At 39.8% G+C, this 144179-nt stretch overlaps 4 protein-coding genes across 4 annotated transcripts; 1 reads left to right on the top strand and 3 right to left on the bottom strand.

Annotated features, from left to right (window-relative positions):
- The first annotated feature begins 21990 nt into the window (after positions 1 to 21990).
- gnat2 (guanine nucleotide binding protein (G protein), alpha transducing activity polypeptide 2) lies at positions 21991 to 36801 on the top strand. Its single transcript, XM_057829791.1, has 9 exons — positions 21991 to 22294; positions 26407 to 26449; positions 26537 to 26678; positions 27245 to 27402; positions 27483 to 27611; positions 30793 to 30922; positions 30998 to 31151; positions 31525 to 31733; positions 36108 to 36801. Exons 1-8 carry the CDS (start codon positions 22189 to 22191, stop codon positions 31713 to 31715), a joined length of 1053 nt encoding a protein of 350 aa, XP_057685774.1. The 5' UTR covers positions 21991 to 22188; the 3' UTR covers positions 31716 to 31733; positions 36108 to 36801.
- A 10179-nt stretch (positions 36802 to 46980) lies between these two features.
- On the bottom strand, positions 46981 to 82744 carry gnai3 (guanine nucleotide binding protein (G protein), alpha inhibiting activity polypeptide 3). The gene is made up of 9 exons (XM_057823848.1): positions 82303 to 82744; positions 73314 to 73356; positions 63753 to 63894; positions 63508 to 63665; positions 61325 to 61453; positions 55728 to 55857; positions 55499 to 55652; positions 50529 to 50729; positions 46981 to 47074 (listed from the first exon to the last, which is right to left on the bottom strand). Exons 1-8 carry the CDS (start codon positions 82418 to 82420, stop codon positions 50539 to 50541), a joined length of 1065 nt encoding a protein of 354 aa, XP_057679831.1. The 5' UTR covers positions 82421 to 82744; the 3' UTR covers positions 46981 to 47074; positions 50529 to 50538.
- Positions 82745 to 93853: 11109 nt separating this feature from the next.
- Positions 93854 to 108679, bottom strand: gpr61 (G protein-coupled receptor 61). Its single transcript, XM_057829290.1, has 2 exons — positions 108552 to 108679; positions 93854 to 96222 (listed from the first exon to the last, which is right to left on the bottom strand). The coding sequence occupies exon 2, from the start codon at positions 96040 to 96042 to the stop codon at positions 94735 to 94737; it is 1308 nt and encodes a 435-aa protein (XP_057685273.1). The 5' UTR covers positions 96043 to 96222; positions 108552 to 108679; the 3' UTR covers positions 93854 to 94734.
- Positions 108680 to 117024: 8345 nt separating this feature from the next.
- LOC130930482 (solute carrier family 35 member E2A-like) lies at positions 117025 to 136167 on the bottom strand. The gene is made up of 9 exons (XM_057858464.1): positions 135912 to 136167; positions 133288 to 133681; positions 127826 to 127961; positions 127452 to 127579; positions 125073 to 125193; positions 124940 to 124993; positions 124791 to 124863; positions 118097 to 118242; positions 117025 to 117945 (listed from the first exon to the last, which is right to left on the bottom strand). The coding sequence occupies exons 2-9, from the start codon at positions 133568 to 133570 to the stop codon at positions 117714 to 117716; spliced, it is 1173 nt and encodes a 390-aa protein (XP_057714447.1). The 5' UTR covers positions 133571 to 133681; positions 135912 to 136167; the 3' UTR covers positions 117025 to 117713.
- Between the last annotated feature and the right edge of the window lie 8012 nt (positions 136168 to 144179).

Consider the following 144179-nt stretch of genomic DNA (forward strand, 5'->3'; position numbering starts at 1 on the left):
TTTCCATCTATTGTCCCTTGTAGGCTACACTACAATACAACCGAGAGTGCTATGCCTGCCTGCTAAGCAACAAAACAGTATAACTGAACATCCTGTACCTGCCCCCTCCACATCCTTGGGGTTATCAAGCCTCAATGATCAATGATGCCCCTAGATTTTTTGACAGCAAAGTCATTTATAACATCAGTGAAATCCAGTTTTTGAGCACTGTCACGCTCAATGGAGAGCATGGCTAGGTTGTTAAGCCTGCCCTGTGATATGGTGGCGCATAAGTAGTGTTTTTATTATTTTCATTTTACTGAAGGCCACTCTCCTCCAGCTACAGTCACTGGCAAAGACAAGAAAATGCCGCCGGACCCGAGTCTGTTCAGCCTCGCGCACCTGCTCCCCACAGACTTACATACAGTGCTTGCAAAAGTATTCGGCCCTCTTGAACCTTGCAACCTTTTGCCACATTTCAGGCTTCAAACATAAAGATATAAAATTTTAATTTTTTGTCAAGAATCTACAACAAGTGGGACACAATCATGAAGTGGAACAAAATTTATTGGATAATTTAAACTTTTTTTAACAAATAAAAAACTGAAAAGTGGGGCGTGCACTATTATTCGGCCCCCTTGCGTTAATACTATGTAGCGCCACCTTTTGCTCCAATTACAGCTGCAAGTTGCTTGGGGTATGTTTCTATCAGTTTTGCACATCGAGAGACTGACATTCTTGCCCATTCTTCCTTGCAAAACAGCTCGAGCTCAGTGAGGTTGGATGGAGAGTGTTTGTGAACAGCAGTCTTCAGCTCTTTCCACAGATTCTCGATTGGATTCAGGTCTGGACTTTGACTTGGCCATTCTAACACCTGGATACGTTTATTTTTTAACCATTCCATTGTAGATTTGGCTTTATGTTTTGGATCATTGTCCTGTTGGAAGATAAATCTCCGTCCCAGTCTCGGGTCTTGTGCAGATACCAACAGGTTTTCTTCCAGAATGTTCCTGTATTTGGCTGCATCCATCTTCCCGTCAATTTTAACCATCTTCCCTGTCCCTGCTGAAGAAAAGCAGGCCCAAACCATGATGCTGCCACCACCATGTTTGACAGTGGGGATGGTGTGTTCAGGGTGATGAGCTGTGTTGCTTTTACGCCAAACATATCGTTTTGCATTGTGGCCAAAAAGTTCAATTTTGGTTTCATCTGACCAGAGCACCTTCTTCCACATGTTTGGTGTGTCTCCCAGGTGGCTTGTGGCAAACTTTAAACGAGACTTTTTATGGATATCTTTGAGAAATGGCTTTCTTCTTGCCACTCTTCCATAAAGGCCAGATTTGTGCAGTGCACGACTGATTGTTGTCCTATGGACAGACTCTCCCACCTCAGCTGTAGATCTCTGCAGTTCACCCAGAGTGATCATGGGCCTCTTGGCTGCATCTCTGATCAGTTTTCTCCTTGTTTGAGAAGAAAGTTTGGAAGGACGGCCGGGTCTTGGTAGATTTGCAGTGGTCTGATGCTCCTTCCATTTCAATATGATGGCTTGCACAGTGCTCCTTGAGATGTTTAAAGCTTGGGAAATCTTTTTGTATCCAAATCTGGCTTTAAACTTCTCCACAACAGTATCTCGGACCTGCCTGGTGTGTTCCTTGGTTTTCATAATGCTCTCTGCACTTTAAACAGAACCCTGAGACTATCACAGAGCAGGTGCATTTATACGGAGACTTGATTACACACAGGTGGATTCTATTGATCATCATCGGTCATTTAGGACAACATTGGATCATTCAGAGATCCTCACTGAACTTCTGGAGTGAGTTTGCTGCACTGAAAGTAAAGGGGCCGAATAATATTGCACGCCCCACTTTTCAGTTTTTTATTTGTTAAAAAAGTTTAAATTATCCAATAAATGTTGTTCCACTTCACGATTGTGTCCCACTTGTTGTTGATTCTTGACAAAAAAATTAAATTTCATATCTTTATGTTTGAAGCCTGAAACGTGGCGAAAGGTTGCAAGATTCAAGGGGGCCGAAAACTTTTGCAAGGCACTGTATATTGCTGATCTCCCATCACCTTCTCCTTCCTCGGTTCAACGCGAGCAGCATGTCTTGTCATACCGCAGCTCAATAGGCTACAAGCGGCCGGTGACAGACTCGAATCAAGCTTTGGTCACGGTGATCGCGAATGTAAACGTTCCCCAGATAGCAGACCGACGTTAAAAAGATGTTGGATCAACATTCCGCTGTGGATCTAATATCGTTGAATCAACGTCGCTTTTGCACCCTCAATTAATGTTGTTTCAACGTTGAAATCCTTAAGAAACCGAAACGTCATTTCGATTATTAATGATATTGGAACAACGCTGAATCAATGTTATGTTTTTGACCAAAACGCCCATCCATCGCTCATCCATAATTCAATGACTTTTCAATTATATTTCCTGGTCAATCATAAATCAAATATTCGTCAACATTAGTTCATCAACTATAAAACAATTTTGACCCAACCATCGCTTGACATACAATAGAACACCGGTGTTTCAACGACACTTGACGTCGAAAATTCGATGTCAACCATACTGATGATTTTGACGGAAAATCAATGTTTATTCATGTCGTTCTGCTATCTGGGTCAGTGCTAGCGCCTGTTGTTCACTTATCGACATCACCGTCCACAGCCAACTCTAGCCCTAATTCTCTGGCTTTTTGCCCCCTTTTAAAAACATCATCATTTTTTCTCGTTCACCTCTATGATCTTCATCTCTTTTTCTTTTTTCTTTTTTTTTTCTGTGTACCCGATTTATGACGACTCGCCATGTTTAGAGTTTATAACAGTGACAGATTTTAATTTCCCGCATCAGGTCACGTACGTAGTGTAGCCTTGAGTGAGCCAGAGCGGGGTCAAACCATTCTCTGCTAAAACAGAGGGGGTGGCGGGGGGCGGGTGGGGGTGGGGCGCGGCGTTGTGCAAAAAAAGGAAAATATATATATTTACTGTATATATTTGAAATATTTAATATGTTAAAGTTTTTAAGTATATATCGAGTAGAACATAATATTTAATCAGACAATGATTTAAGGGTTGGGGTTAGAAACATGTGAATGTAAAGTAAAATAAATTAAGAGTCATTCAGGGGCCTCTATGGTCCTAAAGCCCAGGACAACATACACGGTTGCCCCCCGCTGTCGACGGGGGGCAACCAAGTGAGCTAAAATTCCCAAATCCCGAAGCATGACATCCGTATGATTTTGTCTCGTATTTACCAAACGAAATAAACACCTTCGTCTTCAGCAATAAGTGTGTTCACAACAACGCAATCCCGCGATGATACATATGGGATTCACGATCGGTAAGCATTTGGGATCAGAAAGGTTAAGACCGTGGGACAATAAGCAAACTCACGGTTTCATGATGAACAATGAGTGGCAAAGCGCGCCGTACTTCAAACTCATCCTGTATATGAAAGTCGATTGTCATATGCTGGTGTTGTGCACTAATGGGCAGAAGTGACTTCTGTGGCGTTTGTTAACTTTCTTTCTTTCTTATTTCCAAGAAAACACTAACGCGCACACGCTAGATATCATCAGTAGCAACCTAGATGTGCTACGTTAGATCCCATGCCAACTCTCACGCGCACACACCAGATATCATCAAATAGCAACCTAGATGTGCTACGTTAGGTCTCATGCCATTAGCTGCATGAGCCCAGAGTGACGCGTAGTCCATATACTGGTACTACATTGATGAATTAAAAACCGCCATGAATCCCTGGAAATTAAGCTGGCCAAATAAATCCATACCAGTGACTAAAGATAATGCTGCAAATACTGTTATTTCAGTACGTAAGATGGACTTCTTCAGATCAGTAAGAAGTAAGCACATAAATTTGATAACCCGACTTTTGTTTTGAAAACATTTCTGCACTACCGCACACTCCGAGTCATTGACTGGTGTAAATGTGCACCGCTGCTCCAGGTCTGATCGAATAAAGGGCGGACCAAACCATTTAATGAATATACGTTGGGGGGAGGGGTGGATGGCAATACATATGCAAGACAACAAAACAAGAAAAAGAAACCCTGCGTTTTATTCCTATTAAAATGATAATGAGTAATATTTTTAAATTTGCAAACGATTACCTAATGTTCTAATTTTCTTTGTGAGCCCCATCAGGGCATGGGCCCTTAAATTCAATATCACTTTTCACCCCTATACGGCGCCCATGCTGAAACTTCTAATCAGTAGGGTGGTGTTTTACATCAGCGGTGTTAAAAAAGGATGTAGCACCCTCTTGTGGATCATCTGCCCTGTATTACTACTACATATGTAATATGACTATTGGATTGAGTAGTGTTTCTTTTTACTGAATGTCTTGATTGATAACGTCCTGCAAGTCTTGTAATGTAATGCATAAGTAATGCTATATGAAACATGAAGACATCAGAAGTTAAAGAAGTTTTCCCTTGTGAAGCCTCTTTCCGATGCAGTTAATCTGTCTGTGTGGTTAATCCCTCCCCGGCAGCATCATAAGCAACACAAGTACCCTCAGAACTGACCTTGGACACACTGTCCTCTATGTAGAAAAACATTTGGGACGTCTGCACGAGTCAGTGGGAAAATGGGAGATAGAGCATTTTTCTGGAATGTCACCCAATAGTAAGACTGCCACAAATATTTATATCGATGGTCAATTAAGCACTGATTATTTTTTGCACTTGTTTGACTCACCAGCTCATAAATGAATAAATAAAATCATGAGCCAGGAAAGTTTGACTATTTGTAGAATTTACCCCCTTTTTTAAATGATTTTTTAAAAAATAACAATAAAAAAGCATAAGCGTTGTAAGATTAATGCACAGGGGGTTAAAAAAACAACAAAGGATTCCCACCAAATGGCTCTTTTGCCTTTTCTTTTCATTTTCTTTGTCAATCTCTTTGTTCTATGTTCATATGACTGTCTGATTGTTGGGGAAAAAAAGTTTCAAAATAAATAAATGAGCAAAAAAAAAAAAAAAAAAAAAAAGAATAAAAAAATGGTCAAAAGAGAAGATAAATGACTAATAATACAAATAATAATAATAATGCTCATAATAATGGATTTAAAAAATAGTGACTGTATTTTTTTTAAATAACGCAAGTATTTTTCAAATAAATAATTAAAAAGACAATACATTTTTTGTTCTGAATCAAAGCAATTATCTTTAAGATAAATAGGATTAATAGTTCATTAAAATAATTGGGAAAACAAGCAAGAACAAATAATTGAATTACAAAAAAAAAAAAAAAAAATCCCATTATTTTTGTAAGTAGTTGACTAATAAGCTTATCAATAAATCAAGTTATTGTTATTTTACTCTGGGTTTTACATTTTAGCAGAAAATATGTAATTAAACCCAATAAATCAATAGAATTAAAAATATATATACAGTGTATATATTTTTTAATTTAAATTTATTAATTTTTTTATTTTACTTTTTTTTAATTTATTTATTTTTTTACATATATAATCTGAATTTTTCAACTAATGGCAAAAATAATGGTAAACAATAATTTTTGAAAATACATTTTTTTGGTACATTTTTTAAAATGTCATTATTATTAATTATTTAAATATTTATATTATTATTATTAATTACAATTATAATGTTACATTATTTGATTTATTTGAAAATCATTGAATTAAAAAAAAAAAGATTATTTTTAGTTTTATATAATTAAATGAAGAATATGATTTATAGATTTTTAAAATAATATTTACAAAAATACACCAGAACAAATAATTGCATTTTATAAAGATTGCCATTATTTTGCAAATAGTTGAGGAATAAACTCATCAATAGATCAAATTATTTAATGTTATTGTTATTAACAAAAAATATGTATTAAAACCCAAATTAGTTTTTTTTTTTTTTTTTGGTAGTTTTTAAAATGTACTTTAAAAAAATTATATGATATTATTATCATTAATTATTATTATATTATTTGAATTATTCATTTGAAAAATATTTTTAAATCAAACAAAATAAAACAATTATTTTTCAAAGAAGTGAAAAAATGTGATTTATAGATTTTTTTTTCCAAATAAATACAAATTACTCAAGAACAAATAATTGAATTTAAAAAAACTGCCATTATTTTTGCAATTAGTAGACAAACTCATCAGTAGATCAACATTTTTATTGTTATTATTATTGTTATTAACACAAAATATGTATCAAAACCCAAGACAATTGGACTAATTATAGATTTATAGTAATTGATGATTTACTACTCTTATTATTTATTTATTAATTATTAACCAAATTTTCATTTTTTCCTTTAAAAAATATTTCTTCATCATAAAAATCAAACAAATAATTAGAAGAAAGATAACTACTATATTTTGAATTAAAACAATTATTTCTCAAATAAAAAAATCAAAAACAATACTTAAAAAAAGTATTTTTCAAATAAATAAGATTGACATTTTTCACATTTTTATATATTAAAAGAACACAAATACAAAAAATACTAATAAGAGGGTTTGAAAAAGAGGGTTTTTTTTTTTAGCTTAAAAAAACACCAACCTACACACCCTTATTGAACTCACTGGCAGCCATTGACAGTGACGGACGTACAAATCACTTAAACTGGGAGGGGCTAGCATCTCACGATCGCCGTCAATGGCCGCTTGTCCTGCGTGATTTCCGACGTTGATTAAAGTGCAGAGGTCGCTAGCAAATGGCATCGCTGAGCCTGTCGATGCGTCATCAGTGAGAGTGCGTACGCCTTTTTCTTGGGCAGACTAAGAGATTAACCTGAGAAAAATCCATCTGAGCTCCTCAGTAGATAAAACACAGTGATGTTCAATCTCTGTGACGACAACACGCATCCATTTTCTTTCATAATTTGCGCACTGTTCTGTACACGTAGCGGTTCTAACTATACCAACTATGACCAGCGCTTAGCACAAATACAAGATTGTGAAATGCAGAGCAAAATCACAAGTGTTAATCCTCGGCCTCCACGCTTGAGCCGAGGCTCTCCGGGTAATCTCGTCAACAGATAAGCGCCGCAGAGACCTAGCGCAAAGCGCGGCGACACCCTCCCGGCCTAATGGGATTGGTCGCCGTCACTCGATGTGCTACCGCAACTGAGTCTTGAAACGCCTTCGACGACAATACTCTCTGATAATAGCATTAGCTTAGCATTGTACAGTAAATAAGCAAATATCAGCCTTGGTAGCTATCTCATACATAATAACGTTCATGCAAAATATGATTGGTACTAGTCAGAGATAGGTAGGAACACGATATATTTAATCTGTTACATTTATTTGAGTATGTTTTTGAGAAAAAAATGTACTTCTAAGAGTAGTAACACACCATACTTTTGACTTAAGTAGATTTCTGATGAAGAAACGCTTCCCTTACGTCAATACTTGGGGCTACACTAGAGTCGTTACATTTTTATTTTACATATTAAATTTTACATTAGTATTTAGTATGGCATTGTGAAAGTACTCTTAGAAGTACATTTTTCTCCAAAAGTTACTCAACTAGGCGGCACGGTGGCTGAGTGGTTAGAACATCTGTCTCACAGTTCTGAGATCAAGGGTTCAATCCCGGGCTTCGGTCTTCCTGTGTGGAGTTTGCATGTTCTCCTCGTGCCTGCGTGGGTTTCCTCCGGGAACTCCTCCCACATCCCAAAAACATGCATGGTAGGCGGATTGAACACTCTAAATTGTCCGTAGGTATGAGTGTGTGCGTGAATGGTTGTATGTCTCCTTGTGCCCTGCGATTGGCTGGCAACCAGTTCAGGGTGTCCCCTGCCTACTGCCCGTAGTTAGCTGGGATAGGCTCCAGCACCTCCGCGACCCTCGTGAGGAAAAGCGGCATGGAAAATGAATGAATGAATGAGTTACTCAACCAAATATAACCGAGTAAATATAACACTTCACCTACTACCCAAACGTAAAGGTAAGGTAAATAAGACAAAATTTACCTTGCTAGCTACCTCATACTTTATTATGTTGATGACAAAGCAAAATATAATTAGTACTAGTCAGAGGTGGCTAGCAACACGATAAATTTGCTCTGTTTTGTTTACTTGAGTAAGTTTTTGAGAAAAATGTACTTCGTAGAACGTCATACTTTTGATTTAAGTAGATTTCTGAAGAAGAAACGCTACTTTTACACCGCTGCTTTGGGCTATACTAGAGTCATTACATCTTTATTTTATATATTAAATTTGAGAAAAACATAAAAGTACTCTTAGTAGTACATTTTTCTCCAAATGTTAACGGAGTTAAATATAACTGAGTAAATGTAAGTAAATAAGACGAATATTAGGCTTGCCAGCTACCTCATACTTTATAATGTTGATGATAAAGCTAGGTAATGATTGGTACTAGTCAGAAGTGGGTAACAACACGACAAATTTACTCTGTTACGGTCACTTGAGTAAGTTTTCGGGAAAAATGTACTTTTAAGAGTAGTACCAAGCCATACTTTCTCCAAATGTTAATGGATTTAAAGCTTAATATATCAGGGTAAATGTAAGTAAATAAGACGACATTAGCCTTGCTAGCTACCTTATACTTTATAATGTTGATGATAAAGCTAAACAAGATTGGTACTAGTCAGAGGTGGGTAGCAACACGATACATTTACTCCTTTAAGTTAACTTAAGTAAGTTTTTTTTTGAGAAAAATGTACTTCTAAGAGTAGTAGGCCTACCATGCGATACTTTTGACTTAAGTTGATTTCTGAAAAGGAAACGCTATTCTTACACCGCTATTTTGGGATACACTAGTTATTACAACTTTGTTATACATATTAAATTTGAAATGAGCATTTAGTATAACATGGTACGGTATTCATTAAAATGTTAATGCACGGTAAATTTAATTCGTTACGTTTCCTTGAGTAAGTTTGTGAGAAAAATGTACTTTTAAGAGTAGTACAAACAATGCCATACGTTTGACTTAAGTAGATTTCTGAAGAAGAAATGCTACTCTTACGCCGCTACTTTGGGCTACACTAGAGTTGTTACGTTATTATGGCATGGTAAAAGTACTCTCAGAAGTACATTTTTCTCCAAATGTTAATGGAGTTAAAGTTAGATATACCGTAACTGAGTAAATGTAAGATAAACAAGACACTAGCCTTGCTAGCTACCTAATACTTCATAATGTTGATGATAAAGTAACATTATGATTGGTACTAGTCAGAGGTTAGTAGCAACACGATAAATTTACTTCATTACGTTTACTTAAGTAAGTTTTTGAGGAAAATGTACTTCTAATAGTACAACGCCATACTTTTGACCAGAGGTTGCGCTAGACTTTTTCGTTGTCTGTCATTTTGACTGACAGTGTCATAAAAATCCGGTCATAATCTATTTTTACCCGTCACTTACATTTTTAAAATGACAATAATGACATATTCAATAGTATTTAGTTTTCATTCATTTTTAATTAAATATTCTGTCCGAACAAGCTTAACAAGAGGCAAACAGACAGCGGAGTGCACCAATCAGCAACAGGCAGACGTGCCGTTAGCAAAGCGACGAGGGCAGGACGAGGGACTTGCGCGCGGGAGTAAACATACGAGGAGAACGGAGTTTATTCAACATGGCTAGCGCGAGACAGACTGTTGTCAATGACTCGTGTCGATGTGTTTTAGCTCATTTAAAACTGAATTTACCAAGGAGTGGAACATATTCTCGGCTCTCCCGTTCGCCATCCGTGTTATAGTAGAGACGACTTTCGGCGCGCAAGAGTGATGTTGCTCGTGAACAACACGTCACGCAAATAAAGAAATCTGATTTGTCGATTGATTTTGTACCTACTTGAGAGGCTGTGTCCCAGACTTTTCTCTCAGTGTTTGAAAAATACAGGCAGAACAGTCTGGCCGTGCCAGGCAAACACTCAGTTGCCTTGACATTTTTCCGAGTAAGGCCAACGACGTCATGCATCAAGAGAGACAATAGCTAATTAATATACTCACTCGCCACCCTGTGGTCTGGGGTGTGAATTGCAACCTGTCAAAATGACGGATGGACTTCAGTTTTTTCCGTCACCGTTTTAAAAAACCGGTCAACGACGGAAAATATTCGGTTAACGCGACCCCTGCTTTTGACTTAAGTAGATTTCTGAAGAAGGAACGCTACTTTCACACCGCTACTTTGGGCTAGACTAGAATCGTTACATGTTTGTTCTACATATTAAATTAGACATTAGTATTTAGGATGACATGGTAAAAGTACATACTCTTAGAAGTACTTTCTCCAAAAGTTAATGGAGTTTAAGTTAAATATAACAGATTAAATGTAGGTAAATAAAGCGACTTAGCCTTGCTAGCTACATCATACTTTATAATGGTGTTGATAAAGCCAAATATGATTAGTACTCGTCAGAGGTGGGTAGCAACACGATAAATTAATTTCATTACGTTAACTTGAGGAGGATTTTGAGGAAAATTTACCTCTAAGAGTAGTACTAGTAGTAGTACTTTTTGAGATACAGTGCTGCTCAAAAGTTTGTGAACCCCCTCAACATTTTGGAATTTTCTATTATTTCAACCTGATTTCCTAATCAATCAATTCAGTAGTTTTTTTTTTGTTTTTTTAACAGTTGTGTTGTCGAGACTAAATTAAAAAGAGTTTTCATCAACTGATGTGGGTGCAAAATTGAACTGTTTGGTCACAACCAAAACCGCCATGTCTGGCGAAAAGTCAACACTGCATACCACCAAAAGAACCTTCTCCCAACAGTGAAGCATGGAGGTGGGAATGTCAAGATCTGGGCTTGCTTTTCATCCTCAGGACCTGGACAACTCCACATAGTCCAGGGAATCATGAATTCTGAGGAATATTGTCAAATCCTAGAACATAACCTGACGCCATCTGTTTTGAAGTTAAAGCTTGGCAGAAGGTGGATCATGCAACATGATAATGATCCAAAGCATTCCAGCAATACAACCAAGGAATGGCTGAAAAAGAAGAAGATTCGTGTTCTGGACTGGCCCAGTCAAAGTCCTGACCTAAATCCCATTGAAATGCTGTGGCGGGACCTGAAGCGAGCAGTTCATGCCAGACGCCCATCAAACCTCTCTCAACTGACTGCGTTCTGCAAGGAAGAATGGGCAAAAATCCCCCAAAGTAGATGTGAGAGGCTGATTAGTCACTACAGAAACCGTTTGGTTGAGGTAATCTCTGCAAAAGGAGGCGCAATATCCTATTAACTGAAGGGGTTCACATACTTTTGCACACATGATATCTGAGTTTTTCTTAAATCAACCACTTTTGTTAAATAAAGAATGACAATATAACTATTTCTTTTGTTTCAGTCCATTATTTGGAATGTCAGTATTGTGGATTTGGGTATAACTTAACATTTAATAAGGTTATTTTAGTGTTTTTTACAAAAAATCTGACCATCGCTGTGGGGTTCACATACTTTCGAGCAGCACTGTATATACAAAGATCCCTTGCCAATTTGCGTTCTGAAATTTGCAGTAATGTAAGTGTTATTTTATTCAAAATGTTATATACAGTGGGGCAAATAAGTATTTAGTCAACCACTAATTGTGCAAGTTCTCTCACTTGAAAATATCAGAGAGGCCTGTAATTGTCAACATGGTTAAACCTCAACCATGAGAGACAGAATGTTGGCAAAAAACCCAGAAAATCACATTGTTTGATTTTTAAATAATTTATTTGCAAATCATGGTGGAAAATAAGTATTTGGTCAATACCAAAAGTTCATCTCAATACTTTGTTATGTACCCTTTGTTGGCAATAACGGAGGCTGAACGTTTTCTGTAACTCTTCACAAGCTTTTCACACACTGTTGCTGGTATTTTGGCCCATTCCTCCATACATATCTCCTCTAGAGCAGTGATGTTTTGGGGCTGTTGTTGGGCAACACTGACTTTCAACTCCCTCCGCAGATTTTCTATGGGGTTGAGACCTGGAGACTGGCTAGGCCACTCCAGGAACTTGAAATGCTTCTTATGAAGCCACTCTTTTGTTGCCCTGGCTGTGTGTTTGGGATCATTGTCATGCTGAAAGACCCAGCCACGTCTCATCTTCAATGCCCTTGCTGTTGGAAGGAGATTTTCACTCAAAAACTCTCGATACATTCTTTCCTTTACACAGATCAGTCGTCCTGGTCCCTTTGCAGAAAAACAGCCCCAAAGCATGATGTTTCCACCCCCATGCTTCACAGTAGGTATGGTGCAATTCAGTGTTCTTTTTCCTCCAAACAAGAGAACCTGTGTTTACACCAAAAAGTTCTATTTTGGTTTCATCTGACCATAACACATTCTCCCAGTCCTCTTCTGGATCATCCAAATGCTCTCTAGCGAACCGCAGACGGGCCTGGACGTGTACTTTCTTCAGCAGGGGGACAAGTCCGGCAGTGCAGGATTTGAGTCCCTGGCGGCGCATTGTGTTACTGATAGTAGTCTTTGTTACTGTGGTCCCAGCTCTCTGTAGATCTATCACTAGGTTCTGTGGTTCTGGGATTTTTGCTCACCGTTCTTGTTATCATTTTGATGCCACGGGGTAAGGAGGGAGTTGAAAGTCCGTGTTGCCCAACGACAGCCCCCAAACATTACTGCTCTAGAGGAGATCTGCATGGAGGAATTGTCCAAAATACCAGCAACATTGGGACCTGTTGGGGGTGGGGGTACCTCACGGCTGCCTCCTCACCACAGGCCCCGCCATCTCTGCACCTTTTTTAAATGCACCACACATCATACTCCACAGGAGAGCTCTGGCAAAGGGCGGTGGGACGGGCGGCTGGGCAGAAGCTCCATGCTGCGGTCCCACTGCCCCAAGCCAAGCTCTCCTATTTTAATGCATACATTGCACTACCCTCCCCTCACACCCCCATCACGGTGCTGGGTGATGGCTGCCAGTCGGGAACCTGGCAGCCACAGTAATAGGGTGGTAGGTGGGTCCCACACTTTTTTATATGGCGTGGCTCCTGGGGTGTGGCCTCCCCTCTGCCTCGGCTGCCGGCCGCGGGAGTAGGTTGGGGGGTCGGGTCTCCGATCTTGCATCGCCCCGTGGCAGTTCCTGGGCGTTCTCCTGCCTCCGCCTTCCCCTCTCTTCTCTGGCTGGGCATCCGCCCTGCGCTCCGTCGCGGGTCGCTGACTGGGCGCCGGTGTATCAGCGGGGTGTCGCCTGCACCGGCGGGGGACCCTGCCTTGCCTGGGGCTTGGTGGGCCGCTGGGGGTCCCGTGGCGTGCCGTGCCGGTTGGGGTGCTGCGGCTGTGGCTCGTGGCCCGGGTGGGCGGGCGGTTGTGGGCGTGGGGTTGGTGATGCGTCCCCTCCTGCCATCCCTGAAGGCCGGTTGATGGGTGCGCGGGTGGCCCGGGGGACCACCCTGGGTCCCGGGGGGGGGACGATGGCTCCTTTGCTGGGCTGCGGGAGGAGGGATGGGCTGCGCATGGCCCCCTGCCCCCGCGCCCGCCCTCCCTCCCTCCCCGGGCTGGCTGGGTGGGGGCTGTGGCCCTGGGTTGGCGCCCGCGCGGCTTCTCCGCCCGTCTGCGTGGCTGTCGCGCGCCCGGTGGGGCCTGCGTGCTGCTGGATGTGGTAGGGCATTCTCGGGTCGGGGGTCCCGGTGCCGGGATTGGTGATGCGGCGGCGTAGGGCTGGTCGCCAACGGGCTTACTCATAAGAGATTCACACGATTACTGGGTTCTAGATCACAGAACTGATTTGTGTACACTCTACCCCTTTCAATCACTTAGCTTATAGGCTTATAGACACCCCCACCCCCATTCTCCTCTTTCACTGGCCAACAGGCCCCCACATGGTGTAAACCGGAAATACATCTCGCTGACGATAGCACCAGCATATTAGTAACTAGTTTAGATGTTCAATGTATTTCTAGTTGTTGTTTGTGTATGTGTTTCTTTTCCTTCTTCTCTTGTATTTCTTTTCTTCTGTCCCCCCATAATCCCTTCCTGTTCGCTGCTTTGTCATAATGAAAAGGTACTTTGAATGATCACAATGGGAGTATGTCAGACTCTCAATGTGAAACATTAAAACTGTTCAGAATCTGGGCACTTAGACTTCCATTCTCTGTGTCAAACAGCTGAACAGGACAGGTTTAAAAAAAAATAATAATAATAATAATAATAATACCAGCAACAGTGTGTGAAAAGCTTGTGAAGAGTTACAGAAAACGTATATATATACATGTATATAGTGAAAATAAAAATATACATACAAGTTTGTTTGTTTGTTGTGCTTTTATTTTTTATTTTTGTATTAATTTACTGCTTTAATGCTAGCAAGCACAATTGACTCGCGCTAGCTTAGCCGCTCCCTAGTTAAGTAGATTGCACGGAATTTTTAAAAACTCCACTGAGTAATTTAACCCTCGCTAACTCAAAAATTAAGCCTAATGTCCAAAATGTTTAATTTTACTCTAAAAATGAAAGAATTGAAAAATAAACATAAAAGGGAATAACTACATTTTTTTTCTTTTTTGGTGCCTTGTAAGATATATGTTTTTAATTCAAACAAAACACATATTATCAAACAAATCAAGAAAAATTCAAATGAAAAACATTTTTCCACATTTTTCAATTTGGTTTATAAAAATGTCAATGTAAATACCGTAATTTTCAGACTATAAAGTGCACCTGACTATAAGCCGCCACCCACCACAGCTGTCCTCACTGTATTATGGGATATTGACACCAAAAGATATTAACCGATAAAACTTTATTTGACAGCGGGATCATAGGACTGTCTAAGACCAAATGAACCACCAGAAAGCTTTGAACCATTTGGCTGCAAAGCTTCATTGCGTCAAGAAGCTTCATTTGGCCATCATTGCTCCCTTGGGGGAGACAGTCAACCTCTGCTTCCTCCTGCTGTCAACATTGTTATCATCTCACACAGACATGTCCAAAGTCCGGCCCGGGGGCCAAATGCGGCCCGTGGTCAAATTTCATCCGGCCCCCAGCCTCTGTCATAAAATAGAAAAACGTCTGGCCCGCACACAGACTTGATAAATTGGTCAGCAGTACTGCTACCAGCATATGAAGTAGCTTACACACTAAATGCTGCTCCTCATTTACCCACCAAAAGGCAGCAGCACTCTGAGCAACATCACCCCGTGTGACCCTTTACTTCCAATTTTCTAAAATTGCAACAATCAAAAAAACAAAAAGAAAGTTCACTACAAGGATAGGTGGAAATTGGACTATTTCTTCACTAAAATATTCAACAACTGTGTCTGCCTCATTTGCAAAAAAGGCAGTCGCTGTTTTTAAAGAGTTCAATGTGAGGCGATATTACCAAACAATACTCGCTGGCATGTACGACAAGATTACAGGGAAGATACGGAACGAGAAATTGAAGCAACTTGAAGCTAGTTTAACTTCACAACAGCAGTATTTTACAAGAGCCCGAGAGTCGAAAGAGAACGCCACAAAGACTAGTTGCGAGATTGTTGAAATTATCAATTTAAAAAAAATAATAAAGCTAATTTAGCACCCAAAATGGCTTGCTAAAATTTGCTTAAATATATTGTTCTACGTAAAGAATGTCAGCCAAGGTCGGCACCCCACATTTTTACCACACTAAATCTGGTCCCCTTTGCAAAAAGTATGGACACCCCTGATCTAACACGACTACTAGCATGCATTGCTACTTCAGTTTCAGTTTATTCGCACATCATCAAATACAGTACATAATCATACGCTAGCAGTTCACATGTTAAGATGGGCAAATAGGACACTCCAAAGAAGCTATTCAAATGTTTTAGCAGGGGCCCAGTTAGACAACACACACATACACACACACGCAGGCACACACACAATTAACTGTGGACAATTTCAAAATTTTGGTTACATTGGATTTGGTAAGAGACACCAGTAGTGTTATTCAAATAATCAGCATATTATATATACATTGCTAGGAGATGAGTTTTGAGTTTTTTCTTAAAGATGGAGATGGAGTGTGACATTTTAAGTGTTTCATCCAATTCATTCCAAATCTGTGGTCCTTTGCACACAATGCTAAAGCTTGTACACTTTAGCCTTCGTTTTTTTCCCTGTGATTTGATGTTTTCTTCTGGTAGTGTATGTGTGTTGAGGAGTACAGACTGGGACGAGGTCACCTAATTTATAATTTAGTCGATAGATAATCTGATACATTACACAAGCATTTTGGTAATAGTTGTGGTCTTTAAGCCTCAGGAGGTGGTGGCGGTGAAAAATTATTTTAGTTGGAGCATTAAACTCAGACCATGTTAGGGCACGTATAACTTTTTTCTGTAGTACTTCAAGCTTTTTTAAATAAGTTGGATATGTGTTGCACCATATGACATTACAGTATTGTAAGTGTGGTTCAAATAAAGATTTATACAAAATGAGAAGTGCAGAGAGTGGGAGATAGTGTCTCAGTTTAAAGAAAAGAGCAGCATATCTTGACAGTTTATGTGTAAGATCATCAATATGTTTTCTAAAATTAAGGCACTCATCAATATGGACTCCCAAAAATTTTGTAGAGTCGACCCTTTCTATGTTTTCTCCGTTTATGTTTAGGCAGATTTGTTTAGTGGCTTGTTTTTTATGAGAGCGAAACACAATGTAATTTGTTTTATTGATATTTAGAGATAGTTTATTACATTTTAACCATGTGTCTATTTTCTTTAATTCACTATTTATGATGTGCTCAAGTGCAGTTGGATTTTTATGGGAAAAAAACAAATTTGTATCATCAGCAAATATTACCTTATGTAAAACGGACGTGGAGTTAACAAAATCATTAATGTACAGGTTGAAGAGGATGCATGCATTGCAGCACTTCAGATGTAAACAACAATCAAAATTCATGTTCTGTGCTAATTATTTCTTCAGTTACTGTTCAAGTTGTTTCATTAAATGCTAGCTATGGAATTTGGTAACACTTTATTGGACAGTGGCACCATAAAACTGTCATAAGACCATCATAATTATGACATGACACTGCCATGAGCATTAATGAATGCTTATGACTCCAACAAATGATACGGCAGGAATCAAAATGAGGGAAAAAAAGTAGTGGCTTATAGTCCAAAAATTACGGTAACAATGAACAAATTGACAAGAAGTGATTGAACTTTAGGGAGCTAAGAAAAGACGATTTAGAGACAATTTAGAGATTTAGACAATTTCTCTAAACATTGAACCAACTATAAGCAGTTTTCGATTAAATTGATCATCGACTAGTTTACGATGAGTACGTTAAACATAACAGCTCTATTTTAAGTGTAACCCAAAAATGGATAGAAGCAGCCTTTCAAATTAAAGGCAACAGTTGCTTTGCTTTGCGACCTGCGAACACTGCAAAAGCTCCTAATATCACTTGCATCCTGTTCTAATAAATTTTTCACTTCCTCCAGAGAGTGTATGTGTAAGATGGCTCATTTTTGCACTAAAATCTCACTCGACGTAAAACAGACATTGTTTAGAAAATGATGATGAATGTTGAAAAGAGGGATTACGTAACCTATAGCTCATGCATTTAGGTCAAGCTAACTTTCACATCAGTGCGGTGGCAGTCGTTCTATTTAGCCCTCACCGCACCACCTGAGACTTAAACGTCTTAACTGTAAGGAGTTTAGGGGACTTTAATGCCTCTCTTTGCTCGTCCATGTGACTTGAGTCAAGAGTCCAACAGACAACGAATGCAACGCCTGTTGAAAGAGGAAAAAAAAAAAAAAAAAAAAAAGCAAGTCATGCTGATATATTCATTATCATTACACATTTTTAGGTGACCGTGACGGCCATAGACTTCCAATCCGTTTTGACTAGGAGATGCTGGCAGCGAATGGATTGGACGTCTATTGTCGTCAATGGCAGGGAATAGGTTTGTGTATCACTTGAAAATGCATTTTCTGAAGACATTGCGATGGTAGTTTTGATGTGATGCCACAACACTTCCTGTGGATCAGAGTCACTTTCTGTTGATTTGGGGGCATTTCGGGGTCACTTCCTATTGATACTGGGTCACTTCCTATTTGGGAGCATTTCGGGGTCACTTCCTATTGTTAGCTTGTCATTTCCTGTTGATTTAAGGGCATTCCCGGGTCACTTCCTATTGATTTGGGAGCATTTCAGGGTCACTTCCTGTTGTTAGCTTGTCACTTCCTATTTATTTGGGGGCATTTCAGGGTCACTTCCTGAACAGTGGACCAGCTCCACACCCTCGGAAGGGTCTTCAAGGGTGCACGGGAGTTCGCCCAACCAGTCTACAGTGTATCACAAAAGTGAGTACACCCCTCACATTTCTGCAGATATTTAAGTATATCTTTTCATGGGACAACACTGACAAAATGACACTTGGACACAATGAATTATTTTCCCCTCAAAATAAAGTCAGCAAACAGTTTGCTGAAGACATGTCAACAAAGCACATGGATTACTGGAACTTCTGTATGTCCTATGGTCTGATGAGACGGGCGGGCTTTCTTGTGTACCGTCTTCAGAAGAGGCTTCCTCCTGGGGTGACAGCCATACACACCAATTTGATGTAGAGTATGGTCTGAGCACTAACAGGCTGACCCCCCACCTCTTCAATCTTTGCAGCAATGCTAACAGCACTCCTGTAACGAGTCAGATGACATTTTGGAGGAAAAATGACAAGCAGTACTCAATTTGGACATTTAGGGATGTACGTTTTTTCAAAAGGGGTGTACTCACTTTTGTGGCCAGGGGTTTAGATATTAATGGCTATATTTTGAGTTATTTTGAGGGGAAAATAAATTACTAGTATATAAGCTGCACACAGACTACTTTTAAATGTGTCAAAGTGTCATTTTGTCAGTGTTGTCCCATGAAAAGATATAGTTAAATATCTGCAGAAATGCCAGGGGGGTACTCACTTTTGTGATACCCTGTAAACATTTTCCAGTTGATTTGGAGACATTTGGGGGTCACTTACTCTTATTAGTTTGTCACTTCCTGTTGATTTGGGGGCGTTGCGGAGTCACTTCCTGTTGATATTGGGTCACTTCCTACTGATTTGGGGTCACTTCCTATTGATATTAGGTCACTTTTTAGAGATGTCCCATCACGTCATTTTCAAAGTATCGGAATCGGCAAAAAAATATCGGCCATGCCTTTTTTTATGAATTTTTTTTTTTTTTAATTAAATCGTTTTCTAATTGTATTTAACGTTACATACATAATATGTTACACTCATCCAGAGTCTTTAGTTTAGGCTTAAGGTAGGGTTATCAAATTTATCCCGATAAAGGCGGTAATTAATTTTTTAAAAAATGTATCACGTTAAAATATTTAACGCAATTAATGCATGCGCTGCACGACCCACCCATGCATTGTTGTGCTCAATCTGTAATCTTACCTATATAGAGAGATAAAAGGCAGCGTAAAATGAGTAGAGTGAATTTTGGCAGCCTATGGAGCCATTTATTAATTGGCTAAAGCCTTACAATCCCTCTCCCTATGATTAGAAATATCATGGGACGCAATGTGGGGAAGCAAGGTAGCAATTGATCTTTTTCTGAACACCTTATGTTATTTCCCAACGCCGTGAAGACATATCAATTGGTAGCACTACGCACAGTCATGGTTCCACTTCCCATCATGCATTTGGGCATGGCTACAGTATCATTTACTGAAAGCTCAACAAATACACCAGATGGCAATATTTAGTCACAATATACAAAGTCACAAGTCTTTCTATCCGTGGATCCCTCTCACAGAAAGAATAATGTAAATGCCAACTTTAGGATATATTGTCATAATAAACAAATACAGTACTTATGTACTGTATGTTGAATGTATATATTCGTCCGAGTTTTATTCATTTTTTTCTTAATGCATTGCCAAAATGTATATGATTGGGAAAAATTATCGGGAATGATTGGAATTGAATCGGGAGCAAAAAAAAGCAATCGGGTCGGGAAATATCGGGATCGGCAGATACTCAAACTAAAACGATCGAGATCGGCTCGGGTGCAAAAAAACATGATCGGAACAACCCTATCACTTTCTTTTAATGTGGGGGTATTTGGGGTTACCTCCTGTTGTTAGTTTGTCACTTCCTGTTGATATGAGTTCCTTTCCTGTTGATTTGAGGGCATTTTAGGCTCACCTCCTGTTGATATCTTGTCACATCCTGTTGATACTGGGTCACTTCCTATTGATTTGGGTAAATTTCAGTCACTTTCTGTTGATATTAGGTTAATTTAGAGGCATTTTGGGGTCACTTCCTTTCCTGTTAATATTGGGTCGCTTCCTATTGATTTGGGGAAAATTTCAGGTTCACCTCCTGTTGATATCTTGTCACTTCCTGTTGATTGTGGGTCACTTCCTCTTAGGGAACGCAGGCGAGCAGGTGGTTTGGACCCAAATGCAGGGAAAATGTTTTGATTAATGCCAACAAAAAACAAAGTACAAACAAAACGACCCACAAATTCAAAAACTCTTAAAGCAAACAAAAGTCAGGCTAGCAAATCAACTTACTGTCGAAGCAGGACGAGGAACTGGCAAAAACGCTGACGTGAACTTGGACAATGTCGCGACAAGACTCAACAAAAACGGGGAGCTTATATAGACACAGACACGGTGTAATGAGTCAAGAGGAACAGGTGAGTAACACAGGAGGATGAACTAGGAGTAGGCACAACAGCTGAAATCACTGGGCAATCACGGGGACAGAAAGGAAACAAACGCAAAACACTTCCTATTGGTTTGGGAGCATTTCGGGGTCACTTACTGTTGTTAGCTTGTCACTTCCTGTTGATTTGGGGGCGGCATATTTACATCTTTTTAGATGTTCATCAATGTGCACTGTCCCAATTAAATAAATAAATAAATAAATAAATAAATAAAATGACAGGATCACTTCCTGATGATATCGGGTCAGATCCTTTTGATGGCCGGTCATATCCTGTTCATCTAGGAGCATTTCAGGGTCACTTCCCATTGATATTGGGTCAGTTCCTGTGGATACCAAGTCACTTCCTGTCAATTGAATGGAATATAGGGCAATTGAAAATGAATGGGAAATTTCAGCCATTAGAAATGAATGGAATAATTGGTTTCTGACAAATTTTGCCAGAACTGTACATATTTTTTTCTAAGTTTTTTTTTTAACAATGAATCAACAGATTTGGATTTTTTTTTTTTTTTAAACTTTTTGGTCAAACATTTTTTTGGGGGGGTGTCAAACAAACGTTTCCCCACATGCCAGGAGTATTACGGTCTGTACGGCCTGTTGATTTGGTTGCATATCGAGGTCATTTCTTGTTGATTTCAGTCACTACCTGTTGATATCGGGCCTAAAAATCAACAGGAGGTGACTTGTTATCAACAGAAAGTGACCCTGAAATGCTCCCAAATCAATAGAAAGTTTCCCAATATTAACAGGAAGCGACTCTGAAATATACCCAAATCAATATGAAGTGACAAGATATCAACAGGAGGTGAGCCTAAAATGCCCTGATATCATCAGGAAATTACCCGGCCATGCCCCCAAATCAACAGGAAATGACCTGATATCTACAAAAAGTTACCCCAAAATGCCCCCAAATCAACAGGAAATTACCTAATATCAACAGGAGGTGCTCCCTAAATTCCCCCAAATCAATAGGAAGTGACATTTATCAACAGAAGTGACCCTGAATTGCCCTAAAAGTCAAGAAAAAGTGACCCCGAAATGCTCCTGAATCTACAGGAAATGACCTGATATCAACAGGAAGTAACCCCAAAATGCCCCCAAATTAACAGGAAATGCCTGATGTATTTACCTACCACAGCAAAGTTACATGAGCAATTTCTCCAGATATCGCAATTTCTAGTAAAAGTTTGTTTAAACCCGGAATAAATCCGCATCTCGCTATGGAGTGAAAGTGTTTATACTGTAGTTTCCCCTTTCTTGACATCATTCACATCTCTTAGCTCTGCCACACTAATTAGATTGACGGGCCAATCAGGAAGAGGCCTTTCCTTGCTAAGAGGTTTAAGAAGAGGGAATTAAGGTGTGGATCCCTGCTAGACGAAAGCTGCGGAATTGCTGTTGAGAAGGCATCGGTCAAGCCAGAGAAGCTCAAGCACCTCCCTGCCAATCTCTTCCGCTGGGAAAGTCTTTTGGCACAAATAGTGCGACACCGGAATTCTCGGCGACAGCTCACAGAGGACCGGCAAAATTTCTTTCCTTGAGGATCTTGAGTGTGAGGAGGCAGAAAGAATGGGCGCTGGAGCAAGTGCCGAGGACAAAAAGTCCAAGGAGTTGGAAAAGCAACTTCAGGAGGATGCGGACAAGGACTCCAAAACGGTCAAGCTTCTCCTGCTGGGTAAGTGAACAGCTTAGACAGACAGTCAACCGGCAAACAAGAAGTCAAAGTAATCAAGGAGAAGTTAGGAACAGAACAGACTTTTCCTGCTGATTATCCAGGAGAAGGCTAACAGGATTTGTTGACGTTTGAGAATGTGCATTGGTAAAACCTCATATGAGTTGAAAGAAAAAACGTGTTTTACATTTGTATAGTGTCTTTCCACCATATCCTTATCTACCTACTGGTGAGGAAGCACCAGGAGCAACGTGGGGTACTTAGACAATCAGGGCGTACAATCGAACCAACAACCTCAGGGTTGGGGAAATGACTACTCTAACACTGAGCCACGCTGCCAAAAGACGAATCTGAAAGCTGATTTCTCAGTCCTTTTACATGCTTTTAGACTGCAGATAAATCAGATTCCAATCAGATTTCTCCTCAAATCGGATTTTTTAGGGCTGACCATCCACACTATTTTTTTGTGAGTATCCAAATCAGATACGGGCCCGTTCAGACCTGGCCACATTATTGACACACCCGACAGGTTGCCCCGGCGACGAAGACGTCATCCAGTGACATCACGGACAGTCGAAAACCCTTCTGAGCCGTTCAGACTAAGAAGCATCTTGTCCATATCTGATATGAAAAAACCTCTTGTATTTGGTTTCAGATCAGATTTCTGTGCTTTGTAACTGTTCTGACTACAAAAATGGGCTAAAAATCGGATTTGGTGCCAGTCTGAACGTGCGAGCGTTTTAGTCGAGTGCAAAAATTAGCCGCAAAGACGTTTTGGTTCTTATGTAAGGGCGTTGCCGCTTAAAAGATCACAGCCTTTGCTCTAAATGAATCACAAGCACCACGGCGATACGGCAATCCGATTAGCTAACGGGTTTAGCGCAGATCCACTTGCGCTGATCCCACAGCTGACATCGAAATGGACATTTCTGTCAGGTGTCGTGAAACAAGGGGTGGTTGGACCCAAATGGCAAGGCAGGGTACAGGAACACTGCACATGTTTTAATGTTCAGGTGTTCAAACAAAAGACTCGACTGCAACGGTACATCAAAATACGAAATCAGTTAGTTTCTTCGTATCATGAATCACGTTTTACATGTAATTGATTCCAAGTTTTATTAAAAACACCACATAGATTTGCTGTCATGTCCTCTCTGCTTGCCTATTTATTTGTAACATATTGTTGCCCCCTAGTGGCGCTTAAGTGTGACTAGTTTGTTAGTCTCATTCGTCAGACGTCAGATGAGTGCTCGAGCTCACAGCAAAGTGTGTGGGGGGGTGTTTAGTAAATGAACATTTTGCCACCATCCCTCCCACTTCAAATGAATTGGGCGTCTATGGCCGTCAGTGGCAGCCATTGTTCTTTTGGAGCATTTCACGTCATTTCCTGTTGAATTTTGGTCACTTTCTTTTCCTTTTGGGGCATTTACAGGTCACTTCCTGCTGATTTTGGGTTACTGAAAAGGAAGCGACTCAAGAATGTCCCGAAATGAATAATGAATGAATGAATGAATTTCTATGAATTTCCTGTTCCTTTAGGGGCATTTACAAGTGACTTCCTGTCGATTTCGGGCCACTTTTTGGTAACTTCCTGTTGATTTTGGGGCATTCACAGGTCGCTTCCTATTGATTTAGGCTCACATGACTCTAGAATGTCCTCAAATTAATAGGAAGTAACTGTAAATCAACAGCAAATAACCTGTAAATGCCCTAAAATGACCAGGAAGTGACCTGTAAATGCCCACAAGAATGGCTGTGAATGCTGTGAATTTACTGTTCCTTTCGTGGCATTTACAGGTCATTTCCTGTTGATTTTGGCTTACTGAAAAGGAAGTGACTCTAGAACAGTGGTTCTTAACCTTGCTATAGGTACTGAAACCCACTAGTTTCACATATGTATTCATGGAACCCTTTACGTGGTCGATTGAGCGTGGACCTCAACCTCCGCACTTTCAAACAAGACCAACCTGCGGCACGTGGGTGACATAATTACAGCATGACGAGGCTTCAAAGATGATATGTGCGCAAGACGCGTGCCATGACTTTTAAGGGCTAAGTCCTTAAGTCAGTGGTTCTTAACCTTGCTAAAGGTACCGAAACTCACGAGTTTCACATATGCATTCATGGAACCCTTCAGAATTACATTAAAAAACATAAATAAATCAAATTCAAAACCAATATATCGCACCAAATATCTAATCATTTTCCTGTTCAACTTTCTTCTCATTTTGGCAGCATGTTTTTAAACATGTCAAAATTTGAGTCCACGCTGCCCATCAGTCTGTTATACTTCTTCATACCAAGTGTGAGTCAACCTTCCACCGAGTTAAACAGTTTCTCCTCCCATCAGATAGAGGACAAGCAGTTAAAAAAATATATAAATAAAGAATATAAATTGGGGGAAAGCCAGTCAAAAACCTAATATAACATGCCTGATTTAGTCAGCGTACGACAATAGGGACCTGTGGGTCCTTTGCCGAAACCCTTAGACTTACTCACCGAACCCCTGGGGTTCGATTGGACCCGGGTTAAGAACCACTGCTCCAGAATGTCCTCAAATGTATAGGAAGTAACTCTAAATCAGCAGGAATTAACCTGTAAATACCCTAAAATGAACAGGAAGTGACTTGGATGTCCCCACAAAAGATTGAATTTCTATGAATTTCCTGTTTCTTTAGAGGCATTTACAAGTGACTGCCTATCAATTTGAGGCCACTTTTTGGTCACTTCCTGTTGATTTTGGGGCATTCACAGGTCACTTCCTATTGATTTAGGCTCACATGACTCTAGAATGTCCTCAAATGCATAGGAAGTAACTCTAAATCAACAGGAAGTGCCCTAAAATGAACAGAAAGTGACCTTAAGTGCCCACAAAAGAGGGAATACCTATGAATTTTCTGTTCCCTTAGGGGCATGTACAGGTGACTTCCTGTTGATTTGGGGACATTTACAGGTCAGATCCTGTTGATTTTGGGACATGTACAGGTCACTTCGGTTGATTGGCTATGAATGTCTTGTTCCTATAAGGGCATCTACAGGTGACTTCCTGTTGTTATTGGGCCACTTTATATTCATTTTGGTGACTTCCGGTTGACTTCCTGGGGTAAATCCTATTCATTTATGGCCAATTGGGTTTCACGTCTTGTTGACTCAGGTCACTTCTTGTTGAATTTGGGGCACTTTTTTCCACTTTACTGAAAAGGAAGTGACTCAAGAGTGTCCCCAAACTGAATAGGAAGTGACTCTAAATGAACAGAAAGTAACCTGTTAAAGCCCTAAAATAAACAGAAAGTGACCTGTAAATGCTTACAGAAGACTGGCTGTGAATGCGCTTAAGCGCCATTGACGGCGCTAGATGTCCAATCCAATTGCCGTCAATGGCAGCCAATGAGCTAACATAGACACTATTCTAATGGAAGATTTTGGTAGCAACCCGTTGGTTCTTTTATGACTAGTAGACGTCCAATTCTTGGACGTATATGGCTGTCAATGGCAGCCAATGAGTTAATGTTAGGGCATTTCAGGTCATTTGTTGTTGATTTTCAGTCACTTCCTATTGATTTTAGGGCATTTCTGGGTCACTTCTTGTTGATTTTGGGTTGCTGAAAAGGAAGACCGTCCCCAAATGAATAGGAAGTGACTCAAACTCAACAGGAATGTAACCTGTAAATGCCCTAAAATGAACAGAAAGTGACTGGTAAATGCCCCGAAAATCGATCAAAATCAGTCCTTCAATAACAACCAATGACCGAACAGAGTCACTATTAAAGTGGAAGTGTGTGGTTGGTTATTTAATTATTTTCTATTTATTTCTAGCTAGTAACACGCTTTTAAAATGATATATCAATCCCTTACCATTTGAGCTACAAAGTATTGTGATATATCACCTGTTCGATATGTTGTCACACCCCTACTATAAACTGTGTTTATTGTGTGAATTGTTTTGTAAAAACTCTCTTTGAGCTGTCCTTGCAAAGGAAGTAAAATTTTTGTGCAATTTTGGCAAGAGCGCTCCCTTAAGTCGCTCAAACACACATTCTTCTACCGTTTATGGGCCCGGGTGCGTCGACGTTGATGTGAAACAGCGTCTTCTGAATGTTGATGTGTCGTTACAGGTGCTGGTGAGTCAGGCAAAAGCACCATTGTCAAGCAAATGAAGTAAGTAAAGCACAGGAAATCCGCACAGATGCATGGTTTCAAGGGGAAAAATGTCACGTTATTGGCTTTCCACCTGTTTGTGTACAGGATTCTCCATCAAGGCGGGTACACAAAAGAGGAACAATTGGAGTTCAGAGCTATCATCTACGGCAACATCCTGCAGTCTGCTCTGGCTATCATCAGAGGCATGGAGATGCTGGGAATTGATTTTGGAGCTGCCTCCGCACAGGTTTCCAATGACACTTACCGCAAAGTGGAACATCTGAAATGAAACGCAATTTTATCCCGTGTATTGGATTGCTTTGCAATATGGGGAAGCTAATGCTACCCATGCTCGGATGAGACATGAGATAGATAGATAGATAGATAGATAGATAGATAGATAGATAGATAGATAGATAGATAGATAGATAGATAGATAGATAGATAGATAGATAGATAGATAGATAGATAGATAGATAGATAGATAGATAGATAGATAGATAGATAGATATGAAATTATACACATGAGATGGTAGAAAAGCAATCAAAATCCATCAGTCAATGGCAGCCAATAAATTATCAGAGACAATTCTAGTAGAAGATTTTGGTAGTAAACAATACAACGATTCTTGGCAGGAGCATATCGATAACCTTTTGGGATGCAAAGCATCACGATATGTCACCATTTAGATATTTTGTCACACCCTTATTGGACACTGATCTTTGTCGCCAAATTCTGAATGGTACCTTGGATCCTTGAGTTTTCCCAAGTGCTTTTGTTCTGACAGAGTTTTCCTTCTCGACAACCTGCAGGAGAACGCGCAGAAGCTGCAGAACTTGTCCGATTCCATCGAGGAAGGCACGATGCCTCCCGAACTGGCCGACGTCATCCAGAAGCTGTGGAAGGACTCCGGCGTTCAGGCCGGCTTCGAAAGAGCGGCCGAATATCAACTCAACGACTCGGCCGGCTAGTGAGTCATACATCGGTGGCTCTCAATTAGCTCGCTATCTGCGAGCGGCGCACCGAGCTGTTTTTGCCTTTACCCGTCAGCTACCTCAATGAAATGGACAGAATCTGCAAACCCGACTACCTTCCCACCGAGCAGGACGTGCTGCGATCTCGAGTCAAGACAACTGGTATCATCGAAGAACAGTTCTCTTGCAAAGAGCTGCACTTCCGGTGAGCGATAGAATTGGCAAAAAAACATTTTTTTAGAAGCCTCAGTGTGATCACTTTTGGGCCAGAAAAAGAGAGGTCAAAGATCAGCACGAGTGCTAATCTTTAACCTTTTCTGGACACAGTGTCATTTACAGCTACCAATCAAGCCAGAAATCTTGGCGAAATTATTGACTGGATCCTAAACTTGTACAGACATCTAAACTTTGTCACTAAATCTGTCTATTACCACCTTAAAAATATAACCAAAATTAAAGGGCTTTTGTATAAACAAGACATGGAAAAACATTCATTTTTAGTAGTATTGTAATAGTATACTGTCTTTAGTGTCAAATGGCAGTCAATATCTCGGCAACCTTTAAAGAGTTTAAAGACACTGCTGATGAGCTGGAAATGAATGCAGGTACGACGTCGGGAACTCATCCAACAGCTCTGTAACAAAACAATCTGACCAGCAGCAGAATCTGACAAAATCATGCAGGTTGTTATACTAGCTTCGCTTGTTAGCTCTCACAGCTTTTTACGTAAATATGTCGAATGTGCTGCTAGTCATTAAGCCACTGCGGTGCCACCTTATCACCACAAAGAGCTTTTTACGTCGAAAATTCTTGTGAATAAATGTTTAAATCCCTGAATTCTTTATAGATATGAACGTAGACAGTCTCGATTCTTGGTTAAAAGTAAAAAAAAAAAAACGGACAGTTAGCGTTTATTTTATGTAAATATTGCAAATTATGACGCCAATGCCGTAGCGGTTAATTTCTTTCATTGATTTTTTCCACGACGTTTCAAAATGCATGCATAGTATGAAAAATATATTAATTACCTTGAATCATCGAACAAATCACTCCTGAGACAATCCTTCCTGTTTGTATGCGGTACAGCTTTCATACTTTTTCAACCTAAATCCAGCGTTGGATTGCTGCATGTGTTTGAGAATAACTGCGACCGACTTCGACAGACTGAAGCGGAGCGTAGGACGGCCTCCTACCTGAAGGCGTGGCGCAGTGTCTGGGGAATGTGTCCCGTCAATATCATTATGAAGTATATGAGTAACGTTAGCTGCTGCTGGCTGTGTTCTGCGGGCGGCACACCTCAGCAATGGCGGACGGGGTACTTCCAGTCGTTTTTGCTCGAATTAGTCGATAAATACCTTGAAGTTTCTCCCGTCTTTCTGCTTTCCATAATATAAAACGCGCTCAATCAAACTGTTGTGCATCATGTACGCTATGTGTGTCCCACAGAACACCATGGGGGTACGTGCCACTCAATTATACTCAAATATTTGACAATACTGTACACCATAACTAAAAAGTTAATCAGGAAATAAGGTTAATGGTTCAAATCAAGCCACATTATTACCAGCAATTCATGTTGCTATGCTCTGAAGAACAGCTCGCTTTAAACTAGCGATTAAGAAAGCCAGGAATAAAATATAAAATTATTTTTACTATAGGGGCTTCTTAATTTAACACTGAGCATACCAGGCTTGTTAATGTGATAATGCTCAATTTCACCCAGAAAATGAATGCAATTACAAATGCTTGGGTAGTAATAGCTTCATTTATTTTGCTTGGAATGAAAAAACACAAAAGAGAATAGAAATTCTTTTTTAGTTATTATCATTTTACAAAAAACTCCAATAACGGGTCAGTCAAAAGCATTGGCACCCTTTAAAAATCATGTGATGCTTCTCTAATTTGTGTAATTAACAGCACCTGTTACTTACCTGTGGCACATAACAGGTGTTGGCAATAACTAAATCACACTTGCAGCCAGTTAAAATGGATTAAAGTTGACTCCACCTTTGTCCTGTGTCCTTGTGTGTACCACATTGAGCATGGAGAAAAGAAAGAAGACCAAAGAACTGTCGGAGGACTTGAGAAGCAAAACTGTGAAGAGGCATGGGCAATCTCAAGGCTACAAGTCCATCTCCAAAGATCTGAATGTTCCTGTGTCTACCAAGCGCAGTGTCATCAATAAGTGTAAGCCCACTGTGGCTAACCTCCCTAGATGTGGACAGAAAAGAAAAATTGACGAGAGATTGCAACGAAAGATTGTGCGGATGGTGGATTAAGAACTTCGACTAACATCCAAACAAGTTCAAGCTGTCCTGCAGTCCTAGGGTACAACAGTGTCAACATGTACTATCAGTCGGCATCTGAATGAAAAGGGACTCTATGGTAGGGTTAGGATTATCAGGAAGACCCCACGTCTGACCCAGAGACATAAAAAAGCCAGGCTGGAGTATGCCCAAACTTACCTGAGAAAGCGAAAAATGTTTTGTAAAAATGTTCTCTGGTCAGATGAGACAAAAGTAGATCTTTTTGGGAAAAGGCAACAACATAGGGTTCTCAGGGGAAAAAAACGAGACCTTCAAAGAAAAGAACATGGTCCCCACAGTCAAACATGGCGGAGGTTTCCTGATGTTTTGAGGTTGCTTTGCTGCCTGCACTGGACTGCTTGACCGTGTGGATGGCATTATGAAGTCACAAGACTACCAACAAATTTTGCAGCATAATGTAGGGCCCAGTGTTAAAAAGCTGTGTCTCCCTCAGAGGTCATGGGTCTTCCAGGAGAACAATGACCCAAAACACACTTCAAAAAGCACTAGAAAATGGTTGGAGAAAAAGCACTGGACTCTTCTAAAGTGCCCAGCAATGAGTCCAGACCTGAATCCCTTGGAACACCTGTGGAGAGATCTGTAAATGGCACCCTTCAAATCTTAGAGACTTTGAGCAGTTGGCCAAAGAAGAATGCTCTAAAATTCCAGCAGAGCATTGTAAGAAACTCATTAATGGATACCGGAAGTGGTTGTTCGCAGTTAGTTTGTCTAAAGGTTATGCTACTAAGAATTAGGCTGAGGGTGCCAATACTTTTGTCCCGCCCATTTTTGGAGTTTTGTGTAAAATGACAATGATTAAAAATTTTTTAAACATTTAAAAATCCATTTTCTTTTGTGTTTTTTCATTCCAAGCAAAATAAATGAAGATAATACTACCAAAGCATTTGTAATTTCAATCATTTTCTGGGAGAAATTGAGCAATATCTGACAGAAGTGCAGGGGTGGCAATAATTTTGGCCAGCAGTGTAAGTATTATCGTCCAAAAGACTAAGACAAAAATTAAAAGGGCTGTCAAAAACAGCACTGGTGATATACAAATAAATTTGCTTTGCCTTTCAGGATGTTTGACGTAGGAGGCCAGAGATCCGAGAGAAAGAAGTGGATCCACTGTTTCGAGGGTGTGACCTGCATCATTTTTTGCGGAGCCCTTAGTGCGTACGACATGGTGCTGGTAGAGGACGACGAAGTGGTGAGTCTGCCCGCGCGATGTGAGGGAATATCTTGAAAACCAATCACGGACATTCTTTCAATTTGACCATTGCAGAACCGGATGCATGAGTCCCTCCATCTTTTCAACAGTATATGCAACCACCGGTTCTTTGCGCTGACCTCCATCGTTCTGTTCCTTAACAAGAAGGATCTTTTTGAGGAGAAGATCAAGAAGGTCCACCTGAGCATCTGCTTCCCAGACTATGACGGTAAACCTAAATGTTAGCCAAAATAAGGGTCTGGAATGTCTATGATGATGCTTCGATTCGTTTTGTAATCCTTCCAAAGGACGTTAGCTAGACATATTTTGCAGCTAACAAATAACATTTAAATGCCAAACTGAGATTTCAGGGTAAATTTGCTGTCCAGCACAATTTGTACAATCCATGCACAGAACTTTGGCCATTGTTTCTTAACTTTTATTGAGGCTAGGACCATATTTTGGGGCATTTTCTGTTCCTTCTTTACATTTCGGGTCACTTAACCCAATTAAGCCTGATAGCAATACTAAAATGTAACACAGGCAGGTTAACGAATACTCACAGAATAGCTGATGATTGCAACTTTCTTTTTGTATTGTAGGTCCGAACACGTACGACGACGCCAGCAACTACATCAAGGCCCAGTTTGAGGAGCTGAACATGAAGAAGGGCGTGAAAGAAATCTACTCTCACTTGACCTGTGCCACAGACACAAAGAACGTTGAGATTGTGTTCAACGCGGTCACAGACATCATTATCAAGGAGAACCTTAAAGACTGCGGTCTCTTCTAATCAGCTGCACAGTTGTAGGTATGTGAGGACCCTCGGGACAACACGGTGATCAACTTGCTAATTTCCTTGACATTATTTCGAGCCGTTTTTCTGCCAATGTTCTACCCCTGTGGCAAATTTGACACCCAAAGGAGGCAAGAGCTTTCAGTTTGTTTTGTTTAGACGCATACAAGTAGAACATAGACACCACCATCAGTTGACAAGACAGCTCCCACAGACATTGCGCCACGTCTTCCCGTATGGTGCCGACCCAGGCAGAGCTTTGAGTTGGCTTTCACTGTGATAAACTCAAACACACGCTGTGTTCTAACGCAGGATTTAGGTGGAAATAGGACAAAGGTTTTACTGCATACAAGCAGGCAGGAGTGTCTCAAGAGTGAGCTGGTCGAGGATTCAAGATAATTACGATGTTAAATAGCACCGTACATTCACTTTGAAATGTTGTGGAAAAAAAATCAATGGATAGAATTAGTGTAACTTTGGCTTAAAATATTTACGTAAAAAGACCGTTTTTTGCTTTCGGCCAAAATTCCAGACTGTTTTACGTTCATATCTATAGGAATTCCGCAATTTAAGCATTTATTTACAAGAATTTTCAACTTAAAAAGCTTTTTGTTTGATGACGGCCGCCATGTTATATCACTATCGTAACTTTTGCTTAAAATATTGATGTAAAATGAATGATAACTGCCCGTTTTTTGCTTTTAAACAAGAATCTAGACTGTTTTACGTTCATATCTACTGGTATTCCGTGATTTAAGCATTTATTTACAAGAATTTTCAATTAAAAAGCTCTTTGCTTTGTGATGGTCGCCATGTTGGATTACACAATACCGTAACTTTTGCCTTAAATATTTACGTATAATGTACGATAACAGTTCATTTTTGCTTTTAACCAACAATCTAGACTGTTTTACATTTATGTCTATAGAAACTCTGCGAGTTAAGCATTTATTTACACGAGTTTTCAACTTAAAAAGCTTTTTGTTTTATGACGGTCGCCATGTTGGATTACATAACACCGTAACTTTGGCTTGAAATATTTACGTAAAATGAACGATAACTGCCCATTTTTCACTTTTAACCAAGAATCTGGACTGTTTTACGGTCATATATAAATTCTGCAATTTAAGCATTTATTTACAAGAATTTTCAACTTAAAAAGCTCTTTGCTTTGTGACAGTCGCCATGTTGGATTTTGTATCGCTACACAGTAGCAGAATTCAACCTAAATATGTTGTGATTTTATATAGAAAAATGCTAATTTTGCTTCGGTTGAGTAAAATTAAGATGATTCTCCATGCTTTACTCAAGTAATAAGTTTCTGATGTGAAAGCTGAGTGATTTATTAGCTGTTGAAAAGTTGCCCTAAATTTAAAAAAAAATAAGTTGCTATTTTGCACAAAAACTTACATGATGTTAAATTTTGCTATTGATCCTGAAAATATAAGTGATTATCTCTGCATTTGATGATTTTTTTGTGCATCTAGCATAAAATTTAAAAATTTTATAGCCATTTTAAGTTTTGTTATAAAAAAAAAAAATACTTGGGATTTTATCTGGGAAAATTTGTTTTTATATGTCGCTGCTCATATATGCCTAAGGGAGGTACCTGTTTTGGTTTTAGGTTGCTAGCGGCTTTGGTTTTGAAAACGGGCCCCCTACGGATTGGCCCCAAGCACTGTCAACTGATAGAGAAGTCTATGTAACACACTATTTTTCGCAAGTGTTCATATTATATATATATATATATATATATATATATATATATATATATATATATATATATATATATATATATATATATATATTGAACACCGTAAACGTTAGCATTGCTACATTGAGGCTAATGGAGAAAAAACATAACCTACTTTAGCCTGCAATAAAACATTGGCAGTCTTCTCCAAAACGCAAACTTGCGGTTAAAAGGTGACACTTTAAACAAAAAAAAATTGCAGCTTCACAGCATTTGGAAATGAAACAAAATGGGAAAAAAATGATTGCTGACACCACATGCAATGATAAAAAGCTTTTTTTTAGCGAAGTGTAAAGCTTCCTGTTAGCGGTTTAGCGAATGTACTTCTGGTGAACATTTCAAAAACAAAAGAACGTCATGTTCTTCATACAAATAACGATTTCTGGAGTTAATCCCACCTACTTCAGAATTCAGATTCTACACTAAGAGTAGCTTTAAAATGACACCCTTTATGAAAAATCTGATTGGCAATGAATAATGATTATACTACTATTAAATATAATATTATACTACTATTACAATTATTAGACTATTATATATACTATAATAATAAAGCTAGATATTTTTTCAAGAATTGTTTTGAATCATGTTGGCAAAGCGAAGTCAGTGTTCTGAATCTGTTTACATTCCATTCTTTTGCACTAGTTAATGCTATGAGCATTTGACGTCATTGTTTATTTGCGATTTATTGTTGTTATTTACGTGTTTATTTGTACTTTAATAAAGAATTTAAGGGGTCCAAAATGTTTTTGTGAATTAATAAGAGTCATCAACAATTTCCTTGCTAAATTAGTAAAAAAAAAAAAAAAAAAGATTAGATTAGATTAGATTAGTCGACTAATCGTAAAATTAGTCGTTTGGAACTGCCCTAGTTGTACAGTGCATCAGAACATATTTACTCCACAGCCTTCTTACCTTTTTTACCCCTGACCCATTTTCATGCCTGATTCGAACACTATAAATTGTGCTGGGATAGGCTCCAGCAACCCCGCGACACTTGTGAGGATAAGCGGCTCAAAAAATGAATGAACGTTTACACCATTTTTACACCAAGCACACCAAGCAAGTGTCCAAATCAATTCTGGGCTTGCTCAGACAGGTTGTTGTGGCAACGAAGGCGTCATCCAGCATAGAGTGACGTCACAGACTGTCAAATCTCACCTGAGCTGTTCAGACTTGTTTATATCTGATTTGAAACTACCTCCCGTATGTGCTTTCAGATCAGATTACTACAACCCCTAGCAAAAAGTATGGAATCACCAGTCTCGGACGAGCACTCTCTCAGACATTTTATCATGTGGAACAAACTCAGATAAAAAGCTTGAAAAAAATAATTAATTAGTTCAAAAGTGCAACTGTTTAGCATTTAGAAACGCTAAAAAAATGAATAGAAAACATTGTGGTGGTCAGTAAATGTTAATTTTATAAAGCAAGTGCAGGGAAATATATATGGAATAATTCCATTCTGAGGAAAAAAAAATACAGAATCATGAGAGACAAACAAAGAAATAACAATCAAAACACATCTCTAGTATTTAGTATTACCACCTCTGGCTTTTATGACAGCTTGCAGTCTCTGAGGCATAGACTTGATGAGTATTCTTCATAAATTTGGGGCCAGCATCATCCCCTTGTCAAGAATATGCATTGGACTAGGTGTCAGTCCTTGATGGTATAGGGCTGCATGTCAGGCAAAGGCACTGGGGAGATGGCTGTGGTTAAATCTTCAATAAATGCACAAGTTAACACTGAAATTTTAGACAGCTTTCTTATCCCTTCAATTTAAAATATGTTTGTCATTTTCCAAGATGATAATACATCATGCTACAGAGCTAAAACTCTTAAAGCATCCCTTGGAGAAAGACTCATCCAGTCAATATCATGGCCTGCAAATAGCCCAGATCTCAACCCTATTGATAACCTGTGGTGGAAATTGTAAAAAAAAAATTAAAAAAAAAAAAAGGTCCACAGCAAGGCTCCTACAAGGATGATCTGGCAACTGCAATGAAAAGAGAGTTGGCACCAAATTGATGAAGAATACTCATCAAGTCCATGCCTCAGAGACTGCAAGCTGCCATAAAAGCCAGAGGTGGTGCTATATACTAGGGATGTGTTTTAAATGTTATTTCTTTGTTTGTTTCTCATGATTCCATATTTTTTTTCCTCAGAATGGAGTGATTCCATATATATTTCCCTGAACTTGCTCTATGAAATTAACATTTACTGACCACCGCAATGTGTTCTATTCATTTCTTTTAGTGTTTCTGAATGCTAAAGAGTTGCACTTTTGAACTAATTCATTATTTTTTCCAATCTTTTTATCTGAGTTTGTTCTACATGATAAAATGTCTGAGTTAGTACTCGTCCGAGACTGGTGATTCCATACTTTTTGCTAGGGGTTGTATGCTTTGTGACTGTTCAGACTACAAAAGAGCAATCCAGTTTTAGTCAGGATGGGATAAAATGAGATTTTGTGGTCCTGTCTGAACAAGGCCTAAGTAGTACTTGCTGCTTTAAACTGGCGTGCGCAAGCGCATTAGGCATTGGTAGGGCATTTTAGGAAGAAATTCCAGAACACTGTAACCAGATGTTATAATCTAGTTTCTTGTCTAAATTTCCACTTTTTTTTTTTACAGAGCTTCCCTCGTATATTGGCATTTACTCAGACACGTCCCACTGGAGCAACAAGGATCCTCTCAACGTATTTGTCGTGTTCATGCCAAGTGACTCCAATCTCAGTCTTCCCGCCACATAGCGCAACCGGGTCGAGATTCGCCGCTGGACGCATGTGCAGATTTTTACTGGTTTTTCAATGGCAAAAAAATATTAGCAGCTGGTTTCCGAAAATGACTTTGTTGCTTCCTTTGCTGCGATCATTGAACATTGAACCTGAAGTTAAAGACTAATATTTTCGTGTAGCGTCATCGGATGATTGTTTTTCAGTACCGTAGTCTCTGTGATCTTAATATAACTGTATAATGTTGCCGAGAAAATATCCCAAATTATTCCCAGTGCTTGCCTATTGTCCAGAATACCGTTCAAATTACAAAAATAGTGTTATGTTTTTGATTCAACTGACATTATAAGGATAAAAATATACATTTCTGATGGGCAAACGTGTTAGAAATTGTACATAAGCGTAGTTACTTCATCTTTGTTTTGAACCATAACAAAATGTATGTGATATACTGTATATATACGCAGTGTATATGAGAGAAAAAGTGAATATAGGTTGATGCTTTGTTATTAAAAGGGAATGAAATTTACAGTTTGTCCTTTCTCATGAAATGTAGAAACATCAATTAAAGCTCATTCACGCATCTCTCTTGCTTTAATGTTGTTTTTTATTTTGAGTTTTAAGGTTAAAGCATTTAAAGTGCATATGACACGAGAAAGCATCTTTATTCCATATTACGCGCGATATTTTGTGCTCCTGAATGAAATGGATCGCTTGATGTGTGTGGAAGCAAATGAGTGACTTCCGGCCAGAATTTATTGTTGAGGAAGAAGGTGGATGTGATGTCAGAGAACGAGATCATCTTCACTATGCAGCCATACTATTGAATGCAGAAGGACTGCAGATTCAGCTGATTTTGAGGATTAATTTGTTTATTTTTCACGCTAGCCTGGGGGTCGGCAACCTGTATTTTGAGAGTCGCATGCAGCTCTTTAGCGCTGCCCTAGTGGCTGTTTTGATATGGTTTTTCTAGGAGTACAAAAATGAGACACACATTCTTAACGTTTTCCAATGCTGTAAAAATGTGGAGAATAAATATTAAATTTTAACATTTCTGTCAACGAAGATGTGCTTCATAGCCTGCGAGACACGTTTCTATCAACAGGGAGGGATGCCAGGCAAGTGGCTATTGTAAGCAAAATGGCAGCCGAGTACCCAGCTGAGGGTGAGAGAAAAAGTGTGATTCCATTACTTCTGAAGAACTTAGAGTAGCGCAAAAACAGATTTAAGAAAAGGATTGCATCACCAAACTCTGCTACTACTGCTGCATGTTTTGTTGCAACCCAGGAGATAATAAACCGCGGAAAACCGTTCACAGATAGTGATTACATGAAGGAGACATTCATCAACATATCAGAACACCAATTTGCAGACTTCAAAAACAAAACCGAGATAATACAGAAAATCAAAGACATGCCCAGATAAGGGGCATGTTAAGCACGTTCCATTTTGCTGTTTTTCGAAACCTCAAAATAAAAACGACATCAAAAATCGGATTTCTTTATTGAATTTCTATAATTTCATAAAAGCAATGAATCAATTCATTAATATTGTAATGAAGTTAAACTTGAGGTGGCATCATACAACAGAGTAGTCACGTGGTGCGTCGGATGTACTGCAGGGAAAATAAACATTAAACCATGAAGGCTCATTATGTATTTTTAGCCGACTTAGTCATTTTGATAGTAGGTTGATACAACTATTTAAGATACATACAGCATGTGTTGTCTTCATTAATACGCTTATTTAAGGCTTTTAATTTTTTGCGGCTCCAGACATATTTGTTTTTTTTTTTTCCTGCGCTAGCCCAATCTGCTGCAGGCTTTTGTTGCTACACCATGGAGAGCGGTGTGAGCCTTTGTGGGTTTGTAAAAGATCCTGTTCTCCGCAAAGAATAGGCAAAACAAGTCCGACAATCGAGGGACCATTGGATGGACGAGGAAGTGAGTAAGATTTGTGTTTTATATTACGTCATACTGGGATCATGGCACACGTTTTAAAAAGGAGGTGGCTTGTATTTTTTGGGTGACACTAGCCACGTTTACATGCTGACTTTGATTCATACCGATTCAAATCATTCCGAATGGAAATTTCAGATCAGCTGTTTACATGTCACTTCATCTATTCCGATCCAGCGTTTACATGTGCCTGCCTTTATTCCGAAAGGACGTTTGACAACTGCCGTCTGACATGCGCAGATTAATCAAAACAAAACGTCACGTTGCAAAACATGGAGATCGATCGTCAGATCAGCTGCGGTTTTAACTTTTCGAGTGGAAACAAAACTTCAGAATGACACGCCGTTCATTTAAAAAGTTGTGTGGGCTGGTGGAGGGATTCATGGATATAAACTTTCCGCCGGACTCCAATTAGGTGCGCCGTGCGTGTGCTTGGAAGCCATGTTGCAAGTGACGTTACTTACGTCACCAAGTGACGTCACCACGTCAGTACGGAGCATGTGCAGAAAGAACGCAACCAGACACCATTCCGCTTCCCTGTTTACATGATATAATTTTACTTCTAATCGGTTTGGGAAAAGGAATATTCCACCCCTGTGAATCGGAATGAAATTCCATTCGGTTTGGGCCTGTTCATTCCGAATGAGGTGTTTATATGGAACACATTTACCGTAAATTCCGGACCATTGAGCGCCCCGGATTACAAGCCTCACCCAGTACATTTTTAAAGGAAAAAGCATTTTGTACATACATAAGCCTCTCCTGCCTATAAGCCGCGTGTGCCCACATATTAAACTGAAATATTTATAAAGAAATACACAGTTTTCCAAGTTTAAATACCATATTTTAACAAATCGGGTTATGATACAGCGCGTGACTTACAGGTAAGGGAGGTGCGGAAGAGCAAGAGACGTGCTGTCGTTGTTGTTGCGGGTGTGTCTGTGTGTGTGCGTCGGCTGCTAGAGGCAGCAGTCGTGTGTTGTTCGACGAGTTTCCAAAATAAAGAATTGCAACCTAACTTAACGGGTTACTATTTGTCATCGTTACAATACCTTAACTTTTCTTTCCAAACAGCGCCACCAACACGGCACTTAGCTGACTCCTCAAGCTCACTCCTTAGCGTGTCGTCCTCTTCATCACGCAGCAGACCGGCTTTTCGAAACCCGTTGGTGATGGTGGATTTTTTTCACGCTGCTCCACGCTGTCAGACTTTTGCAAAAGTTGGTCTTCGCATACGACCACTTTTGTAAACGATCTGATGCCGCTGGCCATCCAAGCCTTCAATTCAACTCGGCACATCATATCCATTTCTTCTAGCATGATGCGGGTATGCTAATTCTTGCCTGGCACGGCCAGATTGTTCTCCGTGTATTTTTCAAACACTGAGAGAAGTCTGAGACCCAGCCCATTAACGCCCTCTCGAGCAAGTACAAAATCAATCGATAGATTCGTTTATTTGCGTGACGTGCTCTTAACGAGCGGTGTCACTCTTCCGCGTCGGAAGTCGTCTCCAAAACACAGATGGCGAACAGGAGAGCCGAAAATATGTTCCAATCCACGGTAAAATCAGTTTTAAATTACCAAAAACACATCGACACAAGTCAGTGACAACAGTCTGTCTCGCGCTAGCCATGTTGAATGAACGCCGCTCTCCTCGTATGTTTACTTCCGCGCGCAAGTCCCTCGTCCCGCCCGTCGCTGATTGGTCCACTCCGCTGTCTGTTTGCTGTGGCCTGCTCCGCTCTGAAAATTTTATCCGCTTAATGGTGGCCAGACTCAATAGCTGGAACAGCGGTGAGTCTGGAGTACCAGGCTATGCTAATTCTACTAATGCACAAAGATGAGGGTCTGCTACTTTTATTAGTGCACAAAGCACAAACTTAAAATACGGGTAAGAATGCCAACTAACGTCTTCCTCGACACACATATTCCACGTGTCTTATGCTTGCATTTTATGCTCGAGCGCTCCTGGCGGTCGTTAGAAAAATTGATAAATTGGCCGCATCATTGCATACGCCGCAGGATTCAAAATGAGGGAAAAAAGTAGCGGCTTGTAATCCGGAATTTACGGTATTCGGTTTGAACAAATATTCCGATTGTAAGTGGAATATTTGGCTCCATGTAAACGTGGCAAATGTTTGCCGTCTGCCAGTGAATTAGGGCGTGCTTGCATTCATCGGCCGGCAACCGTGGCGTGTGACAAGCCGCCTGATGTTGGCAGGTTTATCCACTGAGAATGAGCCATTTTTGGCGTTCGTTCCCCTGCTGCACTCTCGGCGACGAGCACTCCCGTGGGACTTCTGTCCGGGTCCGCAGTAGGGAATGTTGAGCTGTAATAGTCCACTGAAATTTGCTTGCTGCAGGAGACTGGCTGATCGGTGAAGGCATTCACTCCCGCTACCGTGTGCGACATGAGTTGGGGTAGTTTGGTGTGAATTTTCGTGTTTGAGAGGAAGAGACTTGGAAGAGCCGCTCGGTTCAGGTTAGCATGTAGGCTAGCTTTCACGCATCCTGTTTTGTTTACACTCTTTCCTCCGTCTCCTAGTCCCGCAGGGAAATGACAACAGCTAGACTAAAACACCCTTCAGAAGGTTTAAGAAGTCGGCAGTTTAGACTATTATAAAGTAATTTAGCCGTGTCATACTGAATAAATGCATTTTTAATATTTCATGTTCCATTTAGCACAGGACTGTTATTTGTCATGACCATGAAATTTATATAGCAATTGGGGAAAAATTACTTAGATACAAAGAATATCCTGTAAAAATATTGGAGTAGAGAGATAAAAACAAGGATGACATTTTGCAGTCTGCTCTAGACATCTGATTCATCCTCCTCCTCAAAATACGACCCAAACATATATGGCTGTATGTCACATAATTATACTGTATCGACAATATTTTCGAAAAATCCACACTCGAAACAGAATCGCTGTAAAACGCTTCCTCCTCCATTGGGCTCAATGCTAAATCTGCTGAAATCACTCATTGTATGTTGCATCACCAGGATGGAGGCGCCAGAGCGCTATAATGACAGGAGGAGCAAACAGCAGATTTAAAGACGCATTTCTCGTAATCTGCGCTTTGCCAAATTGTTGTATATCGTTGAATCATCTCAAAATATGATTTTAATGCCAATGATAAGGCTATTTATGTTGTTTTTTTTGTCATGTCATATGCACTTTAAAATAATACAGTACTGGAAAATATCGATATCAGTTTTGCGCCAGTATGTATGCTGGGTTATGAACGGGGGTGAAAGTGGCTAGAATTTTCTTGCTGTATCTCATTGACATAAAGGTTGCCACGGAGCCAGAATTTTATTTTTTGGGGGGAGTCAAACCTCCCTAAAATCACCCAAATGCAAAGAAAACTGCTCCACCGCCCGTTGCAAACGCACATATCGGTATTGGCTTGATATCGGTATCGGATTTTGGAGTTGGACAACAATGGGTTGTCAGTTAAACGCTCTAGTTTTTCTTAGTCTGGGGGCGATATAAGAAAGAGTGATGCAAAATGTTTGGATTAGTCCGTTGATGACAGTTTATTAACATTCCTACCAGTCAATCCAAAATACATCTCAGTCACAAGGCTTTGAGGTGGCTACCAAACACAAATTGTGTTCTGATGCCATTGAAAATACAGAAAACCAGCCAGAAATCAGCCATAACCCTTAAAAATAACACCACTGTAAGAGTAAAAACATTCATGCAACATCCAAGTACAACTAATAAATGACCATGGAAAAACTTTTTAAAAATTATCATAAAAGAGGACTCGCGAATGTACTTATTTCCACTTATAAACAGTATTAATGGCAATTAAGTACAGTGGTACCTCAAGATACGAATTGGAATTCGTATCATGATTTTTTTCTTATAATTATCTCACTTTTGAATGGATGCAGAAAATCCGAGCTGGACAAAAATAGAGTTAGTGACAAAATTTGCCAGATGACACTTAATGACATCTGTCATAAGCATTTATTAATGCCCATGACCGTGTCATAATGATGACGGTTTTATGACAGTCTTATGACACAACAGTCAAATAAAGTTTTACCTAATAACCCAAATAAATCAACAAATAGGCCGCACTGGACTATAAGCCGCATGATTCAAAATGAGGGGGAAAAGTAGCAGTTTATAGTCCAAAATTTACGGTACTTTTTGTATTGGTTGCACTGGTGCACCTAACTTTTTTCTTAAAGGGAACCACGAACTTAAAGACTTGTAAGCTCTAATAAGCCACAATTGTTGTCTTTTACTAGAATATGGTGGAAAACACAGACAAGACTGATAAAGCAGTTTCTGCTCTTGCACCCCTCTTTAAAACAAACTGCTCTTTTTTAAGCCAAAACAACTATTGTGTTTGATAGAACAATGTGTCTATATGCTGCCATAGCAGATTCATGGCGCATTAAGCCCGCAAACTATTTTTAATTTGTCCGTTTTACCCTGGAAAGCCCTGCTTACAGACGTCGCGCAACCGCTTTTGTTTCAACCCAGCCCTATAAAGAAGGTAAGTAATCATATTTATCATTCAAAATGTCTGTCATTTTTAGCTTCGAATAATTAATTGATGTATGATATTTCGTTTAAAAAAAAAAATACTTAAAAAAATTATTCACTCATATATTTTAAACTTTTAATCAAATTACGTCACAATGAAAAAAATGGTGTCTGTAAATAAGTCACGGATATCTACCTCATAACTTTGGCTTAATTTTTTTTTTTTTTGTTACTGTCGCATGTTTCCCGATATGTTAGATGATAAATAATAATAATCAATCCAAACAAAGAAAGATTGAATAAAAAAAACCCAAAACATTTAAAAGCTTAAATATATGAAAAAGAACATCTCGACGACTCCTTGATGTCTGCGATTTCTGCATCGCGACCCCTGTTATATTACCATGTTTCACCCATAAAATCTCCCAAAAATCCGGCTGTGGCCATTCACATCTGTGTCTTGACACTCGATGATACATGCTACATGGAGTTTTTGGATCGAAACAAGGTAAGTACGCAATAATATCTCGTTAAAATCATGGCGTGTTTAATTATGCTCTCGCATGCTGTCACCTCCAATTAGGGTTTTGCTGTTTAAAATTTCTCAGATCTGAACTTCAAGTCACCTGAGTGTTTTCCGCCATATGTTATTAGAAACATAAAATATTGCCATTGATTTAAAAATCTATAATATTTAGTACATGTTTTGACCTACGATGGTGCGCCATGTTTTACGCACGCAATGCACGATGACGTGGATGACTGGACTGGGAGAATAGCTGTGCTCTATACTAGCGAAGCTAGTATGACGACTGTCATTATTTAGTGACATTCCGCTGCTGGTCAGATTGTTTTTTTACAGAGCTGTGGGATGAGTTCCCAACGTCGTACCTGCATCCAATTCAAACTTATCAGCAATGTCTTTAAACCAATCCTAGGCGGGTTGCCGAGATATTAGACTTTCTGCCATTTGACAGTTTGTGGTCGCATCCTTGCTTTGGTTATTTCGTTTGTCTGCCTCTCACCGTGGTGTTCCCGGGTTTGTTTTTTTGTTTTTTTAAATTGATCCCTACCTACTGTCACAGACCCTTTTTCTGTCTCCATTTTTGTGATCGCATGTCAATCAACCCTTTTACGGAATCCCTCTGTTATTTTTGCCTGCTTCCTTCCGCATTCGCGAACCGTAACAGATTTGTTCGTTTTCTTCTGAGGACTTGTGACTGATTGCAGCTAATACAGTATATCGATAAACAATATACCTACCATCAATGTAGAAAAAAATAACATGGTCCTTGTGGTGTTAGTTAATGTTACTAAACAGTACGGTCATGAACGCCACCTGCATGCAGCGACAGTGCACAGCCTACAGCTGTCACTGTCACTAGACCAGGGGTCTGCAAGCCTGGTCCCCGAGAGCCGCTATCCAGCCTGTTTTCTATGTCTCCCTCCTTTAACACACCTGAATCAAATAATCAGGCTCATTATCAGGCTCCTGCAGAGCTTGCTGATGAGCTGATCATTTGTTTCATTTGTGTTAAAAGAGGGAGACATGGAAAACAAGCTGGATAGCGGCTCTCAAGGACCAAGGTTGCAGACCCCTGCACTAGACGAACTGCCACATGACGCCGTGTTTCCCATCAACTGATAGTGAAGTCTATGGCTCACTCTGAGGACAAAAGCCTCTAGACAAAGAAGATTAACTAAAAGATGATTGACACATTCGTGCCATTGATTGTCGAGCTACAAAGCCTTCACTTGCCAGATCAAAGCTACAAACCTGTCAATTATGGTTAATTTTAACTAGCAAACTCCAGCTGCACTAATGACCAAAAAAACCAGCAGGAGCAAGAGTGAAAGGCTGTATGAGCATGACACACAAAAACAAATATACTTTTTAATTAAAAACCCAATCCTTTTCACCAGATTCCGATCCTCTGAAAAATGGCGCGATTGGCCTAATTTCCGATCACGTGATCAGATCGGGACACCCCTAGAAAAAACCTTTCGTAAACTGATTATTTCGTTTAAAGATGCATTCGTATGTCGAGGTACCACAGTACTTAAAGGGAACCTCGGACTTCAAGACTTGTAGACTCTAATAAACCACAAATGTTCTCTTTTACTAAAATATGTTATTAGAATCACATACCGTATTGGCCCGAATATAAGACGGTGTTTTTTGCATTGAAATAAGATTGCAAAAGAGGCGGTCGTCTTATATTCGCTGTCTAGACATTATACCCGTTCACGATGCTAGATGACGCCAGATATCATTGAAGCGAAGTTCTGTTATGACAGATCTCAGCTACTCTCCCCATTCACTACGCCAGATGGTGCCAGATATCATTGAAGCGATGTTCTGTCTTGACAGATCTCAGCTACTAGTTTAACCAGTTTGCATTATTTTAGTGCAATGTTTTTCCTTATTCAGATTTGTTTCAAGACTACAGTTACAGTTAGACTTCATTTTAGTAGTTAATGCAGTTATTTTGTTGTTTTATCCCAATATATCTGTTTATTTACATTTCAAAAACCAGAAGCCATTCATTTACAAATGTGATTGCACTTTAGCTTACATACTGTATTTAAATGTTCAGATATTAAGATTTGAATGAGGCAAAATAACATGCTTTTTCTCTCAAATATATTGTTATAATCATTTGTTTCAGATGTACTGTAATTATTTTCTGTGTAAAAATTAATTTGGTGTTCAAAAAGTCTTTTTTCAAACTTGAGTCTTAAAAAAGAGGGGGTCGTCTTATAATCAGGGCCGTCTTATATACGGGCCAATACGGTATATTATTGCGATTGATTTAAAAATCCATAATATTTAGGAAATGTTTTGACCTATGGAGGGTGCCATGTTTTACGCACGCAATGCACGTTGGGGGTGATGACACGGTTGGGCTGGACTGTGAGAACAGCTGTGCTTGCTAGCAAGCAACGCGAGTATGACGACTGGCATGATTTTGTCACATGCTGCTGCTGGTCAAAATGTTTTGTTACAGAGCTGTGGGATGAGTTCTTTCAGTGTCTTTAAACCGATCCTAGGCGGCTTGCTGAGATACTGACTTGCTGCTATCTGACAGTTTGTATAGCCCTTTGTTGCTAGTTGCATCATTGCCTTTTTTTCGTGTGCTTGACTCACCGCGGTCTTCCCTCGTTTTTTTTTTTTTTTTTTTTTTTTATTGATCCTGACCTACTGTCACGGACCCTTTTTGTTTCTCCTTTTTCGCGATCGCGTGTTTTTTTGTGTGTGTGTTCAATAAAACCTTTTGCGCAATCCCTATGTTATTGTTGTATGCTTGCTGTCTGAAGTGAGCCACATTTTCTAACTCAATGGTCAGGCCAGCCGCTCTTTCTTTTCAGTTGCGTTTCCCTTTCAGGTTTTACCGCACAGCCAACGCATGTTAGTTTCAGTTGCTTCATCGGGTTGAAATTAGTAGGCCAGGCTTTAAAAATCTTTTTCACCTGATTCCAAACCCCCTGAAAATTACATGTATGGGCCCAATTTCCGATCACGTGATCTGATTAAATTTAGCCATCGCGTCCTTTGATTTGCCACGGAGAAAAACGTTTGGACACCACCGATCTTGTGCGTCAATTAGCATTTATGCTATGAATATGCCACAACAGTGAACCGACTATGTGAATAACAAGACTGGACGTGTGTCGTAATCTCCCTTTATGAACGTGAAGAGACGGTCAGCATAGGCGGAGTTTGATTTCTGTTGGAGGGAGGGATGACACCGAAACTCAGTGTCGGCAATAAAAATGAAATACTTTGTAGAATTCGTGTTCATTTTCATTCATTTTTGTTTGTTTTATCGCTTTACAACTTTTATTGACAACATTTTACCGGCCAGGTCTTTATTTTAAATTCATATATCGGACACTCAATTACATGTTATGACATTTTTCGGCCCTGGGGGGTGGTGTGCACTGCCCCGCCTGGCTACCCTTAATCTCCACGTGTGATGGTCAGTATCATAAAACGTGGAATTTAGTACTGTAAGCTTCTGCAAAAGTTCATACATTCCAACGTTAATGAATTACAAACAGTTGCAATAAAACACTTGAGCATAGAATTCAAACATTAGATTTTAAACATGAAGACAGCTATTCTGTAAAGTGTACATCAGTGTCTTTATCAGCACCAAAAGCAAATATCCACAAGAACATACAGTGATTACTTGGCGAACCGCTTTCAACTGATTTCTTCATCCCTCGAACTCGGTAAAGACTCAAAGGGATCAGGAAAAAAGTCCCGTTTAAGGTGGATGCCACAGTTTAGTCCTTTTGTAAAAAAAAACATTAAAAAAAAAAAAAAAATCACACACACACAAAAAAACTGCACCTGATGCAGACACTGCAGGGGCCAAGATGACTTTGTGATGCCTGCAACAAAGAAACAATACACAAAAATTTTTTCAGAGGTGGGAAAAGTAGTAAAAAAAATGGCTCATATGAGAGTCGCAATGCTTCAAAATAATATTACTTAAATGAAGGTCATCTAAAACGTGCTCAAATACAAAAGTATTCGGTGAAAAGAATACCCAATTTTTTTTAACAATGGTATATTTTTAGCGTTAGGGTTTAGGGTTAGCTAACCCTAACCCTTCAAAAATAATAGTACTTACACTGCAGGCCAAAAGTAAGTACTGTCAGATAATGCTCAATTTCTCCCAGAAAATGATTGCAATTTCTAATGCTTTGGTAGTAATACAGTGTAACGCAAAAGTGAGTACACCCCTCGCATTTCTGCAGATATTTAAGTATATCTTTTCATGGGACAACACTGACAAAATGACACTTTGACACAATGAAAAGTAGTCAGTGTGCAGCTTATATAATAGAGTTCATTTATTTCCTCCTCAAAATAACTCAAAATATAGCCATTCATATCTAAACCCCTGGCAACAAAAGTGAGTACACCCCTTAGAAACAACATACATCCCTAAATTTTCAAATTGAGCACTGCTTGTCATTCTCCCTCCAAAATGTCATGTGACTCGTTACAGGAGTGCTGTCGATATTGCTGCAGAGATTGAAGAGGTGGGGGTCAGCCTGTTAGTGCTCAGACCATACGTCGCACTCTACATCAAATTGGTGTGCATGGCTGTCACCCCTGGAGGAAGCCTATTCTGAATACCGTAAACAAAAAAGCCCACCTGTCTCATCAGACAATAGGACATGGTTCCAGTAATCCATTTGCTTTGTTGACATGTCTTCAGCAAACTGTTTGCAAGCTTTCCTTCCTATGGTATGCCCTAATCATATGAAAACACACGACAGCTCTGGATGCTAACTATCTCCATAACAATATTGGAATTAGATGGATCACACAATAGTTCACCGTGAAGATCTGCAAACATTTTTAAACATCAAACACTTGCCTGCTCCGTCATTAGAGCAGGAGAGTGCTAGCTGTCACTAGCGAACTTGACAAATGTATGCTACTCCTCTCATCCCGTTTTTTTGTGTTCATTTATATTTTGCTGCTCGTTTTGTGAAATATCGACAGGCCTGTCCTTCTCATTAATATTCCGCTCGGGTTCAAATTGGAAGGGCAGAACCGACGACATGTTTATGTAGTTAAAGAGTGAAACTGTAGACGTCCGGCAGCATGTCCATGTGACGTCACAGCCCTACAACGTCAACAACAATGGCAACCTACTAGTTAAAATAATTTTACAAATTTTATTAAAACGAAAACGAAGGGTTTTAATATCAAATTTGTATAACTTGTACTAACATTTATCTTTTAAGAACTACATGTCTTTCTATCTGTGGATCCCTTTAATGTGGCAATTATTATTGAGGTAACATCACCAAAAAAATCGCCATCTTCGTCAGGTTTAGAGCTATTTATTTCAGAACTTATTATTATATAATATTTAGCAAACTAACTTGAACGTAACAAAGAAAAACATTAACTACAACAATACAAGATTCAGCCGGCATAATAACACAATCACCAGAAAAAATTAACGAAACTTTTTATAGCTACTACAAAAACTTATACTTGGTGAAAATGAACATAACGAAGAAGACATTGACTTATTCGTTAGCAATCTTCACATCCCCCAAATAACTTTAGAAAGTAAATAATTGCTAGATACCCCACTAACCCTCGCCCAAATATGGAATGCCCTTAAGGACATGCCAACAGGTCGCGCACCGGGGCCCCACGGGTTCTCGACATCATCTCTTAAACACTTTTGGAATATGCTGGCACCACTTTTCTATTGAATGGTACAAGAAATCAGTGCCAAAGATCTAACCCAACCAGCAAACTATAGACCAATATCCTTAATGAACACAGATATTAAAATTATTGCAAAGGCTTTAGCTGCTAGATTAGAACAAATTCTTCCCACTATAATCCATAATGACAAGACCGGCTTTATTGAAGGACATAACTCTACAAACAATATAAGACGACTGTTAAATCTCATTAATAGGGTACAGAACTAATAAAGATAAAGGAATTATCCTCTCTTTGGACGCAGAAAAAAGCATTTGACAGAGTCAACTGGATTTTTCTCTTGAAAAAATGTTGAAAGAATTTGGCTTTGATGAGCCATTTATCCGTTGGATAAAAACTTTCTACAATGCCCCAAATGCCACTGTCAACACGAATGGGGTCATTTCACAAAGTTTCTGTCTTCAAAGGGGAACTCGACAAGGCTGCTCACTTTCACCCACTTTATGGCAATTGCAATAAGACAAAATGCTAATATTAAAAGGATCCGCTCGCAAACATCAGAGCATAAAATTAACTTATACGCAGACGATATATTATTATATCTAGAAAAACCAGAATCCTCCCTTCATGAGGTTTTTGAACTTATAAAGAAATTTTCACAAATATCAGACTTTGCTATAAATTGGTCAAAATCAATTATAATGCCCTTAACAACAAACTCATGGAATCCTGCAGATCAAAATCTAAATTACAATATTCCAATAGGGATCATAAAGTATCTTGGAATCAACATTTGGGCCGGGTGGGCAAATGGGGGTGGGGGCGGGCGTGGGGCTGGTGGCGCGTCCCCTATTCCCATTCCTGAGGGCCGTTGATGGGAGCGCGGGTGGCCTGGGGGACCACCCAGGATCCCGGGGGGGTGACGATGGCTCCTTTGCTGGGCTGCGGGAGGAGGGATGCGCTTAACAAATTAATGGAATTATAATGTATTCTTGCGGGAAAATCCAGCTCGACATACGACCATTTTGATTTACAAGAAAGGTCCTGGAACTAATTAATTTTGTATGTAGCGGTACCACTGTATATACTTTTAGCGTGACTGAAAATAATCTTACTCAAGTAAAAGTAGTCATCTGAAAAATGTACTCAAGTACAAAACAATTTGCTGAAAAGATTACTCAAGTAGTGAGTATATACTTAAAATGTCAGATTTTTTTTTTTCCAAACAATGGTATGTATTTAGCCCTACTTCAAAATAATAGTACTTAAGTAAAAGTAGTCATCTGAAAAATGTACTCAAGTACAAAACTATTTGGCGAAAAGAATACTGATATCATAATTGCTTAAAATTTGATTATATTTAATATTTTTACCATTGTATTTTTTTTTGCGTTACTTCAAAATAATAATAATCAAGAAAAAGTAGTCATCTGAAAAATGTACTCAAGTAAAAAGGTGTTCCACGTCATGAATACTCAAGTAATGAGTAACTGCCTAAAATGTCAGATTTCTTTTTTAAACAATGGCCACGTCTTTAAATAATTAAACGACGATCAAAATAGTTGAATCATTTGACAATTGATTATTTGTTGATTATTCAACAAATCAAGGAAGCAAATATCAAGAAGTCGGCGCCGGTCTGACCTTTGCATTTTTAGTAGAGCCCGATATCCGTCAGGTTGAGCTTGATGATAACATCAGTGACGACGTCAAACACAAACTGCACGTTCTTGGTATCAGTGGCACATGTGAAGTGGGTGTAGATCTCCTTGCTGCCCTTTTGTTTATTCAAGTCTTCGAACTGGCCCTGGATGAACATGGCCGCCTCCTCGTACGTGTTCTCACCTTGCAACACACACAAAAAAAGTGGCGGCAGTAAAAACTGGCATACTGTTGTTTTATGCCTTGGTTTGGTTTGTGGTTATGAGTCACTAAGGATGTAACATCAACAAGCACCATAAGTGGATGTTCAACAGCTCAACAGGAAAACACTAGTCAGATGGCAACAAGATTTCATTTTCCACTGTTATCAATCTTTTTAGGGCAGGCGCGTCAAATGCCGGCCGCAGTTAAGGCAATTGTATTTCATGTGGGCCGGGCCAGTTTATTGTTCGACAAATACAGTGGTATGAAAAAGTATCTGAACCTTTTGGAGTTTCTCACATTTCTGCATAAAATCACCATCAAATGTGACCTGATCTTTATCAAAATCACACAGATGAAAAAACAGTGTCTGCTTTACCTAAAACCACCCAAGCATTTATTGGTTTTCATATTTCAATGAAGATAGTATGCAAACAATGACAGAAGACTACTTTTTTATAGAAATTGTTTTGTTCTAGCTCTTATCTTGAGCAACTTTAGCTGTGGCTGTGGGTATATTCTATAAGTTATATTTTAATTTTATTTAAAATACTTTTTTTTTAAATTGATCATTTATTTATTTTAATAATATATTCATGTTCCCATTTGTAACTATGTTCTGAAAAATTAAAAAAATCCTGCTCGATGGAAAAAAGTTTTTTTTTTTAACCCATACATCTCAAAATAACACATTTTGGAGCTATAATTGCAATACCGTGAAACCGCGGTATTTTTGCTCACGGTTATCGTACCGTCAAAATCTCATGCCGGCACATGCCTACTCCAGAACGTGTATTTAGTTCTCCTGAAACCATTCTGAAGTTGATTTACTTCTTTGTTTCGGGTCATTGTCTTGTTGCAGCATCCATCCTCTTTTTAGCTTCAACTGTCTGACAGACGGCCTCAGGTTTTCCTGCCAAACATCCTGATAAACTTTTGAATTAATTCTTCCATTAATGATTGCAAGTTGTCCAAGCCCTGAGGCAGCAAAAAAGCCCCAAATCATGATGCTCCTTCCACCATGCTTCACGGTGGGGATGAGGTGTTGATCGCCACTTTTGTTATGTACTTCCTTAATCTAAGTACATGTAAGGCCGAGACTTGAATGGAACAACACTTCTTTATTCAGTGTCCTTCTCAGTATATATACAGTGGGGAGAACAAGTATTTGATACACTGCCTGTTCTCCCCACTGTATATATATATAGAAACATCACAGAGATTCCTTTTATACTGTAATACCATACCCACAGGAAGTGCACACTATGGCAACAGCAGTGTGACATAAATATGTCACATCTTGATGTTGGTGAGCTGTTCCACTTTTCCTCCCAACATGACGTTGTGTCTTACTCCCAAACAATTCAACTTTGATTTCATCAGTCCACAAAATATTTTTCCCAAAACGTCTGTGGAGTAGCCAAGTGCCTTTTTGCAAACATTAAACGAGCAACAATGTTTTTTTCAAGACATCAGTGGCTTCCTCCATGGAGTCAGCCCATGAACACCATTATTTGCCATACTTTTACATATAGTTGATGTGTGCACATAGATATTGCACTGTGCCAGTGATTTCTGTAAGTCTTTAGCAGACACACTAGGTTTCTTTTTTACCTATCTGAGTATTCTGCGCTGAACTCTTGGCGTCATATTTGGTGGACGGCCACTCGTTAGGAGAGAAGCAACAGTGCCAGACTTTCTCCATTCGTTGATAACTTCTCTGACTGATTGATGAACATCCAAACTTTTAGAGATGTTTTTGTTTAATCTTGTCCCAGGATTATACAAATCAACAATCCTTGATCTCAGGTGTTCAGACAGCTCTTTTGACCGAGCAATGATGCACATCAGACAATGCTTCTCATCAAGACATTTCTTACCATATGTGTGTTTTGTAGTGGACAGGGCAGCTTTAAACCACTCATTATTTATTGGGCACATACCTAACTTAAATTGTTTGGGAAAAAATGATTTCAATTGCTCTTGAAGTCTCCTTAGGCAAAGGGTTCACTTACTTATTCCCCCCCCCCCTTCTTTCATTGTTTGCATGCTATCTTCATTAAAATATGAAAACCTATAAATGTTTGGGTGGTTTTAGTTAAAGCAGACAATGTTTTTTCATCTGTGTGATTTTAACAAAGATGAGCTCACATTTGATGGTGATTTTATGCAGAAATGTGAGAAATTCCAAAAGGTTCAGATACTTTTTCATACCACTGTAAGTTAACTCACTAGCTGCCACTGATGGCACAAGACTAATCCATTTGGATTGGGAGGTGGCGCACACCTCTCCTAGGAAACTTCGTGTTCATTGGTCACTTCCTGTTTTCTTTGGGTCACCTCCTTGTATGCAGTGTTGTTAATAACGGCGTTACAATATAACGGCGTTACTAACGGCGTTATTTTTTTCAGTAGTGGGTAATCTAATTAATTACTTTTCTCATCTTGGCAACGCCGTTACCGTTACTGAGGACGGAAAGGCATGCGTTACTATGCGTTACAATATTGGTCGAAAAGTCTGAGGGAGACGGACTCACCGAGACGACAGAGCAGAGCAGGAGTGTGGAGGAGGCAAGAAAGTTGTGACGCCGAGCAAACGCGATGCTAGGTAGCTCCAATAATACATGTTGTAGCCGATAGCCTGCAAACTACGCCCGCATGTTATGGTAGATATGGTAGACATGGTAGATATCACATGTACTGTATATAGATATAACTAGATGCAAAATGACAGACATGGCACTAAATGCGTTAGTAGACAGCCGCCATCTTGAAGCAGTAGACTTTTTAGGACGGCTCTGTTGTAGAGAACCTTCCTAGCGAACCTAAGTAACTTTTTATATAAAATACTTCTAAATCGGCAAAATCTTGACTTGAATCTATCTTTAAATGATGAAACAGTTTTAAAACTTTCATATGTCGAAAGTAGAGAGAAGGGAACTAATGCAATAATGGGAGCAATTCTAACAACTTTTAACAGTTGATTCAGGGTAAAGAGTAAATTAGGGTAAAGAATTGGGCTCGGGCCAATTGTACCCAAAAACCTTCACAAAAAACTTCACATAGTGTAGTCAATGTTTTTTTTGTTTTTTTTTTAATTGAGGGGGGAAAAAAAGTAATTATCACCAATTACTTTGCCAAGTAACTAATTACTCTTACATTCAGGTAATTGAGTTACTAATGCAATTACTTTTTGGGAGAAGTAATTTGTAACTATAATTAATTACTTTTTTTCAGTAAGATTAACAACACTGCTTGTATGTTTAGGGTACTTACAGGTCAGTTCCTGTACATTTTGGATTGTTGGCTGTTGATTTAAGTGCATTTGCAGACCGCTTCCTGTTTATTGCTCACTTCCTGTTGATTTTGGGTGACTTCCTTGTACTTCCTGTGCATTTTGGTTTGTTTCCTGTTAATTCTACGGCAGTTTTGGGCATTTTCCTTATTATTGGTCACTTCCTGTTGATTTTGGGTCACTTCCTTGTAAGCTTAGGGTACTTAAAGGTCACTTCCTGTACATTTTAGATTTTCTCCTGTTGATTTTAGGGCCTTTCTGGGCCACTTCCTGTTTATTGGTCACTTCCTGATTATTTTGGGTCACTTCCTTGTAATTTTAAGGTACTTACAGGTCACTTCTTGTACATTTTGGGGTATTTCAAGGTCACTTCCTGTTCATTTTGGATCGTTTTCCTGCTGATTTTAGGGCATTTCCGGGCCGCTTCCTGTTCATTGGCCCCCTTCTGTCGATTTTGGGTCACTTCCTTGTAATTTTACAGTACTTACTGGTCACTTCCTGTACTTTTTTTGGTATTTTATTGTCCCTTCCTGTACGTTTTGGATGGTTTTCCTGTTGATTTTAGGGCATTTCCAGGCCGCGTCCTGTTTATTGGTCACTTCCTGTACCTTTAGGGGTATCTCTTTGTCTCTACTTGTTCATTTAGGTTTGTTTCCTGTTGATTTTAGGGCATTTCTGGGTTGATTCCTGTGTATTGGTCCCTTCCTGTTGACTTGGGGTCACCTCCTTGTAATTTTAAGGTACTTAAATGTCACTTCCTGTACATTTTATGGTATCTCATGATCTCTACCTGTACATTTTGGATCGTTTCTTGTTGTTTTCAGGGCATTTCTAGGCCGCTACCTGTTCATTGGCCCCTTCCTGTTCATTTTGGGTCACTTCCTTGTAATTTTACAGTACTTGCAGGTCACTTCCTGTACATTTTGGGATATTTCAGTGTCACTTCCTGTACGTTTTGGATCATTTTCTGTTGATTTTAAGGCATTTCTGGGCCACGTCCTGTTGATTTTGGGTCACTTCCCTGCAATTTTGCAGTACTTATAGGTCCATTCCTGTACATTTTGTGGTATCTCAATGTCCCGCCCTCTGCCTGTAGACCCTCAATGAAGCTCAGTGTCCATTGGGCAGGATAAATCCAGCCCTTAGCCAATGACCCGCCTCGTTTCGCTGCAGTGAGACAATGTGCTCTTAACTCTAGAGACGCACAGCGTCCCACACTGTTTAAAGGACCATGAAGCTGCTTGAATGAATGAAAAGTAAGCTGACCAACCAATGATAAGAAGCTAATTCTGAATAAAAGTTGGAGCACATATGTATTTATTCAATGACATGTACACACAACAGTGTACATTTGATCACCTATTTTGTTGACATTTTGGGGGAAGTAAGCTTCCCTTGCAGTCTTAGAGCTATCGCCACTGCACTGTACTAATAATTACACAAGATGTCATCCTACCTGTGTACTCTGGGTAGCAGATTGTGAGCGGACTCTTGCCAATCTTCTCCTCAAACAGGTCCTTCTTGTTAAGGAAGAGGATAATGGAGGTGTCTGTGAACCACTTGTTGTTGCAGATAGAGTCAAACAGCTTCATGCTCTCATGCATGCGGTTCTGAGTGGAAAGATAACCATCCAGAGAGAACGGAACAACATTTAGAACCAAGAAGAGGAAGGAAAACTAACAAACCATCTCCTCATCCTCCGCCAAGACAAGATCGTAGTCGTTGAGAGCGACGCAGAAAATGATGGCCGTGACTTCCTCAAAACAATGGATCCACTTCTTCCTCTCCGAGCGCTGACCTCCCACGTCAAACATCCTGGAGAGACAGAAACATAAGCTGCATAAATATCCTTTTAGTTTCGATTCCATTGAAACTGTATCCTTATATGACTGTTCCAACGAGCTTTTAGGCGATTGCTGAAAATCCCACAGCTAATAGCGCACCTGAATATTAGCCACACCACCCAAATTGGATTCAGTTAACGAAAAAAATACACATATACACAACACATAACTTAAAGCTGCAAAAACTGAATGGATCAAGTCTTTTCTTGAGTGTCCGATAATGACTTTTTAAGCGATAACTGATATCTCGATGTTGTCCAACTCCAAAATCTGATACCGATATCAAGCCGATCCCGACATATGCAGTTGTAAACTTTTATGGATACATACTGTATAGATACAGTGGTATGAAAAAATATTTGAACCTTTTGGAATTTCTCACATTTCTGCATAAAATCACCATCAAATGTGATATGATCTTTGTCAAAATCCCACAGATGAAATTACAGTGTCTGCTTTAACTAAAACCACCCAAAAATTTATAGGTTTTCATATTTTAATGAGGATAGCATGCAAACAATGACAGAAGGGGGAAAATAAGTAAAAGAACCCTCTGCCTAAGGAGACTTAAAGAGCAACTAAAACCAATTATTACCAAATACATTAAGTCAATTGTGTGTAGCCAGTCACTGATGAGTGGATTCAAGCTGCCCTGCCCACTATAAAACACACACCTGGTAAGAAATGTGCTTGGCTCGGTGAAAAGAGCTGTCTGAAGACCTGCGATCAAGGATTGTTGAGTTGTAGAAAGTTGGGAAAGGATACAAAACCATCTCTAAAAATCTGGGGGTTCATTAATCGACACTCAGAGAAGTTGTCTACAAATGGAGAGAGTTTGGCACTGTTGCTTCTTTCCCAAGCAGTGGCCGTCCAAAGATGACAGCAAGAGTTCAGGGCAGAATACTCAGAGAGGTAAAAAAACAACAACCCTAGAGTGTCTGCTAAAGACTTACAGAAATCATTGGGACAGTCCAATATCTCTGCGCACACATCAACTACATGTAAAACTATGGCCAAGAATGGTGTTCATGGAAGGACTCCACAGAGGAAGCCACTGCTGTCTAAAAAAACATTGTTGCTCATTTCATGTTCGCAAAAAGGCACTTGGACACTCCACAGAGGTTTTGGCAAAAAAATTTGTGGATTGGTAAAACCAAAGTTGAATTGTTTGGGAGTAACACACAACATCATGTGTGGAGGAAAAATGGAACAGTTCACCAACATCAACACCTCATCCCCACCGTGAAGCATGTTGGAGGGAGCATCATGATTTGGGGCTGTTTTGCTCACTCAGGGGCTGGACAACTTGCAATCATTAATGGAAGAATGCATTCAGAAGTTTATCAGAATGTTTTGCAGGAAGACCTGACGCTGGCTGTCAGACAATTGAAGCTAAAAAGAGGATGGATGCTGCAACAAGACAATGATCCAAAACACAGAAGTAAATCAACTTCAGAATGGTTTCAGAAGAATAAAATACACGTTCTGGACTGGCCAAGTCAAAGTCCGGACTTGAACCCCATTGAAATGCTGTGGCATGACCTAAAGACAGCGATTCATGCCAGACATCCCAGGAATCTGACTGAACTACAGCAGTTTTGTAGAGAAGAATGGGCCAAGATTAGTCCTGTTCGATGGACTAGACAGATCTGCAGCTACAGCAAGCGCCTGGTTGAAGTTATTGCTGCCAAAGGGGGGGCTACAAAATATTAAATGTGATGGTTCACTTACTTATTTTGCCCCTTCTGTCATTGTTTGCATACTATCATCATAAAACCTATCAATGTTTGGGTGGTTTTAGTTATTGCAGACACCTTTTTTCATCTGTGTGATTTTAACAAAGATTGATGGTGATTTTATGCAGAAATGTTAGAAAATCCAAAAGGTTCAGATACTTTTTCATACCACTGTATGCTGGCTAATGTATTGTGATGCCCCACTGTTTTTAATAATGATAAATGTAACAACTTCAAGGTTTTCCAAATAATCATTCTGTGAACCCTAACTATACACGCTCAAAATAGCCTACCAATGTCTTATATAAAAATATACAATATCCCGTACAACAACATTAATATAACTGTACTTTAGACCAGTGTTTTTCAACCGGTGTGCCATGGCACACTCGTGTACGGTGAGAGATCTTGAGGTAATCCAATAATCCAATGTCTCATTTTTTTTTGTTTTGTTTATTTGTTCTTTTTTTCGAGTACGAGATTCCCTTGAAGAATATTTACAGTGCAAGGTAAAGTTAAGAGCCAGACTCCCGCGGGTCGGGCTCCGCCAAAGGGTGAGACAAGTGCCAGTGTCCAAACCACCCCTCGCACGCCCCGCCATACTCTCCCGGGGCACCCAGCCCTCCCCCAGAACGGGCACCGCATGACCGCGCTGGAAGCCAGGGGAAGACTACCCCCCTGCCACCCCCATTGCGTTCCGTAGAGGGCTACCCACACAGCTGCCATGAACCTGGCAGAAAACGAGATAATAGGTTTATAGAGAACCCATAGACCAGTGGTTCTTAACCTTGTGGTACCGAACCCTACTAGTTTCACATGTGCATTCACCGAACCCTTCGGAATTAGATAATAAAGCAATTTTTTTCCAGTTCTAAACTGATATAGCTAAGCTAGCAAGCTAATGATTTAGCAAATTCCTGTTCAAAATTATTCTTATTTTGAAAGCATGTTTTATTAACAGGTCAAAATTTGAGACCACACTGCCCATTGGTCTGTTATATTCCCTCTTACCAAGTGCGAGTCAACCTTCCACTGAGCAAACCAGTTCCTCCACCCATCAGATCGAGGAGTAACAGTTAAAGGAAATTGATTAAGGCTGAAAATGGGTGCAAACTAGTCCAAAACCTGGTCTAAAATGCCACTTTGCCTAGACTTAATCAGCGTATGAAAATAGTGCTCTGCGTTTCTTTACCTTCGCCAAACCCCTTATGGCTGAATTATGCTTCGACCTACGTCGCAAGGCAGACCCAATTTATGACACTCCGCCACAGCCTGACGTGCACCTCCACAGTTTCCTGAGCTGGGAACGCGCTGACGTGACGCAAATGGACTGTGATTGGTCCGCTCAGACTGTTGTTTCCGGTTCAGCGCGAAATCACCGCCATTTTCAAAAATAGTTGTGCTACACGCAAAAATGGACCAACCCGACTAAAGTATCATTGAAGAGGTCCGCATGTACGACAACCTCTACAATGTCTTGTCAAGACATTATAAAGATTGCCAAATGGCAAGCAATTTGTGGAAGGGGATAGCTGAAAATACGGGTTTGGAGGTCAGCGACTGCATGAAAAAAATGGAAGAACCTCCAAGAGAAGTATGTGTTTTTTCGGAAACGAATGGCTAACGAAGCTGTTAGCCAGTCGGCCAAAAACTGCCAGTTTTTTATCACTTTATGTCGTATTTTTGGTTGATAACCTTTATCATTTATAGTGCATATGTTTGCTGTGAGTCTGTGACTTATTTACATTTTACACTTCATGTATATGAAGAATAAAGCACAGATTTGGTGTCAAAAGAGTTGTTTTGATGTTTAATTTTTCAACTACAGACAGTTCACACACTTGATACATCATCACTGACTGAGAGTGCCTCGGTGCTTTTATGATAATGTGTTTACCATCAAGACTTCCAACGCAGTTTGGGAAGTTCCATAAGCTTCCCATTGGCTGGTTGTAGGACATGGCAAAGAAATCAGACAAAACGCTGGACAACGCAGCTATCCAATGCTAGAATTCGTTAACTGCTAGTCTCTGCGCGGCATCAACAGTCGGACAACCTCCGCAACCGTCTTCTGCGTCACCTGCGCCTCAACATTTGTATTATAATAGCCCCGGATGGGGGGAAGTAGGTGAGGAGTTGATGATGGCTTTCCCCACTTTATTGTGGCAACAATAAAATAAACAAATAACAAAACAAAAGTGGGCTACCGCAACATGCAACCGCTAACTTTCGCTTCCTCCGTTATTTCTACTAGCTTCCCGCTACGTCATCGCTCCCCAGTCTGATTGCCTCTTAAAGGACCCGCGCTTTGTTATGGACATTAAGGAATGATCAACATTTGTTGTTCAATGTTGATGAGCTGAAGATCCACATTCAAGTGTTCCCTCTCTCTTGGCATTGTTGTGTTACCGGACGAAAACTAGAGGAAGTCGACAAGAGTCCCCCCAAACCGTACACACACAACGCCACAGCCCTCTAGTGGCTTGGCGGTGAATTACAGAGCAACGTGTTCCCTTGCCACAGAACTATCGAATGCTCTTTGACGCCGTAGTCGCTATGCCGTCACCTCAACGTAGAAGCATAACTCTAGACTTACTCACCGAACCTCTGTGGTCCGATCAAAATCATGTTAAGAATCCTTGCCATAGACGTATGCCGGGGATTAGTGAAGGGCATTATTTAAACATAACTCTTTATCTATTATAATTCTTTATATTCAGCACCTCCAAATCCGAGACCATGGTCCTCAGTCGGAAGAGGGTGGCGTGCCCTCTCCGGGTCAGGGATGAGATCCTGCCCCAAGTGGAGGAGATCAAGTATCCTGCAGTCTTGCTAACGAGTGAGGGTAGGAAGGAGCGGGAGATCACAGGCGGATCAGTGTAGCGTCTGCAGTGATGCGGACTCTGCACCGATCCGTAGTGGTAAATAAGGAGCTGAGCTGAAAGGCGAAGCCCTAAATTTACCACTTGATCTATGTTCCTACCCTCACTTATGGCCACGAGCGGTGGCTTGTGACCGAAAGGACAAGATCCTGGATACAAGCGGCCGAAATGAGTTTCCTCCTTAGGGTGTCCGGGCTCTCTCCTAGAGGCATGTTGATAAGCCCGGCCATTATGGAAAGACTCAGTGTTGAGTCGCTACTCGTCCGTGTTCAGAGGACCCAGTTGAGGTGGCTCGGGCATCTGATTCGGATGCCTCCTGAATGCCTACATGGAGAGGTGTTCTGGGCACGTCCCACCGGCGGGAGGCCCCGTGAACAACACAGGGCACACTGGAGATACTATGTCTCTCGGCTGGCGTGTGAACGCCTAGGGATCACACTGGAGGAGCTGGTTGAAGAGGCTGGGCAGAAGGAAATCTGTGCTTCCCTGCTAATGCTGCTGCCTCCATAACCCGACCCTGGACTAAGCAGTAGATGGATGGATGGATGGATGGATGGATGGATGGATGGATGGATGGATGGATGGATGGATGGATGGATGGATGGATGGATGGATGGATGGATGGACGGACAAACGGACGGACAGACGGATGGATGGACGGACGGACAAACGGACGGACGGACGGACGGACGGATGGATGGATGATGGCATTTCTTCGCAGGTAAGAAAATCCATCTAGGTTCAGCATTCTAAAATGAATTTTCCGTGTACCGAAGCTTAACTTGGTATATCGATGTACTACTGTATAGGTTTGACTCACTTGAAGTAGAGCTCTTTAAAAGTGAAGTGAGTTTCCACAATGCCTGTTGTTTTGACACGTGTCCGGAGCACATCCTGTTGGGTCGGGATGTAGTTGGGCTGGCAGAGCCTTTCCAAGTCGTTCAGGTAGCTGCGGCAAAGGAAATTTGTTCAAAATGAGCTCAGGTCCCAAGATACAGCATCTCCGAGTATATAATATGTTTGCAGAGATGTGCGAATATTTCTTCTGGAAGCACAGACTGCTGCAAAATCCTGGCTGATAAACAATGTCTCTTTACGAGTTGAGGAAAACCAGATGGACTCCCATGCTCCCCTTGTCACATGGTCTTTCTTCAGGGTGAGCATGACACAAACCTGCAGATATACTGACTTTTTGTGCTAAAAAAAAATTCCATTCTAAAACCTTTGTAAATTTAGAAATTGTTATACAAAGAAGTGAACCACTATAATGAACAAATAGGTTTTTACATTATTGCTGTGACAGTCGGAGAGAAGAGAAAGTTAACCACTGAAGACATTAACTCTGCGACATATACCCAATTCATTTGAACTGGAGAGGCTGGCTGTGATCATTACCACCAAAAGTAATATTTTAAACAAGAAAATGCCATTTCTAGAGAAATTGCGATGGTAGCTTTGCCGTGATGGTTGGTATGTCGGGTCACTTCCTGTTGATTACAGTTCACTTCCCATTGATTTTTTTAAAGGTCACCTCTTGTTGGTCTGGGGGCATTTTGGGGTCACTTCCTGTTGATGTTAAGTCACTTCCTGATGATTTAGGGCACTTTGGGGACATCAGTCGATTAAAGATGATTGATGCCGATTTGAGGGAGTTTAGGGGTTACTGCCTGTTGATTACAGGTCACGTCCTGTTGATTTGGGGGCATTTCGGGGACACGTGTTGAGAACAGATCACTTCCTGTTGATTTGGGGCATTTCTGGGTCACTTCCTGTTGCCATTAGGTCCCTTTCTCTTGATTTGGTGCATTTTGGGGACATCAGTTGATGAATGGTCACTTCCTGTTGATTTGGGGGAATTTCAGGGTCACTTCCACCTGTTTGTTTTTACAGATCACTTATTGTTGGTCTGGGGGCATTTTGGGGTCACTTCCTGTTGATGTTAGGTCACTTTCTCTTTCTTTGGGGCATTTTGGGGACATCAGTTGATTAAAGGTCACATCCTATTGATTTGGGGAATTTCTGGGACAGCTGTTGATTAAAGGTCACTTCCTGTTGATCGGGAAAGGTTTTCAGAGTCACTTCCTGTTGATATCAGGTCACTTCCTGTTGATTTGGGGGCATTTCGGGGCACCTGTTGATTACGGGTCCCTTCCTATGTATTTAGTGGCATTTCGGAGTCACTTCCTGTTAATGTCAGGTCACTGTCTGTCGATCAGGGGGAATTTTTGGATCACTTCCTGTTGATTTGGGGCATTTCAGGGTCACTTCCTGTTGATTTTAGGTCACTTTCTCTTAATTAGCGACATTTTGGGGACATCAGTTGATTAAAGGTCACCTCCTATTGATTTGGGGCATTTCTGGGATACATGTTGATTAAAGGTCACTTTCTGTTGATTTGGGGCATGTCAGGGACAACAGTTGATTGAAAGTCACTTCTTTTTGATGGGGGGGGGTGTAATTTTAGGGTCACTTCCTGTTGATTTGGAGGCATTTTGAGTTCACTTCCAAATGATATCGGGTCACTCCCAGTTCATTTGGGAGCATTTCGAGGACACCCGTTCATTAAAGGTCACTTCCTGTTGATTGGGGGTGGGTGAGGGAATTTCAAGGTAACTTCCTATTCATGTTAGGTCACATCTTGTTGGTTCGGGGGGATTTCAGGGACACCTGTTGATTACAGGTCACTCTTTGTTGATTTGGGCGTGTTGGAAGTCAGGAAAAAAATTGCAATCAATTAGTGTTTTTGCTTCAAAGATCAATGCTTTAAATCATGCTTTCCTAGCAGCATTTTCACACTCTCTTCTGGCATAGGAATGTCATCAGAAGAGGAACAAGCTCACACAGCGACCTTAAAAAACAAGACACATCTTGTCTCCTTCGGGTTCAAGTGGAAACACCACACCAGTGTCGAAGAAAAAAACAACTGATGAGATCAAACGTAGCAATAAAGAGCCAAAAGGAAGAACGGAACAAAGTTAAGGTTGAGAAGAAGAAAAAGCTCACTATGCAGCCGAGTCGTTGAGCTGATATTCCCGCGATCTGTCAAAGCAGGCCTGTACGCCGCCGTCTGCCCACAGGCGACGGATCACTCCGCTGAGTTCCGCCGACATAGCCCCTTCCTCTGCCGAGCTGGCGAGCGCAAACAGCTGCCGGGCGTCATCCTGGGAACAAACGCATTCCATTCGGTCGCGTGCGGATCACGACACGTATGTCAGAAGCATCTCGAGGGTTTTTTTCAAAAAGGTTACCGCGCTGGACCCGTTGCCGAAGTCTATCTTTAAGCGCCCCATTGCCCGGACGATGGCAATTATGGACTGGATGGTGTTGCTGTAGACCACCACTTTGTATTGACTGCATTCTTCCTCTGTGTAGCCATCTTCGTGAATGATTCTAACAACAACAAAAAAAGCATACTTTCATAGGCTGCATAATATTAAAGGGTACCACAGATAAAAAGACATGTAGTTCTTAAAAGTTATATGTTAGTCGAGTTCTAATAATTTGATATTAAAACCCCTCTTCAGTTTTCATTTTAATCAAATTTGTAAAATTTGAAACCAAAAAATAAACTAGTAGTTAGTCATTGTTGTTGACGTCGCAGGGCGGGGCTCCTCACATGGGTACCCTGCTGTACTTCCACAGTGTCACTCTTTAACTATTTAAGGTAGTGATTTAAATACACCACAAGGTGTCAATTGCGAGTTTTAAATTGATTACAGATCAAGCCAATGAGTGCCTTTTGTCCCTCGACTGACGCCGTAGTTTTCCTTTCATTGCGGGTCCATTGTGCCTAGTGTCTAATTTGTATGTTGTCATCACAACATACAAGACTACTGATCATAGACATCAAAATTACTTGACTGGACTAATTTGGCATTCACTGCGCCCCGCCTGCCTGTAGGGGGCTGTTTGGCTCAGCTTCATTTATTAGAAGTAGGTAGGATTGAAGGGCGGTTTACATTTAAGACGTACGAAAGCTGGACCGCATACTATCAAGAAGGATTGTCTCAGGAGTGATTTGTTCGAGGATTCAAGGTAATTATTATATTTTTCGTACCATGCATGCATTTTGAAACGTTGTGAAAAAAATCAATGGGAGAAAATAGCTGCCACTGGTTTGGCATCATAGTTCATAATATTTACGTAAAATAAATTCTTACTGCCCGGTTTTTTGCTTTCAACCAAGAACTGAGTATGAGTACTTGTGTCGATCTCAAATGCGTCTCAATTTTATGTCCTTACTTGGAGTCACAATCTCAGTAATATCTCATTAAAAGATATGGATGAGCAAAGTATTTTATTTCTTCAACTTGCCTCAAAGCTGCCTCTTTTACTGATCTCGCAGAGCAACCTTATATTGTGTCCATCACAAATATTTCTCAATTTAATCTCCTTCCAGTCTGCAATTGCTCATTTTGAGTCATGTCCAATCACATCTTGAATCATCTCATGCCAAAATCCGAGAAAATATTATAATGGGTCAAATAATTAAATAACGTCTGGTTCATTTGGTTCATCTTGTTCAATGTAAAAATCTGAGATGTGACTGAAAAATTGGTGCTGAAAACTATCGGCCTAGCGCTACGACTGCATTATCGGTTTTTGGTTTTGAAGACTGAAAGTTTAGCACAAAATAGTGTGAAGAACCTTAGTCCTCTTGTTTGATGACGTAATCAAAACAGGCAACACGCTGGCGGACGATGTCTCGCTAAAACTACTGGCTCACAGGCAACAAGTCTGTGATTTGGAAGTGTTTTTTTGAAATATCAAAGAAATACATAAATAATTAAATTAAGCAAAATAAAGTAAATTTTCTTCATCGCTGCTACATGCGCTTTCTAAAGTTGCTTGCCATTTTACCGTGTCACATCAAGCTTAGCGCATCTGAGCCCGTTTGTGGCTCAGTGGTAGAGAAGTCATTCCCCAACCCAGAGGTTGTGAGTTCAAATCTCTGTCCTGATAAATTCATCTAAGTATCCTTGAGCAAGACACTGAACTCTACATTGTTGTGTCACCAGCAGGTAGATGAGCGTATAGTGTCAAAGTGCTCTGAGTGCCTGAAAGGTGCTGTAGAAGTATAACTCCATTTCTTTAATTAAGAAAATTTCTCTTCTAAAATCTGGTTTTCTCAAATCAATCACCTTTGTCTCAATGATGTCTTTGCTCATTTTGACTCATCACTTGCTCCTAAGAGTACCCTTAGGAGCACAATCTCAGAAACAAATAAGCAGAGAATCAGATAAATTTGAGATGATCAAATTTGTCTCACGAGACGAGATTAAGCAACAGATGAGTAGTAAATTTTTTCTATGGGATTTCAATCTAATAACTTTCATTGAAACACCATGGTCCTACACCAACCCCTACGCCGACGGCAACAAGCAGATCTTTGTCTACTTTGACCCGTGCAACTTTGGGAGAACATCTACAGCAGCTTCCACAACAACGGCTGTATGGTGCTGCCCAGGTATCGTGGGGCTGTAGTAAGTGGCCAGCATTATTCACTTTATAAGAAACATTAATCAAAACATCTATCTTTCTAAAACAAACATGTTTTTTAGGAGCCTGAGAGGATGAGGACAGCCCGATTCTCGAGCCGGAAGGTGCTGGCCAGGTGGGAAAACTGGAAGTCTGTCAAGGCCGGCTACAAGTTGACCCAGAAGGTGCTGGCACACTCTTCGATCGAGAACCAGAGCGTCGGGCTCATCATGGCGGTTGTCAACCCCAACACGGTCACCGGGCTGAGGCTCGTCGCCATGACCACGGGCAAGGAGGAACACAGGGACATGGCTGACATCCCGGAGATGTTCCAGAGGACAAGGGAGAGCTGGCGAGCTGGAGACGGGCCGGGCGGTCCTCAAGCGACCATCTCTTCCCATGGCCCACATGGCGTCCTTCGGAATGTCGTTGTGGTACTCCCTAATGTACAGGAAGCACAAGAAGGATAGGTTCCTCCCCCTTACCATGCACCACAGTGATGGTTTCAGGATGTGACTTCAGAAGCAAGGAAGGACAAGGCCTTGGAGTGGTCGGCCAGCAGGAAAAGGAGCAGAGTCGAGGAGGGCAGAAAGGAGACGGCGAGGAACAGGATCTTGTACAAGTCGAGGTGACCAGAAAATGCAAGACATAGAAAAAGGATATGTGATTGTTGAAAGACAAGGCTCACATCCTGGTAACGCCACATCGATTATTTGCACTGCCTGAATTATAGGATCTCATACGCATTCTATATTTATGTTTATTTAGATTTCTTACTTGCACGTCACTTTGAGATTTTAACTTATCCTGCACTGTAAATGAATGCTCCACAATTTCATTGTATAACTGTATAATGATAATAAAGGGCTATTCTATTCTATAATAAGTTGTGATTTTATGTAGAATTTATTAACAATCTATTTACGTATTATTCATAACTGATTCTGCATGTTTTCCTCAAGTATTAAGTTTCTGATGTTGAATTGAGTAATTTATTAACTGTTGAAAACTTGCAGTAAAGTTGCTATTTTGGTCAAAAACATATATGATATGTTAAATATTGCTATTGATCCTGAAAATATAGGTGATTATCTCTGCATTTGGTGATTTTTGTGCATCCAGTGTAAAATCAGAGAATAGTCATTTTAAGTTTTGTTATACTTATATAAAAATAATTAATTGGCATTTTATAAGGTAAGGACTTTGAATTTTTTTATGCCGCTGCTCATGGAGACTCATATATGGCTAAGGTAGGTGCCCTTTTTTGGTTTTAGGTCGGTAGCAGCTTTGATTTTGAAAAGATTTGAATTTAAAGTTTTTGAAAATAGGCCCCCAACGGATCGGCCCCGTTTCCCGTGTCCTGTCAAGTATTATAGAAGTTTATGCTCCTGATAATGGCTCCCAGCATCATAGTTTGTATATTGTGACTAAATATTGCCATCCATTGTATTTGTTGAGCTAAAGGAGTTGCTAAAATGTTTAAATAGAGTTTGACCAAAGTCAGTAAGTTTTATGTGTATTTTGCCTATCTATTTTGATTGTGAATTTCTGAATGCCAGTTCTCTTTGCATTATTGTTTGCTGTGTGAGAATAGGGCCTCATTAATACAGATTGAAGAACTTTTCTTTTTGTGAATATTATTTTTTGAGAGATATTAATATTATTTTTGTTGTATTTTCACTATATGATACTTATGTTTGCTGTGAAGGCGTGGCCGAAGCTTTGGCCAATAAACGGCGCGGTTCGAGCTACAAATCTGAACGGCTGTGTCCACTCGCCTTTCTCTGCCTCTTAGATCTCAATTTGCAAAATAAGGCGTCATTTTAATCTGTTGGGCAGAAAATTATATGAATAGCAAGCAATCAAACTAAATTTAATGCCTTTATTTGTTTTCCGTGGCGCTTATTCACCGGGAAGAGAGCTTCGGGAGCAACATCTGATAAGTTTGATAAATCTGAGGACACCGGCAGGATGATCAAAAATCTGGACATCTGGTTTTACGTGACAAAAATAAGGTAAGACGTCATTAGACGGCATTAGACGTCTCAATAGAGGCAAAACGTTTTCGTGTGTTGTGATGCACGGCCCCGGGCTATCAGCAAAAATAATCAAACACGACAGCTTGGAATGGTAACTATCTCCATGATAATATTGGAATAAGTTGGAACACACAATAGTTTACCATCAAGATCTTCAAACAGTTTTTGACATCAAACACTCTTCTACTCTCGTCACTAGAGCAGCAGAGTTTTGTCACTTGCAAACTTAACAGATGAACGCTACGGGTCTCATCCCGTCTTTCCTGTTCATTTTGCTTTCGCTGTCTTTCTCATTAATGTTCCACTCAGGTTTAAATTGGAAGAGCAGAACCGATGACGTTTATGTGTTAAAGAGTGACACTGTGGAAGTCCAGCAGCGTAGCCATGTGACGTCAACAACAATGGCGACCTACTAGTTAAAGTAATTTTACAAATTTTATTAAAACAAAAACACAAAGAGGGGTTTTAATATCAAATTATTCTAACTTGTACTAACATTTACCTTTTAAGAACTACATGTGTTTATATCCGTGGTACCCTTTAAAGCAGTGAACTAGGACCAGAAATGGGGAGTGAAGCATTTACTTATTTGAATAAGTTTTCGAAAAAAACTGCACTTTTAAGAGGAGTTTTAGCACTCCATAAGTTTTACTTTTACTTGAGTAGATTTTTGGCGCTACTTTGCGCAAAACTACAGTTGTTTCCTCTTCATTCTTTATATTACCCATTGACTCCACCATCGCCTTCCCATAGGGAAGGCAAAACGTTTAGTTGCTTTTCACTGAGATAAACGATTATAAAATGGAACATGCAATAACGTGGAGAAGAGGAAAAGTAATGTCAGCTACTTTGCTGAGTAACTATTTACGCTTACAATGAGCTAATTGAGTTAATTACTCACTTGGGAGAAGTAATATGTAACTAATTACTTTTTTCAAAGTAAGATTACCAACTAAGTAAGTTCATTGGCTGCCATTCACGGCACTCGACGTTCAGGAGGGCTAATGAACCAGTGGGGAATGTTTCATGATCGGTTTTCTCTCTGCTCCATATAAGCAATACTTCAACATTGCGTACACGGCCGAGAGTCGGGACAAACTGCCCGTATGTGTGTGTGACATGCACGAACAGTGCGTGCATGCTATCGATCCATATACTTTGAATATAAGCCTAAACGGGAATTATATATGCCTGTTATTTGTGTCCTCTTTTTAACAGCAACAAGCCTATGGCTACGTTCATACTACAGGTCTGAATGCATGAATCCGATTTTTTGTCATATCTGGTTTTTTGGCTTGCCCGTTCAGACTGCCTTTGTCCATTGAGACCATTCAAGTATTACGCATGCGCACTAATTCGCAGTCCGACATGCGCTGAGCAAGACGACTCGCATGCGCAGAAGCATCAAAACAAATGACCATACAATCACACATGCTGGCTGTCATCCGTCATTCCAGGGATATCATATTTTGCTTATTAAAAAGAGGACACAAATAACAGGCATAAATAATCCCTGTACAGGTTTATATTCAAAGTATATGGATCGGTAGCATGCACGCACTGTTCGTGCATGTCACACACACATACGAGCAGTTTGCCCCGACTCTCGGCCTTGTAAGCAATGTTGAAATATTGCTTATATGGAGCAGAGAGAAAACCGATCTTTCTCAGGCTTATCCTCAAACCGTTTTTTTTTTTTTTTTAATGACTGTTGTCAAGTCCGACCCTTCCTAAAAAGCCGTGTTCAAGACAAGCTAGGCACTAATAACGCACAGCTGCTTGATGTGTGATGGCGCGGTGTGGATTCTCTGTTAAGCTTGTTCGGACAGAATATTAATTAAAGATGAATGAAAACTAAATACTATTGAAGATGTCATTATTAACATTTAAAAAATTTAAGTGACGGGTAAAAATAGATTATGACCGGATTTTTATGACCCTGTCAGTCAAAATGACAGACAACGAAAAAGTTTAGCGCAACCTCTGATCTATAAATATAATATTCTTTGCCTATTACTAAATTGTCCATTTTGATAATAGATTAAAATTATGTATTATATAAATATAATGTTAAAATACTAAATATCAAAATATTACAAATATTAAATAATATCTACATATCTTACTTTAATACTATCTATAATCTATTACTAAATAGCCTATTTTAGTAATAGATTAAAATGCTATATAATACAGTATCTATAAATATAAAAAAAACATTTTATAATCTCCACAAATATATTTTTAATCAATTTCTAAATTGAAAAATTTTTAATGGATTAAAAATATATAGATACTATCTAAATGTAATTATTTACTGTTATACTATCTATAATGTATTACTAAATACACTGTTCACACACTGTTGCTGGTATTTTGGCCCATTCCTTCATGCAGATCTCCTCTCGAGCAGTGATGTTTTGGAGCTGTCGTTGGGCAACACGGACTTTCAACCCCCTCCACAGATTTTCTATGGGGTTGAAATCTGAAGACTGGCTAGGCCACGCCAGGACCTTGAAATGCTTCTTACGAAGCCACTCCTTTGTTGCCCTGGCTGTGTTTTGGGATCATTGCCATGCTTCAATGCCCTTGCTGATGGAAGGAGATTTTCACTTAAAATCTTTCGATACATGGTCCCATTCATTCTTTACTTTACACAGATCAGTCGTTCTGGTCTCTTTGCAGAGAAACAGCCCCAAAGCATGATGTTTCCACCCCCATGCTTCACAGTGCGTATGGTGTTCTTCGGATGCAATTCAGTATTCTTTCTCCTCCAAACACGAGAACCTGTGTTTCTACCAAAAAGTTCAATTTTGGTTTCATCTGACCATAACACATTCTCCCAGTCCTCTTCTGGATCATCCAAATGCTCTCTAGCGAACCACAGACGGGCCTGGACATGTACTGGCTTCAGCAGGGAGACACGTCTGGCAGTGCAGGATTTGAGTCCCTCGCGGCGCATTGTGTTATTGATAGTAGCCTTTGTTACTGTGGTCCCAGTTCTCTGTAGGTCATTCACTAGGTCCCCCCGTGTGGTTCTGGGATTTTTGCTCATCAGTCTTGTTATCATTTTGACAATACGGGGTGAGATCCTGCATGGAGCCAAGATTGAGGGAGATTATCAGTGGTCTTGTATGTCTTCCATTTTCTAATAATTGGTCCCACCGTTGATTTCTTTACACCAAGCGTTTTACCTATTGCAGATTCAGTCTTCCCAGCCTGATGCAGGTCTACAATTTTGTCTCTGGTGTCCTTCGACAGTTCTTTGGTCTTGGCCATAGTGGAGTTTGGAGTGTGACTGACTGAGATTGTGGACAGGTGTCTTTTATACCGATAATGAGTTAAAACAGGTGCCATTAATACAGGTAACGAGTGGAGCCTCGTTAGACCTCGTTAGAAGTTAGACCTCTTTGACAGCCAGAAATCGTGCTTGTTTGTAGGTGACCGAATACTTATTTTCCACTTTAATTTGGAAATAAATTCTTTAAAAATCAAACAATGTGATTTTCTTTTATTTTTTTCACATTCTGTCCCTCATGGTTGAGGTTTACCCATGTTGACAATAACAGGCCTCTGTAATCTCTCTAATCTTTTCAAGTATATATATCTATATCTATATCTATATATATAAATATATATATACAGTGGCGGACTTGGCAATTTTGGGGCCTAAGGCTAGACTAGTTTTACAATTAATCGACTAATCTAATAATTTTCTTTTTTTTACTAATTTAGCAATGAAATTTTTGTTGACGATTATTATTTCACAAAACTATTTTGGAACACTTTAATTCTTCATTAAAGTACAAATAATCATGTAAATAACAATAATTAATCAGATATAAACAATGAGGTTAAATGCTGATAGCATTTACTAGTGCTAAAGAATGGAGTGTAAACAGATTCAGAACACTGACTTTGCCTTTCCAACATTATTCAAAACAATTCTTTAAAAATTCTAGCAATATTACTATAGTATACTACTATACAGTATATATATTATAATAATTATAATAATTATTCATTGCCAATCATATTTGTCATGAAGAGTGTCATTTGAAAGCTCTTCTTAGTGTAGAATCTGTACTATGTAGTATTTACTCAACATATTATAATATTAATTCTGAAGTATGTGGGATTAACTCCAGAAATCATTATTTATATGACGAACATGACGTGCTTTTGCTGTTAACCAGCTGTTGAGTGTTGTTGTATGACTGATTGGAACTGTACTACATTGTTTCGCCACAGGGTGTGCTGTCGTGTATTTTATGTTCGGTGTGAAGAAGAAGAAGAAGAAAGTTAAAAGAGGCAATAGAGGCCTGTTCTCAACTTCTCCCTCACTTCACTTTGGCTCTCATGGAGAGCACGTTCACTCATGTGTTCGAAATAAACGATAGCCGACGTGCAAAGTAGCAAGTGAGCTGTAAAAATAGCGAGCTTAGTGGCGTGAAAACCGCGGGAGAGCTAAGTGAAGCTAACAAACAGCTAAGCGGTGCTATACGGCGCTAAATGAAGCTAAGCGACTGATACTCAGTCCGTCGTCGTGGAACAGTCCATTGTAGTGCTTGTCTGGGGGGGAGAGATAATAAAGCAGCATTCAAATGGCCTTCTTTTTTGTTTTATTATTTGTTTGTTTGGTATGCTGACATAATTGTACATGACAAATAGTTGGGGGTGCTGCTGGCTCTGGTGGCCCAAGCCGTTGCTTGTTGGGGCAAGGGCAGCTGGTTGGGGGCCCCCTACTGGTTGGGGGCCTAAGGCGATCGTCTACTTCGCCTGAATAGTAGATCCGCCTATGTATATATTTATAGACATGTATAATTTAAAATCTAAAATGTGTATTTATTTTTGTATCGTAATTGCTAAATGAAATATTTACATAGAGTTGTTAGTTATAGCAGTAGTAAAGTGTAGTGTATTTCCAGTTCAAATGTAAACCCCAGAGTGATATAACATAAAATAACTTGTGATTTCCATCCAAACCGGTTAATCAACTTAATCTGCGATTCGTGGACATGAAAATAATGGCAAAATAGCGGCAGCCCCACTGAGAACAATGGCTCAAACATGTCAGCCACATTTCCTGAAAGCTGTCATTAGAGGTGGAATTTCAGCTCCTGTGAGCGTGCAGCATGTCTAATGTGGGAACTGGGGGAAATCTATTCATGTCTTGCCAGGCTATGACTGGCCTCGGTACCCTTTGTTTCACATGTTGCGCAAAACGGGGGCTTTTTTTCTTTTTTTTGCTCTAGTCGCTCATATCCAGAACCTCGTGCGTTTCAGGCTTACTTCATCTGCTTGACGAGTGTGCTTTTCCCAGATTCCCCAGCACCTGAAAAGAGGAACAATCATTATTACATGACATGGCATGTGAGTGAATATAATACAGTGGTAGCTACATTGAGATACGAAAGCTTCATTAGACAAAAAATTCATAGGTTTTTGGCTTCCTCATTGTTTTCGACAACAATGACGATAGCGACAATATTTGATCAACGAACAGCGTTGACGCTCCGAGCTAAAACGTGACATAGGAGACTAAAACATAACAAGACGAATGTCAGTTTTCGTCAAGAGACAAAAAAGTGACATAGTTTCTGCTATATCAGTACTTCTCAAATGGTGGGGCGCGCCCCCCCAGGGGGGCGCAGAGCGATGCCAGGGGTGGCGCGAGTGACCTCGGGGAACATGCTTTTTATTTTTTTATTTTTTATTTTTTTGCCGTACTAGAATAAAGTGTATTTGCACATCCACTCCGTGGGTGGCAGTGGCGCTCTCATTTTCAAAGTGCGTGCAGTATTTTTGAAGTAAGCAAGAGCACACGGGAGAGACTCATGCAGAGCTGGACTCACGCAGCGACCCACTGTCTTCTCCGGTTCTCACGTGTCCGGCCGAGAAGTGCCGTTTTCGGCTTGGGATCGTCACGACCACCGCCCTCACCTACGGTTCTCCCTCGGCCGCCGAGAATGCGCTTTTTTCAGGCCGTTTGCCTTTTGGCTTTGACTTTTAATATAGTGGGAAATGAGGAAAGACCACTGTTTACTGAGCCAAAAAATGATAATAGCGGAGAGTCTGAAACCAAATCAGTTAAGACGCCACTTAAAGACATTAGACCTCAATCTCAATGATAAGCCGCTTGATTGTTTTTCAGCGAAAACGTGCTGAATATTGCCAATTGTCACAATCGTCCCGCTTTGTCAGTGTTATATCAGTAAACCAGTGAGCACTGTGGTGAATCAGCGAAAATAAAAACTTTCCTTCTGTCCAAAGACACTTTCCCCCCCCTTCTATTCAGTTTTGTTTTTTCGGTCAAATTTTTGGCATGTTGTTCTGAAGAGTAAATGTTTCTAATCAATTTGAATTTGTTATTATTTACTGATTTTATTACATTTTATTTTTCAGTATCAAATGGTCAAAAATGTACCTTGAGTGTATTTTTACAGTTTGGATGTGACTTTTTTTTTTTTTTTTTTTTTTTTTTTACTTCTGGCAATTTGATGCACGTGAAGTCTTTTCTGTTACAAGCACAACATTGTTAATAAAGTTATACTTTATTATAAGTTGATCTATGTTACTTTTTTTCTTTAATAGAAAAAAAGGACACAATGTTAGGCTGAGGCGCACTTATAATAGTAATATTATGATCCTATTTACAATGGCGGCAGAGAGTTGGGGGGGGCGCGAAACATTTGTGTCTTCCTTGGGGGGGCGTAACAGAAAATAATTGAGAAGCACTGCGCTATATGTTCACAATGTGCGACATTTTCTTATTGTACAAAGAGTTAGCCTGCATTGAAGCAGTGTTTGGTTCATATCACTCAAGTGACGTGCTGCACTCCCCGCAAACACTCAATGGTGTCCTTCAAGCCAGGCTACGCTCCAGGCTTGCTTGTTTTAGAAGACTTAGTAAGATTTCTTTTATTATATTGGCAATTTTGATGTAGCCTTTGAAGTTCTGTGCTGAGTCATCATCACACACTAAATGTAACTCGTAGTAGTGTTGCACCGATACCATTTTTTGGGCCCTGTACCAATACCTGGCTGTGCAGTATTGGCCGATACCGATACCATTCCGACTCATACCACTCTGTTTGCAAAAAAATAAAAATAGAAAAATAAAAATCTTTAAATAAATAAATAAATATATATATATATATATATATATATATATATTAGGGGTGTCAAATGATTAAAAAAATTTTATCGGGTTAATTACAGCTTAGAAATTAATTAATCGTAATTAATCGCAATTAATCGCAATTCAAACCATCTATAAAATATGCCATATTTTTCTGTAAATTATTGCTGGAATGGAAAGATGAGACACAAGATGGATATATACATTCAACATACGGTACATAAGTACTGTATTTGTTTATTATAACAATAAATCAACAAGATGGCATTACCATTATTAACATTCTGTTAAAGCGATCCATGGATAGAAAGACTTGTAGTTCTTAAAAGATAAATGTTAGTACAAGTTATAGAAATTTTATATTAAAACCCCTCTTAATGTTTTCATTTTAATGAAATTTGTAAAATTTTCAATCAAAAAATAAACTAGTAGCCCGCTATTGTTGATGCCAATAATTACTTACACAATGCTCAATTGCTCATGGGTGCTGAAGCCTATAAAATCAGTTGCACCCAAGCGCCAGCAGAGGGCGACAAAACTCCGAAAAACACAACAAGTACACATTTCACTGTGCTGTCATTTTAATGTTTGAGCGGGGCATGTGTGTTAATTGCGTCAAATATTTTAACGTGATTAATTATCGCCCGTTAACACGATAATTTTGACAGCCCTAATATATACATGTTATTTTGCTAACGAGCAAAAATAACAATGCAATCATATAAACAAGCATTTTAGTGCATAATATTTATATGCTTACTTCTTACTGATCTGAAGAAATTTTGTATAAAAGTGCAGGGAACAATCTTTACTGTTTGTAAAGTGAGGTGGGGCACACTGTTGATTGCTGCAGCTCTCTTAGCAGCTATATTTACCACATGAGCAAAAAATCCATTTGTGGTCCGAGTCCATCTGTGTCACGTACTGAATTAACAGTATTTGCAGCATTATCTATAGTTACTGGTATGGAGTGATTTGGCCAGCTTAACTTCCATTCAGTCATGGCGGTTTTTAATTCATCAATGCAGTATATGGACTACGCATCACTCTGGGCTCACACAGCTAATGGCATGGGATCTAACATAGCACATCTAGGTTGTTATTTGATGATATTTAATATGTGCGCGTGAGAGTTGGCATGGGATCTAACGTAGCACATCTAGGTTGCTATTTGAATATATCAAGTGTGTGCGCGTGTTTTCTGGAAAATAAGAAAGAAAGAAAGTTAACAAATGCCACAGAAGTCACTTCTGCTCATTACTGCACAACACCAGCATATGACATTTGACTTTCATAAACAGGATGAGTTTGAAGTACAGCGCTCTTAATTTGCCACTCATTGTTCATCATGAAACCTTGAGTTTGCTTAGTGTCCCGCGGTCTTAACCTTTCTGATCCCACCGCTGACATAACAACAGACGCTAGTAAACGCATGCTATCCAATTGAGGAAACTGTATCTGATGAGCATCGTACCATCGCAAATTGACGTTGTTGCGAACACACTGACATTTGAAGGTGAAGGTGTTTATTTCATTAGATTAATTACAGACAAATTCTTTCGGATGTCATGCGGGATTTGATAACTAAGCTCACTTGGGAAGGACAGTACAGTTGCGTTCAAGTAATGCTAGTAGATGGTATTGGCGCCCCAAATGTTGGTACTCGACGATACCGATACCACCAATTCGGGCCGGATCGGCCCCCGCCCCTGCCGATACTGATACTTCATTGAAGAGCTTAATGTTCATATTAACATTAGCTGCAGTGTGGCAAGTGTCCTCTTAAAGTTCACTGTCTGCAGCAGGGTTACCCAAACTACGGCCCGCCTCCACATTTGGTCCGGCCCCCTGAACAATACCAGAGAGCATTTTGAATTTTTTAATGATAATAATGATATTGACGGGTCACATTCGCCAGACACTGCGCCACAACTTCAAGTAGGGGGCCATCCTACACTCCGCTTCAGTCGGTCAAAGTGGGTCGCAGTTATTCAACAAATGCAGCGATCCAACGCCCGTAGGAAAGCTGTACCGCATACAAACAGGAAGGATTGTCTCAGGAGTTATTTGTTCAAGGATTCAAGGTAATTACTATATTTTTCGTACCAGGCATGCATTTTGAAACATTGAAACGAAAAAAAATCAATGGGAGAAATTAACCGCTGCAGCACTGACGTCATAATTCGCAATATTTACATAAAATAAATGCTAACTGCCCTTTTTTTTTTTTGCTATTAACCAAGAATCGAGACTGTTTTACGTCCATATCTATAAAGAATTGAGGGATTGAAGCATTTATTTCCAAAAATTTCTGTGATAAAGCGGCGCCACAGTGGCTTAAAGACTAGCAGCACATTCGACATATTCACGTAAAAAGCTGTGCTAGCTAACAAGCGAAGCGAGTATAACAACTGGCATGATTTGTCAGATTCTGCTGCTGGTCAGATTGTTTTGTTACAGAGCTGTGGGATGAGTTCCCGACGTCGTACCTGCATCCATTTCCAGCTCATCAGCAGTGTCTTTAAACTGATCCAAGGCAGGTTGCCGAGATATTGACTTGCTGCCATTTGACAGTAAAGACAGTATACTATTACAATACTACTAAAAATGAATGTTTTTCAATGTCTTGTTTATACAAAAACCCTTTCAGTTTGGTTATATTTTTAAGGTGGTAATAGACATATTTAGGGACAAAGTTTAGATGTCTGTACAAGTTTAGGATCCAGTCAATAATTTTGCCAAGATTTCTGGCTTAATTGGTAGCTGTAAGTGACACTGTGTCCAGAAAAGGTCAAAGATCACGAGTGCTATATAGAATTCAGGGATTTAAGCATTTATTCACAAGAATTTTCAATGTAAAAAGCTCTTTGTATTTCCGTTCGGTCAGCTTTGACGGAGATAGGCCCCCTATCAATCGGCCCCGCATCCCGTGCTCCGTCAATATTACTATGAAGTCTATGTCTCTGGTCTGAATTTGATGTTTTTTGCGTCATCTTTATGGCCTAATATGGTCATGTAATAGCTTATAATAATGTAATTAGTATAATAATAACAGCTCATATAGGTGAACTTGTGCTGAGAAAACAATATATACCACAAGTCCTATTTGCATAATATGTAGCTAAAAGCTAGCAAACGAGGCAACAAAAGCGAATGCACTGATAGCATCATACCTCTCGGCGAACTCTATTGCTAAAGCCAAGAAACCTTTCACGATCGGAGAAGAAGTCATTATGCCTGTGTCCAAGGATATTTGCCGTCAACTTTGAGGATAGGCCGCTGTTAAAAAGGTTGATTCAGCGTATGGTGAGTTACATTTTCTCCTGCACTTAATTTTCGTTTTTAGCTCGGTCGTGTTATTTTATATTTATTGTCATTTTCTGCCACATATTGCCGGTCGGTGAAAAAAAGGTCAGTGGTGCAAAAAAGGTTGGGGACCACTGGGCAATAGTCCAGTATAATAATATCTGTTCATATAGATTAAGTTGTGGTGGGAAAAATAATATACCTTTTTTTTTTTTTTTAATCAGACATTGTAAGCAAGTACTCACAATGTACTCATTACTTGAGTATTATTTTCAACGAATACTTTTTTGCTTTTGTATGTCTGAACTTGCGTGTTGATGACCAATAAAAATCTGTGAAACTGGATTCTCATATGTAATAAACACACAAACCTAAGTAGCTGGAAAATTACCACCCTCATTTTTATTTACCGTGCAATAAATTGACCTATTGCATCGCCTAATTGCATTTTTTTCCCATGCTGGCAGGCGAGTTTAATTTTCGGTCACACTCCTCTAGTGCAAGACAGAAAGACTGGGCGATTCCAGTAATTGAAATGGCCAGAACTTCCTGTTATAAGCTAACACCCAGCCATTAAGATGAAAGAGCAGGATGTCCAGAAGCTCTTATGTTAACTTATGCAAACATAAACCTGACAATACAGTGGAATCATTGAAAATGATTTGAACAAGTCTCCTCTTTAGCTAAAAGAATGCTGACCGTTTACGCAAATGATTTAGACATCGAGTATGTTGCAATAAAGAGTGGGAGAATCACTTCCCATAACTGACTTTTACAGAATTTCAACAATATTAAGCCACACAGGATGCATCTGGCTGACACAGCATTGTGCGCACATAATGGTTTTGGGATAACAAGCATGAACCCCTGTGATATATATCGTAATAAATACAGGTAGTCCCCGAGTTACGACGCACTTGACGTACTCGATTTCGACTTCACGATGCCAGAGTCACGTCTGCCATTTTGTCTCCAGTCATTTTTTTGTTTTTTGTTTTTTCGCATGAACTGTACCTTATTGTACCTCATGGTACCTTATTTTATACTTTATTAATATGACATGTTCTGTCCTTACTAAACATGAAGTTGTTCAGCTTTACAGACAGCAAACAAGGCAATTGTGCTTTTTGGAGCTTTTTACTTCATTAACTTTTGACAATTTCTAAAGCTGTACCACACATCTGTACTCTTATGTTCAAAACAACACAAATATTAACAATAAAACACTTTACACAAAACAATTGGGGTTCAAATGTCCATCTAGTCTGATCAATATGTAAATTTAGTAGTTTAAATTAGCCTAATTGCCTTACAAAATCCGAAATCGCCTTGAGGGACCTGCGAAAATATTGAGGCGCCCGTGAATAATTATCCACTTGCAACCCGCACCCCTGCGTTGGACAGTCCGCTCGGCAGCAGAGCCATTTTACCAAAAGTCAAAATGTCGCAAAAACTGCCATATGCCATAAAAAAAGTGCCATGTGCCCAAAAAAAGTGGCATATGCTCCAAAAAATTCCATATCCCAGAAGCCATTTTGCAATATGCCAAAAAAAACTGCCATATGACAAAAGCCATTTTGCCATATGCCAAAATAAATTCCATATGCCAAAAGCCATTTTACCATATGCCGAAATAAATGCCATATGCCAAAAAAAGCCGTATGCCATAAATCTGCCATAGGCCAAAAAACTGCCATATGCCAAAAAAAGCCGTATGCCATAAATCTGCCACATGCCAAAAAACTGCCATATGCCAAAAGCCATTTTTCCATATGCCCAAAAAACTATGTGCCCCAAAAATGCCATGCACCCAAAAACACTACCATTTGCCAAAAGCCATTTGGCCATATGTAAAAAAAAAAATTTTTTTAAACCAAACAAACAAAAAAAAAACTGCTATATGCCAAAAGCCATTTTGCCATATGTAAAAAAAAAAACTGCTATACGCCAAAAGCCATTTTTCCAAATCCCCCCCCCAAAAATGCCATATGCCAAAAGCCATTTTGCCATATGCCAAAATAAATGCTTTATGCCAAAAACCATTTTTCAAAATTCCCCAAAAAATGCCATATGCCAAAAGCTATTTTGCCATATGCCAAAATAAATGCTAGATGCGAAAAGCCATTTTGCCATATGCCAAAATAAATGCCAGATGCCAAAACATTTGTCCAAAAAAACTTCCATATGCCAGAAGCCACTTTGCAATATGTCATAAAAAAACTGCCATATGACAAAAGCCATTTTGCCATATGCCAAAGGCCATTTTACCATATGCCAAAATGAATGTCATATGCCAAAAAAAGCCGTATGCCATAAATCTGCCATATGCCAAAAAACTGCCATATGCCAAAAGCCATTTTTTCCATATGTGCCCCAAAAATGCCATGTGCCCAAAAACACTACCATTTGCCAAAAGCCATTTGGCCATATGTAAAAAAAAAACAAACAAAAAAAAACTGCCATATGCCAAAAGCCATTTTGCCATATGTCAAAAAAAAACTGCTATATGCCAAAGCCATTTTTCCAAATTCCCCCCAAAAAATGCCATATGCCAAAAGCCATTTTGCCATATGCCAAAATAAATGCTATATGCCAAAAGCCATTTTGCCATATGCCAAAATAAATGCTAGATGCCAAAAGCCATTTTGCCATATGCCAAAATAAATGCCAGATGCCAAAACATAGTCCAAAAAAATTTCCATATGCCAGAAGCCACTTTGCAATATGTCAAAAAACCTGCCATATGACAAAAGCCATTTTTTGCCAAATGCCAAAATTAATTCTGTATGCCAAAAGCCATTCTGCCATATGCCAAAATAAATGCTATATCTGAAAAAAAAAAATGCCATAAAACTGCCATATGCCAAAAACTGCCATATGCCAAAAGCCATTTTTCCATATGCAAAAAACTGCATATGCAAAAAGCCATTTCTCCATATGCCAAAAAAATGCTATGTGCCCCAAAAAATGTCGTGCCCCAAAAAACTGCCATTTAGCCATATGTAAAAATGTCCCCTGCCTACTGCCCGTAGTTGGCTGGGATAGGCTCTAGCACCTCCGCGACCCTTGTGAGGAAAAGCGGCATGGAAAATGAATGAATGAATGAATTAATTAAAAAAAACTGCTATATGCCAAAAGCCCTTTTTCCAAATGCCCGGAATAAATGCCATATGCCAAAAGCCATTTTGCCATATGCTAAAAATAAACGTCATATGCCAAAAAAGCCATATGCCAAAAGTTATTTTGCCATATGCCATAAAACTGCCATATTAAAAAAAAAAAACAAAAAACTGCCATATGCCAAAAGCCATTTTGCTATATGCCAAAAAACTGCCAAATGAAAGAAAAACTGCTTTATGTCAAAAGCCATTTTGCCTATGTAAAAAAAAAAACTGCCATATGCCAAAAAAAAAAGACAAAAAGACATATGCCCCCCACCCCCAAAAGAAAAAAAAAACTGCCGTATGCCAAAAGTCATTTTGCCATTTGCCAAAAAAAAAAAAAAAAAACTAATCGTTCTAGTTGTCTCACCCACTCGGGGGGTTTATGCTCTTCGCACCCGGGCCCTGTTCACATTTGTTCCGCCACTGGCACGAACAGTCAATCAATCAGAAAGTACTGCATGGTCTTGCTTACAAGGCTACCCGATAATAGAATAACGAAAATTTTAAGATAATTGCTGCAACAAGCTGCTGCAGACCACCGCTCACGGACAGACGCTCCCACTCAACTTCCGAAGCAACACATCTGGTTTACACCTCCTACACTCCAGTCAGAAGATGACACAGGCGAGACGCGATACGTTCACTGACCAAAGGACAAAAGGCTTCTTACCAAGCAAAAGCAGCTTAACTTCCCTCAGTAACTTCTCCTTGTCTTCCCGCAGGTTTTTATCGATCATCTTGCTCCTCTCCAGCGCAGCTTTGTCTTCGGCGCTGATGGTGCAGCCCATTGTGGCTTTTCCAAGTACTTTTCCCAAGTCTTTTCAACAGAGCATGGATCGCGGAGAAAGGACACCGAGCGGTGAAACGTCCAGAAAGGCGTTGGCGTTGGCCAACAACAAAAAAATAAACTTTTGTCCGATTTTCAACTTTCTAAGCTTCAAAAATCTTCTAAGTGACTTAAAAAAAAAGATAAATAAAACATGTAAAAGCGGACTAATTCCGAGGAATTTCAATTTTGAAGTATGAAGAAAATCATTCACATATAGCTTTTAAGGCGATCAGTTTACTTTTTTAGTTGCGAGTGACAGTCAGTCGCGCCCTCATCCAGCTGATCCAGACGCGAAGTGAAAGCACACGGAAAAGAAAAAAAAAGGCGCCCTCCCCACAGGCATGATGGGAGATGTAGTCAGCTTCAAAGGCAAGAAACAATCGACTGAAACTGATGAAAATATATCATGTTATTTTTCCCTGAAGCATCTGGTTTAATCATTTCCATCACATGAGAATACCTTCCTTCATCACTGTCTATTATTTTGTATTGATGCTGTAACTAGTATTGACTACAACTGTATTTCTATCAATAATTGTCAATTCCTTCATGAAACACATAATTGCAAATATGTAAATTTGAATGAAAATATATATATTTATAACGTTGTAACGTTATGTTCATGCGCAGAGAGGCAAAATCCATTTTTAATGAGCAAAATCTGACGGTTTAACGGATCAAATTTGTAAGGTATGAGAGCGTCCCCTAGCCGTTTTTGTGCAATATTGCATTACATTTTGATTAAAAAGTTTTCTTCTCTGCTGTACTGTATTCAAATTGTTTTCGCTAATTCGCTGTTAATTTCATTGCTGGTAATTCAAAAGCTACCATTTATTGGAGAATAGGACTCTGAATGTCTGTATTGTCTGAACAGTTTTAATGTATCACAAGGGAGTTTAATATACAGTGTATCACAAAAGTGTGTACACCCCTCGCATTTCTGCAGATATTTAAGTACATCTTTTCATGGGACAACACTGACAAAATGACACTTTGACACAATGAAAAGTCGTCTGTGTGCAGCCTATATAATAGAGTTCATTTATTTTCCCCTCAAAATAACTCAAAATATAGCCATTGATAACTAAACCCCTGTCAACAAAAGTGAGTACACCGCATGGGAACTACGTACATCCCTAAATGTCCAAATTGAGTACTGCTTGTCATTTTCCCTCCAAAATGTCATGTGACTCGTTAAAAGAGTGCTGTCAGCATTGCTGCAGAGATTGAAGAGGTGGGGGGTCAGCCTGTTAGTGCTCAGACCATACGCCGCACTCTACATCAAATTGGTGTGCATGGCTGTCACCACAGGAGAAAGCCTCTTCTGAAGGCGGTGCACAAGAAAGCCCCCCCGTCTCATCAGACCATAGGACCTGATTCCAGAAATCCATGTGCTTTGTTGACATCTTTCCCCCAATAACCCTTTAAGTACCCCTAAATACACCCTAAATCTCAAAATAACTATCCAAAAACATGTATTATACGTCATTGTACCGTCCTCGCCAAGATGTGGGCGTTAAGTCCTAGCTAGACAGCAAGCCTAAAATGCCTATGACAGCAAAAAGCATGTTTATTTTATATTTCACGTGGTATTTTATGCTCCTGAATGAAATGGACCGCTTGAATGTGTGTGTAAACTATCGTTTAAGCGTCTCACAATACGGCATTGCTTTATAGCATGCAGATGGACCGCGGATTCAGCTGATTTTGCGGAGTAATTCATTTATTTTTCGCATCACGCCAGCAAAATGTGCTGCAGGGTTATGTTGCTGCACCAGGGAGAGGCGTGTGAGCCTTTTTGGGTTTCAAAAAGTGAGTAAACATCGTGTTTTGTACTGGGATTATGGCATACGTTTTAATACGGAGGTGGCTTGCATTTTGTGGCTGACAGTGGTCCTTGTCCACCGAAAATGCTACTCGGCCAATGACCAGCGGCTTGTCGCACACTCCCCTCGGTCCTCTTCCATGCCCGCCGGGAGAGCGCTATACTCGGCAATAGACCACTATCCTCGGGTTTGGCTCAGGCAGCTACGTGCTCCTCTGATGTCGGCCAGTTTGTCCAGCGTCATTCTCTAGCTGCTTCCCCGGCAAACGAGCTCTCCTGCCTGCAGCAGGGGAACGACGAGCTGTAACTTGCTCGCCAGCGAAGACAATCGACAACCCCCCTGCCGTGCTACATGATCCGATTTTGATCCGATGATCTGATTTTTCACTTCAAAAGGCGAGAATAAGACCTTGAAATGCCGCTTGGTTCGGGTTAGCATGTCGGCTAGCTGTCACGCCTCCTGGTTTGTTTACGCTCTCCCAAGCCAGGGCAGGGAAATGACAAAAGCCGGACTAACTCCGGTGGCTTAAAATATTGTTCGGGAGGTGCAAGAAGTCGACAGTTTTGACTGTTATGGAGTAATTTTGCCATGTATCCGATTACTCGATTATTTGAACTAACTAGTTCATCGATTAATCAACTTCTAAAATAATCCATCAAATTACGTATTTTTTATTTTAATTTTATTTTTTTAAATCCCCACAATAAACCTGGTGTAAGAATTTTCACTATTTGCTCAAACACTGTTTTTAAGGGTAAAACCGTTTGTTTCCAACCACCAGATGTCCTCGTACTCCTCACCACACACCCAGGTCAAAGAGGAAGCGCGTGCAGGGGGGGTTATGCTGCCGGCGGCCTAGCGGTACACAGATGACTTTTTTTTTTTTAAACGTGTTTTTGGCGTTCAAGTAAAGTAGTCGGTGGCATGCCTGCAGAGCCAGCATACACATACACATGCATACACATACATACGCACAAAAAAAAAAAAAAAAAAAAACATTCGAAAGGGGAACTTTGGTCATGTAAGGGCAAAGGGGCAGGTGCTCAACATCAGGTCTCAGGACTCAGGTCCTCCACCCCCCCTCCCTCTGCACGTGCCAGTAAAGAAAACAGTACTTGTCTCCGGTACTCACACAACAGACAAAACACAGTGCTATGAGACAATAAATGGTTGTGTGTAACGATGTGAAATTAACAGATGTATAGTTGTGTGAAAAATTATATGGACCTTTTGAAATTTCTCACATTTCTGCAAAAAATCAACATCAATCAAATGTGATCTGATCTTTGTCAAAATCCCACAGATGAAAAAAGTGTTTGCTTTAACTAAAAACACCCAAACATTTATTTGTTTTATACAGCTTTATACAAATCAACGCTCTTTTGACCGAGCCATGATGCATGTGTGTGTTTTATAGTGGGCAGGGATGCTTCAAACCACTCATCAGTGATTGGGCACACACATGACTTAAATTGTTTGATAAAAATTGGTTTCAATTGCTCTTTAAGTCTCCTTAGGCAGAGGGTTCACTTACTTATTTTCCCCCCTTTTGTCGTTGTTTGCATGCAATCCTCAATAAAATATGAAAACCTCTAAATGTTTGCGTGGTTTTAATTAAAGCCACTGTTTTTTCAGCTGTGTGATTTTGACAAAGATCAGATCACATTTGATGGTGATTTTATGCAGAATTGCGAAAAATTCCAAAAGGTTCAGATACTTGTTCATACCACTGTACTGTCTGACGACCTCAAGAGCACCGGGTGTCGGCCTTACGGGGAAAATGGAAATGTTTCATCTTGTTTTTTTTTTTTTTTTTTTTTTTCCCATATATACTTCACAAGTATTCCTAATGGTAAACATAAATGGGTGCTAATCACAGAAGGAGGGCATTTTCAAAGAAGATGATGATGCTTGACAATTGCATGTGTATGATCCATATTCCTGGTTTGTATTATTATTTGTAATTTTACTCCTTGCCAGTAGAGGCTGTCAATCGTGTCTTTCCAATGACCTGGAGTCAGCCCTGGTAGGCTTGAAATGACAGTTAATCACGACACATGGGTTGGTAGTTAGCAGGGCAAAGCAGTTTTTATATGTGGCTTAGTGCATTGTGCTCGAATGGAATTTACTCATTTTGTTTGTTCCGATTTGAATACGTTTTTGAGTCTATCGATTTTTAAATTTTATTTGGACAAAGACCATTTGCGTTAAGTTACCACACGCCACCAAAATAAACTATTGGGACTGAGAAAAGGATTTGCTGTGTATGCTTCGCTTCAAACTCCACTGGGCGGACGTCATCACATTCTCCTAACTATCATCCAGTACTTGACTGGGAATAGGGCTTAAACCTGAGTTATACTTCTGCCTTGCAGTGATGGCGTAGCGATGATGTAGATCCTACGGCGTCAATGAGAATTCGCTAGTTCTGCTTCAATGGAACGTGTTGGTCTGTAATTCACCGCCAAGCCACTAGAGGGGTGCGGCATTGAGTCTGTACGGTTTTGGGGGACTCATGTCGACTTACTCTAGTTTTAATCCGGTTACACAACAATGCCAACTGAGATGGAAAAGCTTGAATGTGGATCATCAGCTCATCAATATTGAACAACAAATGTTGATCATATAAATGTTGAGGCGCAGGCAACGCAGAAGACTATTGCGGAGGTGGTCTGTCCGACTGTTGATGCCGCACAGAGACTGGCAGTCACATTACGATTTCAAGCCTCGGGTGGAAGCCAGCAAGCTGTGGCGGCTAGCTTAAATATGGCGTTGAGCAATGTGTCCAGCGTTTTGTCTGAGGTCTGCAAAGCATTGTGGACAGTCCTCCAGCTCGATTTTTTGCCGGGTCCTACAAATAGCCAGTGGGAAGCCATAGCAGATTTTTGTCTCTTTTGTTGCTCTGCCATCTTTGCAGATTTCGCGCGAAAGGGTTTGCATCGACTTCCGTCTTTATGAATGAGGAAATGGGGAAGTGACGTATGCCGTAAAGCAGTCAGCACATTTGTAGTTTTTTGGTGTGGCATGGTTCCTGCCATCATCTTCAAAGTAAAATTTCTAAGTAATTATATATATATATATAAAAAATAATATATAATATAATAAAAATAAATGAGTAGATTTAAGTGGCTGGCTTCGTTTAGTTAGAGTATGTGAGTCTCTGAGTCATAGCAGTGTTCATTGTTGTTATGTATTTTGCTTCTTTTATCCACTCCACGAGCGAAGCCTATCACAAGTGTTGAGGTAGTAGATGCTAATGCAAAGCTATTTTACTTGATTTTTCCCTTGCCAACGTGACTTGTTGCCTTTTCTGTTTCCTCTTGCCATTTATTTTGTATTCATTTTTCAATTCATGTTTGGTGTAAAATAGAAAGCATTGTTTTTTATTGTTTTTATGTAGAAATTATGGTGTATTTTGTGGTTTATTATAAATATTACCACTATATGATCACATTGTAAAAAGTTAGTCGTCGTGGATTCGTTTGCAAAATTTTTCCGTTTCCCCTTGCTGCAAATCCACAGAGGTTCGGCAATAAACAGGCAACAGAGGTCTTCTTGATTCACTCGCGAAGGCATCCCAGAAGACAGCGTTACACATATACACTGCTGGCCAAAAGCAATTCTGTCAAATAATGTTGAATTTCTCCCAGAAAATGATTGCAGTTACAAATGCTTTGGTAGTAATATCTTCATTTATTTCGCTCGCAATATAAAAAACACAAAAGAGAATGGAAAAAGAAATTAAATCATTATCATTTTACACAAAACTCCAAAAATGGGCTGGACAAAAGTATTGGCTCCCTTTGAAAAAAATCATATGATGTCCTGTCCTGTGTCCTTGTGTGTACCACATTGAGCATGGAGAAGCAAAGGAAGACCAAAGAACTGTCTGAGGACCTGAGAAGCAAAACTGTGAGGAAGCATGGGCAATATCAAGGCTACAAGTCCATCTCCAAAGACCTGATGCGGACGGAAAAGAAAAATTGACGAGAGATTACAACGAAAGATTGTGCGGATGGTGGATTAAGAACTCCACATCACTCAGTCCACATCTAGGGAGTTTAGCCACAATGCCGTGGGCTTTACGTGGGCTTTATGATGAAACTACGCACAGTAGACACAGGAAGTTGCTTCAATCAAAAAAAACTATTTCTAATCAAAGAAAAAAAAACCTTTTGCAAAAATATATTTTTTAAAAATATTTTTTTGTTTGAAATATATATATATATATATATATATATATATATATATATTCTTTTTTTAAGACGTGTCACTTTTTTTGAAAAGCAAAAAGTTTTGAACACTTTTTTTTTTAAAGTTGAAAAAGTTTTGAACGCACTTTTTTTTTTTTAAGTGGAAAAAGTTTTGAAGGCAATTTTTTTCGATTGAATCATTTTGACACAAAGAGCCAACTTCAACGCTACTTCCGACATGTTTGAGTGGCAGGTGACTACGCCAATGGCATAAAAGCAGGAAGTAAAAATAATGGTCACTAGGGCTCCATCCAGCTATCGTACTCTGATGGAGTCCAAGCCGAAAATAGGGCACCGCTACGGGGGTGTGACATCAGTTAGTGCCCGCGATGGTATGGTGCCCTGTCGCGGGGAACATGGGGAACTTCACCCGCTGCCCTGACGTGACGGTTGACAATCGGGGTCCAACCGCAGTGTCGCGACGCGCCGGTATGGGAGTGGCCGGCGAGTGGCCCGACACTAGCCTGCCCAGTAAGCGAGTGGACTACCGGCGAGTCGCTGGCGTCCGCGCCAGGAACCCCGTCGCTTCAGCTTTGAATGAGTGTCGTGTTACTCGCAGGCCGTCCACTCGACAGCCGGCCTCTGCACCTGGGGGGTGATATCGCGGTCTACCAGTGTGCCGCGATAGGGCACCGTACCATCGGGCACTCACCAATGTCACACCCCCGTAGCGGTGCCTTATTTTCGGCTTGGAGGCCATCAGAGTCCGATAGCTGGATTGAGCCCTGGTGGCCATTATTCTTACTTCTTGCTTTTATGCCATTGGCGTAGTCACCTGCCACTCAAACATGTCGGAAGTGGCGTTGAAGTTGGCTCTTTGTGTCAAAATGATTCAATCGAAAAAAGTGCGTTCAAAACTTTTTCCACTTCAAAAAAAAAGTGCGTTCAAAACTTTTTCCACTTAAAAAAAAAAAGAAAAAGCTTTTTGCTTTTCAAAAAAAGTGACACGTCAATAATAAGTATATGTTTCAAATAAAAAATTATTTTTAAAAAAAATTTTTGCAAAAGGTTTTTTTTCTTTGATTAAAAATAGATTTATTGATTGATGCAACTTTTATTGGGATTGAATGATTTAGACACAAATGTTCTACCCATAATATGGCTCAAACACAAAAAGGATTGCTTCGATCAAAGAAAAAAGTTTCAATGAAAAATGAAGTGTTCTAATGCGAATTTCTGAGTCTCAAATATTTTTTCACATTCAAATCTTTTTTTCTACGATTGAATTTTTAAAAACATTTTTGATTGAAGTGATCTTTCATTTGAAAATATATATTTTTTTGTTTGAAGCAACTTATTTTTTGATTAATAAAGACACAAATGTCCTAGCCAAAATGTGGTCCAAACGCAAAATTACATTACTTCAATCAAAAAAGTTTTTTCAATCAAAAAAACGACTTAAATCCCAAAAAAAAAAATGTCAATCATAGAAAAATAGTTTTCAAATACATTTTTTTGAGTTTCAAATTTATTTTTGCATTCAAACACATTTTTTTTGATTGAAGTGACTTTCTTCATTTGAAAATATATATTATGATTGAAGCAACTTTTTTTTTTAATTGAATAATAAAGACACAAATCTACTGTACTAACCTCCATATTCCTACCAAAGCATTTGTAATGGCAATCATTTTCTGGGAGAAAATGAGCAGCATCTGACAGAATTGCAGTGGTGCCAATACTTTTGGCCGGCAGTTTACACACACAGATACAGGCACACACTGTTTGGCTCACGTGGGAATCACATTTTGAAATATGTTGGCTGTTTTGGCTCTCTCGGTCAAAAAGGTTCCCAACCCCTGACTTAAACCCATGACTAAGTTTAGATTGTTTTTTGTTTTACAGGTGGTTTTCATATACATTGTATATACTAGTATATTTATTTTTTGTCATGAATGCGACACACCGCATCCATGTTACAGCTGGGTCTCCCTAAAAAAATGTTAACCTCAATTGTAAGAAGCATAGTGGTTGATTCAAAACTGATAGAAAATAAAATATCAATTCATAAGTTTGTAGTTTTATGCATTTATTATCAAAGTATTTACCCGTTAAACAGTGAAAATTAGAGAAAAACCTAGCATGTCAATTTACAGTGTGCGCCCCTGAATCTTCTGCTTGTGCCCCTAAAATTTTAGGTGTAAGGGGCCATTGTGCTCCTAGTAAAAATATGTTAGTCTGGAGCCCTGACTAGCCTTTAAAAAAAAATTTTTTTTTTTTACACTTTTAAAGGAGTGCGACGACAACAACGTCACTTTGTCTGTTTTAATCTCCTTCTAACAAAGGTAGTACTTTTTTTTGACAATCGAGCAAAGTGTAAACCTTTCTTTAGGCCCGTCTTGTGATCGCACCAGCAGACCGATGTAGACGAGGCAACACGAAGACATAACAATAGTCCGCTATGAGCACATTTTGTAGTGTTTCTTGTGCAAAGGGTTTTCAATGTGAAACTAGTCATGCTAATCGAGGCCAAAGGCAATACACTCACAAATGTTTATGCACATTTATGTAGCCAAAACACGGCTGTTTGTATCAACCACAAACACGAGAGCACTTGATCTGTTCGTGTGTACCCGTCAACATGTAGCGTACGAGTACGAAATTTAAGGCACAATCTAATGTTATATATTTGACACTGAGCTAAGGCTCCTTGTGTATGCGTTTTTGATTCGTATCTTGTGTTTGTCTGAGGGGAAGAAGTGCTCGAGATCACAAGGCCGTGATCCTCACAAGGAAGATACTGTAAAAAGCTAAACTCGGTAACAACAAATCAAGTGAAAGGATTCAAAATGCATGCTGGCGACAGTCACAGAAGAGCAAACTTTAACACGTTAAGTCACGTAAGTAATGAGAACGTAATTTTCTCAGAAAGGTGTACAAGTCATTGGCGGACAGTATGTTTTTCTTTTACACAAATGAAATGATTTAATATTGTTCAAGAGTTCAAAAATCAATTATCAAGACTCACACAGATCCATAATTATTGAAACTGTGCAATAAAAATAATCTTTGTAACAGTTTGTTTCCGCGTAGTTGAAACAGATGATGTCATCAAAGGCAAGGATTCCGGCAGAACGCATAGGACTCAATGGAAAACAGCAGATGAAACTCTGACTTTATCATGCGATGAGTCAGATTACCAAATTAAAAGTGGGTCAGAGGAAGAAGTAAGTCCTGAACGACATGATTCCAGGAATATTTTGCCAAACAAGTTCAACCCGGAAGCAGAATTTTCATGCGAGAGAGAGGGCGCCTGACACGCAAGCAACTTGGACTCCATTAACATCAGATCTTGGGAGACTGAATGGTAAATCCAGTGGAAAAAAATAAGTATTTGAACACAATGCAATTTTGCAACTTCTCTCACTTTGAAATCATGGAGGAGTTTGAAATTTTCATCGTAGGTGCATGTCCACTGTGTGAGAAAGATAATCTAATCTGCATGATTTTTTTTTACTATTTATTTGTGTCATACAGCTGCAAATAAGTATTTGAACACCTGTTTATCAGGTAGAGTTCTATTCTGCCTATTAAAAGTCCACCTCCACTCCATGTATTATCCTGAATCAGATGCACTTGTTTGAGGTCGGTGGCTGCATAAAGACACCTGTCCACCCCATACAATCAGTAAGACTCAAACTTGTAACATGGTCAAGACCAAAGAGCTGTCCAAAGACACCAGAGACAAAATTGCTCAACCCCACAAGGCTAGAAAAAGCTAAGGAGCAATTGCCAAGCGGCTTAATGAAAAAAGGTCCACTATTGGAGCAATCATCAGAAAATGGAAGAAGCTGAACATGATGATATCATCTCGTGGGTTCTCAATGATCCTAGACCTGAAAAGAGCTGGGACCACCGTTTCCAAGGTTACTGTTGGTAATACACTAGACGTCATGGTTGAAATTATGCATGGCACGGAAGGTTCCCCTGCTTAGACCAGTACATGTCTTTAGTTCGCCTATGACAATTTGGATGATGCAGAGGACTCATGAGAGAAAGTTTTGAGGTAAGATGAGAGTAAAATAGAACTTTTTGGTCATTATTCTACCAACCGTGTTTGGAGGAAGACGACTGATGAGTACTATCTCAAGAAAACCATCCCTATTGTGATGGATGGGGGTGGTAGCATTATGCTTTGCCGGTGTTTTTCTTCGCATTGGACAGGACAAGTGCACTGTATTAAAGAGAGGATGACTGGGGACCTGGATTGTGAGATTTTGGGGAACAACCTCTTTACTTCAGTCAGAGCATTAAAGATGGGTTGTGCCTGGGTCTTCATACACGACAATGACCCGAAGCACACAGCGAGGAAAACCAAGTACTGGCTCCATAAGAAACATAACAAGGTTCTAGCATGGCCAGACCTAAACCCAATAGAAAACCTTTAGCGTGAGCTCAAATTCCGTGTTTCTCAGCGGCAGCCCAGAAACCTGACTGATGGGTGGGACAAGATCCCTCCTGCAGTGTGTGTAAACCTGGTGAAAAACTACAGGAAACTTCTCACCTCTGTAATTGCAAACAAAGGCTACTGTACCAAATATTAACATTCATTTTCTCAGGTGTTCAAATACTTATTTGCAGCTGTATCACACAAATAAATCGTTTCAAAATCATACATTGGGATTTCGGGATTTTTCTTTTTAGATTATCTCTCTCACAATGGACATGTACCTCCTATGAACATTTCTGACCACTCCATGATTTCTAAGTTGAAGAACTTCGCAAAGTGGCAGGGTGTTCAAATACTTATTTTGTTCACTATATCTTACATTTTCGACTCTACACAACAACATAGATAGCGATTGAAAGACTAATACCATATTTTACTAACTATAAGGATCACTTAAAAGTCAAGTTTTCTACAAAACGGAATTGTGTGTGCACCATATTCAAAGATTAGCAGATATGACACTGTGTTACTTTGACGACTGACTGTGTGCAATTCCTGACAAAATACTCAGTATGCAGGGTAGGGTGGACCTGTAAGACGACGCTTAAGGCACGCCCCCAAGAGGTAATTTACGTCATAAGTTCACAGTTCACAGTGAAGCGGGATGCTTGTTAAAGAGTCTTTATTGCTCAATTGCTGTGTCCAGCGATGTAACTCTCGCGAACTCTCGTACACTCTCTCTCTGATGAGCCGGAACGCGCGCGGCTCTTTATAAGGTCCGTCACGTGACTGTGACGCAGCCGGTAACGCGCTCGGCCAAACAGACAAGTACGGTGGGTGGTTCAAAATGTGTGATATTTTCTTATCGTATGTGTAGTCAGCACGTTTTTTAGCAGCGTTAGGTCGTATCACTCATGTGTCATGCTGCGCCTCCCCCCCTCCCCGCCTGCCCCACACACAGGCTTAAGCGTATGCCCATTCCAGGCTACTTTTGCGAAAAACATTTTGTAGTCCTATTTTTTTCTTTGGACTTGACTGGATGTTGAGGAACGTTTCAGCAAATTAAGTCATGTGAATGAGAAAACATAAATGATTGGTCATTTCCTCGTCAACGCCGAAATCTGTCGCAGAAAGATCAACTAACCCATCTTCTCTGTGATGTCGAATTGATGTTGAACAGTCTGAGACTCTTGGTTCGTCCACAAAGGCCTTCACTCATTAGTTAGCCGGCCGCTAGCTGTTTAACAAAGTCTGTATGGTAGGGTTGTCAACAGTCCAGGATTGCAAGGGACATCCAGGAATTTAGAAAGGTACCAGCCAGAACCTCCTAAAATCCGGATTGTCCCGCCAATCTGACTGTTGGCAACCCTACTCTATGGCATCCATTAGCCTCTGTTTTAGCGACATGGCATCTGTTAGCGTCTGTGTTATCGGCTATTTCCACTCGTCTCACTTAAGTAGACCACTCAAACACAACCAATAATGACAATTGACATTTTCCCAGCGTTCATGTCGAGTACTGTCACCAGAAGGTCCTTTCCTCATATTCACACCTGCCCTGCTTGGTTTGTAACAAATTCAAAAAGTTGGTGGTGCGCACCTTTTAAGCTGGTGTGAATACAAACCAGCGAACTCTGAAGCCGTTCTGAGACCTCGCTGGAGAGGTGATCTCGGTTTACTTTCCAAGCGAACCGTGGTGCGGTTCAAAATACTGTATCTATGAAAGTGACCGCACCGTGGTTAAGAACCACCGAACTAAATCATTTGGCTGAAACGGCTATGTCTTTGGTACAGTTTTGCCCTTTCAATGTAACGTATTTAGCTGATTGTTCAGTATTTGTCGTTGTATGAACTCAGAGGTCTCTTCAAGAATCTGCCCGGGGATACGGACGTCAGCTGGCACGTTCCGCAAAGCAGATGATTCCCGTCTGCCTTCGTGTTCCGTCTCCTCTCCACCGTGAGAGTTATACGGCTCCAGATTGCACGCTGTGCCCTGAAGGAACTGCAGGAAGTTCTCCTCGATGGAAGCCTCACGGCTGGGCAGCTGCTCCCCCTGGCTGGATCTGGCCCACTTGAACAGGCCAGCCAGGTAGCGGTCAATCTCCTCCCGAATCTGCCGGTTGAGGTAGCCGTAGAAGAAGGGGTTTGTGGTGAAGCAGAAATAAGCGATCCACGTGACCGCAGTCTCCAACTGGGCCAGTGAGGCAGGAGAGGTGGAAACTGCGGCCAAATAGAGATGGAACGAAAAATAAGGCAGCCAGCAGCAGAGGAACTGGCCTCCCACCACCACTAGTATCGCCGCGACCTTCCCACTGCCGAATGTCCGACGGTGGGTGTTGCGAGAGCACGTCCCGCCAAGACTGGCGGACTGGCTGCTGGCAGACTCGGCGCGTTGCCGAGGCGCGTCCATCCAAGTCGGGAGAGGGCCATGATGCGTGGCTGCCACTCGGGCCACCTTGAACATGTTGCAATAGACCACCAGGATGATCAACATGGGACACAGGAAATAGATGAATGTAGAGAAGACCATGAAGAGCAGGCGTGCGGTCCTGCCTCCCTCCCATTGGAGGGAGCAGTGCGGTGGACTAGAGGCAACATCCTGGTTGCCTTGGAGCAGCCACCCCAGGAAAGGCAGCGAAGACATGATGAGAGCTTTCATCCAGATCCCAGCCAGCACCATTGCCGCCACCCCTATTGTCATCTTCACTTCGTGACGCATTGGGTGCATGACATAGTAGTATCGCTCTACGTTGATGGCGCAGATGGTAAGGATGGCTGCGCTGACCAGGCAAACGTTCAAGCAGAGGTAGCTTTGACACAGGGCGTCGTCCACCGCTAATAAGCGATCGGGGACCATCCCGAGGGGCATAAGCACAAGCGCCGCCAGCAGGTCCACCAAGCACAAGTGGAAGACAAAAGTGAACTTGCGCAGATGCGGCGATTTGTAAATGACAATCATCATTGCTAGGTTCCCCACCACGGCCAGGATGTCCATGATGAGCATGGCGCAGAGAGCGAGAGACCGGCTCACGTCTACTCCGGAAGTGTTTGACTGCGGCGGTCTGGGTACGGAAGTGTTCCAGTAGGCACTCTCTGTGATAAGGTGCTCCATGAGAAGATGGGACGAGGAGGAGAGAGTCCGTTGAGTGTCACGAGCCCATCACCCATCCTTCACACAGAGAAGCTCAGGAAATGAATTTTTCCATTCACGTTCTCAACCGAGCCTACAACTCAAAGAGGGTCACAGAAGATCTCGGTCTCTTGAAGACGGTGCCGCTTCCACCCTCCGAATCTGAAAGAAAATATATATATTTTAATTTACAATAAGAAAATAGTACTGATAACTACTTTATATTTAAAAGCATGTTAGCATTCATCACTTCAGGTTCGCACTCCGCCATTTTGAAAAGTGGAAGGTCCACCATCTCGGAAACTCGGGTATCATAAAAAAATCCGAGTTCTCCAGTAGAAAATACGACTTGACGGGGACGTTCGCATGGAATTTTCCACTCGACAAATTGTATTTACCACAATTATGACACCACATGAAGGCGGCAATAAAGTGCATATGACACAAGAAAGCATGTTTATTTCATATTACTCGCGGTATTTTATGCTGCTAAATGAAATGGATTACTTGGATGTGTGTGGAAGCGATCGATATATTTATCAAACTTTTTGAATCCCGCACCATGAAAATGAGTGACTTCCAGGTTGAGGAAGAAGGCGGATGTGACGTCAGAGAATGAGATCTTCCTCACTATACAGCCATACTATCGTATGGAGAAGGACTGCGGATTCAGTTCATTTGCGGATTAATTCGTTTGCTTCACGCCAGCCCAATGTGCTGCAGGCTTTTGTTGCTACACCAGGGAGAGTGGTGTGAACCTTTTTGGGTCTCCATAAGATCCTGTTCACAGCGACAAATGGGCAAAACAAGTCCAAAAATCGAGGGACCATTGGACGGATGAGGAAGTGAGTAAGCTACGTGTTTTATATTGTGTCATAGACTTTACCATCAGTTGACAAGACAGCACCCACAAACATTGCGCCACACCTTCCCGTTGGGGGCTGACCCAGGCAGAGCGTTTGGCTTTAAGTGTGATAAACTCAAAAAAATGCTGGATTTAGGTGGGAAAAGGACTAAAGTTTTACTGCAGACAAGCAGGCAGGAGTGTCTCAAGAGTGATTTGGTCGAGAATTCAAGGTAATTATTATATAAAAGAGCCCCATGCATGCACTTTGAAACATGAAAAAAAAAGGCAGGGAAAAAATTAGTGTAACTTTGGCTTGAAATATTTACATAAAATGAATAACTACCTGTTTTTTTGTTGTTGTTGTTGTTGTTGCTTTTAACCAAGAATCTAGACTGCTCTACGTTCATATCTATAAAAATTGCGGGATATACGCATTTATTTATGAGAATTTTCTTCTTAAAAAGCTCTTTGTTTTGTGTTGGCCTCCATGTTGTATCCATACACAATAGCGCAATTTTAGCTCGAACTATTTACGTTAAATGAATGATGACTGCTCATTTTTTTGCTTTTAACCAAGAATCTATACTTTTCTATATTCATAACTGCAGAAATTGCAGTATGTACACATTTATTTACAAGAATTATCAACTTAAAAAGCTCTTTGTTTTGTGATGGCTGCCATGTTGTATCCGTACACAGTAGATCAAGTTTACATTCAAATGATCAGGTAATTTTCGGCCAACTGCCCGTTTTTTGGCAAAAAAGTAGTAATTTAGACATTCTTGCGTCCATGCAAAAAAATTGGTTTTATTTTATGTAACATTTCAATCTAAAAATGACGAGGGCCGGGTAGCTGGCAAGACGTGCTGAGGCAATAGTAACATCGGAATTCAAGCTAAATAAGTTTTGATTGTACTATAAAGAAAAATGCAAATTTCTCTTTCATCGAGTAAATTTAAGATGACTCTGCATGCTTTCCTCAAATATTAAGTTTCTGATGTGAAAATTGAGTGATTTATTAGGTGATGAAAACCTCCACACACAAAAAAAAAAAAAAAAAAAAGTTGCTATTTTGGTCAAAAACCTATATGTTAAATATTGCTATTGATCCTGAAAATATATGTGATTATCTCTGCAGTTGGTGATTTTTGTGCATCTAGTGTAAAATTTGAGATTTTTATAGCCATTTTAAGTTTTAACTTTGTTATACTTGTATAAAAAATAATCGGGATTTTATTAGGGAACGACTTTTCATGTTTTTTCATGTCGCTGCTCATGGAGACTCATATATGCCTAAGGGAGGTGTTTGTTTTGGTTTTAGATCGCTAGCAGCTCTGGTTTTTAAAATATTTTAATTTTAAGTTTTTGAAAATAGGCCCCCAACGGATCGGCCCCGAGCCGCGTCAAACTGATTGTGAAGTCTATGATTATAGTAGTGTTGTATCGGTCGCGAACGATTCGTTCTTTTTGAACGAATTGTTTTGGTGAACGAGACCGAACTAATCACCATCTGCACTGATTCGTTCTATGAAGGTGGTGCTTGTTCGCTGCGTGGGAGGGCATTGAGCAAGCGGCAGCGTCTTCTGACATCGCACACGACCAATCAGACGCCAGCCTCATCGCGGACAGGGGAGGGAGCGGAAACAGAATCAGGGCGTCTGTCACTCACGTCCACGTGTGGCCAATAAGCAGCCAGCGTGCAGGCAGGGGGGCAAGACTGAGTTTTGTCACTTCCCGTTCAGTGACTCGGTCCTCCGGTTCCTGACCTAGCTTGCTGCTAACTTGATTGTCCAGTAATGACTTTGCGGTAAACGAATCAGAAAATGAAAGGAAATGACTTTGTCACATATTTGTTAACGTGGAGCCTATCAAATGCTGCTCAAACAGACAAAAACACCACACAAATCTAGCAAGCATGGTTTAGAGTAGTACTTTTCTCAACAAACTCGTGACTGCCTATGACGACATACTATCAAATTTACAGTAATTTAAAACACGGGTAGCTACGAGGCAAGCAAAAGCTGAGCTGCGGTCGCGTGACGGCAGTGAAGCGGGCAGAGAACTGTCACTATATGGAGGCTTCATGGCAGCGATATTTACCTCATGTGTGCACAGAAAAAAATATTTAGTATGATCACCATAATACTGATTTGCAATGAAACTGTATATACATGTCAATTTTTTCCCGAGTGTTTTATTTTTTTTTTTCGTGTCAGCGTGTCGGGTGTTGGTTGGTTTGACAAATTATGTCAATCCGTCCATCATGTGCTACTCAAGCGCCCAAAAACAACGCACGCGGACACGGGAGATGTCGCAATACGTCTACATTTTTCTTAACAGACCAGTGACGTGCGGTCAGGGGAGGCAGGTGAGGCAGAGCCTCACCTGTCATCATGACAAAAAAAATAATTATAGCATTAAATTTATATTAATATTTGTCCATTGCTCTTAATGTATGACTCATTTCAAACATTTTTTATAGTCAAAATCGCTGAATTTGCCCATTTCCTGTTCAAATAACGAAATGAAACGAGAGGTGCGGCAGCAACGAGTAAAGCCTCACCTCTGATTGCGCAATCCATAACAAACTGGGTTGATACATGGAATTGGAGCGTGCTGGTTGCCGTACATCTGCATGTCGCCATTATAATGTTTCCAGATACGTTTATTTGACCTGATTTTCCACAGTCTGGCTAATGTCTTTAACCCTTAAAGTTTAATGTTTGTTAGCGACATATTTAGTTTTGCTGATGGGAAATAAAACCGCAGTGAAAAGGCACAGGTTGCGGCAGATAATACGCTGCCGCACAGAAGGGGGACGTACGTGAGCCAACAGGTAATGGGCAGCGCCAGGCGAGTCAAGTGCACTGCGGCGAGCCATTTTGTATTGTTTACTACGTCTACATCGGACTCCCAAAATGGAAGAGGATTATATATCCAAACTTAAAAATTTCTCAAAACTGGACTTTCAGTCAAAAGTGGACCTGATTAACAGAGGTAGACCAACGCCGGAGCTAAAAGGTTTGCTTCAAACTACGGGACAGTCTAAGATAACTTGCTGTTTTCAAACGGAGTGGTACACCCGAAAAGACTGGCTATGTGGCTGTCCTTCGAAAAATCGCCCTTGCTGCTTTCCCTGCCTTTTCTTCTCAACTTCTGCCAATGTCTGGACTAACACGAGATATTGTGACATTAAAAAACTACCACGAAGGCTAAGCAAACATGAGAGCTCGACCACTCACATTTAAAGCCTGATTGCTTTAAAAACTTTTGGAAGCTCAAGGATCGATTTGGCTTTGACAAACAGCGGAAGCTCAGCGGTAGCAGCCACAACGCCCAAGGTAAAGGAAAACCGAAAGAGTTTGAAAGACCTCATTAATGCAACCTGCATCCTAGCTAAACAGGAGTTAACATTTCATGGTAACGATGAGCGTGTAAGCTCTTCTAAACGTGGCATATATGTAGAACGATTACATGGTTTTGCTAAGAAAGATGAAAGGTTAGCTAGACATTTGGACACATCCACTGTGTTTTCTGGCTTGTCAAATAGAACACAGAACGATCTAATTGAAGCAATCCTCTCCATTGAGGCGGAGAGATTTTTTAAAGTAAAGGAAAATAAGGAGGACTTTTACAAGAAGGGCGTAGGTTTGCATAGGGACGGTAGGGACATAACACTACCAACTTTTCAGGATGCTAAAATTGTCCCCACCAACTTTTAAGCAACCTTACCTTTTTTGCTTGATATAATGTTCAGTTATATAGAGAATTTAGATCTTTTAATAGTTCCATATGTTGTAAGGATAGAATTGATCCTACCATTATTAAGTGAATTATTTTCATTATGTTTATGTTTGCTAATAAAAACCAGACATTTATTCAGGAAGTTTTCAAAATGTTTCTTTAGTAATTTTTTTAAAACAAAGGTTTGAATCGAACAGTGTATCATCTGAACCAATGCACGTAAAAGTTATTATCAGTAGATAAGGATTTATTTTGCATTGATCATTTTTGCCTATTAATTAATTAGGTTCATATACATGAGAAATGTGGCCCTTTGCCCCCTTCATCCAATCTGTTTGGTCTTATTAATGTCCCGTCCCCAGCAAAAAGTCTACCTACATGCAGGTTATGCTGTTATATCGTCCCTACGAAAGTTGAGACCAAACCTATGCCCTTCCAAAGTAATGGCGGTTTTTGTGGTGAAGGACAGGCGCAAGATCACAAACAGTTTTCATTTCAATCTCATAAAAAAAAAAAAAAAAAAAAAAAAAGACAGAGAGAGAGCTTAGATTAAGAAAAATACAATAGAATATTTAAAAACTAAATTTTGGACTTAAATAAAATATCCTTTATTTTTCTTTTCACACTTTTTGTTTAGCAATCTGTAATAAATTGATTAAAGTATCAGAATTAAAAGTTTTAAAAACAACTGAATATTTCACTAAAGGTCAGAAGTGAATTCTGTGGTTTTGTACACCACTCTTTACTCTCATTTATGTTGCATGAATTATAGAATTGCGACGGCCAACACATTGAGGGTGTAGAGCAAATGCATGTTATTTTCTTACTTTTACGTATCGATAATATGTACCGTGTGCGCGTGTTTTGTGAAGAATGCTGATGAGATATGAAATAACCAGTAGCCAATTGAATAAGCTACCCTTTTTGGTTTATATATTTGGAAATCTGACACTAAAGGAGTCAGTGCCTCACCAACCATGAACCTTACCGCACGTCACTGTAACAGACTAATGAGAGTAGAAAGGCGACATCGTAAAGAGCTAACAATTATTTCTCGTCAGCATTTGACGATCTGAGATGCGGGGACGACAGGGGAGCTGACCGGATTATTTTATGTATTAATACCAGTGCAAAAAAACAATATGATCACCATAATACTGATTTGCAATGAAACTGTATATACATGTAAATTTTTTCCGAGTGTTTTTTTTTTTTTCGTGTCAGGTGTTGGTTGGTTTGACAAATTATGTCAATCCGTCCATCATGTGCTACTCAAGCGCCCAAAAACAAAGCACGCAGACACGGGAGATGTCGCAATATGCCTACATTTTTCTTAACAGACTAATGAGAGTAGAAAGGCGACATCGTAAAGAGCAAACAATTATTTCTCGTCAGCATTTGACGATCTGAGATGCGGGGACGACAGGGGAGCTGACTGGATTATTTTATTTATTAATACCAGTGCAAAAATTCAACACGATCATCTTAATACTAAAAAACAAAAATACAACAGAGCGAGATGTAAATATGATGTGTTGGTCGTTCCATATTTAGAAATTAAACTTTCGATGTATTTTTATTTTCGTGACAGCAAGCATGCTGCGTTGGCTGGTAGCAGCAGCATTGTATATGTGATCAAGAACCTGCTAAAGAAAGTCCGTGCGCCCCCGCCCCCTACTCCCCTCACAAAAGGAAAATGTTTAACCGTGTCCTAAATCGAAATGCAAGCACGAGCCATGACTTTGAGCCCATAGAACTAGGACAGACGACGCGGAAGTTCTCCCTCGCTTTTGCAGCAGCAGGAGGGAGACGAGGCTGTCTGTGAAAGCAGAATGATACCGCCTGTCACTCATTTCTGAAACTACGACGAGCGGTGCCTGTGTGCAAGAGAGGGAGGGACCAAGCAATGTCACTTCCCGTTCAGTTATACTGCGAAGCGGTCTTTGGTGATTCGTTCGGCAACGTCACTTCCCGTTCAGTAACCGAACGATTCGTTTGGGCGGGGAGGTAGATGAGGGGGGCGAACGATTCGTTGAACGATTTGTTTGAACGAATCTTTTTACTGAACGAACCGGAATGGATTCGTTTACTCAAGTGAACGACAGATCCCGTCACTAGATTATAGTCAAATGTGGGATCATGGCACACGTTTTAGTAAGAAGGTGGTTTGTATTTTGTGGGTGACAATGCTTACCGTCAGCCAGTGAAACAGCGTGCTTGCCTTCATTGGCCGGCGACCGTGGCGTGTGACAAGCCGCATGAAGTCAGCCGGTTTGTCCGCCGAGAATTAGCCAGTTTCGGCGTTCGTTCCCCTCGACCTCGGTGACGAGCACTCCCTCAGGACTGTTTTCCGGAGTCACAGCAGGGGAATGACGAGCTGTAATGGTCCGCCAAAAGGTTGCCCGCTGCCGGAGGCTGGCCGATCGGTGAAGGCAATCACTCCCGCCGCCTTGTGTGACACGAGTTGGGTAGTTTTGTGTGATTTTTCGTGTTCGAAAGGCGAGGAAGAGACTTGGAAGAGCCGCTCGGTTCTGGTTAGCATGTCGCCTATCTCTCACGCCTCTTGTTTTGTTTACGCTCTTTCCTCCATCTCCGACTTCGGCAGTGAAATGACAAGAGCTGGACTAACTCCGGTGGCATAGAACAACATTCGGGAGGTTTAAAAAGTCGGCAGTTTTGACCAGTATGCAGTAATTTAGCCCTGTCGCAGCACTAAATAAATGTTTCATACTCCATTTAGCACAAGACTGTTATTTGTCATGACCATGTAATTTATATAGCAATAGCGGAAAAATAATTAAGATACAAAGAATATCCTGTAAAAGTTTTGTATTGGAGTATTGGAGTATAGAGAGATTAAAACAATGAAGAGATTAAAAACAATGATGACATTTTGCAGTCTGCTCTAGTCATCAGCCTCGTGATTTGAAGAATTGCTGGAAGACACTTCCTTCTCCATTGGGGTCAATGCTAAATCTACTCAAATCGCTCATTGTCTGACGCCATCATCAAGATGGAGGCGCCAGAGCGCTATAATGACAGGAGCAGCTAAACGGCAGATTAAAAGACCCATTTCTTGTCATCTGCGCGTTGCCAAATTGTTGTATATAGTTGAATCGTCTCAGAATATGATTTTAATTCCAATAATAAAGGTATTTAAGATTTTTTTTGTCATTTCATATGCACTTTTAAGTGCATATGACATGACAAATTGTGCTAATTCTAATTCACATAATAATGCTATTTAATGCTATTTAAGATTTTTTTATGGTGTCACAGGCCATAAAAAATCTTAAATAGCATTATTATGTGAATTAGTATAATTTTGAGACGATTCGACTATATACACCAATTTGGCAAAGTGCAGAGGACAAGAAAAGAGTCTTTTAATCTGCCAATTAGCTACTCCTGTCAATATGGCACTCTGGCGCCGCCATCTGGGTGATGACGTCGGCAAAGTAACGATTTCAGCTGATTTAGAATTCAGCCCAATGGAGGAGTAAGATTCTGAATGAGGAAAATGTGACAGAGAGCAGCAAAATGTCATCATTGCTTCTTAAAACAGGGGTGTCCAAACTTTTTGCAAAGGGGGCCAGATTTGGTGTGGTAAAAATGTGGGGGGCCGACCTTGGCTGACGTCCTTTACGTAGAGCAATATATTTAAGCAAATTTTAGCAAGCCATTCTGTGTGTCACATTTGCTTTATTATTTTTTTTATTAATAATTTCAAAAATCTCGCAACTAGCCTTTTTGGCCTTCTCCTTTGACTCTCGGGCTCTTGCGAAATACCGCTGCTGTCAAATTAAACTACCTTCAAGTTGCTTTAATTTCTCGCTGCACATCTTCCCTATAATCTTGTCGTACATGTCAGCATGTCTTGTTTGGTTATATCGCCTCACATTGAACTTTTTAAAAACAGCTACTGTCTCTTTGCAAATGAGGCAGACAAGTTGTTGCGTATTTTAGTGAAGAAATACCGGTAGTCCAATTTCCACCTATCCTTGAAGCGTCAGCCGTCGCAGTCAACTATCTTTTTTGTTGTTGTTGTTGATTGTCGCCATTTTAGAAAATTGGAAGTAAAGGGTCACACGGTGTAATGTTGCTTAGAGAGCTGCTGCCTTTTGGTGGGTAAATATATTGGCCCGAATATAAGATGGCCCTGATTATAAGACGACCCCCTCTTTTTCAAGACTCAAGTTTGAAAAAGACTTTTTGAACACCAAATTAATTTTTATACAGAAAATAATTACAGTACATCTAAAACGAATGATTATAACAATATATTTGAGAGAAAAAGCATGTTATTTTGCCTCATTCAAATCATAATATCTGAACATTTAAATATGTAAACTAAAGTGCAATCACATTTGTAAATGAATGGCTTCTGGTTTTTGAAATGTAAATAAACCAATCTATTGTGATGATACAACAAAAGTGCAATAACTGCATTAACCATCAAATTGAAGTCTAACTGTAACTGCAGTCTTTAAACAAATCTGATTAAGGAAAAACATTGCAATAAAATAATGCAAACTGGTTAAACTTGAGAGTAGCTGAGATCTTTCATGACAACATCGCTTCGCGGCATCTAGCGTCGTAAATGGGTATAATGTCTAGACAGCGAATATAAGACGACCCCCACTTTTTCTGTCTTATTTCAATGCAAAAAATACCGTCTTATATTCGGGCCAATACGGTATTAAGTCTGTGTTCGGGCCAGACGTAATTGATTTTATGACAGAGACTGGGGGCCGGATGAAATTTGACCAAGGGCTGCATTTGGCCCCCGGGCCGCACTTTGGACATGTCTGTCTTAAAGCGATCCTCGATCTTAGAGGCATGTAATTTTTAAAAGATAACTGTAAGTATGAGTTATAATAATTTGATATTTAAAACCCCTCTTAATGTTGTCGTTTTAATACAATTTGTAGAATTAATTTAACTGATAACTCTGCATTGTTGTTGACGTTGGAGTGCGGTGACGTCACATGGCCCACTGCCGGACTTCCAGCGTGTCATTCGTTTAAAAAAACAAAAAAAACAAAAAAAAACAAGCGTGCCACTCGTTAGCTACCCCAACATGTCATCGGTTTTGCCCTTCCAATTTGAAATACAGCTGAAAAGTGAAGAGCAGGAGCAACTGGTGGTGTACTTCCGGCAAGTGCGTCTCAATGACAACGGAGTGAGAGAATGTATGCTGTCGAGAACTCCGGTTTTTGTTAGCAGATCTTCAAGGTGAGCTATTACGTGATCAAACTTATTCCTATATAATTATGTAGATTGTTAGCATCCCGAGCTGCCGTGTGCTTTACATACAGTACAGGCCCAAAGTTTCAACACACCTTGTCATCCATTTTTATTTTTATGAATATTGACATTATAAACTCTCACTGAAGGTAATAAAACTGAGTGCCACCAGTCAGTGCGGCTTTTGTCATTTCCTTGCCCCGGCTTCGGAGACTCAGGAAAATAGGAGGCATGAGAGCTAGGCGACACGCAAATCCGAACTGAGCAGCTCTTCCAAGTCTCTTTCTTGCCTTTCTAAAACAGAAAATCACACAAAACTACCCTGACTCATGTCACACACGGTGGCGGGGGTGATTGTCTTCACCGATCGGCCAGCCCCCGGCGGCGAGCAAGTTTCGGCTCGTCGTTCCGCTACGGCCCTGACAGGCAGGCAGTGGTCATCGCCGGGGACACAGAGGGGAATGAACGCTGAAAATTACGCATTCTCTGTGGACAAACCGGCCAACGCCTGCGTGCGTGGCTGCCCGCGCCCAAGCTGAGTATAGCGGTCTCTAGGCGGGCACGTAAAGAGGGCCGAGGGGGCTGGAAATTTCTACACAATTGAGAACCGGAGACGAGAGCGGGGGGCTCATTGGGCCCAAGCCCAGATAGCGCTCTATATGCTGGCACGCCTTTTATCGGCCAGCAAGGATGGTGTGCAACAAGCTGTCAGTCGTCGGCTGAGTGGCCTTCTCAGTGGACAGGGAGCATTGTCCGCCACAAAATGCAAGCCACCTCCTTATTAAAACGTGTGGCATGATCCCAGTATTTGACATAATACACAGTAAAACACATAGCTCACTTCGTCATCTGTCCAATGATCTCTAGACTGTCAACTTGTTTTGCCCATTCATCGCGGTGAACAGTATCTTTTGGATATCCAAAAACCCTCACACCACTCTCCCTGGTGTAGCAACAAAAGCCTGCAGCACACTGGTCTGGTATGACGCAAAAAATAAACGAATTAATCCGCAAAATCAGATGAATCTGTAGTCCTTCTCCATATGATAGTAATGGCTGTATTGTGAAAATGATTAGTCCGCTGATGTCACATTTGCCTTCTTCCTCATTCCAGACTTTGGCCGGAAGTCACTCATTTTCATGGCGCGGGATTCAAAAAATTGAAATAAAATATCGATTGCTTCCACACGCATCCCAGCTGTCCATTTCATTCAGGAGCATAAATATCGCGTGTAATATGAAATACACATTTTTTGTGTCACAGCAGTTTAATGTCATATCTGTTTTGACATCCTCAGATGTTTGCACTCCAGGCAATGGGAGCCACAGAGAGATGCTAAAAGCTAGCATATGTTAAAACTGAAAGACACAACTTTCTATCTCTGTTGTCTGTTGCAATTGGAAATTTAGTTGATTTTACGCTTGATTTATGCAATAAGAGCACTAAGAAGCAAAGTGAAGTGATCTCGCGGGACCTGTCTGTTGCGCCGTGTTTACGGTTATAAACTGGACATAGGACAATGACTCTGGTACATTTCCATATGCCGAACACCTGCATTAACGCGTTTTTCCATCCAGCGTGCTAGCGAGGCGCCTGCTCTTTTTCTGCCCACATGTACGTAGCGTCACAATAGCAATAGGTCAAAGGGTTACAGTCACCTTCAACCTAATTAAACAAGGGATATTGTTTTTGCCAGCCAAATTTAGTAATTGTTAACTGCAATTAATTACTTTTTAAAAGTAAGATTGACAACACTGACAAAATGTTTTAGTTTTCCTCACCATGGTAGCGAGGGTGTTGGAGCCTATTCCAGCATTAAAAGGTATTAAGATGTGGACAAAAAAATACGAAACTTAAGAAACCTGATATAACTTAGCAGTTTTGTTTATCGCCATTAATGGCAGTGAATGAGTAATGGAATAAAAACAGACATTTGAGAATCATTAAAGATTCTGATAACTTCACAGCATAGTCATTAACCACAACATTAAGTAAATCTGCACATTTAGATAAGCGCCAAAGCATGTTTTAAGAATAAATGGCTTGTGCTTGTCAGAGGTTGAAAAAAAATGCGCTGCTAGTCTTGGGTGAGGTTAGCGGCAAGCCCAACCACCACTCTTCTTAAAATATTTATACCGTAGTTTGCAAAATAGACACTGGCAAAATCAATAATAATAATTTATATATGGTACAGTGTGTGAAATGTTCTAGTGCAAGATTTTCAATTTATACACATTTCCATGATTAATAATGTGCACTGAATTAACAAAGGAGCAGAGGTTTACGAAATCTAAACTGCAATATTTTTGAATCCAAAAGCCCATTGTGTTAGGATTTCAAAGAGCTGCTGATACTTAAAAGATTTCAAGTCAAGCCACTGAAACCCCTAGAATTACATAAATTTCCCATTGACTGTACAACTCTCTACTAGTCTAAATATTCCTCCCCGAGGAGCTCCAACAGTGGCGGCAAATGGGAAACCATCTGACTTGATTATATGTACGGGGCACTGAAATGTCAAAGACAGTCTGTTCTCTTAAACTTTTAAGTTTGAAAATCAAACACACAAACCCGAATCTTATTTAAACCCTTATATCCCAAAACATACACATGTATTTTATTCAAAGAGAATATTGAAAGTGCAGAACATACCTCTGTCTGGAAAGAGCTGCTCAGTCCTGTACAGGTTCACAATCAACTCACACGTCCATGAACACTGCTATGCAGTGTCTGTGCATGGCAGCAGAAAAAGAAGAGTGTGATGCTCCGGTCTCCTCCTCACCTGGCTTCTTTCATGTTGTTGTTGCCTCCTACTGGAGCTCTCCCCCACCCCGAACAGAATGACCGCCCGCCCAGGTCCTCTAAATACACACACACACGTAGTGGCTTCAGTAGTAGCCCAGGGCAACTGCAGCCGCATGCAGAGCTGAGAAGCAGGGTGGGTGGGCAGGCAGCGAGCACCCAACCTCACATTGCTCCACTGGGTCCTAGTGCGTTAGTGACCAGTCTTAGACTTCATAATGATATTGACGGGTCAGATTCCACCCTCACTGCGCCACGCCTTCAAGTAGGGGGCCATCCCACAATCCGCTTCAGTTATTCACAGTCAGTCGCAGCAACACATGCAGCGATCAAACGCCGGATTTAGGTTGAAAAAGTAAGAAAACTGTACCGTATACAAACAGGAAGGATTGTCTCAGGAGTGATTTGTTCGAGGATTCAAGGTAATTACCGTATTGGCCCGAATATAAGATGGCCCTGATTATAAGACGACCCCCTCTTTTTCAAGACTCGAGTTTGAAAAAAAGACTTTTGCAACACCAAATTCATTTTTATACAGAAGATAATTACAGTACATCCGAAACAAATGATTATAACAATATATTTGAGAAAAAAAGCATGTTATTTTGCCTCATTCAAATCTTAACCCTTGAGAGTCGAAGGACGCGCCGGCGCGTCCTCAGCGCACGTCGTCTTTGAAGCGCCCTCACGTTTTAATTACGTCACCCACATGCCGTTGGTTGGTCTCGTTTTAAAGTGCGGAAGTTGCGGTTTACTCTCGTTATTATTTGAAGTCAATCGACCAACTAGAACGTGAGATATTGTCATTTAAGTTTTATAGTTTTATTGTCCTCTCAAAAAAACATTAAAACGCTGCATGGATCATTTGTTTATGTCTATATTTCCATCATTTCTAGTCCTTTTTCAAAACGGAAGCTCCATGAAAAAAACACAAATCAAACGAACCGTTTCGAAGTCACAGTGGAAGCACAAAATGCGTTTTTTTTTTTTTTTATAAATATAACTGCGGTGCAAGGTTCAACCGAACGAGAGGGAGGAGGAGTGTTCTGAAGCAGCGAGGTGGCGAGCGACGGCCAGTTGGATACTGCTGGATCGAGCAGCGACTTTGTGTGACTTTGACAATGAACGGAAAACTAAATTTAGCGCAAGCAATTGTGCTTCTGATCAACTTGAGGAAGAGGATGGTCCAAATTCGTCATCATCGTCTTCTTCGGAAGAGTCCTCGAGTGAAGATAGTGACGGATTTGAACACGTGGGTGACGCCATCGACGAGCAGAGGTAAACCAACTCACTCTTTTTTTTCATGCTGAAAACGTTTCTTTTGAAAGTTTCTTTTGATATTGCAAGACAAAGTTAATTTTGATGCAATATAAGTGTGTGTTTGTGTATATAATAATAAAATGTGCATATCAGATCAAAGTCGTACGTGCACTGTGGGTATCCCAGGCAGGAATTTATAATTTGTGGTGTTCTTCTTTCTATATGAAGATTAGGGATGTAGCACATATTCAGCTATGGTATTCTTTCTATTGTCATACATATAGATTTCCATTATTATTTATTGCTGTATATATTTTTATTTTATACTTTATTATTTTCATAAATACTGACTTATTTTCATGTACATTTATAGTGACAATGAAAGCAAAGTGAAATGAAAATGGAAGGGTGGAAAGAGGACCGACACCCCATGGAAGTGTGAGCTGTGTGATGTAGCCGTGTCTAATTCCAGGACGAAACTGCTTTTCGGAGTGGCATGACTGAAAAAAATTTAACTTGTTTATTGTAAATATTTTTGAAAATGCTTTTTTCCCCCCAATGTTATATATATATTTTTTCCCCACATCAATCTTCTCAATTTGTGTATATAAATGTGTGTTCAAGAAGCTTGATTGTGTGTACATAGTTTTCATCAGGCGATTGGCCGCAATACCTAAACTCATAAAGAGATGGCCTCTAAACACTTTTTGTGTTAGATGGTATATATTTTTTCACTGTTCTTCACTGTTAGGTCTGCTGTATATAACCTGTTTTGACTGGAGCATGTATAAAGGCAAAAAACGCCTATGGCTATACCTGTTGTTTATGTTGAATTGTCAAATATAAGACTATTTATTCTAAATTTTTTTGGTTGAATGTTCATCCTAACATGTTGAATAAATATTACAAAGTTTCAAAACGGTTCGTTACGCATGTTTGGTTGTCAATTGGACATCAATATTAAAAATTTTGACAAAACGATTTTGGAATTTTTGGTCTTTTTGGGCCCAAAATGATGATTTATAATTGATCAGTGAAGGAAACAACAATTTGGACATGAAGTTCAAGGTGTCACAAAAAAAGGGACCAAACCAGGCCATCGTAAACAATTCTTTCTTTGAAATATAAAGGCAACTTCAAAGGCATGCAAAATCAGACAAAATAGGCCCAGACCTTAAAGGGTTAATATCTGAACATTTAAATATGTAAACTAAAGTGCAATCACATTCGTAAATGAACGGCTTCTGGTTTTTGTAATTGTAAATAAACCAATCTATTGTGATAAAACAACAAAATTGCGATAACTGCATTAACCCTCAACATGAAGTGTAACTAATTGTAGTCTTGAAACAAATCTGAATAAGGAAAAACATTGCAATAAAATAATGCAAACTGGTTAAACTAAAAAGAGTAGCTGAGATCTGTCATGACAGAACATCGCTTCAATGATATCTGGTGCCATCTAGCGTCGTGAATGGGGAGAGTAGCTGAGATCTGTCATGACAGAACATCGATTCAATGATATCTGGCGCCATCTAGCGTCGTGAATGGGTATCTAGACCACAAATATAACACGACCCCCTTTTCCAATCTTATTTCAATGCAAAAAACATCGTCTTATATTCGGGCCAATACGGTATTATATTTTTTGTTTTTTCACAAGAATTTTCAACGTCAAAAGCTCTTTGTTGAAAGGCTGCCACCACATTGTCTAACAGACTAGAATAATTTGACATATTTACGTAAAATAAATGCTAACTGCCCAGTTTTTTTTGCTCTTTTAACTAAGAATTGAGACTGTTTAACGTCCATATCTAAAAAGAATTCCAGGATTTGGGTTGGCAGCGCCTTGCATAGCAGCAGCACCATGTGTGTGCATGAACGGGTAAAATGTGTGCTAATGTAAAGGGCTTTGGGCATGGTAACCATGTAGATAAATGCACAAATAAGTACTGTCCGTTAAAAGTACTGTCCGTCCAATTTAAGAATTTTATTCAGAAGAATTTTCACTGGAAAAGCTCCGTTTACATAAGGCGGCCACCACATTGACTAACAGACTAGCATCGTACTTCGACATATTTACGTGGAATAAATGCGAACTGCACGTTGTTTTTTAATTTTACTTTTAACTGCGAATCGAGACTGTTTTACATCCAAAAGAGTTCATGAATTTAAGCATTTATACACAAGCATTTTCACCAGAAAAGCTCTGTTTAAATAAGGCTGCCGCCACATTGACTAACAGACAGCGCAGCCCATCCCTCCTCCCGCAGCCCAGCATAGGGGCCATCGTCAGTCCCCAGGGATCCAGGGTGGTCCCCTGGGCCACCCGCGCCCCCATCAACCGGCCTTCAGGGATGGGAAGAGGGGAGGCACCACCAACCCCAACCCTCAAATTTTGCTGCTTCGAGTAATTGTTTAATTAGTCATGTGAAGAAATGAAAACATGAAATATTCAGTTCATTATTAAGAAATGTTCACATATCAATGTCTGATCTTGTTTTTCTTTATATCTGGAAAAGAAATTGATTTAATTGCAGGTAAACAAAAAAAAAAATAACATTGTTTTACTCATTAAACCAAATAAATCTACTAAAATGCATATTCTAACTGAGGACAAAGTTAGGACACCCTACCATCTAATAGCTAGTGTTGCCCCGGTTGGCTGAAATAACTTCAGTGAAACGCTTTTTGTAGCCATTTACCAGTCTTTGACATCGGTCTGAAGAAACTTTGCCCCACTCCTCAACGCAGAATACTTTCAACACTGACTACTGAAGTGAGAGAAAACACCATGGTGCATACATACAAAGGAGCTGTCTGAGGCCTTCAGAAAGAAGATTGTAGACGCTTATGAGTCTGGTAAGGGATTTCAAAAGATCTCAAAAGAATATAAAATCCACCATTCCACTGTTCGGAAAATAGTCTACAAGTTTAGGACATTAAAACAACTGCCAACATGCCTAGGTCTGGCCGTCCAAGCATGTTCACCCCGAAAGCAGACCGCAAGATGCTAAAAGAAGTCTCCAAAAACCCTAAAATGTAATCAAGGGACCTACAGCAGGCTCTTGCTACTGTTGATGTGAAAGTGCAAATCAGAAAGAAACTACACAGATTTAATATTCATGGGAGGTGTGCAAGGAGGAAACCTTTGCTCTCCAAAAAGAACATGAAAGCCAGACTGACGTTTGCCAGAGTGATTGTAGACAAAGACCAGGACTTCTGGAATAATGTTCTTTGGGCAGATGAATCTAAAATGGAATTATTTGGACACCAGAAAAGAGGACATGTTTGGCATAAACCCAATACAGCATTCCAGGACAAGAAGCTCTTACAAACTGTGAAGCATGGAGGTGCAAGTGTCATGGTTTGGGGATGCTTTGCTGCTGCAGGACCTGGCCTGCTCACCATCATAAAATCCACAATGAATTCTATTGTGTATGAGAGGGTGTTTGAGGAACATGTGAGATCATCTGTGACAAAATTAAAGCTGAAGCGAAACTGGACAGTGCAACATGACAATGACCCAAAACATACCAATAAATGCTGGCTGGACTAGCTGAAAAGGAAGAAATGGAGAGTCCTGGAAGGGCAAAGTCAAAGCCCAGATCTTAATCCGATTGAGATGCTTGAAACAGGGTGTACATGCATGAAACCCCTCAAACATATCACTTTTGAAAGTATTCTGCGTTGAGGAGTGGGGCAAACTTTCTTCAGACTGGTAGATGGCTACTAAAAGCTTCTCACTGAAGTTATTTCAGGCAAAGGGGATAACACTAGCTATTAGGTGGTAGGGTGTCCTAACTTTTTCCTCAGTTAGAATATGCATTTTTATTGATATACAGTATTTGGTTTAACCCTTTAAGGTCTGGGCCTATTTTGTCTGATTTTGCATGCCTTTGAAGTTGCCTTTATATTTCAAAGAAAGAATGGTTTACGATGGCCTGGTTTGGTCCCTTTTTTTGTGACACCTTGAACTTCATGTCCAAACTGTTGTTTCCTTCACTGACCAATTATAAATCATCATTTTGGGCCCAAAAAGACCAAAAATTCCAAAATCGTTTTGTGAACATTTTTAATATTGATGTCCAATTGACAACCAAACATGCGTAACGAACCGTTTTGAAACTTTATAATATTTATTCAACATGTTAGGATGAACATTCAACCCAAAAAAATTAGAATAAATAGTCTTATATTTGACAATTCAACATAAACAACAGGTATAGCCATAGGCGTTTTTTGCTTTTATACATGCTCTAGTCAAAACAGGTTATATACAGCAGACCAAACAGTGAAGAACAGTGAAAAAATATATACCATCTAACACAAAAAGTGTTTAGAGGCCATCTCTTTATGAGTTTAGGTATTGCGGCCCATCACCTGATGAAAACTATGTACACACAATCAAGCTTCTTGAACACACATTTATATACACAAATTGAGAAGACTGATTGTGGGGGAAAAAATATATATATAGCATTGGAAAAAATAAGTATTTTCAAAAATATTTACAATAAACAAGTTAAATTTTTTTCAGGCATGCCACTCCGAAAAGCTGTTTCGTCCTGGAATTCCTTGCCTTCCAATAATCTTGCACAGTTGGAAGTGAAACCAAAGAGATGTACAAGAGGAGTCCAATAAATTTTTCAAGCTCCTCCACTGTAGTGTCTGTCCACACAAACTTTTTCCCAATCTCTTTTCGGACTCTGCCATACTGGTTTGTGTGTTTGCACATATTCATCATTGTCGATGAGGTGAAGAACAGGTCAAAAAGTTCTTTTTGGGGTGTATGCATGGTCACGATTCACCTGAGGTCCTGGTGGTCTCCGGGGTGTGAATCGGCTGCACTGTGGGGCAGTGTCTGTGTCTTGCTCTGTGCTCCATGGCACAGGTGCAGGCTGAGCCAGTGGTCATCGGCTTCTGCCGCGCTGACTTCTCCAGCCTCTCCTCCGCTAACATCTCATCGCTCTTCCGTGATGACCCCTTCTCCCTCGTCCTCTTTCCATTCGGGCAGTGAATGTAGATTTTTCATTGTCACTATAAATGTACATGAAAAAAAAGTATCTATGAAAATAATAAAGTATAAAATAAAAATATATACAGCAATAAATAATAATGGAAATCTATATGTATGACAATAAAAAGAATACCATAGCAATACCATAGCTGATGAATATGTGCTACATCCCTAATCTTCATATAGAAAAAAGAACACAAATTATAAATTCCTGCCTGGGATACACACAGTGCACGTACGACTTTGATCTGATATGCACATTTTATTATTATATACACAAACACACACTTATATTGCATCAAAATTAACTTTGTCTTGCAATATCAAAAGAAACTTTCAAAAGAAACTTTTTCAGCATTTAAAAAAAAAAAGTTAGTTGGCTTACCTCTGCTCGTCGATGGCGTCACCCACGTGTTCAAATCCGTCACTATCTTCACTCGAGGACTCTTCCTCAAGTTGATCAAAAAGCACAATTGCTTGCGCTAAATTTAGTTTTCCGTTCATTCTCAAAGTCACACAAAGTCGCTGCTTGATCCAAACGGCCGTCGCTCGCCACCTCGCTGCTTCAGAACACTCCTCCCTCTCGTTCGGTGGAACCTCGCACGGCAGTTTTATTTATAAAAAAAAAAAAACGCATTTTGTGCTTCCACTGTGACTTCGAAAGGGTTCGTTTGATTTGTGTTTTTTTCATGGAGCTTCCGTTTTGAAAAAGGACGAGAAATGATCGAAATATAGACATAAACAAATGATCCATGCAGCGTTTTAATGTTTTTTTGAGAGGACAATAAAACTACCAAACTTAAATGACAATATCTCACGTTTTAGTTGGTCGATTGACTTCAAATAATAACGAGAGTAAACCGCAACTTCCGCACTTTAAAACGAGACCAACCAACGCCATGTGGGTGACGTAATTAAAACGTGAGGGCGCTTCAAAGACGACGTGCGCTGAGGACGCGCCGGCGCGTCCTTCGACTCTCAAGGGTTAATGAGTAAAAAAAGGTTACTTTTTGTTGTTTACCTGCAATTAAATTACTTTATTTTCCAGTAATAAAGAAAAACAAGATCGGACATTCATATGTGAACATTTCTTAGTAAAGAACTGAGTATTTAATGGGTGTCCTAATTTTTTCACGATTGTAGAGTGGTGTTGTAATGTTTTTTTTTTAAAGTGTTTGCATTTAGTTTTGATTTGGGTGGCTACACTACCCATTAGTGGCAACAGTAAGTTTGACATATCTCATTTAACATTGCTGAATCCAGCTGCTCTCTGTTTAGACCAACATGGGGTAATTTCTTGTTCGAGCTAATTTGTTTTATTTATGCATTCATAAATTAGTTTAGTATTTAGCAGTTTTTTGTGGGAATATATGTTTGAATGACTTAAGAGCATTGTGTTAAAAAAAAAAAAAAAACTCGCATTTTATCGAATTTAAGATGGCAGACTTTTGCTATGCAGGTTAGCCAGTTCTTAGGTTCTCATTTATTTATTTTTTGAGGCCAAGATCAGGTATTCTATTTTTAAAGTGTTAGAAGAGATTTTTTTTTGAATACGCATTTATTGCTCTTTTGAAAGTGCAATCTTAGCACATCTTTATTTTACATCTCCAAAAATTCATTCTGAGCTGCTCCAGCTTTTGTTACTTCCTGTCCCCAGTAATGTGAGTTTGCATATTAGCTAAATATTTAGTTTCACTAGTTTCCAGATTTACAATTTAGTATTTCGATTTTGGATATATATTTAAGATTTACATTTAGGATATAAATTTAAGATTTACATTTAAGATATATATTTAAGATTTTTATTTAACATTTAGATTTAGTTTTAAGATTTAGTTGTAAGAGTTATATTTTAGATATAAATGTAAGATTTACTTATAAGATTTATATTTAAGATTTATTTTTTAGATTAAAATAAATATTTCTAGATTTAATAATTCAGGTCTAATACATATTATATAAAAATATTTAAGTTGCTAAATGGTGCTACAAATGTGCAAAACAAAACCAAAAAAAAAAAAAAAGCGACCAAACTTTTCACATCACATTTTAAACACTGTGTGGCACTAAATGTGAGAAAACGTCATAATTTTCAGCATTTGCTGCTTTACAAACCAAATGACTTTTCAAATTTTTTGCTAGCGGGAATGATGGCTGCATCTCTCGTATTTTGGAAATTGTTTCATAATATGAAGTGGAGATGCATCAAATAAAAAAACTTTCGTAAACGGAATGTTCTCGCCACTTTCATCGCTTTCTCTCTCTCTTCTCCCCTTCTATGGTCGGACCAAAATCACAGATGAAGAGGTCCACCGAGAAACAAATACAAACCCATTCTCATTAAATTGCTGATTGTCACTTCTCACGCAAGTTGAGGCCTTATTCAAACCTCTTTATTTATTCGCATGCATCCAATGAAATCATTTAAAAAAAATAAAAATAACACATACACATTTGTCACTTTGGAATCTTTAACTATTCACATCTCCAAGCACCATTGAAAAGTTCTAACTGAACTGCTATTGACAGCAATAGACATCCAATCCAATTGCACCGGGAGGGCTGAAAGCAAGCATTCGCTTCCATTGGCAGCATGATGAAGAAAAAAAAAATGTTCCACAGGGCTTCACCAAAGGCTTCACCTTACAACAGGAGTCCCTTCCTCAACTGGATCATACCTGAAAAATGTATGCTGGTCCTCTTGTACTGGAATGGCTTTAAAATCTCAGTCTTTAGTGAGACTGCGGGCCTTGTTGGACTTCCTGTTTTTCAGATTGGAGTTTGTGGTTCTGCTGTGCAGCCATGGCTTGCAAGCGCTGCCGCTGAGCCTGCCTGGCTTTGTTATACAAGAAAACCCCCAAGAAGACCAGGACGGTGCCGGTGGCGCTGAGCATTGTGATCTGATTGCTGAACACGATGACGCTCAACCATACAGATAGGGCGTGTTTCACCGTGCTTGCCACGCTGGGGAAGAGAGAATGGGTTTAGCTAGTAGTGAAATGAAGCCTCGTGAAGCATTGAACCACTTGAGCCAATTGGTTTGAGAAAGGGGCAAGAAACGTGAGGTGACGTCACTCGCATTCAATACATTTTCTACTACTAGTGAATACTCTACCTAAAAGTAACCGGAGAAATGCGTCCCATCAGAGCGTAGGCGGTGACACTCTGCAGGTGGAACAGGCCGCCGTTGAAGACTAGTAACATGATGATGTCCTGACTGAAGGTGAAGGTATGTCCGCTTTTCTCAGCTGCTGGAGTTTCCTGGAAAACGGTGATGAGTTATATCGTTGTCTACCATTGACGGCACTAAATGTCCGATCCCTTTTAACTAAAGTTGCATTATAATATCGGGTAGCAGATTCTGGGCCAATATGTATCGAGATAGATCTGTCTTTATTATTCATTCAATTAAAAAAAAAAGTTTCTTGAATCAAAATATATGTTTTCAATTTTAAAAAATGTGTTTGAATACAAAAATACATTTGAGACCCCCTCCCCCCCCAAAAAAGAGCATTTGGAAACTTTTTTTTGATTGAAGTTATTTTTTAAACAACTTATGTGTTTCCTTTCTTAATGTACTTTAGACATTGTCAATCGGCTGGATTTTTTTTTTTTATTAATACATTTATTTATTGTTTTTTATCTAATCAAGTCATATTGTGATATTATAGAGGCATGAAATTGGGTTAAAAAAAGTGAGAGATTTTGGTGGAAATAAGTTCCGGTACACTGTACAACTAGGGCTGTCCCAAACGACTAATTTTCTCCCGATTAGTCAGCAGACTATTTTTACGATTAGTCGACTAATCTAATATTTTTTTTTCCCTTTTAAAAATTTTTTTTTTTTTTTACTAATTTAGCAATGAAATTTTTGATGACGCTTATTTATTCACAAAAACATTTGGGAACACTTAAATTCTTTATCAAAGTAGAAATACACACATAAATAACAGTAAAGCATAACAATGAGGTCAAATGTTGATAGCACTAACTAGTGCAAAAGAATGGAATGTAAACAGATTCAGAACACCGACTTCCCCTTTCCAACATGATTCAAAACAATTCTTAAAAGAAAATATCTAGCATTAATATTATAGTATACTCCTACATAAAATAGTATAATAATATTTATTCATTGCTAATCAGATTTTTCATAAAGCGTGTCATTTTAAAGCTATTCTTAGTGTAGAAGCTGAATTATGAAGTATGTGGGATTAACTCCAGATATCGTTATTTATATGATGAACATGATGTGCTTCGATTTAGAATTGTTTCCCAAAAGTACGTTCGCTAAACTGCTAACCGTTTCACTCCGCAAAAAAGCACTTCTTGTCATTGCATGTAGTGTCAGGAATAGATTTTTTCTTTCTTTCATTTTTTAGTTTGCAAATGCTGTTAACCAGCGATTTTTCATGTTTCCTTAATGTAGCAATACTAACGCTTACCGTGTTCAATATACCGCATTGGCCCGAATATAAGACGGCCCTGATTATAAGACGACCCCTCTTTTTCAAGACAAAAGTTTGAAAAAAAGACTTTTTGGACACCAAATATGTTTTTATACAGAAAATAATTACAGTACATCTGAAACAGATGATTACAACAATATATTTGCGAGAAAAAGCATGTTATTTTGCCTCATTCAAATCTTAATATCTGAACATTTAAATATGTAAACTAAAGTGCAATCACATTTGTAAATTAATGGCTTCTGGTTTTGAAATGTCAACAAACCAATCTATTGTTATAAAACAACAAAATTGCAATAATTGCATTAACCATCAAAGTGAAGTCTAATTGTAACTGTAGTCTTGGAACAAATCTGAATAAGGAAAAACAATGCAATAAAATATTGCAAACTGGTTATATTTGAGAGTAGCTGAGATCTGTCATGACAGAACACCACTTCAATGATATCTGGCGCCATCTAGCGTCCTGAATTGGTATAACGTCTAGACTGCGAATATAAGACGATCACCACTTTTCCAGTCTTATTTCATGGCAAAAAACCCTGTCTTATATTCGGGCCAATACGGTAGATGTGTTTCCTTATTTTGTACGTGTGAACTTTAATTCTTCGGCGTTTTGATGACCAATAAATATCTGTGAAAAGAACTGGAGTCTCATATGCCATCATGGGTATACATTTGTGCATACCCATGCACAAATGTATGCACACGTGAACGCACTCGGCTATAAAACGCAGCCGTGAAAATTACCACCCTCATCTTTGTTTACCGTGCGATAAATGGACTTGTATGCATATCACGACAGGCTTAGCAACTTCAATAAAAGTGTCGTTAGTTAGTTAGATGGACTCTCCTGTCGTCTTCCAATATAACAATTGGGTGACGGCTCTTTAGGTGTTCACGGCTGACGTGCAGCCAAGCTTGGCATTGAAGAGACAGGACACTACAGTGTACCCTCCTTTGATTTGTTGAAATAAGTCAATGTTTTGGCCAGTCTGGTGCGCTTTTTTGGCTTTGTGCCGCTTTCCCCGCTTGCATATCATGCGTCCGACATAAAAAAAAATCTCCCGACACCCCCCCCTTAAAAATGTTCTCCTCGGATCAACACAATTCACGTAGGTCACCCTTTTTGACTTCAAGACGGTGAATTTCACATTTGTTTTTCCCGGCTGAGACTTTGACCAGCGTAAGGTTTTTATCAACACAAAAATACCATTGCCGTAAAATTAGGACATTAAGGTAATATTAGGAGGGGGAAAAAGTCATAAAATGACTACACATTATCCCGTTCCATTCCTACGCTGGCGATGTAACCCGAATTTCCGCGTAAATCGGAATTACCGTAATTTCCCAAATATAACGCACACTTTTTATCCCCAAAATCAACTTGTAAAATCATGGTGTGCATTATAAACGGGTACATGGATGGAGACAGACCTCTCACAGATTTCCGACTTATGTTCTCACTTTCATTTTACCGTATCAATCCATGGAAGAAACATTTACTCATCATGATGAAACGAGCAAATTATACAGCAGCCTTTAAAAGAAAAGTCACATCTGTTTTCTCCTAGATTCTGGTAAGTTGGAGAAGCTGTCAAATCATATTATTACCGTAAATATTGTCAGTTTATGGTAATGTTTTGAACTACCAATGTGCTATGCTTGTGCTGTGTTTCACCAGTCAGTAAAATGACATTTCTGTATCTGTACACGAGCTCTGTTTTCTTGTATTCTTCTATTTATTGGTGCTAAAATTAGGGTGTGCGTTATAAACGGGTACAATAAATTGCCCTAGATTTTATAAGTAAATTTGGGGTGCCCATTATACACGGGTGCGCCTTATATTCGGGAAATTACGGTAACACTTTAAAAGTTAATAATAACTCCAAAAAGTCCAAAAGTATTGTATTTTGTTTAATGATGGAGGATACACTGCCTTCTGGTGGCAGCGTTGGGTCTGGCTGTAATGTCGCCCTGTATGACTTAGCAACTCAACTCAACAAAATGGACAAACGATAGCTGCGCATGGTTTTGCCCACATAAGGCTGTAAGTTGTTTCAGCCAATATATGTTTGCGTATAAATTTGCAATTAAGTTTACAGCTAGTTTGTGGAGTTAGGTGCGAGCGATTTGCTATGCGAATTGTAATCACATTAGCATTCATAGCATTTAAGCTAGCGGAAGTTTGGTAGGTAAATTAGGCTAATTTAATATACTAAATTTACACATTTATGAGACTAGATGAACATTTGAACAGCAACTGTTTGTGTCAAGTGTTTTCATTTTTAAAATGAGTGTCATTTTGAACATAGATGTACATACTAGCCCTTCTAAAAAAAAAAAAGCATATTGTGATAAAGTTCATTATTTTCTGTAATGTAATGATAAACATTAGACTTACATATATTTTAGGTTCATTACACACAACTGAAGTAGTTCAAGCCTTGTATTGTTTTAATATTGATGATTTTGGCAAAAAAGTTAAGAAAAAACAAAACTCCCCATCTCAAAAAATTTGCATATCATGAAAAGGTACTTTAAAGAAGCTACTAACCTAATCATCTGAATCAACGAATTAACTCAAAACCCCTGCGAAAGATTCCTGAGGCTTTTAAAAACTCCCAGCCTGGTTCATTACTCAAAACTGCAATCATGGGCAAGACTGCCGACCTGACTGCTGTCCAGAAGGCCATCATTGACACCCTCAAGCAAGAGGCTTAGACACAGAAAGAAATTTCTGAGCAAATAGGCTGTTCCCAGCGTGCTATACCAAGGCACCTCAGTGGGAAGTCTGTGGGAAGGAAAAAGTGTGGCAGGAAACGCTGCACAACCAGAAGAGGTGACCGCACCCTGAGAAAGATTGTGGAGAAGGACCTTCCAGACCTTGGGGGACCTGCAGAAACAGTGGACTGAGTCTGGAGTAGAAACACCCAGAGCCACCGTGCACAGTTGTGTGTTGGAAATGGGCTACAGGTGCCGCATTCCCCAGGTCAAGCCACTTTTGAACCTGAAGCAGCGACAGAAGCGCCTGACCTGGGCTACAGAGAAGCAGCACTGGACTGTTGCTCAAATTTTGCATGTCATTCGGAAATCAAGGTGCCAGAGTTTCGAAGAAGACTGGGGAGAAGGAAATGCCAAAATGCCTTAAAGTCCATTGTCAAGTACCCACAGTCAGTGATGGTCTTGGTGGTGCCATGTCAGCTGCTGGTGTTGGTCTACTGTGTTTTATCAAGGGCAGGGTCAATGCAGCTGGCTATCAGGAGATTTTGGAGCACTTCATGCTTCCATCTGCTGAAAAGCTTTATGGAGATAAAGATTTCCTTTTTCGGCAAGACCTGACACCTGCTCACGGTGCCAAAACCACTGGTAAATGGTTTACTGACCATGGCATTACTGTGCTCAATTGGCCTGTCAACTCTCCTGACTTGAACCCCATCTGGTGAGATCCTCCAAGACTGGTCAGCCCAGTCATCAGACATGAACATCATTGAGAATGTCTGGGGTAGGATGAAAGAGGAAGCATGGAAGTCGAAACCCAAGAATGTTGATGAACTCTGGGAGGCATGCAAGACTGCTTTCTTTGATGTTCCTGATGACTAGGGATGGGAATTGATACGATTTTTACGATTCCGATTCCATTATCGATATTGCTTAACGATTCAATTCTTTATCGATTCTCTTATCGATTCTAATTTGGGGGAAAAGAACAAACCTTTTGATTGGCATCGAGTTTGTTTAATCAGATGTCACAACCTTACAAACCCACAACGAGGTCAAAAGAGGCCCAAAGCCTCAATGCTAACTGTGGCAATAAGTGGCAGATGCACAAGAATGTGTAACATTTTACTGAAACATTTTTCTAATAGAAATAAAAAATATTGATATATATTGACATATAGGTCGTTGTTCTGCCTTTGGCAATATGTGTTAAAGCAGGGGTCCCCAAACTTTTTCCTGTGAGGGCCACATAACTTTTCCCTTCTCTGATGAGGGGCCGGGGTCAGTTTTTAACAGAAAAAGTGTGACGATTGCAGGAGTGCCTAAATGTAAAAAATTATTGTTTTTCAGAAAGCCACAATTAAATAACCCTTTCTGGATTCTTCACGGAACAAAAGTCAATAAAATAAAAATAATAATATAATAATAATAATAATAACACTATTAATTAAATAGATAATAACCAAGCTGTAGTTTGGGGAAATAATCCACTTTAACAGTTAAAGTGTATTATTTACCATTATATTGAAATGCATGCCTTTTAGTTTTTATGGTGCTTTTATGGTGCTTTCGCGCTCATGTGGGGGCGCCCTTGCGCTTCCTCACGCGAAGAAGAACGCGCTCATGTGAAGAAGAAATGCCGCATCCAAGCGAGTGAGCGAGTTAGTGACAGAGGGAAATACTGCTACGAGCCTACGTTCTTTGTTAATGTTTATCTACAGAGGCAACGCCTGTATGTATCATCTTTTATGTCGTTGTTGTTGTGTGTTTCCACTCGCAATCGGACACTTAAATCCAGTTGTGTAGTGCTTTGAACGATGCGCAAATGCCAGCAGACGCATGCTAACAGTTTGTGTTATTATTGTACTAGCAGCTAATCATCGCTGATTTACGTTGATGCCAACCGGTTCGGAATTGGAATCGGATTTCCATTCCCATCCCTACTGATGACTTCATCAATAAATTGTATGAGTCCTTGCTGAAGCCCATAGAAGTCATACAAAATATTCAATTTGGATCTCACAGCACCACTACTTAATTCGCTTATGTTATGTAACATATTTTTGTATTTGAAGCACATTTTTTGTTCAATTTTTACACTACTTTCTGTAGGCGACAAAACTTCTGTCTTGCCAAAATTTGACCTTTGTGTCTTCATTAAATGATAAATCTTTTTTCAGTGATACAAATATATTTTGGTACATTCAATATCATTTGGGAGGGTCTTAGCTTTCATATGAGCCATTTCTGAAACCAATTGAATTATTAAAATTCAGGTTACTAGCAATTGTTTCTACAAAATGGATAAGCGACAAGACTTTTGTCAGGGACTGTATATCATTTTGACGCCCGGAATGAAAAAGGTGATGGGTGCTAAAAAAAAAAAAAAAAAAAAAATCCAATTTTTGTTAAATACGTAACTCTAAATGTGTTCATTTGTCGTTTTGATGCCTTTGCTGAGAATCTAAAATGTCAATAGTCAAATTAACAAAAAAAAAAAAAAAAAATGCATTGAATCAGAACGTGTGTCCACACTTTTGGCCTGTACTGTTCTTATCTGTAGTTAAACACTTCCTGTACACCATACAAGTTTAGGAGGAAATTCAGTAGTTGACCTACCAAGAGGAAAATCCAGGCTGGGATGAGCATGATGATTGCAGCTGCACTGGTATAAAATTGCAGTTCTGGAGGGCTGGAAGCAAAATAAATACAATTCACAAATGTATGATTGTCTATTCTACTCTTTTTTTTTTTTTTTTTTTTCCCACCTGAATTTGTAAGTGTCACCACTCAGTAGTTTCTTGGAGAAGACATTCTGCAAACTAAAACGGGAGTGTTAATTTAGTGAACTGTGGAGGGCGCTGTTGACGTATGGTTGAGACGGTAGCGGAGTGAGCGTACCAGTCCATGATGTTGGTGGAGAGAGCGGCAGAAAAGCCCAGCAAGTTGAAGCTGAGCTCCGTGGCCGTGCAGAGTGCAAGACCCGCCATGACGGGGAACAGAGAGAGGTTCACCCACAAGCCTGCACAAAAGCCAGAAGTTTGTACATGTTTTTCATGGCCAAATTCAATCACTTTTTAATAATTTTCAAGACCAATTTCCACTGTACTTTTTTTAACATTATCCAAGTGTTGTTGTTTACAATGAGGGACAAATAAAATATTGTGCCTTTTCATAAGTACGCTCAAGTCCGGACCTCGAGAGCCATGTCTACCTCCTTTAACACGCCTGAATCAAATGATCAGCTCATCAGCAAGCTCCACAGAAGCCTGATAAGGATCCTGATTATTTGATTCAGGTGTGTTAAAAGTGGGAGATATGGAAAATGAGCTGGATAGCGGCTCTCGAAGACAGGACTTGGCCAATGTTTTACACTGCTGGCCCAAAGTATTGGCACCCCTGCAATTCTGTCAGATAATGCTCAGTTTCTTCCATAAAATTATTGCAATTACAAATGCTTTGGTATTAATATCGTCATTTATTTTGCTTGCAATGAAAAAACACAAAATAGAATGGAAAAAAAATATTAAATCATTATCATTTTACACAAAACTCCAAAAATGGGCCGGACAAAGGTATTGGCACCCTAGGCCTAATACTTGGTAGCAAAACCTATAGACAAAATAACTGCGTAAACCACTTCCGGTATTCATCAATGAGTTTCTTACAATGCTCTGCTGAAATTTTAGAGCATTCTTCTTTGGCCAACTGCTCCAGGTGTCTGAGATTTGAATGGTGCCTTCTCCAAACTGCCATTTTCTCTCCACAGGTGTTCTATGGGATTCAGGTCTGGACTCATTGCTGGCCACTTTAGAGTTCTCTAGTGCTTTCTCTCAAACCATTTCGTAGTGCTTTTTGAAGTGTGTTTTCAGTCATTGTCCTGCTGGAAGACCCATGACCGCTGACAGAGACCCACACTGGGCCCTACATTATGCTGCAAAATTTGTTGGTTGTCTTAAGAATTCATAATGCCATACACACAGTCAAGCAGTCCAATGCCAGAGGGAGCAAAGCAACCCCAAAACATCAGGGAACCTCCGCCATGCTTGACTGTGGGGACCGTGGTCTTTTCTTTGAAGGTCTCGTTTTTTTCTCTGTAAACTCAATGTTGACGCCTTTTCCCAAAAAGCTCTACTTTTGTCTCATCTGACCAGAGAACATTCTTCCAAATCGTTTTTCGCTTTCTCAGGTAAGTTTGGGCAAACTCCAGCCTGGCTTTTTTATGTCTCTCGGTCAGAAGTGGGGTCTTGCTTGGTATCCTAGCATAGAGTCCCTTTTCCCTTTTTAGAGGTTCTTCATCCACCAACCGCACAATCTTTCGTTGAAATCTCTCATCAATTTTTCTTTTCCGTCCACATCTAGGGAGGTTAGCCACAGTGCCATGGGCTTTACACTTATTGATGACACTGCACGGTAGACACAGGAACATTCAGGTCTTTGGAAATGGACTTGTAGCCTTGAGATTGCCCATGCTTCCTCACAATTTTGCTTCTTAAGTCCTCAGACAGTTCCTTGGTCTTCTTTCTTTCTCCATGCTCAATGTGGTACACACAAGGACACAGGACATGTTGAGTCAACTTTAATCCATTTTAACTGGCTGCAAGTGTGATTTAGCTATTGCCACCACCTATTATGTGCCACAAGTAAGTAGCAGGTGCTGTTAATTGAACAGGTTAGAGAAGCATGACATGATTTTTCAAAGGGTGCCACTACTTTGGTCCGGCCCATGTTTAGAGTTTTGTGTAAAATGATAATGATTTAAAAAGAAATTCCATTCTCTTTTGTGTTTTTCATTGCAAGCAAAATCAATAAAGATATTACTCCCAAAGCATTTGTATTTGCAATCATTTTCTGGGAGAAATTGACCATTATTTGACAGAATTGCAGGGCTGCCAATACCTTTGGCCAGCAGTGTATAGCTGGCTAAAGTGGTTAGCACATTTTCTTTTTTCTATTAGCCTTAAGGTAGCAATGCCAACGTTTTACATAGTTTAATATACGTAGCTGTGTTTCCTTATTTTGTATGTCAGAACTTTTAATTCTATGGCGTGTTGATGACCAATAAACACCTGTGAAAAGAACTGGAGTCTCAAATGCAATCACCACGCACGGGTGCATGCAGCACACGCAAACACACGCACACACAAATGTATGCACGCAGCGTTAAATCGCAGGCGGGAAGATGACTGCCCTCATTTTTATTTACCCTGCAATAAATTTACATTGCATATCACGACAGGGTTGATTCTATATTTTAAAAAATATATATTCGTAATGTACCTGTGTACTCTCCAAGAATAAGTCTTGACATAATGACGGTAAAAATAGGAGCCGAACTCTTCACCGTCTCAGCAAAAGACACCGCCACATTCTTCAAGCTAACCAAGCCTAATACCACTGTGGTGAACCTGGAGAACAGGCACAAAATTCCAAATCATCAGAACTAAAGCATGAGCAATAATGCATTTTGCAAAGGGAAAAAAAGTGCATAAAACAAAACTAAAACGCTACGCAAGTGAACCGGATCGAACCTGCAAAACTGAAAAGGTTCAATACATGAATGGTTACACCCTTATCAACTACAGGTGATGACAACCAGAAATAGCTTGTTTTGGACGCAAACCAGCGTGACATCGCGTGCTCAGGGAAGTCACCTCATCAGTCCGACAAACAGCATGATCATGATGAAGTTGGGGGGATACTCGTTCCTGGACTTGTGCTGGTATAGGCAACAGGGCACCAACATCTTAAGGAAGCCAATGACGGTGGTGGAGAGCATTTGAACAGCACCTGCCCATAAAAAAAAAAAGAAGGGACCATAAGACCATAAGAGTGATTATAGTTCTCTTTCTTTTATTCAGTCGATGTAGTTTTGGGGCAGAAAATTTCATTCTCATCTTAGTCTTTTTGACCAAAATACTTAATTAACGATAATCATAATAATTAATTCTACCCACCTGGACGCGACATAGACTTTCAAGGACGCTCACCACGCTGAAGCAATTGCTAATGCGAATGCTACGCTAACGCTATGAACTACATTTAGTGTGTGATGATGACTCATTTTCGTCTAAGTCTTTTGTATGAAGACTTAGTTGTCTTAGTCATATTTTAGTCATTTCTTCATCTACTTTTAGCCAACCAAATCTCATACAAATCTCAAGTAATTTTAGTCAACGGTTACCCCAAATGTTTTCGTCGGTAAAATTAACTAGTCCAAAAATAAATCAAGGTTTCCAACAATTTCGAAAGAACCCAAGACAGACGAGCACATATTGTAGTGTCTACAAGGACAATGACAACTTGGTGATAATACACACTCAGCAGGAAAATCAGTAGCCTACATTATTTTCAATTAAACCCACGTGAAAGCAGAGGTGAGTAGTAACGCATTACATTTACTTGAGTAACTTTTTGAGAAAAAATTACTTCTTTGAGTAGTTTTACCACACAATATTTTACTTGAGTAGATTTTTAAAAAAGAAACACTCCTCTTACTTACTTTGGGATACACTAAAGCAGTGGTTCTTAATCATGTTAAAGGTACCGAACCCCACAAGTTTCACATGTGGATTCACCGAGCCCTTCGGAATTAGATAATGAAGCATTTTTTTATATTAAAAACTGATATATCTAAGCTAGCAAGCTCATAATTTAGCAAATTCCCGTTCCAATTTGACAGCATGTTTTATGAACAGGTCAAAATTTGAGACCAAGCTGCCCATTTGTCTGTTGTACTCCTCTCATACCAAGCGCGAGTCAACCGTCCACTAAGCAAACCAGTTCCTCCACCCATCAGATCGAGCTCATCACATCAGTCCAAAACCTGGTCTAAAAAGCCACTTAGCCTAGATTCAATCAGCGTACGAAAATAAGGCTCTGCGTTTCTTTACTTTCGCCGAACCCCTTAGACTCACTGAACCCCTGTGGTTTGATCGAACCCAGGTTAAGAACCACTGCACTAGAGTCATTCCATTTCCCCTCTTTATTGTACATACTGACTTGATTTTTACAAGAGATACAGACAGGAGCGCTACCTGTTTCACCAATGAGATGTCGCAACAATAAACGAGTGCTGTCAAATTTATCGCAAAAACGGGCAGTAATTAATTTTTTAAAATTAATCACGTTAAAATATTTGAATTATTATTAGTATTAATATATATATAATAATGTTTGAAAATATTTTTATATTTGCAATTAACGCATGCACGGAATGACCCGTTCATGCGTTGCCTCAAACAGTTTACAATGACGCCGTTTTAGCACACTGAGAGCAAAAAGGCAGAGAAATGAAAACGGACACAGGCGGCCACCACTGACAGTCATGGTTACCCAACTTCCCATCATGCATTTGGGCGGAACAGTTAAGTCGCTACAGTATCATTTAGTGAAAGCACAACAAAAATATTCCTATCCCTCAAAAAAATTATGTTCACAAAAAGAAAAGCGCTCAATGCAAACAGAACCGGCATTTCCAATCAAATAAGCTATGCAAAATACACATAAAACTTACTCAGACTTTGCCTTGGCTAGATCTATAATTAATTTAAAACTCACCATTGACACCAGCTATTAGTTTATTTTTTGATGGAAAATTTTACAAATTTTATTAAAACGAAAACATTAAGAAGGGTTTTAATTAGTGTTGCACCGATACCATTTTTTGGGCCCGATACCGATACCTGGCTGTGCAGTATAGGCCGATACCGATACCATTCCGATACCACTCTGTTAGCATAATAGCATAATATATATATATATATATATTATATATGCAGCGATACAGTTAAGTTACGGTTCGGTTGATTTTCGATACAATTCAATACATTTAATGCTCTGAAACAGAAAATACAACTGTTATTATTATTATTTTTTTTTTTTTTGCTAACAAGCAAAAAATAACAGTGCCATTATATAAACAAGCATTTTAGTGCATAATATTTATGTGCTTACTTCTTACTGATCTGAAGAAATTTTGTATATAAGTGCATGAGAACAATCTTTACTGTTTGTAAAGTGGGGCACACTGTTGATTGCTGCAGCTCTCTTAGCAGCTATATTTACCATATAAGCAAAACATCCTATTTGTGGTCCGAGTCCATCTGTAACATGTACTGAATTAACAGTATTTGCAGCATTGTCTATACTCAATGGTATGGATTGATTTGGCCTGCTTAACTTCCATTCAGTCATGGCGCTTTCTATTTCATCAATGTAGTATATGGACTACCGTTGCTCTGGGCTCACGCAGCTAATGGCATGCGATCTAATGTAGCACATCTAGGTTGCTATTTGATGATATCTAGTGTGTGCGGGCGAGAGTTGGCAAGGGATCTAACATGACATCTAGGTTGCTATTTGATGATATCTAATGTGCGCGGTGTGCCGCTCAAGTGTTTTCTGGTCACAGAAGTCCCTTCTGCTCATTACTGCACAACACCAGCATATGATAATCGACTTTCATAAACAGGACGAGTTTGAAGTACGGCGCTCTTAATTTGCCACTCATTGTTCATCATGAAACCATGAGTTTGCTTAGTCTCCCACGGTCTTAAGCTTTCTGATCCTATCGGTGCTATAACAGTTAGCGTTAGCTAACGCATACTAATCGTTTGTGAATGCTATGTTAGATGAACAGTGTAACATCGCATACATCCGTAGTATTGAAGATGTACATTTCGTTTGGTAATTTCGGGACAAAGACATACATATGTAATGATTTGGGAAGTTAGCGCACGTGGGGAGGACAGTATATTTGCTTTCAAGTGATGCAAGTAGATGGTATCGGCGCCCTAAATGTTGGTACTCGTCAATACCGATACCACCAATTCGGGCCGGATCGGCGCCCCCTACCGATACTGGTATCGGTATCGGTGCAACTTTAGTTTTAATATAAAATTACTACAACTTGTACTCAAATGTATCTTTTAAAGTGATCCTCTAACTTAAATACATGGATGCTCTAGTAAACCACAATTGTTCTCTTGTACTAAAATATGTTGTTAGAAACACATAAAATGTTAAATCAATGGCAATATTTTATAATATTTAGTCCATATTTTGACCGTTAGTTGGCGCCATGGTTTGCGGGCTCGCAGTGATGACGTCATTGGTATCTTGCATGTTCAACAATTGCTTATTGCTGCCTAAACTCTCTAAGTAAAATGCCACGATGTGCTGCTTTTGGATGCAATTTCCAGTCAAATGGAAACAAGGGGAGTGAAGTAAGTGGTCAAGGTGGAATTATTATTTTTACTGAATAAATGTGCACAAGTGGAAGCTTCTCCCTCTTTTTGGTCCCTGTATGCACGCATCCTACCCACCACGCGTTACAACTAGCGCCCGAACATTTTTCCTGGATCCTCAGTCAGGGATCCGTCTATTTTCTGGATCCGACGGTCCCACCGCGTCTGCAAAATTGGTTTCGGATCTGTCCATTTTTTTGATTCGTCGGTCCCACGGCGGCTTTTCGGATCAGTCTATTTTGTGGAATCGACGGCCTAATCGCAGCTGCGACATTGCCATGGTATCGGTCTAATTCCTGGATCTTCGAGTGAGTAAAAAAATACAGATTTGGATTACTATTGCTATCTTTTTTGTTGACTATTCTTCGTGGGAGTTTTCCCCAAATCATACTAAATAATTAAAGCACTATGGCACGCTACAGTGACGACATTGACTCTGACGTGGACCTTACAACAATGTTCGGAGTTCGTCAGGGAACGCGTGTTTGCGTACTGCTGAGCTCCCGAGTGAAAAGTGGTCAAGGTGGAAATATTATTTTTTGTGAATAAATGTGCATAAGTGGAAGCTTCTCCCCTTTTTGGTACTTTTATACACGTATCCTAGCTACCACGCGTTACAATGTACATGACATGGATTACACAAGGTGTGCTCTTTGGCCTGTACTGTAAGCACACGACAGCTCTGGATCCTAACAATCTACATAATTATATTGGTATAAGTTTGAAAACGCAATATGCTTACCTTGAATATCTGCTAATAAAACCAGACAGCATACACTCTCGCTCCCAACCGGACTTCCCAACAGGACTCTCTCGCATCACCAGTTTTGCCCAACTTTTGTCTTATCAGGTATTTGCTGCACGCATTTTTCCCTGAAGCTCGTCTTGAGAACGACCGACAGTGCTGTCTTGCTCTTCACTTTTCAGATCTGGTTCAAATAGGAAGGGTAGAACAGACGATATTTTGGGAAAGCTAACGAGTGACGTGCTGGGATTTCCGCAACGGGACCACTGACGTCACGCACTGCGACGTAACAAGAATGGCGACCTATCACTTAAAATAATTTTACAAACTTTATTGAAACAAAAACTTTAAGAGGGGTTTTAATATCAAATTATTATAACTCATACTAACATGTATCTTTTAAGAATTACTTGTCTTAAAAACAGAGGATCCCTTTAAGAACTAAAAGTCTTTCTATCCGTGGATCCCTTTCACAGAAAGAATGTTAATAATGTTAATGCCATCTTGTGGATTTATTGTTATAATAAATAAATACAGTACTTATGTACAGTATGTTGAATGTTTGTGTCCGTCTTGTCTTATCTTTCCATTCCAACAATAATTTACAGAAAAATATGACATATTGTAGAGATGGTTTGAATTGCGATTAATTACGAATAATTTTTAAGCTGTGATTAACTCGATTAAAAATTTTAATTGTTTACAGCCCTACAATAAACACATGACTCCATTAACCATTCAAAGGTGACAATGTTTTTCTCCACTAGAGGGCACTCATGCTCTTTACACGGGTAATGGGTCATAGTGTTCAGGTCTAAATTTGATTTTTTTGCAACATCTTTTTGGAATAATACCGTCTTGTAATAGGTTCAGCAACTCAGCAGGGATCCCCAACTATCGGGCCGGGGACCTGTACCGGTCCGTGCCGAATTTGCTATCGGGCTGCATTTTCATCGCGTCAGATGAAAACTGACATCCAGCTCGTTGTGTTTCATTCTTCCGAGACACGTTTTTATAGTCTCATCGTCATGAAAAAAAAAATGTTCATCAACGAAATACAGTATTTTCGTCATTATCATCCTTGATGAAAAAAACAAAACAAAAAAAAAACTTAAAAACTTACCCAGCATGCTCGGCTGTCCCTCCAGTAGCGACAGGATGTACTTGTTGAGGAAGAGAGTGCAGAAGCTGAAGAAGTACCAGAGGGTCAAGTAGGCGAGGGAGCGACGGTTCAAGACCCCTGAGCCGGCCTTGATCACAGCGGTCTCGGTGACGGTGATCTTCAGCACCTGCTCGCTCGGAAGGCTCTCGCTACGAGCCAATACCACTCGTTCCTGACGGACGCGGCGCGGGAAGAGAAAGCGCCATAGCGAACGCCTGCCGCTTTTCCGCCCGCTGCCCGGCATCGTCCCGAGGAGGCGGAGCAGGGCGAGGTGAAGGGTCCGAGAGTTTTTTTCTGCTCCGTCATGTGATGTTGTTTGCTTGAGATTGTGTTGAAGTCATTCTGGTGTCGACGCCTGCAACATACAGCCAGAGGTGGGTGCTATAGCTAACTAGTAACTATAACTAGTGCTATAGCCAGGGGTGCACATAAGTGGTCCGCATGCGCGCATGCGTACTGGACGTAGACAAACGCGCTGGCCCTCAACGGCTTAGATACGCTTTTGCGTACCGATGGCTGACCACTGTATTTGCAGTGGACACGAGAAAATAACTTCTCAAAATGTCGAAGAGGCAGGCCACACTGAGTAATTACTTCCGTGTTCCCCCACCCCCGTCAAAAGACAGACGACAGAGACGTCACCGGAGCTACCGAAAAAAAGGACTTTTGCTGAAAAGTGGCTACAGGATGTACCATGGCTAGAAGCAAATGATGCTCGCACGGAAATGCGGTACAAAATGTGCCGTGAGAATCCCAATGTCGCCGATAAGAGCAGCGCATTTTATGTTGGGTCAAAGAATTTCAGCCATCCAAACTTTGAAAAGCACGAAAAAACAGAGCACATGTGGCAATTACGCAAAATATCGATGTCAAACAGGACCCCACTCGCCCTATGGACAAGTGGCGGAATAAAGGTAATGAACAGCGAAATGCACTGACAAACGTGTTTTTGCTCGCATTTTACAAAGCTAAACATGCACGTTCAATGAGGTCGTATGAGGAGGACATCCCACTTTTAAAAAGGCTTGGAGTTAATGTGGGAGCCGCATAATGCCCTTTATTTTGAATAGGTGCTTTTTATTTCTTTACATTTCACTTCAAAGTAATGGCAATTTTGTTGTGCCAGTTGATTTTAATCAAGCATTAATTGTTAATATAATTAATTAAAGTTAATTGGCTCTAAGTGAAGCTTGTCATAAATTTATCGCATCGGGCGGGTCGGCTCTCAAGCTCAATGAGGACCAAGTCACATCTCCAGGTCCTCCTCTGAGAACCTGGGCAAAAAAATTATGTGCACCCCTGGCTATAGCGATTAATTGATTAACTCGAGTAATTAGATTAGAAAAAGCTTTGAATCAAATTTTTGCCGCTTTGAGGATTTGTTTAGTTAGAATGATGTTGTAATGGTTTGTTTTTTAAGTGTTGCATTTAGTTTTATTGATTTGGGTGGATACACTGCCCTCTAGTGGCAACGGTGAATATGCCATACCTTGTCTAAAATGGCTGGAACCAGGTGCTCTCTGTTAAGACCAACAATAGGTGTTTTGTTTGGGCAAATGTTTGTTTATGCATTCGTTACTTAGTTTAAAAGTATATTAAGCAGTTTTTTTGTGGGATGATTTCAGTGGATACTAGTCCCTCTAGTGGCAACGGTGAATATGCCATAACTCGTCTAAAGTCGCTGGATCAGCTGCTCCCTGTTAAGACCAACATAAGGTATGTTTTTGTTTGAGCAAATGTTTGTTTATGCTTTCGTTATTTAGTTTAAAAGTATATGAAGCAGTTTTTGTGGGATGAGTTCGGTCGATACACTGCCCTCGAGTGGCAACGGTCAATATGCCATAAGTCATCTAAAATGGCTGGATCCAGCTGCTCCCTGTTAAGACCAAAATGAGGTATGTTTTTGTTTTAGTGAATGTTTGTTTATGCATTCGTTATTTAGTTTAAAAGTATATTAAACAGTTTTTTTGTGGGATGATTTCAGTGGATACACTGCCCTCTAGTGGCAAAAGTGAATATGCCATAACTGGTGTAAAATGGCTCGATCTAGCTGCGCCCTGTTAAGACCAACATAAGGTATATGTTTGTTTGAGCAAATGTTTGTTTATGCACTCAGTATTTAGTTTTGAAGTATATTAATCAGTTTTTTGTGGGAATATGTATTTGAACGATTTATTAAGAGCAGGTTTTTCCTGAATGATAGCAGCACAAATGAAAATTTTAAAGCACAAACGTAGCACAAAGAATTGACATCATTTTTATATACATTTGTATCTGGTGGGGTGCCAACTTCACGTAGGTCCTCTACGATGGGTTTTATATTTGCAAAACATTTTTTTTGGGGGGGGGGGGGGGGCATTTACAAACCATATATTTTTTGTTTGTTTTGGCATGATTCTACCGCTATACGCTCCTGTCTTAAACCTTGTCGATTGTCCTGCAGATAGCTATCTGACATCTCTACAGCAGCCAAAATAGCACACTTGACGGCTACAAAAAGTACTCCAGGCCATCAATTCCGCTCAGAGTTCACAGAAAAAACAACCTCTACAAACAATTTGCAGGTTGAGCAAACAGAATCTTACCACGAATACGAGCCGCCTGCAGGTCGCAACACAACAGAGGAGAACACTCGCAGGAAGTTGCACGTTGACGTTCGCTAGCGGCTGCAACGTGGAGCGCAAAAGAGGATAAAATGCCAGCCGAGCAGTCGAGTCATCGTGAATTATCTTAAGAGGGCATTGTGTGAGGCCACACTTCATCAATATAAACATCCTCTTATCAGACAGCACATTCTTATCAGCGTTGTTTTGACTTTTGGACGCAGTCGCAGCAGATAACAAAGTCAGCCGTATTCAGCGAAGACATCAAGAACATGCTTTCAAAGTAAAAGGCAAGTGTCCGAAGTATGAAAGATCCTATGGGTGAATTAAAAATGATATGGAATATAAATTTTTGGTGTTTAATTCCAGGGAATTCATTGGTATAATGTCTACTTTTGGGTTTTCTGACCAACATGGCCTGAACATAAAAATGCTTTTATTTGATTAATAGATGTGCTTATTTCGCGGATATCACAACTAAATTTAGAAGCCTCAACCCATAGAAATGAAATATTTAAGGCTAGATGTCTCAAAGCGGGATTTGGCGTTGTAAGAAACTGGCGGCCATCTTACGTGGGAGGATTTCTATGGCGGGCTCGAATGCATTGGACTAAAATCGCCTTAACTCCATACGCAGAGTTTAAGGGGGAGAGGGGAGCGGAAAGTGTCATTGCATGTAATTGACTTTCCTACGTATGATTTTAAAATTAAGAATTTTCTGGTAAAATATTGTCTATAAAAGTTGTAAAGCAATAAAATGGGTCAAAAAAAAAATTCGGACAGATCATGTGACTAGCACCTTAGACGGTCATTTGCTTTGCTTAGTCAAAACCACCCGAGGACCGAAGAGGCAAGATGGATAGACGTAATTTTTTTTCAATCCAGAAGTGATTTGTTCGAGGATTCAAGGGAATTAATATATTTTGCGTACCCTGCACGCATTTTGAAATGTTGTGAAAAAAATCAATGGGAAAAATCAGCTGGTACGGCATTGGCGTCATAGTTTGCAATAATTACATAAAATAAATGCTAACTGCGCGTTTTTTGTTTTTTGTTTTGCTTTTAACCAAGAATCGAGACCGTTTTACGTCCATATCTATAAATAATTCAGGGATTTAAGCATTTACTCACAAGAATTTTCAACAGCAAAAGAATTTTCATAAGGCGTCCGCAGCATATTCGACATATTTACGTAAAAATTAATGCTAACTGCCCGATTCTTTGGTCTTTTAACAAAGAATCGAGACTGTTTTACATCCACATCTATAAATAATTCAGGGATTTAAAGCAGTAATGTGAAGTAATTTCTTCACATGCCAAATAGGGTCACAAGTAAAGTAATTAAACATTGTCCAACAAATAAAGCATGAAAAAAATCATTTATATGTTGTATATTTGACAAAATAATCGCGTTTCCGAAGTTCGAGCCTGAAAGGGGACAAACCCGGAAGTGATACGTCACACCGGGAACGTGATGGCACCTCCATACATATGGCCGCCATACAAAGCCCTTCAAACAATGATTCAAACAGCGATATAAGCGATAGATCGAGCACAAGGGAGGAGATCCAAGTTTTTGACGAGTTGGAGGAAGAAGAGGAGCTTGGAATTTTATGTTGGACCTCACATGTATTAGCCAGACGCTAATCAGGATGCAAACAATGTGCCTAGACTACCTGACATGGAATGGATACAAGACCCATCGAGATTACAACATTGGTAAGATATAGGCTGTTACTATTTTCATGATTTGAAGATGCAGGCATTTTCACATAATTTTATGTTTTTGGTCTATCTGATGACATTGTTAAAAAAAATAATAATCGGACTTCATGTTCGTTTTGGCAGATCCGGCAGCTCTTGTGCATATAAAATAATAATATAAAAATGTTGGGGGGAAAGAAGGAGATGAGTCGTTGTTATATCTTGACCGAGTGACCCACACAACACCTTTATTGGCTTTTACAACTTTACTCAACGTCTTGCCAAGTGACTGAACAACAACTTTTCTTTTAGTCAGGAGTAAGCCACAAACAATAACACATCTAAATGACATGCGTACCCTCTACTGGTGAACTCCCGTATTACAACTAAATAATATCCACTATATCACAGTCGTCGATGGCTTTTTCCACTTTATTGTGGCAACAATAAGAAAACAAAGTGGCGTCTAATGGCGTGAGGAAATGTAGTTTTTTCACACAAGCGAACAGATTACAAAGCACCACTTCAGTGTTGTCCCGAGACTACATATCCCATGATTCACTGTGTGACCTGCGCGCTCGCTGATTCGCTGCCAGCAGACATTAAAAGCAACACTTGTCACCTGTCAGCGGCTCTCGCGAAACTATAAGGCAATCAAGCGATCACCGTAAAAGAAACAGCGAACCGTACAAATGCAATGCAATGCTTGAAGCATGAAGGTGGAAATACATAATACAAATACAAATAAATGTGCACAAACTCACCGGCGGTGTGTGTCTCCTACTGCAACGTGACCGTGAATTACCGCGGCGCCGACCCGCTTATGTACGAACGCGAACGCAACAACAACTATGATCGGGGATTGCCACGAATTAACTTTAGGCCAACGTCGCTAGCTTATACTGTTCATTCCATAACAGTTGGCAGCTCTGCTTTGACAAAGTCGTCAGTCATCTATCCAAAAATCACACTTACTTTTTGGCAAATCCTTGATCATAAGCAGACCGGTTAAGGAAGCAGGCATCTTAGAAGTGTTTGCTGCAGAGAACACTACTCGATGATGGCATGAAATTCATTCGCTTCATGCGAACGAAAGATGTCCATTTATGTGCCCTGCTATCCTTTGGCCACTCATACAACTTTTCATTTGAGTGAGAACAAGACATCGCCACACACCGTCGTGGCATCTTACCGAGAAGCAATGCAACAAACAATACTGTTCTATGGCAGACTTCCCTCGCACTTCCCGGTGTGACGTAATTTCCGAAGATTGCCGAAGAAAAGCATTTTCGTTGTCAAGGGCGTTGCTATGGGTTAAACAAAGAATCTGGAAGGGTTGCGTTAAAAAAAATAATGCAAATATGCTTATAACTGTTTAGCCATTGATATTATTCAAAACATGGTTGGCCAACCTTACTTCACATTACAGCTTTTAGCGTTTATTCTCAAGAATTTTCAACGGAAAAAGCTCTTTGTGGTGATAATGCGGCACCACAGTGGCTTAAAGACTAGCAGCACATTTAACATATTTACGTGAAATAAATGCTAACTGCCCGGTTCTTTGCTCTTTTAACAAAGAATTGAGACCTTTTTACGTCCACATCTATTAAAAATTGAGGGATTTATGCTTTTATTCACAAGAATTTTCAGCTGAAAAAGCTCTTTGTCTGTGTTTCCACTCGGTCAACTTTGACAGAGATAGGCCCCCTATTAATCGGCCCCGCACCCCATGTCCCGTCAATATCATTATGAAGTCTATGGATGGGCCATGTTTTAAAACCTCATAAATAACTACATCCCCAAAACACAGAAATCAAGCAAATCAGTGCAGCGCAGTGGCTTCGCCCAAGGGATACAATTTTTGAAGAGAGTAACTAAATTAGCACTACATTGGCGGGCGTAACATATTCAATGGATGACAAAATTGGCAAAAAGTATAGCTATCCTAAGCAGCCCGATATAGAATTCCCCTCAAGAATGATGGGAAACAAAAAATGTTCATTTTCAACTTATTATTACCTTGGTCTTTCTGAAAGAAAGAACAAGGTATTGTTATTGTGCAACTTTATTACCTTGGTCTTTCCAAGGGAAAGAACAAGGTATTGTTGTTGTGCAACTTTATTGTACTTCTTTATTTCTTTATTACCTTGGTCTTTCCTATGGAAAGAACAAGGTATTGTTATTCTGCAACTTTATTCGCCTTATTACCTTGGTCTTTCCAAGGGAAAGAACAAGGTATTGTTATTGTGCAACTTTATTATTCTTATTTATTACCTTGGTCTTTCCAAGGGAAAGAACAAGGTATTGTTATTGTGCAACTTTATTATTCTTATTTATTATTATTATTATTATAATTCATCTTATTCTCCGCGTTTTTTCGGCGCGCCGCACAGCCCGACCCGTAGCACCGATCAGCACCGTTCAAGTATCGGCACGACCGGAATTTTCGTGCGACGCGGGCAATTTTTCAAACGGCCCCGAAAAATTTTCCGTTCGCCCGTAAACGGCAATTTTCCGGAAAAAAAAAAAAGTTTCAAAATGTATCTAGTCCTACAATTTTTGACCAAATCACATAATTTGGGCATCAAAAATTCCGGGACATTGAGGGGCATAAAAGTTGTATACAGAATTTGGCAAAAATTTACGGTTCCCTGGAAATTTGCCAAAAACTTTCCTATTCATTTAGAATGGAAAAAAAACACGCGCTTCACAGCCCGAACCGTTAGACCGATCGGCACCGTTCAAGTATCGGCACGACCGGAATTTTCGCGTGACACAGGAAACTTTACAAATGGCCCCGAAAATTTTTCCGTTCGTCCGTAAACGGCAATTTTCCGTGAAAAAAAAAAATGTTTCAAAATGTATCTAGTCCTACAATTTTTGACCAAATCACATAATTTGGGCATCAAAAATTCCGGGACGGTGAGGGGCATAAAAGTTGTATACAGAATTTGGAAAAAAATTACGCTTCCTCGGAAATTTGCCAAAAACTATCCCATTCATTTCGAATGGGAAAAGTTCCCATTCACTTCCAATGGGATTTCCAATGGAATTTACATTGCATTGATGCCATTGACGGCCATGCATGTCAAATCTACTGATGCCAATGTACTTGGATTCTATTGACTATATGGATGTCGATGCCATTGACGGCCACGGACGTCCAAAATTTTTCCCATTCATTTTCAATGGGGAAAAAACAAAATTTCCCCAAATCAACAGAAAATGACCAGATATCAATAGGACGTGTCCCCCAAACTTCCCCAATTCCATTGACGCTTATGAAGGGTGCCGCCATTGACTTCCATGGACGTCCAAAATTTTTCCCATTCATTTTCAATGGGGAAAAAACTAAATTTCTCCAAATCAACAGAAAATGACGAGATATCAATAGGATGTATACCCCAAACGTCCCCAACTCTATTGACGCTTATGGGGGGTGCTGCCATTGACGTCCATGGACGTCCAAAATTTTTCCCATTCATTTTCAATGGGAATTTTTTTTTTCCCCCCAAATCAACAGAAAATGACTAGATATCAATAGGACGTGTCCCCCATATGTCCCCGATTGCATTGCTGCTTATGGAGGGTGATGCCATTGACGTCCACGGACGTCCAAACTTCCCATTAATTTCCAATGGCGTTTCTTCATGTTTGTTCATTCTATTGATGCCAATGTACTTGGATTCCATTGACGCTTATGTAAGTTGATACCATTGACGTCCATGGACGTCCAAAATTTTTCCCATTCATTTTCAATGGGAATTTTTTTTTTTTCCCCAAATCAACAGAAAATGACTAGATATCATTAGGACGTGTCCCCCAAATGTCCCCGATTGCATTGCCGCTTATGGAGGGTGATTCCATTGACGTCCATGGACGTCCAAACTTCCCATACATTTCCAATGGCATTTCTTAATGTTTGTTCATTCTATTGATGCCAATGTACTTGGATTCCATTGACGCTTATGTAAGTTGATACCATTGACGTCCATGGACGTCCAAAATTTTTCCCATTCATTTTCAATGGGATTTTTTTTTTTTTCCCCAAATCAACAGAAAATGACTAGATATCATTAGGACGTGTCCCCCAAATGTCCCCGATTGCATTGCCGCTTATGGAGGGTGATGCCATTGACGTTCATGGACATCCAAACTTCCCATTCATTTCCAATGGCATTTCTTCATGTTTGTTCATTTTATTGATGCCAATGTACTTGGATTCCATTGACGCTTATGTAAGTTGATACCATTGACGTCCATGGACGTCCAAAATTTTTCCCATTCATTTTCAATGGGAAATTTTTTTTTTTCCCAAATCAACAGAAAATGACTAGATATCAATAGGACGTGTCCCCCAAACTTCCCCGATTCCATTAACAATTATGGAGGGTGCTGCCATTGACGGACATGGACGTCCAATTCTCCCAATCTTTTCTAATGGCTTTAACGTTGTTTAGTGCCAATGACTGGCATTATGGTCCATTCTATTGATAGACCTGAGTGGGGCTAAGATTTGTATCTCCACAGAGGAAAGACCAAGGTGTGTAATTTCTCCCGAAATTGCAGTTTCTAGTTATTATTATTATTATTACCTTGGTCTTTCTGAAGGAAAGAACAAGGTTATGTTATTCTACAACTTTATTATTATTATTATGCAATGGTTTCTCCGCGTTTTTTCGGCGCGCCGCGCAGCCCGAACCGTACCACCGATCGGCACCGTTCAAGTATCGACACGACCGGAATTTTCGCGCGACGATGGGAATTTTTCAAACGACCCCGAAAATTTTTTCGTTCGCCCGTAAACGGCGATTTTCCGATTTTTTACAACTTTTTCAAAACGCTACTTGTCCTACAATTTTTGACCAAATCACATAATTTGGACATCAAAAATTCCGGGACGGTGGGGGGCATAAAGATTGTATACAGAATTTGGAAAAAATTTACGGTTCCCCAGAAATTTGACAAAAACTTGCCCATTCATTTTTAATGAGAAAAATAAAATTTCAAAATGTATCTAGTCCTACAAATTTTCACCAAATCACACAATTTGGGCATCAAAAAATCCAGGATGGGGAGGGGAATAAAGGTTATTAACACAATTTGGAAAAAATATACGGTTCCCCGGAAATTTGCCAAAAACCTGCCCATTCATTTTTAATGGGAAAAAAAGACAACTTTCAAACTGTTACTAGTCCGTCAATTTTTGACGAAAACACACAAGATGGGCGTCAAAAATTCCGGGATGGTGAGGGGCATAAAAAATACCGAGAAATTTTTTTTGATAAAATGTACGGTTTCCCGGCAAATTGCCAAAAACTGGCCCATTCATTTTTAATGGGAAACAAAGAAAAGTTTCAAATTGTATCTTGTCCTTCAATTTTTGACCAAATCACACAATTTGGGCATCAAAAATTCAGTGATGGTGAGGGGCATAAAAGTTGTATACAGAATTTGGAAAAAAATTACGCTTCCTCGGAAATTTGCCAAAAACTATCCCATTCATTTCGAATGGGAAAAGTCCCATTCACTTCCAATGGGATTTCCAATGGAATTTACATTGCATTGATGCCATTGACGGCCATGCATGTCGAATCTACTGATGCCAATGTACTTGGATTCAAGTGACTATATGGATGTCGATGCCATTGACTGCCATGGACGTCCAAAATTTTTCCCATTCATTTTCAAAGGGGAAAAAACAAAATTACCCCAAATCAACAGAAAATGACCAGATATCAATAGGACGTGTCCCCCAAACTTCCCCAATTCCATTGACGCTTATGAAGGGTGCCGCCATTGACTTACATGGACGTCCAAAATTTTTCCCATTCATTTTCAATGGGGAAAAAACTAAATTTCTCCAAATCAACAGAAAATGACCAGATATCAATAGGACGTATATCCCAAACGTCCCCAATTCCATTGACGCTTATGGGGGGTGCTGCCATTGACGTCCATGGACGTCCAAAATTTTACCCATTCATTTTCAATGGGAAATTTTTTTTTTCCCCAAATCAACAGAAAATGACTAGATATCAATAGGACCTGTCCCCCAAATGTCCCCGATTGCATTGCTGCTTATGGAGGGTGATGCCATTGACGTCCAGGGACGTCCAAACTTCCCATTCATTTCCAATGGCATTTCTTCATGTTTGTTCATTCTTTTGATGCCAATGTACTTGGATTCCATTGACGCTTATGTAAGTTGATACCATTGACGTCCATGGACGTCCAAAATTTTTCCCATTCATTTTCAATGGGAATTTTTTTTTTTCCCCCAAATCAACAGAAAATGACTAGATATCAATAGGACGTTTCCCCCAAATGTGCCCGATTGCATTGCTGCTTATGGAGGGTGATGCCATTGACGTCCACGGACGTCCAAACTTCCCATTAATTCCAATGGCATTTCTTCATGTTTGTTCATTTTATTGATGCCAATGTACTTGGATTCCATTGACGCTTATGTAAGGTGATACCATTGACGTCCATGGACGTCCAAAATTTTTCCCATTCATTTTCAATGGGAATTTTTTTTTTTTT

The sequence above is a fragment of the Corythoichthys intestinalis genome, chromosome 2 (genome assembly GCF_030265065.1).
Source record: "Corythoichthys intestinalis isolate RoL2023-P3 chromosome 2, ASM3026506v1, whole genome shotgun sequence".
Taxonomy (NCBI): domain Eukaryota; kingdom Metazoa; phylum Chordata; class Actinopteri; order Syngnathiformes; family Syngnathidae; genus Corythoichthys; species Corythoichthys intestinalis.

Excerpts from the sequence above, each read along its gene's own strand:
- gnai3 (XM_057823848.1), bottom strand. The coding sequence starts at position 82,420 with ATGGGCTGCACCATCAGCGCCGAAGACAAAGCTGCGCTGGAGAGGAGC. Across the intron at positions 63,666-63,752 it reads TCGGCAACGGGTCCAGCGCG|GATGACGCCCGGCAGCTGTT; the intron begins GTAACCTTTTTG and ends GTTTGTTCCCAG. Across the intron at positions 50,730-55,498 it reads CTGCTACCCAGAGTACACAG|GTGAGAACACGTACGAGGAG; the intron begins GTAGGATGACAT and ends GTGTGTTGCAAG.
- gnat2 (XM_057829791.1), top strand. The coding sequence starts at position 22,189 with ATGGGCGCTGGAGCAAGTGCCGAGGACAAAAAGTCCAAGGAGTTGGAA. Across the intron at positions 27,612-30,792 it reads TGCAAAGAGCTGCACTTCCG|GATGTTTGACGTAGGAGGCC; the intron begins GTGAGCGATAGA and ends TTTGCCTTTCAG. Across the intron at positions 30,923-30,997 it reads TGGTAGAGGACGACGAAGTG|AACCGGATGCATGAGTCCCT; the intron begins GTGAGTCTGCCC and ends TGACCATTGCAG.
- gpr61 (XM_057829290.1), bottom strand. The coding sequence starts at position 96,042 with ATGGAGCACCTTATCACAGAGAGTGCCTACTGGAACACTTCCGTACCC.
- LOC130930482 (XM_057858464.1), bottom strand. The coding sequence starts at position 133,570 with ATGCCGGGCAGCGGGCGGAAAAGCGGCAGGCGTTCGCTATGGCGCTTT. Across the intron at positions 127,962-133,287 it reads GGGACAGCCGAGCATGCTGG|GTGCTGTTCAAATGCTCTCC; the intron begins GTAAGTTTTTAA and ends TTTTATGGGCAG. Across the intron at positions 124,994-125,072 it reads TCCACCAACATCATGGACTG|TTTGCAGAATGTCTTCTCCA; the intron begins GTACGCTCACTC and ends CTCCCGTTTTAG.